This window comes from Scomber scombrus, chromosome 4 (genome assembly GCF_963691925.1).
Source record: "Scomber scombrus chromosome 4, fScoSco1.1, whole genome shotgun sequence".
In the NCBI taxonomy this organism is placed as follows: Eukaryota; Metazoa; Chordata; class Actinopteri; order Scombriformes; family Scombridae; genus Scomber; species Scomber scombrus.
In genome coordinates, this window is record NC_084973.1 from 25,521,091 (window position 1) to 25,665,269 (window position 144,179).

The window sequence follows — 144,179 nt, forward strand, 5'->3', positions numbered from 1 at the left end:
GTCTGACAAAAGTCCTTGGCTAACAGATTAATTGATAAGGAGAAAGAAAAGGGACGGAGACGGGCTGAGTGTAAATGGTGTAAAACCCAGTTTCTAGAGCATCTTGATATTTACATTATTAAAAGGTAAGTAGCTTTTTTATCCCAGAAAGATGCTAAAAAAATTGCTTTTGTTTCCAGTCGGCTAGACTAGTGTAACATGCTGCTCACAGGAATACCTAAAAAACATCTCGATCGACTGCAGCTACTCCAGAATGCAGCTGCTAGAGTTTTACCAGAAAAAGGAAATATGAACAGATAACACCTTTGCTGAGGTCAATACAAATATTTCCTAAGTTTTAGAATTGACTTTAATTGACTACCTTCTTAATGGTATTAATTCACATGGTATTGTTTTTTACTGATCAGTTGATGGTCTTAATTATTTTATTTTATTTCTACTTTCTTAATGGATTTAATCCACATTAGTTTGTTTAATTGTATTTACTCACGTCTAATGTTTTATCTTTTACACATAGTTTTTGTGGCTGCAACTTCTGTAGCAGCTCACGCTCCGTGAAGCACATTGTGCTTCCACCTGGAATGAAATGTGTTTTATAAATAAAGTTTTGCTTACTTACTGCAGTCCACATCAGTACGGTTGAAAAATCAGCTAGACACTGCAAACCTATATAACCATTGTTTCCTGCAAAAAAGAAAACAGGAGGGATTCTTTTTTTTATATTTGCTAAACATCCACAGATACGACTCTCATATGACATGGCCCAGATGCTTCCTCAAGGACACAATATCTGCTCTTTTTCAGTCTGGGTACAACAAACAAAGATTAGGAAATAAAAACAGAAGGAAAAGCAGCTATTATCATTTCCTCTTTTAAGTTACTTTGGAGCTCAGAGCACTTCCACTCCCACGAAAAATTCTGCCGCATCCCCATGTGACCTCTGCAGAGGCAAATCGGGCAGCAGGCCAAGGGTAAAAATTGCATCTCTAATATGAGATTGCTTATGGAAATGACAGATAATCAGGCAATTAATCTCTACATAATTAACTGCAATGAGTAAAAAGAAAACTCCTTATGTAAGATAAACTAATGTTTTCTACAATATAAATTAGATAACAGTGTGAGAGGAGTATAAATGTGGACCCAGTGATTAACTGTCACACCTTACTTCCTCCTGTGGAATCTGGAGGCTGGATGTTGATAGGTTGGTCACCTATCTTTGGTGGGACATCTGTAGTTGCCAATGAATAGATCATTAGAGAGGGGGCAATGTTGGGACTGGATATTCATGAGGAATTTTCATTTTGTTTTATTATTTATAGATCTAAAATACACAGTAATCAAAGGAACAATTATTGACAACATGATCCAAAACGATTAGAAACAAAAAGACAAATTCATAATGAAATGAAAAAAAAAAATCTTTCGAAAAATCCAAGTTGGCTTTTAAAGAGTGTAGTGACTGTTTTAGCATGTAACAAGCATTTACTGGACTGTGACCAAGAACGCTGTTTCAACTTTAAAATTACAATGTCTACCTAAGGGGGTGTTTCTTCCCTCACAATAACTGCCACAACTTTTAATTGAGCCACCACTCAAACTCTGACCAAGGATCAATGAATAAAAAGCAAGCCAAAGATATTGATCTCAATATGTCTTGTGTCTACTTCATTTTGTTCGGGCCTCCACTGATTCACTTTTCAGTTCCAGAAATAACATTTATTTTTGCTTAGTCATTACATTTGCAGCTTTGATTACTGGTTCAAATGACATGTGAAATTAGCTTATCATACCACGCTGAACATATAGCAGATCAGTCATGCTGTGCAGCCAAACTTTATTCAGACTCACAGATTTACATTTTAAATTCTAGCAAAGTTACAAAATATCGGTAAAAAAACATCAATATTTCCATTTCATTGAGTGATGTAAGCATACACCACTCAACACGGAGAGCATGGGGCCCTGGGTTTAAATATTTCACTCAACGTAAACATCATTCAGATTTAATGAAGTGGAACAGGCCAATACAGAATATATCTGCAATACTGTCAGTGTGGAATAAATTGATTACTCAAACTTCAAAGCTGAGGAAAACTATTAGAAAAAGAACACTGAGTTCCAGAGAGTAAATGCTGTATCGTTGATGGTTAATATGGTTAAAAAATACTACTCCCATAAATGTCATGGCTTTCTTAGATTTACAGATGAACTGGACAAGGACCAAGTTTAGCAAGTTGCAACATCCAAAGGACAAGAGAAGGTGCTGGTGAGCGGGCAAATGTCACGGCCATCATTTTTCACTGTGAGGCTTCCCTCTGAGAAGTCTCGCCTCTACTCAACCCCTGCTCCGCCCTGCAGTCTCTCTTCATCTTCCTCCTCACCCTCCTTTCCTCATCATAGCCTTGTCCCCACATGCTTCTGCTGATGGATGAGCTCATTTGCTGCAAATCCCTTTCGAGTCAAACCGGGACACTGTTGTTGCTTCTCTGCTACTTCAGTGGACACAGAGACTAGAGACCTCAGCATATGAATACTGTGTGTGCACATGAATGCATACATGTATTGGAAAACTGGTTCTTTTGGAAATTTTCTATGTGGTGGTTCTTAAGCTGTGTATTGTATTGTATATGTATAAAACCCAGGAGTAACACATACACACACACACACACCAAACAATGTTGTTAACATTGCATTTGTCTTAACAGCACCATAGAGAGCTGAATCAAAAGCATTGTAAATGAAATAACACTGAACAGGAAACTGCAGAAGATGAGATTGCCTTGTTTTCCGTCCTTGGTGATTTACAGTGTATACAGATCTATTCTTGTTCACTGTAGTCATCCAGACAATGGATTGGCAACAGGCATGGCTAAACCAATTCAGCAAATGAATTTCTTCAAGCAATCGCATCATTTTATGTTAGATCGAAGTTCAAGCTTCGCTCCATATTATTTCTGACTCATTGCTGGCTGCAAAGTCTTGCAAAATAACATTCCAAAAATATATTTCCATAGATAAGCCACTTCATTCCGATATGTCAGTTTTGATACAGACCACGTCTTCCTATTTGCCGGCCAGACGGCTTGTCTCAGCCACTGAGCCGGCCTCACAATAACTATGATGAATGCAGTGTCCACAGGAACAAACCAGCCATCTGACACTTCATCCCCCTTGATGCATATGCTGCTAATATCCCGTGGATCCATGGCGGGCTGTTTGAAGCCTCATGATTCGCTGTGACTGGCCTTTGCCTAGCCCTCCCACAAGCATAGGTGACTGTAATCATCTTACAAATGGCAATGTCTTCCTTCAAATGCATTTTTTATTGGGAGTGGGCTTCAGGGGATCAGACACTGCATCTGTGTTACAAATTAGGAAAACTGACTCTGCAGAGTCCACCGGGCCTTAAAAACTATCTCTGAGATCCTCTCTAACTGGAATCACACAGAGGCCAGTTAAAGTAAACTGGGTCATGGGTGTGTTTCCCATCCTTTGCGAGTCTGAAATGCGTTTTCATCTGGGCTAGCAAATTTCATTTGCAACACACTTGATGTGCTTGAGCGCGGAGAAGGATCAGTGTCCATTAAAAGTAGATGAAACGACTGGTGTTGGATGGGAGTGCTCTGCGTATCCCGGGGGGGTGGGGGGGGGTGGGGGGAATCGTGCTATGAAATGAAAGGGATCACATACACAAACACAGAAAGATATGAACATATCACTTGAGAGGGGCATTAGTAGTTCAAGGCAGGAGATGCAGGAGGGACCATGAAGACTTTCTGATCTTTACCAGCTGCCAGATGGGATGGGATGAATCAGAAATTGAGGGGGAAAAGATAGTAGACGGTGAGATAGAGAGATAGAGTATAGGTTTCTTTAAATTAAGCATTTTTTTTTTATTTTGGGTGAGATTAATAAACTGCCAGTGATCTTTGATTCAAGACATCAAAAAGGATCTGGTGATGATGTGTTTACAGGAGGTGTGGAAATTAATCTGAGAGAATATATTATAAAATCTAGCATTCTCCTTTATGCAAACAACAACAAACAAACAAGCTCTATTGAATTTGATCATGAAATCATGAAAATAGCCTGCATGAAATTTATGCTGGCTAATAACTGAAATGCATTTCCCACATGTTGTCTCATAAGATCACCAGTTTGATATCCAGATGTGAGAGGGCAGTCTGGGCACTTTGCACAGTCTCTAGGGAGTTTCCAAATTACTCTGCCTGCTCAGCTGCATCTTTGCACAGCTATGATTATCCCAGGAGCCCACCTCGTCCTGCCTTGAAAGTTTCTGGTCGCAAACCAAGAAACGCTTGAATGTGTCCAAACTACTACTTGGCAGAAATGGAATATAATATTCATAACTATGTTTCAATTAGTGTATAATCAGCTGAAAGTAAGGAATCACTGTGTTTTCGTAACCTTAGAAATTAACCCTTTACATCTACATAGTCAGTGGGTCCCCTTCATGGATGTATTATTAGAGCTGGATACCAGAAGGAAAATGATGCCCATTCAGTCCAATAACAATTGCTTGGCAGGCGAATATGCCAAAAAAAAAAAGTCCATCTTACGGTTTGCTTCTGCGTTGTGCAGCCCAATCAATTAATGCAGTGGTGTTTTCCGCTGCTTGCCCCACCCATGAGTTCCTGCTGGACCTATAGACTTTATATTTGGATGACGTCACAGATTTTAAAATATTTTTTCTCAACTCAACAAAGAGAATGTTTTTCAAAGAGAGAGTCAAAATTAAAATGACCTGTGGCAGTTTTACATACATTTCTTTTACAATGGTGTTCTATTGGGAAAAATGCTTTTTAGGCTGCAAGGGGATTTTTAGCTGCAATACCTTGAGTGACCACTGGGAAAGATTGGTCGGAAGACTGACCGGTGGAGCCACATCCAACTTTATTAATATATATGCGGTCCTCTTCCACAGAGCCAGTCATGTTGTACCGCCATGTTTCTACAGTAGCCCAGTTTGCATATTCTTTACATTTTTATCTCAGACTTATTTTACTGTAGGCATTGTCCAAGCTGTCACTGTAGCAACATATATCATAATGTATTTTTGATCAATATTTTTGACCACAATTGGTCTTAGATAAACTGCAAAAGATAATCAAAAATGTTATCAGATAGACACTCACACTATATTCCTCCAAATATCATCTTCATTTCACAACTTTGCAAAATTACATATTTACCTCACCCACTCTAGCTACTTTTAAAGAATAGCATGTACACCTTTAGTGCATTGTGAGCATGTGTGCCCTCAATGTGAACAGGATGGAGGTTTCTGGTGATGCTTGTAACAGAGGAACCAATTTTTCTGGCGACTCCAGCAGCAGCAAAGAATCCCAATTTAACCTCTCACAGTGTATTCTACAGACAGAATTTGGGGGTGAGGCATCGCGCAAAGTGTCAGAAACATCTGTTCAATCTGTTTTGTGCTCCAATGGACAGTATGCCAAGATCTCAGGGCACACGGCTCTAAAAATGAAACACTGACAAGTCTGTCACACTTGATAAAAGAGGGAACAATAATAATCCTGTTGAAACTGCAGAGCAAAAGAAAAATGTAGTGGAAAGGAGCTTTGTACACTCAATACACACACATACCACTGAAACGTTTCAGATAACAGAAAAAAGAACATTTTGAGTCCTTCTCAGCCTCTAGCAGAGGTATTTCATGCTCCAAACAAACCACTGCCACTCTGTGTCCTTTGAGGGGTGAAACAGGGAGAAGAGAGTATCACTGGCTCATGACAAGACTGAGGAGGCCAGTCACTGCTGACAGAATAGAGTTCACTGGGATGTGAGAAGAACAGTCTTCAGGCAACAGATGCAACAGTTCAAACACAAACCAACCTTAGCCAATTGCTCGCTATTTGCCATCACGCCCTTAAAAGTTATAAATATGACTAATTAGTCTGCTGCCTTCTTCAGGACAGCGAGAGGTAACAGCCTTCCCTCTCCACACCCATCACCCCATGACTACACACCCTTCTCATGGGATCGGCATGAGTGCCTAATAAGTGCTAAAACAGACAGGATCACTATATAAAGCCCCTCAGAGATTTCAGAGTCTCACCACAGTTAGCTCTGGGTAATCTTGCTTTTATCATTCCCTCACTCGTTACATTTTAATTGCTGAAATTTCACTGAGTCGACCTCGAGAGTCCAAAAGTTGCTCGCTGACTGTCATCAAAAGAGGGCTGCGATTTTACATTTTTTTTTATCTGTGTAAATTTATTTCTGGAAACATGAGCGAACAGGCCAAAACAGAGCTGTCATGTGGGGAGTACAGCAGGGATGCCCCCTGGTACCCCCTGAGAAAATGGTGGCAGTCCAGCCGGCTTTTCAATCAGGATGTTGGCCTGCCGCCTTTCATGGAGCCAGGGGACCCTCGGTGGATGGATATGGATCGGCTCCAGAGGAGTCTGGCAGGGTACATACCCACTCCCCTGTTTGTGCCCTACATCTCTGGGTCGATGCCTCATGCCAGCCAGGAGATTAGTAAGGAAGAGTACAAGTGGAGGGTCAGTCTGGATGTGGCTCACTTCTCCCCCTCAGAGATTTTGCTCAGCGTTAAAGATGGATTCCTGGAGGTTGGAGGTACAGAACATTTGCATACAGCTCTGTTAATTAAACAGCTCCAAAAGTTAAAGTAATTACTTTTACACACAGGATAGTTTCTACTCTTGATAAAGTATTAATAATCTAATCTATCTAATATTATTATCTCAGAGTTATCTAAATAGAGTTCTCTCACAGTCCACTGAATAAAACCCTTAAAACTAAACACTGATGGGAAGGAAGCTGAATGTAACAAAATTAGAGCGCTGCTTAAATAATGTGCTTGGGGAAATTAAAATCACAGCTCTGTGGCAGAAATTAATTTCTGTGTTGAGTGGTTTCTCTGTGTTGCCTGATTCCTCTGTGTGTCCTCACATTCTTCTCCATAAACGGTAATCCATCCCCAGGGAAACACGAGGAGAGGCCAGATGAGCATGGATTTATTGCCAGATGTTTTACACGGAAATACAGGTATGCAAAGTAAACACTGACATTAACCTGCAGACAATGAAATATCCACAGTTTAAGCTAAACTAAACATCAGTCAGCAGTCAAGAAAGTATCACTGTGGGTGTGTTTTTGATTGTATCTAATCTCTAAAACGCTCACTGGGCTGCAAAATGAGATATTATGTACATGAGTTTCTGTTTTTGCAGCATTGGCACATTACATGGAGTGATATTCTCAACACGGCTGTGTCTTTTCCAGGCTCCCAGCCGAGATTGATGCTACCAAAATTGTATCCACACTTTCTGTGGATGGTATCCTGACTGTAGAAGCTCCAGTTCCTGAAATCTCTGTTCCTGCTGCTATCATCATACCTATAAAGGTGATCACAACTGGGATATTTTCAAGGAAATCTCTGAACAATATCCCCACACTGCTTCCAAATCATTATTTCTCTTGTGTTTCCACTTCCATTGAAAGGGCCTGGTGTAGCAATTCAGTACTGAGGTGGGGTGTGGAAGCTGAATCAGCTGACCTTTAATCATGACTAACTAAATCTCACTGCTGACATTTTCTACATATTTATCTTCAAATGCAGGTGGATATGGAGGTTACTGAAGAGCAGGAAGAAGTCACCCCTGATCCAGACCCAGAGCTTCTACCTGCAGAGGTTCATGGGGAAGAGTCTCCAGTAGAAGTCCATAGTGATGAAGCCCACCCTGGCAGCTCCACAGCTGAGCTTCAGCAGCATGAAGAGAGGAGGGAACAGGAGGAGGAGACCCAAGAAAAGCCAGCTGGTGAGTCCCACCCTTCAGTGCCTGCAGATGGCGAAGCCACAGAGAGTCTTCACGATTCTTCTAAGCCCCATGAAGCCCTGGAAAGCCAAGAAAGCCCAGACACAGACACGTCCCAACAGCCAGAGCATGAAGAACCAGCAGTGGTTGGAGAGATCCAGGTAATGGCAAGCTCAGGGGAGGCTGCTGAAGAGATCCCCCAGCCTGAGGAGCCAGACCTGGGCACAAGTCCAATGAGCGAGGTCCCAAGCCAGGTGCTGCAGGCTCCTGAACAACTCACCAAGTAGACGGAAACACAAATATCACCAAAATGTTCCTCACAACGCATATACAACATCAGCTTGCATACGCTTGCCTTGCACCAGTTCTAAAGATGCATTTTAGTGGATACATATGAAATAGCTATAAAACCATGCTGTGTTTGGAGCTCCAATAAAGCAAAAGCATGTGAAAATGTTAACTATTGTATTGGTGTTACTCCTCATGTCCTGATGTTTTTACATCCTCTCAATCTTAACCTGAATAGTGCTGTCTTTGTCTGAATCTGCAACTGTTTATGAATATGCAATCACATTTATGAGCATTATACTCACAGCTACCTCCTAAAATACGTGTGCAAAATTTAAAAAGTGATTAATTATCATGCTGTTTCAGCTAAGAGGTTTTGACATTAATCAGATACTATACGTTTGCACAGCTGTGCATTAGTCACTTCTACATGAGTAACTTGCTCAAGGAGAAACTGGCATGGTTCCAATTATGCTGTTGCCATGGCAGCGCAAGTCCACACATATCATCTGATACCAATAAATACAACAGTTTATGTGAGCTGGCACATCACAGAAAGCGACGCTTTTTCAAAGCCAAAACTGTGGAGGCCTTTTGTTGTTTCCACAGTGTGGCTCCAGTTTGAAAACTTTAAAAATTCAAAGTGATCATCCCTCTTGATTCCAATACAGAGAAGATTAAATTATTTTTCATCACACAACATGCAATGGAACTGCCCCAATTTTTGTACTCACATTCAAAAGCTCTGGCATTGCTGCTACCATGAGTTCGGCCTATTCTGCAACACACAGCAGTGCCAATCTCACCCAGCACTAAGCCCTTTGCAAATCTGCTGCCCAGTTCCTTCTGTTACCCAACAATAACACCACAGGCTCCCTGGGTCCCTGGAACCAGGCTGGTGAGTGGCATGGTTTTCAATAAAAGACACAGATGTTAAGACACACTGGGAGATTGGCTGGACATTTTTATTGCATCAGCGAATACAAAGACATCAACAGAAAAGAAGGCAGGAAACAAATGTCTTTGGCAAAATGTCAGTCTGTCCGCACCAAAATCATGCAGCCATCTTCCTGAAAGCTCAAATAGAAAAGAAAATGCAAACCATATTGCAAAACCTGGAACACTTTAGATTAATGTTTATGAATGCATTGTCACATATTAAAGTATATTTACAATACACTTTGGTAGAATACAGTATTAATGCACACAATTCACCTCCTAGTGAAGCCACAGCTGGTGACCTACTTGCGTTTCTTGTCAGTTTAAGTGACATTCATTAACTTGAAAGATAACAGTCGAACTGAAGGAAGACACTCAAGTAAATAAAGGCACGTTTGTCAAAATTGCTAAAATACTTACTTTTTTTAACCAAAGAAATCATATACAATAGATTTTATGCAACTGTACCACAAAATTAGATGTTAATATAAATATAAACATAAATGTGAGTCTTGAGAAGTTTGCATATGGTGTCATTTTAAGTTACTGGTTGGTTGAAAATGCTATGACTTATAATGCATTAGTGGCCCATCATCTCTAGAATAACCTCAGGATATATCCATATCCACATGTAATGTTAAAGCTGCACTAAACAAGTTCACACACTGAGGGCTCCATGAGCTGTTTGTGTAACACTTTAATGACTTTCGTATTTAAATAGTGGCAAATAATCAATCAATAAATTATTTATTAAACATTTTAACACACTATAATGTAGTTATATGCAGATTTAAGGACAATTAAAATGCTTGGTATCATGATATAACATACACTGATCGCAATCTTATATATTGATATGTCTTCATTATTACACACACAATACATAACACTCTGTAAGTATTCATGTGTGTTATCATTCATCGTTATATATTATTACACATATGTGATACTCATGTAAATGTAATTAACTGTGTATAAACAAGTTATGGATGCTCCACAAAAGGATGTATAGATGTTGATGCAATCATTAAAGACTCATGCTTCCTCTGGACATTTGTCATTTGTGTCTCAGGTTAAAATGAAAGAGAAGAAGAACTTCACTTAGACAAACTATTGCAGCTTGTAAAAAGTGTACAAAATATATTGCCTGGTGCAGCTTTAATATGGACGTGAAAGAAGGTCTCCCTACCATATTTTACACATTTTAATTCTAGGTGTTTAACGACATGAAGCTGAAGGCCACAAATTTCATATCAAACTTCAAATCATTTGTGCTGTTTGAACTGTTATGTTGCTGGGAAGGTGGGGGTTTAGACCATGGGGGCCTCCTGGGGCTTGGGGACCTCTGCCTCTTGAATGCTGCCTCCCTGCGAGCCTTCGTTGCTGAAGAGGTAATATGGAGGCGTCTGCCGAGCTTCGATGATGAGGACGCCCTCAGGGGACAGTGAGGCGAAGACTGTCAGAGGGTCCACGTCTATCGGGATCCTGATGTAACAGAGGAAAAGAGAAGATGTGATTTAGATGTTTTTTAGGCAAGGATACAAGTTTAGATGTAAGAGAAGCAAAGGTTTACTCGGAAGAGCTGCTGTGTGTTTTCGACATGTTTAAAAGCCTGAGTGGGAGTAACAAAATGAGGAGAGCGGTGAGGAAAAACAGCCTAAAGAAACAGTGGTTAGGTCATGCAAAACTCTGTGACATTTTCTGCTATAAGAGCCACTCTACTAACATTGTTAAATGCTAGATTATTTTATTGACACTTTGGCAATACCCATAAACAGCTTCCAGTCAGATGATTTTAGTGCTGTATGTCTAAGGGAGAAAAAAAATGACTTGGCTCAGGATATTGTCTGTTATTAAAAACATTCACCCTGTCCTCCTCAGCTAGCACTCACAAAAACTATCTCACACAGAGGAGATGAAGTGAAAGCCGTGACGAGTTTCCATTTAAAAAATCCTCCTGCTCTGTGACAAAAAAGGAGGGAGAGAAAACACAGTCGATCCAGGTGTGAGGTTTGCAAAAATGAAGCCTGATTCCAATTAAAACAAGTGTCTGCTTGCAGAAGTTTAACACCTGCAAATTTCCATTGATGTAAGCTTCCCTAATCTGCTGCTCTCATCTGTCATATAGGCAACTGCTAATTTGTGTCAGGCATTTTTTCTGTCCCGTTTGCTTCAATTTTTGCAGAATAATTGACTTCCAAAACATGCAGTAAGATCATACAGAGTTGCAGCATGTGACAGCTTTATTTTATTTTATAGACTTTAGGAACAATGATATCTAATCATCTTAAATTGTAAAGCTGATTAGTATTTAGTTCCAGCTCTTTAAAATAATGTGCATACCACTTAAAAGAAACCCTCCAACATCTACTGTAGTGGTGCTAAAGCTCAACACACCAATCCAGGCAAGCTCTTTGTCAGACAGCGTGGCCAAATATGGGTATTGTAGGTTTTCTGAGTGAGCAGCCAAATGTCTTTGGGAGTTAATATAAACATCAGGCTGTGTTGTAAAGAGGAGACTGCAGGTCTGCCCTCCATTTAATTAGAAAAGACTCTTCACTGGTTTCCCACTTCACTGAGAAATACATATCAGACAGGACATAGTGACGACAAAAAGAAAAGGACCTCACCTCACAGAAGCAGACAGACATTGAGGTCGAGCATAGCAACAGTACGTCAATCCTATTTGTGTAACCAAATACCACATACAATATCTCAGGGGCTTTACAGGTCAACTCTAATAAAAAAGTATCAGACATAGCACAAGATCACAAACAAAGAAAAACTCTCCCCAAAAAATTAAGGAACACAAGGAGAAAACAAAAATTGGATAAAAAAACAGTAAAAAGAAAGGTGTAACAATAATAGAAATACAGATGACAAATTTGGTCATAAAGCAATTTGGGACAAGTTAAAAAATTGACCAGATGATGGCTCTGGATGAAAAGTCCAAGGATGACAAAAGTTGTTTAAATGAATTCAGATATTCTCCATATCCCTGTTTCCAGTCACCCTACACTGTCCGTCAAATAAAGACCAGAAAGAATAAGCTTGAAAATTTCATCCTGAGAGGAACACAAATGTCTATGCCAAGTTTTAAAGCAATTTATGAGACATTTCACTCAAAAACATTATGACTGGTCGTACTAAACTTCATGGCAATCCATCAACAGTTGACCGAAAACAGTCTGACATTGCTGTCCCCTGGATTCATATTGCTATTCAGTGTGATAAAGAGAAAATATTGTTAACATATTGGGGAAAAAAATGATATTTTAAATGATAGGGCAACACTTCACTTTAAGTCCCCCTACTTAGCACCTATAAGTATTATATAAACATTTTATAAATGGTTTAAAACACACTATAATGTATTCATAAGCATATATAAGGACATCTTTAAGTGTTTATTAATGTACAGTATCAGCAATAAGAACTTCTTCTATGAAAACATACATACAGCAACCTTCAGTTATGGGTGCCAACAGGAATAGCTGCAGTGTTGACAAATATATAAAAATACTTATATCTACTTATAAATGCATTATAGTGTTTCACAAATTATTCAATAAATGTTTATATGTTGCTCATGAGTGCAAACTTTGGGGACTTGAAGTGTTACCAAAGCCAGTATTCAAAGTTTGCAGAAGCCACTATTAATCTTTAATACATATTTTTTTATCAGTTCTCTGCTCTGCCCACAAACACACACACACAAACACTTAATGTACCTACACATGTTTCAGTATCTATCCCTCCCCCCCTCCTCCCCCTCACATTCCTTCAAGGAGCCAATTGCTGTTAAGCAAAGTTGCCCCTCCTGACAAAGTCAAATCACTCAGTCGGCCCATTACGTGGGACTCAGGCAAGAAACCTTATCTGTGCAGCTCTGTGAGTTTATTTACCTCTGGCAAGCGCACATTTTATCTTAGACATTGATTTTGAAAAGCTGCCAAAAAGTTATCCAATATACTTTTCCCCAGCAGAGATGCTGAGACAGAGAACGACAAGACAGTGAGACTGGACTGGTTAGGGTGTGTGTGAACATATAACCCATACGCTCCTACCAACAGACACAGTGCACATATGGACTGAGTACTATCATGTTTCTCATGAGGATGGAAACAGAGGGAGAACAGGCAGAAATTCCCAAATAACAAGCTGATCTCACTGTAGACTTTCACAAACAGTACAAAACAGTTTACTGTTACTGTGTTGCGGGTCACTGTGTTGCAGCTGGGCCCCATGACCTTAGGTTTCAAAGCAATCTTTGCTCTCAGAACTGATTAAACAACAACATATGTGGTTAATAACTGACAAATTTCACACTTGTTTGGAAAAAAGGAAAAAAAAACAAAACCTTTGTCTCTGCTGCACCATAATACTTTTACTTTTGATACATGACACTGAGTACATTTTCATAACAGATTAATCTACCCAATATATTCTCAATTAATTAAATAACTATTACTAAATACCAAAGTAACACATTCACACTGCTTGTTTTGCCTGACCAGTAGTACAAAGAGCAAATATATTCCATTGACTATCACAGAAGATGAAGAAATGCCACAAAAATGCTGCTATATTTATGACGAATTTAAGTTTTTACATTTTGCTGGTTCATCTTGTTTTCACATGTGGCAGGTAATTAATCTTTAAGTATTAAGGCTGGCGTTTTCCATATTTATCTTATTGTCAACATATTTCATGTGCATTGCCAGACTAACAATGAAATGGTCTTATTAAATATTACGTGTGCATCCAAAACCTGATATATCTCCCTCTGTGCTGTAGACCTCTGTTGATGAAAATTAATCACTGTGAGCTACACAGTTGCACTGGGTGACATGTTCCTTCACCACGAAGATTACAGTTAGGTTAGTCTGTTTGGAAACGGATCCACAGAGTAATAACACTTAATAACGTGTTCAGTCTCTGGAGAGTAGTTCCTTGTATGGCAGACACCACTGCACATGTGTGGCAATGCGGTTCATTGACAGAGCTTCAGTGAAGAATAAAGTCAAAAGGTTGTGATTGACTATCTTAGAGTACATGGCTTTTTCAAATTGTGATAAGCTCTATAAATGCAACAGTTTCCAGTGCATATGCAAAAGTGTCTATTTTACACAGAATTACTCTCCAGGGACTGAAAACGTGATCGCTGTTATTACTCTTTGGACTGCCATCACAATAATCTTTGTAAAGAAAAGTGACATGTTTTTAATAGTTTTTGGACAATAGTGGAGCTGAAGGACTCTGAGGGATAAGATAAGACTGTGGATACACTCACAATACTACAGTATAAGTAGACTAATTCATTGTTGGTTTGGCTCTGCACATGAGATTTGTTTACAATAAGAGAAGTGTAGACAATCACCAGCGATATCCTAAATTTTTCCTTTTTAAGAACTGTAGTACAAATAAAGTTCATTGATATTATTACATTGTAAACCAGAATTTTAAAAAAGTGCTTCAATTAAAAGTACATTCTCAGTCATACAAACTATCCAAAGGAATAACATGTCTGCCCCATGCTCTCTCTTACTGTCTCTCTCATATAACCAGTGTATTTGTGTATTGAGGGCAGTTATTTATATGTGTGCCCTATCTCCCCCTCTGCCACCACCACCACACCACCACCACCACCACCACCACCACCACCACCACCACCACCACCACCATCTCCCTCTCTCTCTATATATTCTATGTCATTTGCTTTAGGTTTTGCTCAGTGGAAGCACAGGCCTGATCTGAGAGCTTTCCAATTAAAGGGATTGTGATATGAACAGTGCAGGGCTAGCACAACTGCTTACTAATTAGCCAACAGGAAATTAGCAGAACTGGGGTGACGCGCCAGCGAGACGGCGATTCGCACCAGTGATTAGCGCTGCTGTTTGAAGTCTTCCCGCTGCCCAATTATACAGACAGAGGCGGAGAGCCTGGGCAGGTTGTGGAAACTTCTGTGGCCTGTTTGGCTTGGATGGGTTACAGTGTGAGAAGTCTCCTCCTCCTCCTCCTGCTGCTCTACAAACTTCAATACTTTTTTTTTTTAGTCCTCCATGTAGTGCCTGCTTTAAATTTCTAGTGTTAGTAAAGATTGTTTTTATCAGGGGTGGCTATTTGGAGTTGACAAGTTTTGATTGGAGAGTTGTTTGTCCACTCAGAGTTGATATGACTCTGGGGCAGCTGTTCAAAACTATTTTAAGTGAGAGATGTGGACTGACATAGTATTGACTTCTACACACTCACAAGATAATAAACATCAATGATGCTGGAGCTTCAATGATTAGCCAATAAAACAATGAAACCACAGAAAATTGATCTATTTGAACTATTTTGATAATGAAATTATCATTGTAGTTATATTCTAAGCATACAATCAACATATTCATGTGCAGCATGTTTATAAATGATGATTTGAAGATTTTCTGTTATATATGATACCAAACTGAATATCTTTGTATATTGGTCTGTTAATTGAACAAAAGAAGACATTAATAGACATCAACTTGAGCTGTAAGAAATTATAATGTGCAATTTTCACTATTATCTGACATTTTATAGACAAACAACCAATTACCTTAGAAAATAATGAAGAGATTACTCAATCATAGATAACTAATCATTATTAGCAGCCTTTGTCAGGCATTTTGAAGTCGTGTCCATGATATGGACACGACTTCAAAATGCCATTACTTCTTTTATTCTGTTGTGGGGATTTATAATGAATTTTACAAAGTACTCAGACATCCAAATTAAATAGTAAACAGTAAATATAGTGCACTTTGTAATAAATAGGAAGTGATTTAAGACACACAGTCTTGGCCCGCTTCCAGCTTCTGATATATTGGCTTTTAGTTCTCAGTGTATCGTCTCTTTTTTGTCTGTAGTCTAAAGTAAATTGGTATCTACCACTGAAGGGGTCAGTTTATTTTTAACATCTTGTTGTGTTTGTACATTTTTTGTATTTAAGTAAGCATACTTTAGAGGCATAGTTACAACAACAGTAGTTACAAAGTGATTTGCAGAGGGAAGAAAAAGGATTAGGCAGAAAAGCCAGTATACCAATATATAGTTAATAGATTATAAAGTTTGAGATATTAAGTTATAAAGTCCAGAAAAAGTGATTACAGCTCCCATAATGCTTAACCACATCCAAACCTCATTGTATGTCACTGTTGAATGCTAACGAAACACTTGTTCTTTCTTGTTTCATAACATATTTCAGATACTTACAGAGAGACAGATCGCAACAGTTTCTGACTAACAATCATAGTGAAAATTGATGTCTATATGTTGCTTTCGGCTCATTTATCTTTGTATCTTTGTTGGAATCATGAAAGGAAGCTGGATGTTTTTAGATTTTTTGATACAAAAACTAGGGCACATCATTGTCAGAAATGCTTGAATCTGACACGTGGTGGCTTTAAACTAAAGGTGTGCTCACATTTCACTGTCCAGTTGTGCAGTGGATATCTATTTAACTTAGAACATGGACAGTTTCAGCTTTGTAGAAACACTGATGAAATAACCTTTTGATGGCAAAACACATGGTCTGGCTAAAATCATTAAAGCAGGAACATTTGGGCTGACTATGTCAGTGGTTACCAATCTTCTTGTAAAGCCATATCTGCTTGTAGAGAGTGGCTTAATCGAAAAATGATTTTCCCCTCAACAGACTATTTTATTTTAATCAATTTAGAGGTTTGAAATCATAAAACTATTCGATATATAATCAGGGAAAAGGCTGAGCAGCCTTTTATAAGCTGCAGACTAGCAGAGTTTTGTTTCTTATTACTTTTTCTTGGTAATCATGTCTTGGCCCCTTTTGGGCGCCCCGCCCTCAACCACAGCTCTGTACCATTTATATTATGTGTGCACTGGCTTAAGCAAATAAGATTTAAGTTTATAATGCTAGATATGTAATTTAATTACACGGTAAAATGGTCAGTTTAATTTAACACTGCCACCATAAAATCAACTGCTGGTAATATTTCTATTAGTCTGCAGCCATTAGACATAATTTAACGGTTTTAATGGCTCAGAGAAGCCACTTCACAGTCCTATAAATGCAATGTGTGGACAAACAACTCTCCAGTTAACCCTTTCTATTATTAATATTAATAAAAAAATCAATGTTTCATAATCATGAATTGTTAGCTCTTGAACATCTGGCACACGTCATAGATATGATGAAAATGGAAGCAGTTTGCGTTCATAATGAGCAGAAACCCAGTGAGAAAAACAAGAAGGGAAGAGAGAAACTACTCACTGTATCTTCTTTGTGAAATTCTTTGTCACTATGCCTCCTTCTTCCTGCTTCTCTTCATGTTTTCCTGTTTGGAAAAAAAAGAATGCGCCATGTAACCTTAAATAACTGTAAAGATGATTAAAGCTCAACATTGCGCAACAGTTTAGCAAGGTCATGGATCATAAATGGATGTCCTCATCGCTAGTTCAGTAGGACACTAATCATATATACCTAACATAACTCTAAACTTTAAATCTGTCTGTGGGCTTCAGTATGGAAAGAAATTCATAAGGTGATAATGACACTATAAAAAAAACAGATATCATCTGATGCACAGTTTCCATTGCTCAATTCCAAATGTGTTTTTGTTTTGGGACGTTGGGTGGGTTGCAATGAACATGTTGAAATGATGAAACACTCTTTCATTCTCTCAGACATGTTGAACGTGGGTGCCTGGAAAGCCCCCCCCCCCTCCTTTCCACAGCAACAGGCCTTCACTTCCCAGCTCTGTTTATGGACGTTCTATCTCTCGGGCCTTCTAGCAGCTGCTCTGGGGCTGTTAAATGTCAACGCAGCCGCCAGCAGCGTGGTCTGCCCCACCCCTCAACCCCCGTCTAGCTTGACTATGCGCCACCCAATCCCCCTCCAGTGACGTCTCTGCCTGCCGAAAGCACTGGACTCCACCAGAGATCCAGGCTGGAACATTTTAAACTCCACAGAGGACTGAGCTACGATCACTGGTGAAGTCACAGGATTATTATTTAAACCTCAACATGACTTAAGAAGTAAAAGTGGTCCCCTGATTACCTCCATAAGGTTTTTCATGAATAATGTTTGGACAGAGAGTAGCCTCTCCTTGTTTTCAAGTCTCTTATGACGGAGATACTAAATTCCTGCTGCCCTGTGTAATATGTTCTGGGAGGAGAGATGGCAGTCAGTGTGTTATCATAATGGATAACTTCTCTGCCTGCGCAAAGGACAGGGTGGTAGCTTTCACATTTGCAGATGCAGGATGACACTTTTTGACACTTTTGTTGCTGTGAAATGAAGGAGATATACATTCCTCCTTCTGTCTATGCTGCAAGACACGAACAGAGGTAGAAATAAAAGGAATACACTTCTGAAGACAGCATAAAAGCAAACATGCTCAAGTGGCATGGGCTGTAACTAACAATCGATTATTCTGCTGATTATTTTCTTGATTCAGCTATAAATCACCAGAAAAACAGTGAACAGTGTTTTCAATGTTTCACAATATCTTACAGTACATGACTTCCAGTACATAATGTAAAATCAAGAAAAGCAGCAAATTCTCAAATTTAAGAAAAAAAAAATTGATTCATTGAGTATCAATTGAGTTCTTAATTAATTTCCTTGCAGCTTTAGTGTTATGTTTACTTCTTTTCCATTTCAAACACCACTCTTGACACAGTTAAGTCACACAAATTGTTGTTTAGGATTAAACCTGTGTGACTTACTCATTATTCCCCAGAGAAACATTTACATGCATATTCACACAACTTCCAGCCTTATAAATAACTTTCCTGATTGGAAGCGGTCAGTTTAGCTCAAAGATTTGTGGTCATTTAAGGGGATTCTGACCAGCTGTTTGAATATATAGTATAGGGACAGCTGTCCACTTGTAGGATTACTCCAGTGATTTAATATTACACTTCCATAAAGTTGGGGAACTTACAAGGGAAATATTAACAAAAGAGTGATCAGCGTTGAAGTTGGAGAGGATGAGATATGCTGACGTTTAGTGTCTGGTATCAGTTAAGCTCTAAAAACACTTGAGCCAACATTTCCTATGATGCAACTTGATAGAGTCCCTAAGTGCCCCGGCTCTTTCAAACCCCACATCTCCAGTTTTTAACACAGATTTTTTTCTTAGTGCTAAAACTAAAGATTATTTCCATTACTGATTAATCTGTTGATTATTTTCTTGATTTATCCATTAGTTTGTTTGGTCTATAAAATGTCAGAAAATATTTAAAATAAATGTTGATGATGGTTTCCCAAAGCCTAAAGTGATATCCTCAAATGTTTTGTTTTGTTTGCAACCAAAAGATATTCAGTTTAATGTCATAGAAGACTTAAGAAAACAACAAATATTCACAATTGAGAAGCTAGAATCAAAGAATATCGGCTTTATAAAAAAATGCGATCAAAGCAAGTCATCTTTTATAAAAAATAGTTGACAAATAATTATCTGTCAATCAATTAATCTTTACAGCTCTAATTTTGAGTCTAAAGCCGCAAATTAGTCCTTGCCAAGAAAATACTTAAATATTATAAAATTGTGTCACACTTGATGATGTTAATGACATTATGATGCTGCTTCAGACTCAGTAACTTCAGTTGGTTTCTGGTTTGAACTTTAGGGTCTTTCTATTGGCACTTTCCACCACGCTGCGTCAAACCATACCACGTCGATTTGTGTTTCCATTACTAGTTTTACCACGCTGAGTTTTGGCCGAGATGGACCACGTCCGGAGTCAGGCCAAGTTCAGTTCAGTACAAAACTAGGCCTCTAAAAGTGCTGACTGAAACCTCAGCAACCAACACTATGAAACTATTTTTTTAACTCTAAAAGTTGATTAATTTACCCATTAATAATAATTGAATTACAATATTTATTATGAGGTTTTTAGGTGGATGGATTCAAATAAATTAAGGTATTTTTAATTAATTAGTTGATTAATACCTTAATTACCACAATATTCTAATTAAGTTGAGAAATTGTCATTTTCATGGGTTTTGACTAATTTAAAGATGCTTTTTTTTACCCCTTAAAATTGTTTGGTATGTTTTCCGGAGTAAATTAAGGAGTAATTAGTGGTGTATTATGGGATTCTTGTGTCATAGTTATCGCATCATGACTGTTTACTGTGGATTTTCATTACGAGCCGTTATACAAAAGAAGCAACTGATCAGTCAGTGACTAAGATAATCTGGATGGTTCTGTGTCATTAAATTGATGCTTCATGTGCTGAACACCTCTAACCTCAAACATGCTCATATCACACTCTCCAGTCACACGTTTAGAACGAGGTCGAGTCACTGTGGCAGGCAGGCCGGCCCAACATGGCGCTGATTGAATGACCCAACTGGCATACCAACAATGTGTTTATAAAAATCCCCGAGTTGGGGGGCCTGCTCTCCTCTGTGCTCCCTTCAGCACGGGGTATCCCTGGAATTTGCCTGTCTTTTGAAGCACTGACATGAGGAAGCAGATTTCAACAAGAATAAGTGACAGAGTTTGAACGTGATACCAGCAGAGACAGAAGCTACATGAGGCTTCTGGGTAAAAGTGTGGTCCTATTTCCAGAACATTCTCTCCCATGTTTAATAGCAGCGAGAGGCTTGTCTTATTGTAAACAGAGACTGTTGTCACGGGCCTTGCCTTAAATCTAAATCGAGCTCATGTGTGACTGCTGGAGTGATTCTCCAGGAATCTGAAACAGGTGTCTAAGCTTGAGGATCTGCCTGCCAGTGTGCTAGTCCCAGTCCCCAAAATCTGTCCAGCTCGCTCCATATCAAGACTCATTAACGACGAGACCATGTTACACTGCAGAGGCTTTCATTGTACTCCTTCGAATCTGCTGCCAAAGTAAAAGAGGTGATCTTTCTTGGCCAGATTTGAAATATGAATCCTCAGAGATGCTCAGTAAAATGTTCATGCTTTGTTTCAATAAATATGGCTCAGCTCTGGTGCTTTGATTTGGCTACACTCCTGTATTTTAAACACTTAATTATATACTTCAATAGAGCTGCAAAGATTCAATTCAGAGTCAATTAATTGATTAGCTGATTGACAGAAAATGAATTGCCTACTATTTTTATAACTGATTAATCTTTTTGGGTCACTTTGTATGTAAAAAAAAAAAAGCCTTAGAAGTGTATATTATCTGGTTTTATTTCTTCTATGATAGTAAACTGAATATCTTTGGGTTGTGGAGTGAGGAACTACATATTTAAGGTTGCATCTCAGTCTTTAGGGAACAGCAATAAACATTTTCTGACATTTGGTAGACCAACCACCATTAATCTAGAAAACTATTTTGTGGTTTTAAGTGTATTTTACTTGTGCACATGGATGCGGTTTGTCTTGAATGTTTTAGACATTTGGTCTAAATGTCTAAATGTGACTAACTGATGACAGTGAACTACAAATAAAAACACTGTCACTAGGATTCCTGAAATATTGAGGTCAGAGGTCCAAACTATCTCAGCGAAACCCCACCACATTAGATCTGTTTTGACAAGCCTCTATAACAGTTTATTTTAATTTCTGTCAATTATTAATAACAATGAATGTTTGGTCAAATCTGTTTTCTCTTTATTTTTAGTGGATAAATAATAAGTGTCGTTCTTAGGAATCACATGTGAAATTAAAATGTGATTTAAAAAAAAAATGTAACCCTAACCCTTAAACCCCTCAATTATATTAGGTTTATGCTGAGGGCATGACCTCAATGTCCTCAATGGCACATCTATTCTGCACAATATATACAATGTGGTTTCTGTGCAACTTTTAAGTGTAATGTTTCGTGATGATTACTCATTTGTTTTCTGTAAAAGCACTTTGGACAGCTTGTGTTGTTTTTAGATGTGCTCTCTATATAAAACTCATTATTATTCTGAACTGATGGTTGTCACAGTGGGAAGTTGTCTAGTCTAGAGCGTCACTTTGACCTCCAGTAACAGCAGTCAACATTGGGTTTTCTTCCCTTTATCCATACAGGTTTACCCATCAAAACAACCTCTTAACTCACCTGACACTTCTACAAATCCGTCTCTCGTTTTGACGTTTAATTCCTCTGGTTTGAAGCTGTGGACGTTCACGCAAACTTTCCAGGGCTCCCCCCCGGTGGTGGTGGGCGAGCTCCGGGAGGAGGGTTCGCCGTACCTGCTGGTGTACATCGTGGGCCCTCCCGTGGACTGGCGCGGGGGGAAACCTGTGCGTAAACTGCTACTGAAGGGCGAGGAACTGAGGCGTGTGCCTAACCGGCCCGGCCGAGCCCAGCCCGGCCAGTCCATTGCAAGATCATCGGGGAAAGGTGGTATCCCAAACTCATCTTCCATAAACCGAGATGAGAGCTGCTCCCTGAATGGAGACTGGTCTCTGAACGGCGATTCTACAAACGGATCCCTGGGAAACCTCTGTCGGTTTCCCATCGTGTAGAAGTCTCCCTCTGCCATGTCCAGCTGAGGTCTAAACCTGAGAAAAGTTCAACTATTTACGTGTTAAAACAAACCCAAACTAAAACCTTTTTACTTTTTCCAACAGAACCACCCGAATCTATGTGTAGTAAAACTTCTATCTAACTGTCTATCTCTTTCGGATTACGCGCATCACCGTTACGCAATCAGTCACCTGCTGATCCAACAACAAACACTTAAGATAACTCACTTTCTAACGCCTTCAAGGGAACTGGTCTAATTCCTTCTGGCTGTGGGTTTTATACTGGGCTGTGATTTCCCAGACGATGAGTCGGCACAGAGCAAGTGTCCGGAAAGTGCTGGGAGGATCTGGAGAGCATGCACACTGCAAAAAGACACCAATTTGCAAAGTAATACATAAACTTAAACGCTTCAAAGTCCTTAAAACTAGAGATAAATCTATCTTTGATCATTCAAATCAGCGATTTGAGCTATTTATTACAGTCAGATTACATGTCCAGGCTTTAATATAGACTACATAACTTGCTATGATGGATATTTTTTGTAGTGCGTGCGCAACAGCTGACCAAAGACCAGCCTTCCTTTTACCAAATTTAGTCGCTGTGCACATGTCACTCACACAGAGTTGGAGCTCCCTCCTCGCGGTGACTCACTGTCTTTTTAATAGAAAATAACGCAGAGCTTCAGGTCAAAAACACTGATGTCACCGTACGGATAAAACAAAACCGCTAAGGAGACAACTTTGCGGAGGTAAATCATCTGTTTGTTTGGACACAAAAGGAGACTGCGACTGTTTTTTTATTCAGAAGATGATTTTATAGAGCTTATTCTGAACACGCAGTGAAAGGAAGGGGAAGTTGATTTCATGAGGTTTATGGGGGGGGGGGGGGGGGGGGGGGGACATTTCAATTTCCAGTTGACAACACACTGACACAAGATAAAATGTGACAGTATGAAAAACGTGGGTTTTTTTTGCAATATGCTGGTCCATATGGGAAACTGGGAGAGTAGCCTATGCATAATTTTAACACCAAAACACTGGATCACTATTGCTATATGAGCTTCTTATTGGAAGTTTTCAAAAATAACAAAAGACATGACCAGAGGGATCTTCAGCACAAAGACATCTAAGAGTCCATTGATCGATGCCTGACTGGGATCTCTTCCTCTTCCCACACCAACACCAGTTTAACACATCCAAGGCCCACATATCACATTCTTTAAATGAAATAATCACATCATTTGAATAATTTATACAATGCAGATGCATATTTACACCACAGTAATTACATATTCAACATTATTTATGCACAAGAACTGATGTAAACTTTACATCGTGAGATGGGGGAGGGCTGCCCATCCAGAAAGTTTGTCAACACACGACTGCACAAATCTTCAGCTGGCACACAGTCAACACTGGTTGACACAAGTCATCATCCTCTCATACTTTATGGATGACTTTTGTGCCAGGTTCCTTCTTACTCCAGCATCATATTTCCCTCATTCGTCCAATTTACTTGACATTCAGGGAAATAAGCTGCGTATTGAGTGCATAGAGAGCAGTCTACCAGGCCTGGGGCAGTAACGCAGACAGGATGATGGATATGAAATGATAGAAAAATATGACTGTCTTAATTATATGGAAAGGCAGTTTCAGACTCGTGCAGATTCAAACTCTGGAGTCAAAGCAGCTGCAAAAATTAACTTTAAAAGGAATAGTTGGTATATTTGGGGAAATATTCACTTTCTTGCAAGAGTTAGCTGAAAAGATTGATAGCACTTTCAGGTTTGTTTCATAAATATGAAGTTATCATCATTAGCTGGTTGGCTTAGCTTATTAGAAAGACTGAAAACAGGAGGAGAATGGCTAAATTGGCTTAGTATAAATGTAACAGAATCAACCTACCACTAAAACTCACTAATTATCTATATATATTATCTATATAGATATTAAGTTATATCTTGTTTCTTTTGTTAGTACACAAACCTAAGTGTATAGAACAAGTTGTGATTTTACAAGGCATCATGTGCTGGACTATTGACTTTATTGAGTTTTGTTTCATATTTTAAAAGTCCAAAAATATAAAAAACTTGCATCGTCAGACAAACACACTACACTCCCTAGAAAATATGACTTTTTATCCGTTGTGATTAAACAAACACGAATCTTCTCTCAAATTCTTGTCGCCAGGCTAAACATAACACACATTTTCAGCTGTTTAGAATATCTAGAGAAACAACAGATAATGAAGAGGACACAGCTCAGTGCCATTGATGTAATTATTAGACAACAAACATTATTTCATATAATCAGTCTTCAGATAAAAGCTCATAAAACAACACTGACAAACCCAGAGCCAATAGTAAACATAATAGTAGATTAGCGCAAATCTTTTATTTCTATTTTAGAGTGCTAATATTCTCATTTAACTCTCTGCAAGAAAGCAAATACACATCGTTTCCAAAATGTCAGACTATTCCTTTTTTGTGTGTTTTTTTTATTTTAAAGCACCCAAAACAAAAAGGTCAAACAATAAGGAGCTTTTCTGTAATTCCACTTTTTGTGCCTTCTTCTTTTGAACACCCGACTTCTAATTTGAGGTTTATGTGTGAGTCAGGTGACAAAACCAAAGGAATTATTTACAACATAAAAAATAAATTAGAGCAGTGTCTTAACTATAAATTGACAGTGTTGCATAGAAAGATTGACTACTACTGAGAAGGACAACAAACCAATAAATATTAAATAAGTAATAAATATGTATGCTTCTGCACAATTCAAAACTTGACCTTCTGTGTTTGTGTATCTCAAGAACAAAAAAAAAACATCTGTTGATATATGTGTTTGGTTCCAGTGTTGTAGCAGGAAAACATTAATTAAGTATAATAAGATTCAATGCTATTCATACCTTTTGACTTATTTGTTGCAACCAAGTGGGGTGCAGCACTTTCTTCCTGTGCTCGCCTTTTAAATCTAAATGTACCAAATAAACAAAAAAAAATGAGAGACTAATACATTATAATAAATACAGACAATCCTAGATGAAAATGTAAGCATTGAAGTAGATAAAATGTCTATTACATTTATCTTTAAAGTATCCTTTTTGCAAAACAGATTAATTATTACAAATTTTATTCACTTTGAGATGTCAAGAAAATGCCTCAGCTGACACTGTGAAGATTTTGTCAGAAGAAATCCCCCCACTCTCTGTCCCTGCATAATGTTTCAATCGCTCTCTGTTGTATTACATGTACTGACATTTCAATTGTTTTCCACTTGATCAGAGGATAAATTAATTTGACATTTGAGCTGACAGGCTGTTTGCTTGCTGTCAGGCCATCCTCGCCGTTTCATTTTTCAGAGAAAAAAAACACGTCTGTTCTCCACCTGGTGAAACGTGGAGATCAGAGCAATAAACCGTTTCCTTATTCCTGATAACGATCCCTCTGAAGCCATTTGTAAACACTTGGTATCAAACGGCCGAAATGTTACCTCGATATTTCACTTCGTGGTGCAAAACCTAGAACATGGTGTCCTGTGATACTTCCTCTCATAAGTTTAGTGTTCACCTGGTGTATCTCCACTTGCATATGGCCAAAACATAATTGCAAGATGAAACAATGATGGGAATTAATTCATTTCAACCCATTTTAAAATAAATATTAAATTTACAATTTCAAAGGATTTAGTGTAATAATTGAATGGGGAGTGCGCAGGCATAAAAAAAGGATCTCAGTTGACCAAATGCAGTTAACGTGAAATTTGTATTGTAAATATCTAAGAGATGAACAGTCTCAGGCCATTGTGAGTGCTGATGCAAGAGGGTGAAGAACATAAACAGGACAAACAAACACAAAGACATTCGGTCTCAGTGATCTCTGTGGGCAGGGTGAACAAAACTGCCTCAATGAGAGACGGGTTGGACCCCTGCTGGGACATTTTTCCACTCAAGCGTCAAAGCCGAGAGCACGGAGACGCACACAGTCGATTGTTCTAACATCCACTGTCCCTGCATGGCCGACGCTTCTGTCCTTTATTGTTCTCTGTGAAACCTAATGCCTGATTTTGTTGCGTTTGTTCAGTGAACCGCGACTCCGGCTGCGACTGCGGGTCCCAAAGATGGAGTTCCAGGATGAACTTCGACTGTAGCTCCTGTAGGAGGAGTAACTGTGGCTCCGGCTCCTGCTCCTGCTCATGCTGAAGATTGGGCTGCGACTGCGGCTGCGCGTGAAGAGGCTGCTCCAGGAGGACACGCTGGTGGATCGGCTGCTGGAGGAAGGACTGGGTCTGAAGTAAGGGATGGGGCGCTTCCTGGCACTGTGGACAGTCAAATAGATACCATTAACACTTTTTAATGTGAAAGAACCCACAGAGGTTTTCCTGCACAACTGTACAATTCACCTCAGCTCTATGGAGCATTTTAGTGTCCTCTTGCTCTTTTTTTGTATGTTTTACAGACTACAGTGATAATGTTTTGACTCTCTCTCCTCGTTGTGTCATTTTCATTCGAAGCAGGCAAGTGGAAAAACTTTAAAAATTCACTCCTCAGCACCAAACAGCAAACAGACACAGTTAGAAACTAGGTGGTGAACACAATGGAGCATTCGGCAGCTAAAGAGACAGATACTTTCATCGGGAGGCAAAAACAGAGCTAAAAAGAGAGTGAATATGAGACTTACAGTCTTACAGTCAGGTGGACATACACTGACTCAAAATTAATGCTAATATTGCTTCGTATCTGTTGGAAGGGTAAATGAGAAGTCGTTGATAAAAAGGCAGGGTGTTGTGCACAAAAGCATCAATTAATGAAGTTTAAAGCTCGGTATAAATACATATTTTGGGTTATATGTGTTACTAAAAAAAATGCTTAATACCATATCCAGCAGATGACATTTTGGACATTCAGAACGGTAAGATTTGTGCTAAGACTTTGGCTGGGAAAGCTAAATCAGCTGAGCAAGCTTGGTCTGCTATGCCCAGTGAGCCCAAAGGAAACCACAGCTTTGCTTGGAGCTGCACAGAGGAAACACTGCAGGTGGTGTGACTGGACGTGGAAGTGGGGTGTGGTGGAGGGCAAGTTAGGTTAACTGCTGAGCCATTAAAAACTGGCACTTCCAACAATCATGCTGGCTAACGTTCATTCTCTGGACAGCAAAAATGGATTACATATAACCCCCACATGAGCGTTGGTCACTCGTTGATATGAACCAGTTGTCAACTTTTGGTTTTTTTCTTGGGATTTATATTTTTTATCATTTTTAAGGGATATATATTTTTTATCTTCTCTGTTGTTGTTGCACTGTTATGGGCTGGGAGGAACATCATTTTGTTTTTTGTCTATGCAAATACACAAGAAAATTACAATAATTAAAATTAATTATTGAATCCAGAATCTTGAATTTGCATTTATTTGGAGTCTTGCTTCTAGCCACCTCACAATTAAGTCCAGTATTCACTCTTCTTCCAGGTCAATTTTGTTCTCCATATAACCGGGGAAATATCTCTCTTTTAAGCCTGCTAGTTATTCCACTGTGTTTGCCATGTGATGCTGGGCAGGCAGCGTACAGCAGATGCTTGAAAATGGGGTTGATGGGAGAGGTTGCAGTCTGTAAAACCATAAAATGCAGCTAAAATTGCCTTAAAAGCTTTGTAATGATGTAATGAGTTGGATGAGTTGGATGCTAATTCTCTCTGGGTTTTAAAAGTATTGATTAGAAGAGCTTTAAATAGCGTTATAAGCACACAGTTCATCAACATGAGGGAAATATTGCAGATTGGAGACTTGTCCAAATAAGGGGGCGGAGGGTGGGACCAGCAGTACATTTTTTCACTGCCTTTGGGCACAAAAGTGAATATTGTGGCTATAAATCACCACGATGAGGAAGCTGTACCTCGTGATTCGGCGTGCTTCTAGATGGCTCGGCGAGTCTCTCCTCCTTTTCTTCATAGGAGAGTAGGATTTGCGTCTTCGTCTCTTCCGGCTAACCTTATGCTTCACATTTGTCTCTCTTGAGCTAGGTGTTCTCTTTCTGGAAAGTAGAGGTATTAATGTGAAAATTTAGGAACCAACAATGGTAATATATTCCTAATCTTAATCAGCAGCTGGAACATTCAGTGAAGTTCACCTGTCAGTGCTGTATCTCGAGTAGCTTCCTCTGGAGCTCGTGCTGGCCACGCTGCCTCGTCGCCTCCGATCAGATGAATAACTTGGTGAGCGTGAGTACGAACTGCAACCAGAAAATGAACGTTAAACCCTCGAATCAAGCAAAGCACCAATCGATAAGAATATTGCACAAACTTTCATGCACATTTCACGAAATTTCGACCAAAATAAATTGAAAAATGAATCAGTTTCCATCACTGCAAAGGAATAGGTACACATTTTTCCGCCCACTATTTTGTTTGAATGTCCGAATTGATAGTGAAATTCTTTACATAATAAAAAAAGTTGTGTCTACTAATGACCCCACAATGAAATGTGTTGCATTTTTATGACCGTTTTATGACTCTACACCTGTCAGGAATTATGCAAAATGATGATAATGTATTGCTCCCTATAGTGTAGAATAAAGTATGTAGGGAGTATGTGGATGAGTGAATGAGGAACATGAGCACATTAGCCCCACTAAAACCACAACTTGGTGTTTGTAGACATTCAGTTCCTTGTATAAAAAGATATAAAGTGTAAATTAGTGAGCTTCGCAGTTGCCAGCTGTTCCCCCGTCTCCAGTAAACCAACCTGCAAGATGACAGCGACAGGCTTCGAGAGTAGTGTCCAGAGTATCTGGAACTCCCCGATGATCGGCTCCTGCTCCTTCTGCTGGATGAGTGGGGTTTTGGCCGCCTCCGAGAAGACTCTCTCATCCTCTGCGAACAGCTTGTCTTTGGAGATCTCACAACCGCTACCTGACACCCCAAGGTTATCTGCTCTCTGTAAAGCAAACACATAAAGATATTTTCAGTGCTTTGAGTGATAAAGCCTAAACCTTATCCTGGGTTGTTTTTAAGAAATGTTCTTCCTTATTCTGGCTTGTAAGATGAATATTTAAAAAGGAAACAGACTGTGGGAACAAAAAGATAAACAGATTGAAATTTCCCTGGGAAGCATTTACTTAGATACACTATTTATCTTGAACACAGCAGTACCTCTTGCCATTTCCACTGAAAAGTGTAGCAGACAGGCCTTCCTCCCCGTAAGGTTTGCACAAGGAAGCGTAGCTGGTCACAGAGTTTCCTGAGTCAGAGGCATTGTCTCTGTCAGTGAACTTCAGCTTCTCTGGTGAGGCCGGACGTTGACAGTGGTCCCGTTTCCTGACAGTGACACTCACTCGAGAAACACCAGTTTTGCTCGATGGCGGCGAGGACGTGTCATTCCCCGAATCGTAATCGTGCGGAGCGTCGGTCTGGCTCAATAAACGGTGAGACCGTTTTCCTTGTAAAAGCTCGCTTCCAGGTTTTGAGGACAAAATCTGCAAACAGACAAATAGACTACAGCTTAAAACCAAGCTTGTGTTGATACATGGAACCTGCTACCTGTTTTGCTGCACTTTGAATACTCTAGCACAAAGGCACATATTCCCTTGAAAACACAGAGAAGAGATTTCTTTCTTTTCTTTTTTTTTTTTCTCGGGACAAAAAACTTTGAAAGATAAAGACATCATGCAAATTTGAAGCATGCGATTAACCTCAAAAGAAAGTCTGAACTCAACTAAATTCAAAGAAGTCAACAGAAAACAAAATTTAGAAGAAGTAAGTCTAAACTAAAACAATTATATGAAAGGAAGAACAAAAGAGCAGAGAAGAAAGGAAAACTATGTGTTGAAAGATCTACCGGCTCTAACTCGAGTGAAGAGAAAAAGAGTAAACAATAGCCCCATAGAAAAGCCTCATTTAAAGAACATTGAACAAACATCACAAAAATGGGTATTATGTAAAAATGAAAAGGATTGCAGACAAAGAGAGATCCCATCAGTCTAACTAAGAAAGCCCTCAGAACAGGACAGATGACTGTGCTCTTTCTCCTGTAAGAAGTAAATAATTAGCCTGCACCGACCTACAAGTAAATCCCTAAATCTGCGGATAGCATCGACTTACCAATCAAGATTTCCTCCTTAAGTAGGTAAGGTGTAAGAAAAAGGGAAGAGCGGGCAACATAAGTGCATCATTAGAGTCGTAAATTGCAAGAAAAAGACAATAACCCTCTCTTCAAACCCAGAGCCAGATAGACTTTTATTGGCATGTTCCTTTTTCTTTCCTTAATTGTACATTTGTTGTAGAGATTTTTGCGGGGCAAGAAGCCCCCGAGTACTTTACATGTGTGCTTGTATGTGAATTCAAAGACTGCACACAGAATTTAGAAACGTCCACAGATTGAAAAAGATATCGGCCCTCCGAGGACCACAGTTGACTGATCTTGTTAAAATTATGATCTCTCTTTACTTATTGATTACAAGAAAGTCAAAGGTTTAATCCAGTCTGTCCTCCTGAAGGTTTTCCTATTATCTAGTCTAAAGTCGACACAACAGACCAGCCCTGAGGGAAATTTAAACAAATCTTTACCAGTCGCATCTGCACACAATCTGTGCGCAAACAGGAGTAAAAGATTTCACTATCAGAGAGACAAATCTTAAACAGACACATTCTTCAATGTCACCTCAATATATTTTGACAAGGCTGCCTGCTTCAAATAAATATTTCATCTCTGTCTTGATGTTTTTTGTGAGCTGTCTTTCTCTTATGATGATTCTTATGTTTCCATCACAAAATTCACCAATTCATCACTTATATTTGTAAAAGAGGTTGACATATTTATTTATAATCAACCACATTCATGTAGATTATTTATATTCATGAGGGTTTTTCTGTTCAGTTACTGTACTACATACCTACCTTTCCTTTATGGATTGCTTTTTTAAGGAAAGAAATATTAAGCAAAGAAAAATACTCCATTACTTTTGAAATGATGTGCTTTTGTTAATCCAAAACAAAGCCCGTAAATAAATGCAAACACCAATGAATAACAGTGATACAGTAGGTCTACCCCTCAGAAACCAACTGTGAAGTCCTCCTAAAATACTTTGGGATATTGAATGCCAGGCATCATTCAATCTATCAATTTATTGAATTTCAATTAAAACCCTGTGGTGTGTAATTAAAAACACCCGTCTGTGCAATTAGCATAATTTAATGATTGCTCGAGAGAAATTCAATATATTTTATGCTCCAATAAGCATGAGACAATGAGTTTAAGGACATAGCTGCATTTATGAGGCTCTCTGGGGAGAATATGGCTTTAAAAAAATCAACCTGTAATAAACAGCACAATTTTAAAATTCAAAGTCAGCCTTCTGGAAGTAGCCAATCACACTTTTAAGATGTTTGTTTTCCCTCGGTTTCTTTTCAGCTTCAAGTCAGGTCTGCAATCTGAACAATTGAAACTGTCTGCTGGAAGTATAAGATAAAACAGACGCAATGACTGGAGGGGACTGAGGAGGACCAAAGTGAAAAAGGTAATATATATATATATATATATATATATATATATTTTTTTTTTTTGTCGCTTCAGTATCATGAGAAAGCTCCAGGCTCCTGGAATAATGCTAGTATGCAAGTATTTAGAGGTCACAGACAAAATAAGATATTTCAGAAAATATACTTTGTATGCACAGCAGGACAAGATGCACCAGTCTTATTCACTGTTTTAACCACACAGGGTTTCATTAGGTCAGTGTATGAAAGTAAATGCAATTAACTTTTGGCAAATCCTGTCACCTGCTATTGTGCCTTTGTTTAGGTCCAAAGGGGAATGAAAATGCTAATAATTCCTAATTATAAAATTGTTTCAAGTGTTAATTATTCATCTTAGCCTCCTGCTTCAACCCACATTGTGTACTGCTTATGTTGCTACTAGACAAATACATGATATCCACACTGTTCCACAGAAAGCTGTTTGACATTTATATAGCATGGCATAAACTAATGGTTGATGTCGCATCTCTAACCTTTAAAGACCTTTGTGGTAACTTGGCTCAACTGCAGTCATTAGACAATAAACAACTATGTGCTGCCAGCTGCAGATCACAGTTTAAGAAACACATGTTCTTTGTAATTTCTGCTCATTATAAACAAAAAATGTTTCACTTCCTATTGCAGCATGTACAGTTTTGCACTAGTGTATTATTAAGTATAGTAGAATTCCTACAAAACTAGTAAAAGCTATAAGATGAAATTTAAGACTGAAGACATCCAATGTGTCAACTGTTTAACTTCTAACATTGTTGTTGTTGTAACTGCACCCAGTCTAATTAAATGCCTTACCCTGCCAGGTAGTGGTGACAACATGCTTTTTCCTCATCTGAGCAGCAGTGACTGTATGTATTGTGATGTTTGGTGCGGTTAGGGGCTAAAAATGTCAAAAATCTAGTAAAATAATCAAATCATACTCTACTACAGTTGCAAAGTCAGTCATTCACATCATTAGAGAACACAATCTGGGAATTTAGGGCTGGTGTAATGTACTGAACATACAATAACATGATAAACAGGTGTACTGAGAATTAGTGCTAAGGCTGTGTGAAGTCATTCTAATATTTTCATTGAAATAGAACCCATTATATCTTAACAAAAGGAAACAATAAGCTCACAGATCTCATCCCATGTTGGTGTAATTATTTTTCAGAATTGATTTGTTGTTGTTCAGAGTCCCTACTACCAAGTGTGTTACATACTTAATGTTGTGGGGATTTTAAAACAGAAAAACAAGAACTTACTGCAAAATGAGGGATTACAAAATTGAGCTCAGAGTCAGGCCATGTACAGTTTATTTAATATTAAAAGATCCACTCCTTACAGGATAGCTACATGGGTTTAGACACAATTTCCAAAAAATATTCAGTTTGGGCTGAATGGTAATTTCAAGAGCTTTTATACAGTAACCAGGATGTGAAATTTGCACCTTAATTGTGAGCTAATGAAGAAACTAATAGATTAATTTATTGAAAAAAAGTCCAAACCCAAGTGCCTCACTGCAGGTATTACTATATATTTTGACTGACAAAAAGCAGTTTGACATGGCCATAACTCAGGAACCAAACTGAACCTTTGGCAGCATTGTTAGAGTCCCAAAGAGTACTTACGGTGCCGGTTGAGAGGATGGAGCGATATTTTGGAGCCTTTTTACACACTGATTTGGTTGCAGGTCTCCACTTCATGTCCGTGCGGTCCAGCACTCCATTTGTTTCCGCTCTTACAGCTGCCAGGTCTCCTAACGCCTGATGTACCACAGATTTCTGCACATGGCGTCTGTGGGGAGAATTTGAATTTAGTTTTCATGACACAGCATCATGACATAAGAGCTTCTGCTCCATTACACACAATACAGCACTTCAGGGAATAATGCAAAAACTAGTATGAATGCATAATTGATGTCAATGAGTCATTTGAATTTATATGAGCGATATTTTCTTCTATCAGTTTGTATTAGCTTCCCTAAAAATGGCGTGCGACCTGTTGTGTAATCATAAAACAATTTCTAAAGGGGATGGTTTCTTAAGTTTTATTTAAGCTGGGAAGATCCACTGATGAGGGATTTTACTTCGGCTGTATACTTGAGTTATGCAAACATAGTTTAAAGCTCAATATCCTTGATTTTAACCGTGATAATATCCTACACAAACTCTAAATAATAAATGTCAGGGAATTTTCCATATTTAGGGTCAACAATGGGCCTTGAGGTCACAGCAAAGGCAGCACTATCATCTTGGCAGAAAGACATACTGTCCCTCTCCTTGAGACAGTGAAGGCAGCAGTCTGTGGTGTTTTTAGGAGAGCAGAAGTCACTTTGATAACGGTGACGCAATGTTGCTGTGGCACCAAAGGTGAGAGGATATGACTGTGTGACTCCCTAAACACACAGATGGGTGTTTCCTTGTTTGTAGAATAATGAAGCAATTGGCTAATTCCATTATTGTATTCGTGGCACTATCTGTGAATAATACTTTGATTCTCCTTGGCCAAGCTTCAATAAACATCCTGCGCTCCTGTGCACTTTATCTCCACTGATGATTGACAAATAAATTCTCCACTACATTAAAGAGCTCCAGACATATTTAAAATGTTCATTCCAGGATACATTTTTGTTTATTTGAGTCCTAAAATTGAACCGGAGAGTAAGTAAAAAAATTGATTAAGTTCAACTGAAGTAAATATTACGTGTCAAAGTTCACTAACTGAGCCGTGCCTGAAAATGTCATTCTAATATAATATTCTACATTCAACAGCAACCAATGAATGACTAGTGGGTTATTATTATCCCAGCAGCTGCCAGAAATGCTATCAGCCCTGTTCAGCGTAATCCATAAGAGCTGTCAAAAACAACATCTTTCACATTATCACATGGCCAAGATTTTTCAATATGTCATCATAATTTAGTGCATCGATCCGCAGAGTGAATTTGGGGGCATTTCCTGTGAAGCTGTGATAAGAGCTGGTCGTGCCTGAGATCAGGAAGTCACCTCTGGCTTATCAGTCATCGCTGTGATGTGACCAAGAACTCGGCAGACACCTCGGCCTGATAAGATAAACTGAGGATCAGGGGGCGGAGGGGGGATGGATGAGCTCCTACCTGTCCTCTGTGGAAGATTGGCAGGAGGAACTGTCCGACTCTGACCTCCGATAGCGTCGTTTCCGACGTGAGTGAGTCCGGGAACTGGAGGAGGTGATGAGGAGAGCAGAAGAGGAAAACACTCAAGTTGATAAAGAGACAAAAGCACTAGCGCCACAATGATGACTTGATTTACAACCAGTTGATTGACAGAAATGATTTAGGAGCAGTTTTTGAAATTAATTAATAATTTAGACGACATTTCAGCTTCTCAAATGTCAGGATTTCCTGCCTTTATCGGTTTCATTACTGTTGTAAATTGAATACATTTGGATGTTTGACAAAAAATGATATTTGAAGCTAGCTTGGGTTCTTAGAGATTGTGAGAATTGCTGATAGTTAATAGTTTAAAGGTTTGTTATTTTCATAGTTTTGGCCATAAAGTGATTGATGAGATCTGTTAACACGCCGACATTGCAACATTGAAGTTGTTTGGGATAAGAAACGTCGTACGATCAGACAGGTTGTAAACAAGCCAACAGATTATCTGAAACTATATAAACTATCAACTTTTATTAAATTCCACTTTTATTATTAAAAGTGAGCTCACTGGTACTGCCTGTAATAAGCCTTCATTGCACGTATGGCAAGTAAGATAGGTCAAAGGTGAACCAAGAGAGTCTGTTTACTGTTACAGAGGATTACAATGTACAGTTTAGGCTTATGGCTTATTTGAAGCACCTGGAAACATATTACTTAAAAAAATTAAGTATTCAGGGCTAAATAGACATCAGCAAAATGCTTCAAAAGATAACCGATACATTAATCGAAAATGAAAATAATCATTAGCTTCAGCTCAAAAGAGCACATACTGTATGTAATGTTGGTGTCATTTCCAAGTATTTGGAAAGTATCTTGTTTTCTGACCTTTATTCTTATTTGAGCTGGACTGTATGAAAAATTGAAGTATCTGTCTTTCTTTCCACTGTTGCATTTGAACCTTTCTCTGTTAAGGTGTTGCATCAATCATCTCTTTTTTTGGCACTGTTTCCTGATACATTTACACACATCCGATTACACGATTTGGATCAGCTGATGTTTATGAACTGTGATCTTGCATATGTATGAAAGGTGAAACAAAGGATGTGACAACACTCAGTCAACTGATGAAGCCAATGGTTTAACTTCATCACTCAGTCAGGGACAAACTTTTGCGTTTCTAGGGCTTGCCCGCTGCAGTCCAGCCAAAAATAGGACAGCACATCAGAGAGGTAGGGGAAAGCACAAAGGAACAGAAAATACATGAAAGAGCAAAGTGATCAGAACAAAAGAGGAGAGAGTTGTACTGAGCTAGAAAGCAGAGATGTCTGTTGAAGTAAGCAGCAACTGAACTTGGCTCCGTGCTTACACACAACAGCCCGCTCATCCAAAGTCGAATTATAAAACGTTGCAAGATCACAGCATGAAATTGGTTTCTCTTACCCTCTTTCACCCCCTTTTTCTCTTTGTGGCTCAAGCTTTCAATCTGCTTTCCTCTTTACGAGGGTTTTTTCACGCTTTGCCAAAAAAAATTTAAAAAATAGCTGCACATTTGTGTATTCATCCATCGTGCCCCTACACAAGAGTGTTTTGGAGGATCCTTTTTCTTTCTTCCTCAGAAATGAGTGCACTGAAAAGGGTGCATGGGCTTATAGCATTGGGGAGGAAGACGGGGTACTGTAGGGGGTTAAAATAGTTGTGTAGGATTTGGAAAGTACATGTTTCTGATGCAACAATCACAGACTGACCTTTTCTTGTGCTTGCGCTCATCCTTCCTCTTATGTTTTAATTTTGAAGAGCTGGTGGGATGAAAGAGAATGAAATCATGAGTGAGGAGTATTAAGACCGACAAAGCCTGCACAGACACCCTGCTTTTCTTGCTGATAAATAAAGGGCATTGGCTTTTAAGGTGGAAATTCAACAATCTTATGGAAAACAGGCACTAAATGTTACGCCACGTGTATGACAGAAATGAATCCAGGTCAGAACCGTTTGCCTTTGAAGTTTCTTTGAACTTTTAATTAAATATTTGAACCTTTAGAAAAATTACAGATACACAGTCAGAAAACATGCTGAAATTATGCATAAAGCAATCACATACATACCTGTGTTTGGACTTTTTGGAGGTATACCTGGAATTTAACAGAAAAGAAAGTTGTACGTCACATTAATATAAATGTTATTACATAAACAATGTATTTATCATGCGTAGTAAGCAAGAACTACCTATGCCGCTTGCTTTTCTTAGAGCTCTTCTTCTTCTTCTTTTTCTTCTTCCTCAGCGGGGAGAGGCTACGGGAAGGAGACCTAAAAGTGAAACGACAAATAAATATGAACTCTCGAGAGTACCGAATATCCTCCCGTACAGACACAAACATCACCAGACGTGTCCAGCAATACACCTCCTCACAAGGAGTCATCTCATTTTGGGAACTGACCTTCTCCTTTTCCTCTTCCGCGCGGACTTTCGCTTCTTCTTCTTCCCCTTGGGCCTAGGAGAGAGTTCCTCATCAAAGGAGGGGCTGCAAACAGAGATAGAGCAGAGGGGACATTTTTGTATTTATTCCAGGGATGGGATATGAAATGTGAAATCTCAGCAGTGAAGCAATAACATTTTTGGACGCAAGTTATAGTTTCTGAACCCCAGTATTTGAACTTTTGGACTTACATAGTGCTGTTAAAGTGTTTCACCTGAGAATTCACCACAGTTTTACCCTACATACATACAATGGAAGTTAATGGAATTCCATCTGTTGTGCTAAAAACATTACAGTGTATCCTGTTTTAAATGCATTTTTTAAAATGCTGTGCGCACCACAAATTGGAATTGTGGTCAACTGTGGTACAATGGGGGGAAGTTAGGGTTAGGGTTAGGGTTAGGGTTAGTTTGACGTGGTGCCATTGGAGCTTTCAGAGTTGGCTCCCAATAGGGAAACAGTAAACAACATGAGTAGAAGAACCAAAAGTATCTACATGGTTAGATATCACCAGAATTTGGGTTAATAGACCCATTAATTTGAGACATGAACTTACGTTAACTGCTTCAAAATGGTGAGTGAGCACTTCAAATGATTGTAGCAGTGCAAAAAACTCCAACATATTGTATTAAGTTCTCACACATTATTATAATGACTGTGAACTTGCACAGAAACGCTTATTATAATACAAAAGAGCTGTGGCTTACAGTTTTCTCTGTGGATTTTATTCAAAGTAAGTGTGAACTCACTCTATAAAAGTCTGCAGAGCCTGTGAAAATCCATAGCAAATATTTGTGGAATTGGTTCAAAAAGTAGGACGTTTGCAAGTCCAAACCGAGACTCCAGCATTCTAATGACAAAGGTTGGAGATCCTACAAAATACTACCAAAAATATATTCTTTTGAAGTTTGCTGTAATTTTTTTTTTACTGAATTCTTTGCAGACAAATAACACAAACAGAATGGGTGGGGTAAAATAATCCTCATGACTCATCATTGGCATCGCATAACTGCGCATAAATGCTTCCTGATTCCCTCTCACAACAATCATAAACAAGATTATCTGTGAGCCGAATGTCCTATATGAGATGATCCCATCACAACAGGATGATGAAATCCTCTCCAGACTGGTATAAAGCAGAAGACTGATCGCATGCCAGCGCACTTCACTGAAGTCGAGACCGATGGTGACATGGCTGCACTCAGAAGAGGAGAACTAAACTGAACTGCATTAACTTATGTTGGATTGTCCCTTATCTTTTTTTCTACTTTTCTTACTGTTTCACACTAACATAAACACAACAGAGTGGGACACACTTTTTAATATTAAAGCAAAGTAAAGGCTTTCATGTAATGTTATGAACCCTAGTTTGTCTGCAGCAATGCCTGTTCGCCTTCATAAATGTGTAATTTAGTTGTTTTATCAGAACTGAATAAACATTTTAATTTGTTAGTGATGCTCCTGAGTCCTGATATTGCAACATATAACTTATCAACAAAGGTGCGTATTGGAGAACAGAATACTTAAACAAAGTCAATCTTAAAAGTTTACTCCAGTGAATTCATGCAGTAGTAGTATTGCATTTCATAAAGCAGTGGGAGAGACACTTATCTTAAGTACTTAGTATTGGTCCAGCTCCAAAAACACTGAATCCTACACTTACCATAATCCAACTAAATTGTGTCTTTCATTATGCTGTGCCAATGTTATGTTGTATACCACAATTACCAATTTGTAAATACCGTTCACTTTAACATCCACATCATAATCACAACTATGATACTATGATATGATATATCCGATTTGGTGCTGAAGAAGAGCCTTAAACAAGCAAACAAACAAACAAACGTGAATGCCTCCTGTCAGCCAAACTCTGTGTTTAAGGTAGTTGAGAACAATTTAGTGCTGTCTTGATCATGACTAGTATTTTTTTGACCCTCACATGAACAGTCTAATGACATGATTGCTCACAAGCTGTAAACATGAAAATCATTCTGATCTCTACCATCAATCCAAAAGGTAGTTTAAGTGACACTAGTCCTTCACTGCCAGGCAAATGAGTCTGTCAGACATCATGCACACTAGTTGTAATGCAGTTAAACATTCCTATTCATGAGCCGCCCCTATGGGTTTGGGATTAAGACTCACACTAGAGACGTTTGTTGTATCTCTCCCTCCCTTGTGTCCTGTATCTCTCTCTTCTCACTGTAATAAAGGCATAACAAATTCCGCTATTCACCAAACCAAGCCTTAAATTACTCAAGTGATGTCATTCATTCAAGTATTTTCTGGAAGAGGACATGTGCCTTTCAACAGTTTTTGTCCCCAAGCAGATTTGTAGTCCTTAGCATATCTAGTAGAAGCTAATGTTATTGTTATCATGTACTACATGCATTACTGACTCTGCAAACAATGACAATAACGCTCTTTATTTAGGCTCTAATAATTCTCAAGTGAACCTTTGTGATCGTGGCATTGGTAGCTGAAGATTTGTGATGCTTTTGTATACCTGTGCACAAAAAACACTACACACCTGCACACTTTTTCACACACACATTGACACACATACTCGTAGCTAGCCTGACATATCCCAGTCTTTCAACCATCTCCCTCTGAAGGTGTGAATTTGTCATTATAAAGAAAAGGGACGTGTCAGATTCCATCTGTTGACCAGCTTGATTGCTGTCCAGAGGTTCACTTCATTTGCTTGCTGGAAATGACTGATGTGGAAATGGAGACGAAGGCCTTTGAAGCACCACAAGCTCATTGAATGGGCCTTTCATGTACAAACTGACTAAAATTCATAAGAAGCAAAGGCAGGAGGGAGTTAGCGCGCATCTAAGGCGATACAGACTAAAGCCGAGATGTGCAAGACGATGCTGTTGACTGCAATTAACTCGGGCAGCTTCACCCCAGCTTTAATAATAACGTAGAAAATAAGCTGCTTTTTCTTTTCTTTTTTTGGAAAAGTGGAAAGTGTATCTAGAGTAGGTTGAATCAGAATTGTGTATGTGAATATTATGGAGGAGTGATGGAGTATTTACACCATTAATGGCAGGCTAATAAATAAAGGAGAGGAGTGAGCTGGCATGGAGACACAAAGCACTTTCTTATTACACCAACATGCTCATTTACTCATCGCACAGACAGAGAAATATATGATTACATACACACACAATGCCCTTTTATATGAATCAACAAATGTAGCTGACTATGACTGATGTTTCTGTCCATGTGATGTCATTTTTAGCTGACACAGAGCTAGCAGCAGTTATTTGTGAGGTTTATTATTGCAATCAAAGAAGCATGTAACTTGTGAAGCAATGCTCATTTAAATATTTTTTTTTACTTGATCCTTCATCAAGGGAGAAACAACAAATCATTGGATCTTCTTAACCCATTTACTCATATTTTGGGGGGATTTGGGCTCTGGTACAGTTAGACGACCCTCCCAGTATTAATCCTACTGTTTCAACAAAAGCTTAATTTCAGGGCTGTATCTGATTATTAACATTATCAATAACTGTGATGATTATTATTATTTTTATTAATTGATTAATTGTGTAGTCTAGAAAATGTCTGAAAATAGTAAAATATGTTAATCACAAGAGTCCAAAACCCAAAGACATTCAGTTTACTACCACAGAAAACTAAGAAAATTAGCAAATATTCACATTTGAGAAGCTGTAACAGCTGAATTTGTGTGTTTTTTCCTTGTGAATGACCTAAAAAAACAACAAACAGTTCTAAAAATTGTTTTTCAATTTTCTGTTGACTGAATATATGATTAAGCGACTAATTGTTTCCACGCTACTCTAATTCTAACCATGGAAACAACCATTTAAAAGAGCAACACAAGTCTTTTGAATCGCTGGGTAATATTTGAGATTCAAAGGTCTGAGGCTACAACAAAAGCACTTTGAAGTGGAATCAATTGAAATGAGTTTTCTCGTCTTTGAAGGCAAATATAGATAAATAATTTTTGGTGTTTGAAATAAAAATCAAAACACAACATTTTTTTAGAATAATACAAAAAAGTAAAACTAGAAATGTGTTTTTTAAGATAATGAATTTTGCATTTAACATGCTTTTGCAGGGCTTTTCACAAGGATATGAAGTAGTCATTCAGTGGTAGAAATGGGAAAATGCTGCCGAAATGTGGTGTCACTATTCAATCGTATACACTGATCTTAGTTATTGCATATTTTAATGAGTTTGTAAACATGCAGTGAATTATTGTAACAGAGAATTAGACTTCTTGTGCGTTTTAGATGTAAATAAAGATAATTCAATAATTTGTTCTTTAAGCCATAAACATCTGTGTGGCATATAGGGACAATGCAGCGGCTTCAGTGGACTTTAATATTTAGGCCTACAATCGTAAAGTTGCTGCCACCGGTGTAATGAGGATGTCCCGTCTGTGCAATCATTGAAATTCTTAATGTGTTTTGTCATCAATCATTTTCTCAAACACTGAAGATGACTCTATTTTCTACTCAGCAGGACACAACCTCTCAGCTGAGTGCCCACATGCACACACGCACGCACACACACACACACACACACACACAGAGCAGCATGTGGGGGCGGGACTGATACAGACAGACTCATTTCTCTATCATAATTTTCACACTGTTTTGAAACTGAGGTTAGTATTTGAAAATGTACACGCATACAATCACAACTTGTTAATCAAAACTATTTTATTAGAATCAAAAATCAATATAATAAAGTCGCTACTTGGATTTAATTGAGTCGTCAGCTGTTTGGCTGGCAGCTGGCGTTTATGGAAAGCCTTTTGTTTTTATAAACTTCTTAAAAATCGTATCCAGATTATATTTGAAAAGCAAAGATTTAACATTAATCTAGCTCTGGTAGGAACATAAAATAACTATAAAAAAGACACATTGTTAAACACTTTGCTACAATCCTCACTGGAGGGTAATCGTTTCATTTATGCGTCAAATTCAATGAGATGTACCTGCACGTTACACAAACAGCAGGTCACGCACACAGGTGATTGTTCAGGATTCGTCCAGACATTGACAAACTGCACTCCTTCTTGATAAATGCGACCACAGAGCTCTGGAGACTATGTGCCTGTTTCATTGGATGCAGAAGACTGTCTTGCTATAATAAATGGCCCTGCTTGGTGTAGTCGGCAGTTTGGGAGCATTAGGAACTGAAATGCATTAAGGCTGATTAGAAAGACCAAGCCCAAGTACCCTCTCCTGGTAATGAGAGCGCTTTGTCACTCATTAACACCTCTACCATTCTGGCTTTATAGTAAGAGAGCACAAGGCAAGCATTTGCATTTTTTTTCTTTTTTTTTGATGGCAAGAAACAGTTTCTTTTGATTAGGTGGAGAGAATGAAAGGGAGAATGAGAGAGCAGTCAATTGCCAGCTACACTGGGAATGGTTATTGTGTGAAACAATAGTGTATGAAAAAAGGGATTTGGGGACATCTGATGAGAATATGCTCAATGCTGAATGCAGCCTGTTTTCCTGAAGAGCATGTTGCTTTTATCATGCATGAATACCCACAACAAATACATGAGACTACATCCTAGATGTCATTATATTAAAAATATATCACTCGCTTGGCGACAAAATTATCAAGCACTGTATTTTGCTGTATTTATTTATATATTTGTCTGCTTCTATGTTTGCTGATTGTCTGATTCAACATAATTTAAGGGAAATAATTTATTGTTGTGCTTATTATAGACTCTTTATAAGCTTTTTCTATTGAACCAGATTTAGCTTGCTTTCTCAAAATCACTGTAGCTATCATACTGGTTTTACAAAAAGCCAGCATCAGTGGCTTTGGGTTTCATGTTATAATTAACATTGGTTGCTCTGCTAAATTGGGCTGCTGCTGGCCAATTAGCAAGATACCAATCTGCAGAACAAATGTCTCTCTCAATGGAGGTAACTTCTTTTCAGGCAGCTTGCAGTGCAGCATGTTCTCACAAGAAAAACGACAATATGGGTCTAAAATTCAGCCGACAAAAACAACCTATCGTAACGTTTACGTCATGTAGCGGCTGAAGTAATTATAACCCAGAGAAGTGGATGGCGAGATAGTTAGATGGCAAAAAGTTGCTTTTGCTACAGGAGACCACTGTTCACCTCCTGTTTCCAACTGCGAGTCGGGACATTTAAAAAAACAAAAAAAACAACCTAACATCACTGTTCGTACTGTTGCCATGACGACGAAGGTTCCTTTAAGGGAGTATAAACCACGTTTCAATTGATCATTTTAACCCGAACCATTACCTTTCCTTACGCATAACCAAGTGTCTTTCGTAGCCAAATCTAACCAGACCTTAATCATGGTGTTGTCACCCACAATCATTTTTTAACAGTGATTTGTAACAGGTTTGGGAAGCTGGAGTGCATTACAACGGCCTCTAGATGGCATAAACATAACTATAGCTCATTTTTATCTACTGAATTTTAGACCTATACAGTCTTTTTTGTAAGAATGTGTTGTGTAATAGTTTTTAGACAAACAATTTAGAAATGAATCCATCTCTTTAGCCACTTTTTACTTTTATTTTTAAATGGACACAAATAAACATTCCCTGCTGATTTTATAGTCAAAGATATTGATAAAGAGGTACCTGAGGTGGTGATTTTTACTTATGACTATCAAAATACTTTACATGTCTTAAACCAACTTGTTCAATGTGATTCTCTTTTATTCTCTTGACTCTCTAATATACAAGAGTGAACTCAAAAATTCCCAGAAGCCATCAAAAGCATCAGAATAGGGTGTAGTTACCAGGATTTTCCACTAGCATATGTCTACAGCTATGTGAAACTAAAATTGGGACTGAAAGGAAGAAGATTTGTCATCATGGATGAAATCCAAGGAGAATCACAGGAAGCTTTGAGTCTGGACATGGCGACAAAAGAGGACCAAAGGAAATGTTTCCAGGAATGGGCACTGGGACAAGTGTATCACATCTCAAGGAGAGTATTGAAGGGGATTAGAAAGGTAATACTGAAAGAAACTGCTGATTTATAATAACAATTAACAATATTTAACAATTCTAAGAATTTTTGGGTCCCCCCTTTTGAATCTGTTATTCAGAAAGCCTTCTGTATTTCTCAAGATGTATTCAATGATATTCTATTTTGTCCACTTAGATGGTAGTTTGGGTTTATCAATGTTTGGCAGTGTTTAAGCCCACAATAATCATAAAAAACATAATTACCTAATTGATTTCAGTGAGATGCTTTGGCACAGTGGGCTATTTGGCAATATAGTTGAACCAGCTCAACGTTATCCTGGCTGGACAATCGTATTGGTTTAGGGACACAATATTAAATGAATTTCTACCAAGGACAATGTAATTCTAATGTTTACCACATGGAGATGGCAGTTGTAAAGTTCTGTCTCGTAGCATCATAAACTGCTGTGTAGTGTTTTGGCATCTAGGGCCTTCAGACTCATGGATATGTTACTCGTAAGTACATGAAGCAGAACTTTCCCCCTCCAACACAGCTCCTGGTGTTTTTTTGTTTTCATACTGAATTCAGCCTACTGTAAGTCTACATCTCACCGAAGGACTCAGATAGAGTAAAGGTAGGGATTGCTATAGTGTCTCTGCAAATGTCAGAAGAGACAAATACACAAATACACTAATGAAATAAAACTATGAAATGAGTTTACACTATCATCTAGTAAATATATTGATAAAGAGATGACATACATCGTTCATTTTAGGGTCCTTGCTTAAGAATAAAAAGCTTGTCAACATGAGCGTGCTGTGTCCACTTTACTGGCATCATCTCCTGATTCCTCAGTACTTAAGTTTCAAACATCTGTATATATCTCTGTGCCATTCGGAGCTGCTGCAAAGAGAAGTCTAGTGTAGATTCCACTCAAGGAAAAAGCTCTCAATTTCAAGGATAAGAAATGCCATAAATCCTTCTCACTGCTCTATTTCTGACAGATGTCTTCAGAAAAAGTGATTATCAGAAGCTTGCATGCCTGCGTCTTTCTGTGAGCTCACTGCTGAATTAAAAAACAAAGAGAAGCAACTGTTGGGTAATGTTCTTCCAAAGAGATGTGATTCATGTTATGATCCTCCCTTACACTTCAGATGCAGCTTCAGTCATGTTTTTACATATCACTGGCTGCTTCCCTGCTGTGTAACCGCAAAGGCTTTGAAGGTGTCAGATTAATTAAGTTTTCTTCAACAACAACAACAACAAAAAATCCACCTGAATTGCTAATTTCAACCCTTTCAAAACTCTTGTCAGAATGTGAAGGAGTTTTGGGCTTAGGTGTGGGTGAAAGGGAGGATCTGAGTGACACATTCGATTTGATTCTGTAATTTATTCTATAAATTGTTATATGTTTTTTATGTCTACAACCCTGTTAATTATTTAGATGCCTGTCTCGTCCAGGACACTCTTGCAAACAAGATTTTTAATCTCAATGAGACTTGTCCTGGTTAAATAAAGGTTAAATAAAATGAAATAAATCTTTCTACTTCCCCACTGGGTCCAACCTGATAAGACTGTTTACATTCCCTCCACCAGAATATAGAGATTAACTGTGTTTTCTCACTGAGAGTCAAACCCTGAAGGAGCTTTGGTGTACTGTTAAAAGGCTTTATCATCTCGCAGAGTAGTCTATAAAAATCACCTCCAAAAACAAATGAAAAAAATAAACGATTCATCTCCTGCATATTTAAAGGACGTCGATTTCTGGACTTTCTCTTTGTAAGCTCTCGTTCTTTGAGTTCAGAAAATCAGTTTGATGGCTTTCAAGCGTTGCTGCTGGGCATTTATGAAGGCATAAACAGTGACTCACCTCCTGACCCTGCGATGACTGTGGTGTTTGCGTCCCTTTCCTTTGATGCAGCAATATCTGTCTGCTGTGTCCACCCGGGTGTCTGCGTCCAACCCTTTCCTCTCATCAGTCTTGAGCGGCAGGCAGGCTGATTTCTCTGAGCTGTGAGGAAAGAATAGAAGAGAGAAAGAAAAAAAAAGATTTAATTTTTTGCTCTTGTGTGTTCTCACGAGAACTTTTCCAAGTGATTTTTCTTGTTGTCCGCACAGTTAACGCTTCCATCATACAATAGCGAGGAGGATTTAGCATGCTTGGTTAGCCTTATTCCCTCTGGTCTACTGGGTATGTCTTTTATTCCCCTCCATTTCTCCCTGCAAGCAATTCTCTGGGGAAATTGGAGGTCAGCCATTTACCATTCAAATCGAGGTGTCAATTGAAATGTAGTTATTTACATGCTTCAGTTGCCCTGACAGTTTTGGAAATGAAGTTTTCTATCTCGTGCTGGGCAGATGCGGCCACAGGAAATGCATGGTCATAAGAATGGTTCTCCTTGAAGAGCTTATACTTTCTTTTTTTTTTGCTGTCAATGAAGTCAAATAATCAGACACAAAAAATGATTCACAATGCACGCACTGAGTTTCATTTTTGAGCTTATTCTTTGCAGTTTTAAAATCATGCCGACTTATTTTTGGCCGCTTGATAAGGTTGCTGTAAGTCAGGTGTTTAGTAATTCACCTACTTCCACCTGAACCTCACCAAAGCCTCCACTGGCAGACAAATGCGGCTGCAGAACGAATGACTAAATAAACTGAATGATTAGATGTGAGCACACAGTTCTAGCCCTGCTTATTATCCTCTGTTTTAGTCATGGGAGATTTGAGCGTAATTACACATTCTCCTCTTCTTCGAGTGGTTCCCGTCTGATTGTAATGAGAAGATAATCAGAGCCAGAGATTAGGCCGTCAATGCCGCCTCCTCCTCTTCCCCCAGCGATGAGCAGGCAGGAGCCGTCGCTTTCTATCTTCCTCACCTTCGCTTTCCTCTGCTTCTCTACAGAAGAGGGATTGCCCCCGGCAGGGAACCAATAAAAAAAAATGGCAGACTGGATGCTCCAACATGACCGAGTATTTGAAAGGTGATAGTAGAGATAAAGTCAGCCACGGGTAGGATGATCAGTCTGATAAAGGAGGCCAAGAAGAGGAACCCTTAAATATCCCGGTGATTTGGGTTATGTTCTCTGACTGTTGTTGGAGATGCAAATTAAACTCTGCTTATAATGTTTGCTGCATTGCTGTCTGACACTGAAGATGTTTGACAAGGTGAAAAATGACTCATACCTTTGACGGTCAATTAAAGCTGAACAGAAGGACCATCAGCTGTGTTGTGCTTCTACTTTTTCCATCTTCATCTTATTTAATTATTGATGGTACTTATTTATGGAGCAGGGTGAAATGTCACCTGGTCTGACTGCAGACCATTGGATCATCACCCAAATTTGTTGTTATGTCTGATTTGTTCAGTAGATTCATAAAGGTTTGGTGTCATGGTCATTGACAGCTCTTTTTTTGGTTGGAGAGACAGTCAGAGCTTTGTAGGCAGAATTAAGGATGGAAACATCATCTTCATCATTTGTCATTTTCATCATTTTCATTTAAATCAGACTAGACGTGCACATCTCAGTGGGATTGGTGCTTGACACAAATCTATTAATTTGCATTAGCAACATTTCAAACAACTGCAGGTCTTCCTAAGTCATCTCTTTCAATCTTCCTCACCTTCGTTTGTTTGTTTGTTCGCTTGTCTTCCATCTGTAGTTGGTTGATACGTCACTAATGAAATTAAAGGGAACTGTAATTTAGTGTGTGCATACTCCCATACTCCTTGTATTGCAAACTTTAAGGCGACACATCTTACGTACTATGAGCCTGTATGAGAGAGGACATCAGGAGAGACATGAATATCTGAAAGTGGCGAGCTGCAGATGAATACGCAGAGCAACTCTTCGTTTGATGAACAATGATTGATATCCCTCATCCCTGAAGTATTTTACTGTTTTTTCTGTCTGGGTTTATTCCTTAACCTAAATGAACTAAAACCAACGCCAAGCTCAATGCACTGTTGTCTAGTCAAGAAGAGAGTGAGTGGACCGGCCTGTATTCAATATGTTTTTTTGTTGAATGGCAACCAAGACATTTAGTGTATGAAATGGCTTGTTAGTAGCTGGTACTTGATGAGATTGAAGCAGCTGGACATAGTACATCACTTGTTGCTGATTTGTTAGATTCAATTGTCAGGTTATAACTTCCACAGACCTACCAAGCAACCGTTCTATTACATTATACTCTATACACAAAATTGAAAAAAATAGTCTACAGCACACAAGCAATTTAACTCCCCGCACATCCACTGTCTCCTCCTGTGCTGTATTAGCATTTAGATTTACTGCATGTGATTCTGAATGTCTTTCAATATGTGTTCATGTTAAGGAAATGTATACTCCAGGCTCTTCCACAAATGGAAAAAAAACATACAAATGAAACAAAACAGTCAAATGAAACAGGTAACTTGTTTGTGAATATATTACGTTTTCTGTCTCTGTCAATCAATGAAATAGTCAAATCTATAGGCAGCAAAAAGTAATCTATTTTTTGACTATTTTGATCATCAAATAATCATTTAAGCAATGCAGTGAAGTATCATGGGTTTCAGTTTTAAGGGCCGTCCCTCTCTTGAATGGACATACTGTAGCTTTTATGCCTTTAGTGGACATTATAGACACTGATTTGATGTGATTCGCTCCTAAGACACATCACATTACATCCTGTTTTTTGCATGCAACCAAAATAGTCTTATCAAACTTTTTACTGACCTTAAGTAATCCAATTTAACACGAGCATCTAGTTAAGTCAGTCAATTCACACCTACCTACAAAGACTTTCCAGCTCATTACATAAAGGACACACTGCACAGTAAAACACTACAATTATAGTACGAACTATTTTATAGTTTGCCATTGAACCTCCCTGCTTATAATAGTAATTTATCTAACATTAACTGTCCGTGGAAACCGTTGACTGTTGAATTCGACCAGTCTGACAAAAGATATGAATGTTACAGCCAGTGGTAGTACAATGGCCGTACTTCCTGAAGAGATCTGAACAATATACACAATTTACTCGACACAGCAGAACAAAAAACATTTGCACTCTTGAACGCTCCGCTCCTGTGTCCCTGAATAAAGCAGGAGTGGAAAGTGGCCCGAAGCTCCTTTTACAGCTCCCCTCTCTCTCTTTGCTTCTTTGTTATTTGCTGTCACTCTAAGAGCTGCATTTGATGACTTCTAAATGAAATCGATTTCACCATCACAGATGCACATTCCCTTGATCCGACCACCGCAATTTATTGCTGAAACCTTCCACGCTATAAGCACCTGGATTTATCGCAGGCCGTTTGTATCTGTCAAACAACACCTCTCGCTCACTCCACACCCACACACAAACACACAAACACACACATGCAAACCATCTAGCATGGACAATCCTTTTTGTAGTCGTAACTCATGACCAGGCAGCGGTTGAAAGTACTTAAAGGGACAATTCAAAGTAAACCAAACTGGCAAAAAGCTTTATATGAATGCAAATACTGAGCGGATTAAGTTAGACTACTTGATGCTGAAGAATTATGTGGACAGTAATCCTCCAAAATCCTGACTGGATTTGTTTACCATAAAACAGGTAAAATGGAGTCATAGACTGGGATGAGCTCCATCAAAATCCCCCCTGGAATATGGCAGTGATGGGAATGCCACTGATTGAAATCATTGTCTGTGTACAGCAACACTGCAGATACAGCCAACATCCCACTTCTTTACTTTTTGACCTCTCTCTTTCATTATGTGTGTTATACAGCACATGTATGCACCTGCTTTGCTCCCTTGCTGACAAGTAATACAGTCATTGGAGGCAGAGAGAAGTGACCATGCTGTGACTAGCTCGTGTTTCAGTCTTTGTCACAGAGGGAGCGTCTCACTCCTCTCGACGTGGGGCTCCTCAGCTCGTCATACATCGCTGCTGTTCACTGTCACGTGCATGGGTAACAAATACTGACAGATGGTGCAAAAAAACATGCTGCAACCAGGAAGAGAAAGGTTTGTTTAGGAGGGTGAGGACGTGATTCTCACCACTGTGCATTTCCAAATTTTGATGGAGAGATGGGTGCACTGCAGTTGTGTGTGTGTGTGTGTGTATGTGTGTGTGTGTGTGTGTGTGTGTGTGTGTCTGTGTGTGTGTGTGCCATCCCTGTGTTTTACACTACTTTTAGTGTCATTTTCCAATCTAGAAAGAGTGGCACTCTTATAATGCCATAATAAAGTCCTACGGAGGGGTGTGTGATGGTTGAAGGCAAACTACACGTGACTCTGACATCAAAGACAATCATTGGCAACCTGACTCAACCATGTTGTTATCTTTTGGCTCCTTAAACACTTGCTTAAAGAATAAATCTTGTGACATGTCTTTCTTATTGTCTATAAATCACATAAAAAAGACTAGAGCCAACAATGAAGTGTTTTCAATAACAAGTCTGTGAAATAGCATCTTCCTCTTCCTCTGTGCAGAAGAGCTCAATTGTTGTCTAAAAACCATTATAATCACATCAATGAGCCACTGTAACAGGTTCTTCCATTACAATGATCAAGGGCAATGTAGTTTATTTTGAGTAAATGCACAGCTGAGAAGTCCCTAGCAAATACACACTTAATCCTCACATACTGTTCAGGGTTCTTTTACCCACACTTTTCTTAATGTGACCCACAGTATACAAAAAAATGGATTTAAAAAAAATGCTGTGCAGCCAATACACATTTAATATATGCAAATGTACAAATGTGACCTGTGTTTATTGAACAAATTCAAAAATCCGCATTCAAACATGTTGTATTCTTCATATACTATAAAATGTTCTCCAGGACTATAAAATAGTGATTGTGAATGTCTTTTTTTCCCTAGAAGATAAATCAAACAGAAGGATTAATCAAACATTTATTACTGACTGATGGGGAATTTATGAATATGAATTGGTGTAGAGACGAATCATGAGTCAGAAAATGAACAGTATGTATGGGTTAATATGTGTCTCTGTATGTCTCTGTGAGTCGGACTATTGAGAGAAAGGCAAACACATTTTCTTTGCAATTTGCTGACAAAAACAAAAATATAGAATATTGTCAGACTTATTATCTAAGATTAGGAAAAATAATGGTTATTGAAATAGATGATGCATCCTTTATCATGCTTTAAGTCACCATGGTCTCACCTTAACCAAGTGTTTTAGTTGTATAAATCCAACTGGAGCTGCAATAATCAATCAGTTAATTTGATTAGTTTGACAGAAAATTAATCGCCAACTATTTTAATAATTCAACTAATTGTTTTAGTATATTTTTAAGGAAAAGTGCCAAAAAATTGCGGGTGGTAGCTTCTTAAATGTGAGGATTTGAGGTTTTTTCTGTTTTGTAAATGATTGTAAACTGAATTTCTTTGTATTTTGAACTGTTGATCAGAGAAAACAAGACACGTGCGTTTTTCAGAATTCTCAATGACAAATAATCAAGTAATACAAATAATCAGTAGATTAATTGTTAGTGAAAATAATCATTAGTTGCATCCCTAAACCTAACCATTAAAATGTTAGTCATGCTGTGGATGCCACAAGAGAATATTGTATGGAAAACCAGGATAAACATTTAGTGCAGTTATGTTGAACATCTTTGTTGCGCTGATAAGAAAACAATCTGGGGGCAATTACATCTTTAATGCAAATTAGCTGTTTATGAATGAAATCCTCAGGAGATGGTTGGTTTGTGTATGTGCATGTAGGATTGCAATTTTCAGTTTTCCTGGGCCTAATGAAAGATGCGCAACATTGCCAACAGAAAAAAGGAAAGGCAAAACATGTCTAACCTTTTAGTTTTTTTTCCTAGTGAACCATCTGCTTGTCTGTTGAACTTTCAGCTCTGTGCGGAGATATTCATGAAACATCATCAACTGCCAGAGCCACAGGAGGATTATCGTAATTTGTGTACAGTTTCATTGTCCACACCCCATTGACGATGTAAAATTGAGATAAAGTGCTGCGCTTTCTGCCAGGATCTGCTCAGTAATCTGCCAGCTGCTTTACACAACACCGGCTCGCTGTCGGAGGGCTCAAACTCACAACATCAGCTGACATCGTACAGGTGTGCGAGAGGCACGCAGGCAGCCATTAAACGACCCAGCGAAACAGTGCTACACAGCTCCGGAGTCAAAATCACAACGGCAATTAACACAAATTGCATTCTCAGCTGCCCCAATTACATTCTGCAAGTTATGTTTTCATCTGCACTCTTCTCTTTCAAATCAAGTGTTTACTTGAAGCGTGAGAAGAAAACTGCCTGACAGTTTTGCTTCAGCAACCCTTCCGGGTCATGTGTGCCGGATGAGTCTGAGGGGATCTATGGGGACACAACAAAACACATAGCACTCGAATGCAACCTTTTCCCTTTCCCGACCCCCGTGTCTGTACATACCCTGCTATGACAGAATCAGATCTTAGAAGATAAAGTTATGAGACACTCGAGGGGCATTTCTGCATTTTCCATTCTATGATCGCATCTATTCTTGAAAGCACAAAAAGACAAATGTACTAACTTATAGTTTTGTTTTCTCAGCATGAATCGGTGTATCCTCACAACCTTTGCTTCTAGGATTCATTTAGTTCAATTAAATGTCTTTAATTATCCATGTGTTCAGCACCTGCAGACACCTCATTATCCTCTGCTCTCCATGCAAATTTGGAAAAAGTGTTGTTCATTTAAAAGTGGTCGTGCAGTATCCGTTGATTATTGATTGATTCAGGCTAGTGGTTTTACGCTCAGTATCTCAGACATAAGTTATCATTTCCCTTCTCTGATTGTTCAATCTAAGGGACTTTTAGAGGCCTGAAGAGGTTCAGTTGTAAAGAAGAAGAGAACTATAAAACTAGTTTAAAAGTAAAGAAGTCTATTTTGTTGTCTTTTTGATTCCTTTAATAATCATGCTAAGCCTTTCAATTTAGGCTAAACACTCCAAGATTGGGAACCAGCTGTCTGGTTGTGTCTAATCATGGTCTTTATGGTATTTCAGTAGCTTTTCCACTGTGCAAAGAAGAAATTTCAAGTCTCTGGAACGCAACTTTTAAAATCTAAATCCAACAAAAACACATTGTATTTTCTGTCTAAAGTCAGTTTACTGAAGCATTGAATGAAGTAGGTGCCAGCTTTCAGAAATCCATAATGGTCGGCCCTCTGTCATTTTGGTTACCATGCCATCTTAATAGTCGCTCTGTCCTGCTGAGTACTGAGAAGCCTAATGGAGCAAGTGAATAACAAAGCGTGGCAAACAAGTTAGGGGATGTGCATGGAAGGATCAATACGGCTAACCCTACAGCAAAACAGGAAAACATCAGTCGATCGATGGATGATGCGTCACCCTAGATTTGTAAAGCGTGCATGATTTCAGTTAAGAAAGTTTCATTAAGAAATCATTGAAAATACAAGTTAACATTACTTATGATCCAAATAAATAATATAAGAAAAGAAACATTTCTGAGCTACATGCAAAATGGAGTGGTCCTCAGTCTAACAATCCAAACATCATTATACAGAGTGGAGGGTTGCCAAATTCTCCAAATTAGCACTTAATTATGGAGCTCTGTTGTAAGTTACAATCTTGTAAACATGTCGAGCCTATCAGAGCTGATAATAGGGACTGAGAAAGGACTTGCATGGCTTTCATGCTCTCAGGGATCAGGAAGAAAATGGTTGTGGTGACAGGAAAGTGTGCAAAACAGGGATGATTTTATTTAGTCTCCTCGGCACAGATGATTTAAGAGTTCCCAAGTCACTCTTGAGGTTCAGGGAGGCTAAAACACTTTTCATTATCCTTGTCAAAGCAGCCAGCAACAATTGATTATCATTATTATAGGAATGATGATAATTGAGATAATTACCAGGGAAAGAGATGATCTACTACCACAATTAAAACCCAACCATGGTGGTCCAGAGGCACTTTATTAATTTACACTGAGTGTGTTTATCCAAGTTTCAAACTCAAGTCAAGAACAACTTCATTACCACTCAAAGGACACAAGCAAGCAATTAAATCCAAGTGAATCTAACACATCACCAGGATAACTCTTAAAGTCACCTAAAACCCGTTCTAACCTTTCAATGCAAAGTGGACCCTTTGGGTGAAGTATTAATGATTAAATGGTAAGAGATTTTGAGGCAATCATTCAGCTGAAGTCTCACACAAATGCAAGCATGTAATCAAGCAGTCTCAATCTAACAGGCACATAAGCAAATGACCTCGCCACTTGATCACTAAAGCAGCCTTCAAAAGTTGAGGAAAATGTCATGAGGTTTCTGTACTAAAAGCTTCAGCTGCATTCGAAAATTCAGGGAAACACTTATATTTAAATGAGCTTCTGAGTGAGCTGGCATTTATTGCAAAAGTATAATCTCAGATATCTGACTATTGAACACGTATGCTGCCATGTGATTAATTGCTGCTCTTGTGGAAAGCAGTCCAGGGGGTTGTCATGTCCCCTGGAGCAAGTCTATTCATGTGAAAAGGCTGTTTCTCATATATTCTAGGTCATTTTTCACAGAACATCCCTAACATGCACGGATGGGAAATAGATTTTTTGGGGATATTCCTCCTACTGGAAAAAAATGTGAGGATAGATGCAAATCCTTTTTTTAAGTGGCTGAGATCTGCCCCTAATTGGCAGCCTCTTTTTTACAATGCATGATGGGAAGTCAGTACGATAGAAGTGACCATCAAAGATGTATTTGTTCAGCCCGTTAGGAGGTATCAGTTGCTCCGAGCAATTTGTATTCTTTGCTAGTTTGTTCCAAATCTACCATCCAAGTTCAGCATGAAGCTTTGACATTAAATTAGGTTGTAATTATGTAGTGATGGGTGTGTTTTCTGTTTTCTATTCTAATTTCAAGGTTCACAATTTATCATAAATGAATTCTTTCAACAATTTTCACTAAGCTTTTATTCACTGCATATTTGTTCAAAAACAAAATGGATCATTTGGTCCTACTTCCGATAATGTGGCTTTGTGATTCAATTTGAACAACAACAGACCCTGATTATTCCAATCAGAAAGAAAACATTGTCTTTGAATATGAAATAAACATCCTCGCCTCACTATCAGCCACTCAGTAACAGCAAGCCCTCTACCCATCCAGCGGGTATGTACGCTGCAAACAAGAGTGACTTTGAAGACAAGTAAGGTTGGTTTATTCAATTATTGTGTCCTGATGATAAAATGGGAGCAACATAATGGCTTGATTAATTTCCTTATCACGGTGAGCACAAAGAGTAATTACAACCAAATCCACCGCTTGGTGAACCACACATCAATCAAAAAGCAGCCCCCACTCGGCAGCAATCACTTTCAAACTGAACAAATGAGTAGATTGGCTCAAACCTCCGCCTCCGGCCAGGGAAGTGTTTACCTAAGAACTGTAAGTCCAAGAAAAGGTTACTCAGGGTGTTAAGAACACTCTGAACATGTCAGAAACCTTAATAGAAATAATGTATGTAATGAAATAATGTATGCACATTTATAATGCCATTGTGAGCGAGGCAGTTCAGGACCTCTGTGAATGTATTTGCCTAAAGCAATCATCAAGCTCGCAACAATCTTGACAACTGACCGCTTCAACCTGCAGGAGAATTGCATAAATGTGAGGCTGCGTTCAAATGTCAATGCATAATAAAGCACAAGCAATTCCATGACCTCCAATCACATCCACCAAAGTGCTCACAATGCCAATTTTCTAAGATGAGAGTGTAGTTACACAAGAGTCCAACTGAAGACCTTTCCTTTACAATGTGTGCAGTGGTAGAAGCAGTATTCAAATCTTTTACTTAAATAAAAGCACCAATAGAGCAATGGAAAAATCCAAGTTGAAAAATCCTACTTACAGTAAGTAAAAGTACACAAGTATTAGCAGACTGACTGATATATTGTTATAAGTAATATTGTTAGATTGTTAAGATCAATGTGCTTGCAGCATTTAACTGTTGTAACTGCTGGAGGTGGAGCTAGTTTTAATTATTTTAATTATTTGATATACAGTTAGCTAGTTCAGTGGTTCCCAACCTAGGGGTTGGGCCCCTCCAAAGGGTCATCAGAGGTTGTCTGGATGAGATGATTAATGGGAACAGAGAGAAGAAAAAAGCAGTTTTGGACTTTAATATTAGATTTTTGGTAAAACATTGGATGACTTGAGTATTTATTGAAATGAAAGCATTTGAGAGGTTTAGAGGGGGGAAAAAAATCGCTATTCGGTGGAGCTGTTAACAACTCATAGACATCTGTAATGTGACCCCGACTCCACACTGCTTTTTGTAAGACGTCAAAAGACAAAAAGGTTTGAAACCACTAGTTTAATCTTTAACAATGTGTTGTATCTTAAAAGCCTGTTCTTTAATCCATGATGTCTAATCTTTATCCAAAAAGTAAATAAAGCCATCAGATAAATGTAGTGGAGTTTCCCTCTGAAATGTAGTGAGTGGAAGTATCAAGTAGCATAAAATGGAAAACTCAAGTTTAGTACAAGTACCTCAACATTTTTAACTTGAACAGTACTTGATAAATCATTTCCACCACTGAATGGGTCAGGATACAATTGTTTGGCAAACACTAAGCAAAGCTGTCTGGCAGGTGTACTTGGAGTGAGATCGATAGAGGAAGAAAACTATGACCTCTTACCTCAACACTCATTCTTAACATGGCTGTTCATTAGAGCAACAGAACGACTCAGCCTCCAATATGGATTTTGTCATAAGCCTTAATGATTTGTAATAAATGCTCTGTGCCCAAGTCAAATAAAAACTAAAAAGTAGGATAAAAGATACCACTGCTTGCTCATTTAACAGATGTTATGAAGCTACAGAACATCCACAAATCTGAGGTGCACATTTACAAGCCATGCATGACAAGATATTGTACTCACAACAAGTAAATAAGAACAATTTAAGTCAAATTTGCTCTACACTCATAAGAAAGAGAAAGAAAGTACTCCCACCCACACACAAAAAACAGAGAACGTAAGTGTAATACGGTATAAAATACAGCAAACACTGTTAGCTGTCTTCACTGCCTGCTTTGGGCGCTGAATCTTTTTTTTTTTTAAATCTGAAAACAGCCAGAAGGTATTTCTCCAGCTAATTAGTCATTATGTCTTAAAATACTGCACATTAAAAAACAAGTCTACTTTGGAAAAAAAATGTAACTATTAAAACTAAAGCTAGTTTTACAAAGTTCAAAAATACATATATTGGAAAATGTAAATGTTAAGACAAAAAAATATCAGAGTGTCAGTAGAATCAGACCAGTGTATTCCCAAAACTGGTCTCTGAGCCACAGAACTAAAGTCAGAGCATCTCATTAAAATGTATATATCTCTACATGTTCCTCTCTAGATTTGTGTAAATGAGGAGTGTAACACCAACTGGAAGATGAAGCCTTTAAAAAAAATAGTTTAATTTAAGTGTGAATCACAGCTTAAAGGCTTCACTTGACTTGGGTAAACGGGCTTGACTCCACTGGCAGCTCTTTCTGTTTGCCTTCTCTCTGTTGAGCTAAAATCAGATCAAACCACAGCACGAACACTCGGTTTCACATGAGCTGTTAGCGCCGTGGTTCATTACAAAAGCCACTAAAGACCGAGAGGAGGAGAACTTGTAGGAAGGAAAGTTAAGGACTGTTAACATTTTGAATAACGTCTTCATATGACATGCTGCTGCTGCACAGTTGAATAGGAAATGCCTTACCGGACAGTGACATGTCAAATATGGTTGCATGCATGTGTCAGTGCATGTTAATATTTTAACAGTGTGAGCTCATGTCAGAGTTCAGGCAGCAGCAGCCCTTTCCTGTGAATTGGAAGTTGAAGCCTTGGAGCTCTGAAAAAACAAAAGATGGCACCATTCCCTCTAGCAACTGCTTTACATTTCATTCCGGTTACGAGCCGCTTTTGGCCTGAGAAGCGAAGTTTATTCCAGTGGGGAGCACAGAGCCAAAGGCCAACGGAGTAATCAGCAGCAGTTCAGTTCCAATAGGAGAACATAGGGATTTTAACACAGGCATAAAGACTGTGCCCCCAGCAACCGAAATATGCACAACAAAGCTTGTGTGACTCTTGATTAGCCTACAACCTCAAATGAATGCCAACACTGTGGCGCTGTCATCATCATCCTGCTGCCATCATCATCACCGTTATCATCGTCCTTATGCCCTTTGTCATCAAAATCAGCACTATTTTAGAGACAAGACAAATAGCTGTGGTGTCACGTGGTTCTCTTAGCCCAGCCTGCTAACATCTAAACTGGTAGTATTTCTCCTCTTTCACGCATCATAAACCTTATGTGTGCATCAATTACTTGTTTCCAAATCGAGTTAGAAGTGATTAGAGGGTTCTTTGTGCGAAGGCGGAGGGAGGGAAGCAGGCGTTGTTGGGTTTAATTAGCAGCTTGTGAGGCACACTTCCTCTTTGCACTTCTTCCTGTGTGAAGGAGATTACTGAAGAGCCTTCTGCAGATGCTAATGTATATGGAGTGCAGCGATCAATAATCATTGTGCACCCTGTGTTTAATTAGCACAGCCATGACACCAGAGATGAACGACGCACCAGGAGGAAGTTGCTCAGGATAAAAAATAAAAAAACAACCTCTGGGTGATTGACAGAAGGTGTTCCTGCAGAGTTTGACCAAGGAAGACAAAAAGTCAAGTCTTTCAAGAAAAGTTGGATCAGGAAATGGCCTGCCAGTCTGTGATATGAAAAGGGGGTTTATTTTTCCCAGTGAAGTATAATTTCACCATTCAAACAGCAGCTGACAGATGGGTTCATGATTGGACATTTCAGCTGCTCTGTTTCAAATGTGACTTTTGGGCTTCTGAGAGGAAACTATTTTTGTGACAAACTAAACAAATGTTTCAACTTTTGCAGCACACCTTTCCCATTTAATTGAGAGCATAGATAGGGAATAAAACTGCCATCTGGCTGAAACTTAATCAGCCAATTAAACAAGTATTATTTACCAGCAACTGCAAAGAAAACCGTAATAACTTTTTTCCGTGACACTGAGGCTAATTTAAAATCTGTTTGACAGACCATCAGCCACAGCTATGTGTATTAAGGACCCTGTGAGTTGCCTTTTCCCATTTCTGCCTCCAATTATCCACCATCACGTCTCGTAGTTGCTCTGTGGGAATAATTCCAAGCAGTAACTTTAGGGTTTCTCCACACACCTGTCTGGATGCACAGCCCTCCATGGGTGAACAGATTGGGACCCTACTCTTTGCTATTTCAATCTCCCCTCTGCCTTAATGAGCAGCTTGGGTTCCACACTAATTTGTGTCAGTAAACATATCAGGTTCGCAGCCAGCCATGACAAGCAGAATGAAACTCAATGGGGCAATTGACACCTCAGTGTGGGAGCGAGAGTAGGGGAACTCCTGACAAGATCTAGATCTACGCTGCTAATTAGTGAACTGACCAACATGTTCCATTAATCTCAACTTTCCATCTACCTTTCTTTTCCTTCACCCTAATCCTTTGCTGTGATGCCCTTTACAATGCAAAGTAGCCATGTGAATTATGCATGATGGTCCTCTTATGACCACATTTCACAGTTTCTGTTCCCTCATTAGATAAATAATGTCAGTGGAATAGAAAATGCACCCTAACTGTGAAGAAAGAGGATTCCCTCCCCCCTCTTTATTCTGTCTGTATATTGATAAACCCTCATGGGGCAATGAGCAATCTGGCAGGAGAGGGTTGAGGCTTAAAAATGATGTCACAAGCAACATCTGGATTCCTGGATAAAAGCGTGTTTTCACTCTTCCATCTCGTGTCAGTCTACACTGTTGCATTTAAATGATAAATTAAGCATATGTATAGGCATCACAGCTGTCTGAATATATGTAAATATGTAAATTCCCTCTTGGCCAGAAAGTTTCTACCTGCAAAGCTGATGATTTGATGCACAAAATTCAAATGTTCAACTTTTACCTGAAACTGAGGTGAACAGATTAAGACTAAACTTCCTTTTTTAACCACAAAAAAACGCGTTAAATTTACAGCACCATCACTGAGATGAGTACACAACATAAACAAAGACATAAAACTTGCAGAGTTATGTTAGGCTCAAAACCATCCTGAATTCGGTAACACCTGCCTTTTTCCACTCACCTGTGGTATTAGTTTTCCCATTATGTAGTATATCTCATCATGCTGGTTTTGGCGTGAAGACATGAACACGTGAACTATCCTCATGATCTTTTTCCTGCTGTTCTCATCACAGCTCCATCTTTGCCACCTACCAGGTGTGGCACACAGGCAGATGGAGGCTCAGCATCGAGCAGACCCAGCAGACCTAGCACCATTACGATGCTATAAATGTACCTTGGTGGATAGCATCATTCGCTGTCTGCAGCCAAATAACTCCCCACTTTACTCATATGCTTGTATCAGACCTCCAGGTTTGTTCGTCTTCATTTCTGTGCTGCTTTAACCTTCTGTCTCTGTCTGTTTGAGTCTTGTCCAAGAAGCTGAGTCCCAGTTTTGTGAGTAGAGCTTTACAGTTCCATAACACCCGCTGTCTATGGCGTATCAAAGTCAGGACCTCCTCCCACTCTTGCTGCTACACCCTGTGGACTGTTATATGGGCCATGGGTGTCATATTCTCAGTGTAATCTCTCTGCTTTTTTCAGCTTTTTTTCTGTTCACTTGGCTGCATTCTCTATCCCTTGTATTGTCTCTATCTCTGTTGTATATCTCTACTCATATCTAATTCCAGCATCCTTAGAAAGGCAATTTTAGACATTGTAGTTAGCATCATTCTTTCTAACACCATCATGTCTACTACTCACACACAACACCATTTGAAAGCAGCAGTCCACCGCTGACTGGACTTTGTGGAGTCAGTATTACCATGCTACCCTCTAGACATGCATGCATGTACCGCTTTTCTACATACGGGTGTTTGCAGGCGACGGTAGAAGTGTGGCTTATAAATTCTGGCTCTCAAAGAGACTTACATTAGCTATGCTAAAATAATCATCTCAGGGTTGGAGCAGGGCAAGCAGTGTGTGACGACTACAGAGAGCAATCAAGACAACCTCTGATTTCCCTTTCCTCCACACACCTTTCCCCCTTGATGCTAATCAGTGTGGGTGCTCCTGTCTGCCTGATGGACATGATCTGATTTTGAGACGGAAATGCTGTGAGTCTCTGGAGGATAAGGAGAGAAACTGACACAATGTAGTGTAATCAGAAGTGGCACAGTGGTCCAGTGATCTAAGTGTTTCTGAGGGACAAACTGAATGTTTATCAGCTGCAGTGATGCTGTCGTCTGATCTCTCTTTTGGGGTTGAGAACTCATTTTATTTTTCTGTTTCTGATTGGTTTTGCCATTGTCTGTGTAGTTAGGCCCTCTCTTTTGGGTTATTTATGTACAATAAAGTTTTTGTGTATTTGGATCTACTGGACATCAACTCTGGAATTACCTGCTAGATAGAAACCATGTTTTATTTAAATATCTTTTAAAATCACATTTAGACTTATTTTAGACTTCAGACTTAAATTGTTTTATAATCTGTGTTTCCTTGTGCTCTTGCTTTCAATTTTACTTTTATTTACATTTAATTTTTATTTGCTCTTTATGTTTTTAACTCCTTCTGTATTAGGTTATAGAAATGCATAAAAAAGCTGCGTTCGATTTATATAGTCTCATATAACATAATATGAGTGGGTGTTTTTTTTCTTAAAGCTGTAGCAGCAGACGCAGATGGACGTTTTATTACCTGTGTGTCTTTTCAATTAATTGGAAGAGTTATGTTTAAGCCCAACAACATGATTTAGATTGATAAGACTGGGTTTACAGCAAGCTTGTTTAGAGCAGGTTTTACACAATATATCATGCATTTGAAATCCCCCTCTTTTACATTTTGGATAGTTATTATGCAGAATGGGTTTAAATACAATGTTTCCTTATCAACACACACACAGTGCCTCTATACAGTTTATATCCCTCTTCTACACTGCATGCATTTTCTCAGGCTCTTTGTACTGTACGCCACAGAGCACAAACAGACACATGCATTTTGTAAACTGACCAAATGTAAAACCATTAACATTGAAAAATTAGACAGTAGAGGAAATATAATGGGTTTTTTTTTATTAAAAGAAGCACCTTTTTTCTTGCACTGCATAGAGATGATATTCAAGAGATTGCACTATGAAGAACAGCATCTATAGTTAAAAAGCGTAACAATAACCCTGATGATGTCACCAGACCTCGTTGTAAGAGACTACAAATATTTATCAGAGAGTCTGCTCTCTCTCCCCGAAAGTGTGGAATTCAAATATGAAGGTATTTAGTAGACAGGAAGAGTGTAAAGACAGACACAGTCAAGTTTGATTAACAGAAGTGTAGGATCCAGCCTTTTTTGGATCACTGCTGCATTGTATTTGATCGTTATTATCTGCCTCTTGAGAGTCTGGTCTTGGTGGAAGTATAATACTAAACCAATGGATTATCCCTTTAAATGTGCTACATCTGAATTATTTTAGTGAGCTACATTTTTACAACCCAGTTTGCAAAAACAAAAATATTTAACACTGTTGTTCATTAAGACGAATTTCCTGTCATCACCATGAAACCACACACATTCGATGACACAAGCCAGTTTTAATCTAAGATAAAACAACGCCCCACAATACATCTTTACATACTTCCAGTCCACCTGCATGGCTGGAGGTGACCTCGGCCCATGTTGGTACACATAATTATCATTTCCCTGCGGGGGAACCTGTGATCAATGAGAGGGTGACCTTCCCCCTCCACACGCACCTTACTCAAAGTCGGATAATAAATTGGTTCATCTCACCTCACCTACCGTCCGTGTTATTTAGAGTGCTATCCGAGGGAGTCCATTACCTTTTTATGGAAAGGAGGTTCATTCAATTTGCTGGCGATCCAATAAGAAGTTCTGTATGGATGCACGGCAAGGGGCTCAAGGGCAAGTGAATTATTCCATTATCTTTAATGTGTGGGAAGGCAAAAGCCGTCAAGGTCCTGAGGGGATTTATTTAGCTATGTAACCTCTGTTCCTCAAGAGGGAAACAGTGAGAGTAAAGAAAAAATGCCAAATTGGCTCCTTTTTGCTTATTCTGTCAGCTTTCATTGATTTGAGAGAAACAAAACTTCTTTGCTCTGCATTTTAACATTATTATTATTATTATTATTATTATTATTATTATTATTATTATTATTATTATTATTATCTAATTTATTTTATATGCTGTGAACTCCTCACTCATTTTGTATTAGTTAATGATGCACCTTTACAGTGCTGAAACAATTAGCTGACTCATTCTTTTTAGCTTCTCAATTATTTGCTGCTGATCTTTGTCATACATGGTTGTAAACTGATTATCTTTTGGTTTTAGACTTTGTTAGAAAAAATGAGCAGTTTAAAAAATGTTACCCTTGGTTTAAGGAAACTGTGACAATTTTCAATATTTTATGACATTTTTTAAATCAAGAGATGAATCATTTAATTCACAACATAATTGACCGTTTAAACTATAGTCCTGTAACTGTAGATTTATAATTTACCTTTGATTTTGACTTTAATATATATATTTTTTATTTTCTGTTCTTTTACATGTGACTAGGCTGAATTTTTTTCAAGTCATGCAAATTAACTTGGTAATCTGTGTCATTACTCTGTCTTGATTTTTTCTTCGTTCCAGGTTGTATCCTGATGTAATGAACAGAAAACTCTAATGACATTTAATTGAAAAGCATCACAGTCATATGGCTTGAAATGATTGGCTTAATTAAAGAGTATTCTTAAATTTGGCTTAAACCGTATTAAGGGATAATCCCCATCAAAGTCAAAGGTGGTTTTTAAAGGATTCACCATGCGGCATAGTCAGGCTGCACGTACTGTTAATGTGGATATAATGAGTGGTATACACAGTAAAGTGACATGCACATATGGATAAAGACATCACAGCTGTCTGGCCATTTCTATTACAGAACAAACTTCACCCACTGTGATTAAATCTGAGAAGGTTTAATAACTGAAAATAAATATGTACAAGTACTTTTTTTGGTGGTGTATTTTTTCTTGTTTCTTACGGTCTAGCTGTGGTAAGCCACCCAGGTCTTGTTTCATCTTGTTTTGTAACCAATTCAGTGAGTGGATGACAACCTAAACACAGCTGAAAAGCTCTTTAAATATATGACATTTGCCATAAGAAATAACATCTCTGCACTTTTCACCCTGAGTTTAATGCTGTATTTCATAAAGTCTATTAACTTTAATGATGTTATTGAAGATTTTTTACTTTGTTTTCAGGAAATAGCTTACATCCCCTATAAAACACTATGACAAGTTTAGATGCAAAATAATCAGTAAAAGGATAAAATGGCCCTTAAGATTGAAGAGGATGCATCCTGTTCACTAACCGGAGCTTCAATGGAATATTTTCACATTTTGGAAAATATGCATACTTGCTCTCTTGCTGTGAGTTGATGAGAGGATTAAAAGCACTCTCATATGTGTTGTTTAAATATGAAGCCAGATGTACAGCCACAAGCTGATTAGCTTAACATAGGACAAATACTGGAGAAGGCTCAATACAAAGGTACCAAAAACTGGTATCTCTATCATCAAGTGTATACTAACGATAAATCATGACTTTTTGGGGTCTTGCCATCACTATTCCTAGAAAAGAAATAGTGCTTCTGATTTCACTTTCAATAATGAAGTAATTATGTGTAAATGTATTACTTTAGTAGAAATATATGAAATATGCACAAAATGTTTGCTTTGTTGTGTTTTTGGGCGTAGCCTCAAACTAATTCGCTCCATCTAGTTAGCCGTAAGCTGTCACCTGTTGTCTTTGGGTTGTTTGGGTCATTCTGGGAAATGTAGGAACACTCAATACTCTATAAACTGTGTAAAAATAAAAGTTGGGCAATTCTTAGTTTTTTTTTGCTTCTTTTGACCAAAATATCCTCCCAGCTGACGTATAATATTGCTCCATAATGCAATACATTTCAAGGTGGAATTATTGCATACAACAGGACACGCAATATGTAGGCTACGTAGGCATACTGAGCATATTTAATTTTGATCTATTTTGAGAGCTGTCTAAAAAGCATCACTGCTTCATAACATAGGTAAACAGGCGTAATATTATAAATTGCATATTTCATATGGTTTTCCACTGTGCAGGACATATTGGGAAATAAGATATGTTGAAAAATAATCCCTTCAGGCATGTATGAGGCATTTGGCGCAAAGCCTGTCAGCCGCTTCAAACATTGTCAGCGTTCTGACAGCATGTTTTTTGTCACCTTGTTGGCAAACGCAGCCGTTTTCTGAGTGAACTGAAGAGCAGCGGCACTCAGAAGTGTGTATAGACGTAAACTTGAATCTCTTCCCTTTGTCACAGAAATCCTATAAGCACATTTTCCAGTGAGGAAATAATAGCCAGGGAAGGTCGAAATAAAAGTGACTCGAGAGTGAGGAGTCCACTTTGCGCTCTCAGGGTAAATGGAGGAGACAGAATTTAAAAAGAAGGTGAGTCTGATCCTGTGGTGTTTTGAGCGGAAGCAGATTAAGAGAAAGAGGAGAGGCTTGATGAACAAATGAGTAAAGCCTTATTCACATGGGGCCATTACCATAGAGTATGTTGAGTATGTATGCAACAATTATTGAATAAACCTGCCAACCTCCGTATCCATGACTACAAACATCTCAATTTGTAAGTAGCAAATGTTCAGTAGTATTTTCTATATGCTCACAAGAAGCCAGATTTCAGGGAAAAATCAGTCATGGTATAAATGTGTGCTTTTACATACATACAAATCAGATTTCTAAAATACACAGGACTCCATATTTTAAGTTCATTAGTATTAAAAGACACTGTTTCCAGATTTAGTTTTTCTCATTTTTGGCAGACCATTTGGACTGACAGCACAGTGAGGACAGTCGATAAAGTCTGAAGTTCTTTCATACAATGGGAATACGAATTTCAAAAACAGTCCATTCTTTAGCTGTAGAAAACGTATTTAGACGTCTAGAAGATGACATTTATTTTTAAAGTTTTAGTGTCACTCTCAGTCCATTGGTGAGACTTGGATTGAATTATTTCGGATAGAGGGATGTGCAGTTCTTAAGATGCTTTCCATCATCCTGCTACACTGCTGCCACAACAATACCTTCCCTGCCTCAAGTCTTCGTCATGCACATGTGCTCTTGAATGCACCCCGTTAGGAAGCTGGTTACATGTATACGTGGCCTACAAATCGGATTTCCCCAGCAGATATCTTACCATGTTAACCAGGTTTCTCTAAGTCTTTAACCCGATTACAAGAACCGGGTTTCTCGTTAACATGACATTTAAGATATGAGGTATTACAGACAGCTGGCAGCTCAAGTGCATGCACAGTAAATAACTGTTTCCATCTCTATCTCCATTTTTCAGACACTGACAGTAGTAATGAAGCAATGGTGCATTTAAAAAGGAGTGAAATACTGCAGTTTGATTTAATTTTATCAGGGGACCTCTCTCTTCATCTCAATCATTTCACAGTTATACATTTTCCTTCAAACCTTAACTGTACTTTAGATATAGTAGATTTGCACAGAATTAAAATCACTATCAATCTTTAGCATTATTGTAAAACCATCTCACGTTCCCCAAGCAATATTGCTCCAGTGGGAATGGGGAACAGTGCTTTAAGACAGGATTAGAGCTGATAGCACAGGCGGTCATCCACAATGATGACTTGAGGCTTAGAGTTACGTTGCTAACTGGCTTTTAAACTCGACTCCTCCATTCTGACGTACCCTCACCTTGGCGGCTGTCAGTCAGTCAGTCAGTGAGCCGGTCTGTCAGTCAGGCAGGAAGACCGTTCTCTCGCCTCAGAATTTATGAGAAAAGATAGGGTGTCTGTGAGATTATTCCTCCTTTCCAATACCATATTAGCTCCTAATCTCCTGCCTCTCCCAGCCCATTCTCAACAGGATGAGGTGTCGTTAAGGGCAGCGACAGATGGAGAGAGGGATGGTGGAGGACTTTGCGAGAAAAGGAGTAAATATGTCAGTCACTCGAGGCGCTGAGAGGTTTTTCTTGAAGAGGAGAGGCAAAGTCAACAAGCCAAACGATTTTCTTCCTCTCCAAAGTCTCTACAGCCGAAGCATTCAGACATATTACTACAGCAGAACACAGGTCTCCTGGATAGTTATTATGCAGAACGAGTTTTAGTAAAATGTTTCCTTATCAACACCCACACACACACTGTGGTTTTGATTCATGTGCACCACCTGTTTTTCAAAAGTGTTGCATTTCAAAAGCATTTTTTTATCAGAATGAATAACGAGGCAAATGTGCAGAAAATCGAGGACTCAGATAAGTGGATTAAAAATAGACTCCATTCTGCTCTTTGACTTTGACGTTGATATCTCAGTGCATTAAGTTTGCCCTTTGGCCATCATGAGAAGGATTATGCCACCAGTCAGGATCTATTTGTTTACGCAAATCATCACCCCCCTATTCCCCACCCTTCCCCCACCTCAGCTGAATATATCAAACGAGATGAGGGCATCATGAAGTCAAATTGTAGCCGGCAGCTCAGTGTCCATCATATGATATGAGGTACCATGCTGCATTCTACTGCAGTAAGTTTTTAAATACTATCCACATGTAGACGATGTATGTTAATGTAGAAGGTTTTTTTTGTATTAGACAGATGTTTCGGCAACTCCAGTCTCTAGGACACATAATTATTGCAAACATGGTTTGAATTCTTTCATTATTTTAAACATTTGGATTATTTGCCAAAGGTTCCCTCAGTTCCCTCAAGAAAAGATAAATCAAAAAGTCAAAAACTTCTAGCACAGCCTTAATAATTTAGCAGCCTTCTCCAGAACTAGGAACTCATTTAGATGAGGACAAAAGGCAGTCGTGCATGGCCCTGGTCGGATCAAAGGCAAATCATTAATTCTGAGGCTCCCTTGTAGTCAGATCTGGTGTTTTATTGCAACTAGATTTCCTTAAACTGTCCTCAGAGTCAAAGAGAGTGCTGAGACAAAGCAATTCTATTTCTCCTACAAGGGCACTGCTGAGCCCAAGTTTTAAATTGAATGCCCCAAAATAACCGTTTAATTATGTGGCTATCGGAGAGGCTTTCATGTTTTCCAAATGAATCAGGGTGAGCGCGATAACCAATTCTTTCATTGATGCAAAACTGACAAAAAAAGTCTTCCCTGCGCCTATCAAAAGTGATAGAAAGCTCCTGAAATTAGCTCACATGCCAGAGACATTAATTATATTTCTTATAATTAGGTAGAATATCCCCAGATCATCCTGATCCCTGCCAGATACATTTAATTAGTGGACAAATTCAACAGCACATGCGGTGTCCGTATCTTTATATGGCAGTCCTTCTGAAGTTGGTAGCTGTCTTACTTTTTCATGTTTAACTGTCAAGCTGTGGTCAAAGACAAATTTCCACCACAGCAGGCAACAGAGCTGTATTGTACTGTAGATTGCAGCACAATGTTGTAGTAACCAATTCTCTATAAAACTGAGGCACTTCATCTTAGTCAAAGTATGGATCAATAGCATTTCACAGACATGCATATTCAATAACACATGCTCAAATGTTTTCATTTTGGCTTCTACTTGAACTATGCGCGTCAGAGCAAAGCTGTCATCCAGTGAAAAAGGCTGTGATTCATTTCATGAAGGCTGCCTATACCTAATAAATTACTGGCATTGAATATTTAACAGATCACCACTGCAGGGTGAGGAATGAGGCTGAATCTGAAGACTGAAAAGTTTATTGAAGATTGCGGTGAACTTGCTGACACAAAAATGTAATGATTATTTATGTATTACATGTTACAGTAAAGTGATTGCACTTATTTCTAACATGGTCTCAAGATGTTGAAAAGCCAAGAACAGAAACAGAAAAAGTAGAATTTAATAGGAAAAAGGCTAAATTATATTTTTGAATCTCAAATCAACATATGCCCATCTTAAGATAATAAATCCTCATAATGCTGAATACAACAATAACAGAAACCATAATAATAACTAATGTAAACTCTGTTTTATTAATATTCCTGGCAGACTAGTTCATCATTAAACTCTCAAACTACTCCAACAAACTCTGACTGAACGAACTGGTCACTGAGGGAATGACTCAGCAATGCATTCGTTAAATTGCATCTGCAGTATCATCTCTGGATTCACGACATCCTTAGCTACAGAAAAAGGCTGAAACCAGCCGCGTTCAACATATGTCTAATGACCAAGCAGTTCAAGAGGCTGTTACTAAACTTAATTAAGGAAACAAATGAGCCATTTCTAAAGACCACAGCTTGTAGTGTTTGTGCGGTATGCTGATGTCATGTAAAAGTGATATCTTTCTTTTCTACAGTCTGCAAATGTGAAACTGCATGGTGGACCTATACTTTGCTTAATTATAATTTGAGAAATCACCTACTTATCAGTGACCAAAAAGAGAAATAAAGATGTGCCTTCGTTGTTTGTTTGTAGAATCAGAGCTGATAAGTTGGTGATGACTATAAGTAGAAAAAGTATCAAGTAGTGTGCTAAAAGGATCATATCTCCTATTTTCCCTCTGTGTAATTCGGTCTGACAAAACAGGAGATTTCCACTCGACTTCCTAGCATGTCTCTCTCGTTCGGAGAACAGCGACAAACCTGTCAGCTCCATTTGTCCTAATCAGTTCTCAGTGGGACTTGCTGGCTACTGGATTGTCAGTGGGAATAATACTCACTTGGGGAAGTAGCACACTTGGAAGAGGAGCCTTTAAACAACAAGTCTGCACCCCCCACACAGCTCTCTACCTGCCTTTACTCAGACTCTTTGACCGTGAAGCTGACCTTCACGTGGCAGCATCTTCCACTGCTCAGAATCAGCTTCTTGCTCTGATGTGGGATTAGGAAGCTTTAAGCATTGGTGAGTGAGTCCACATGGTAATGAGAGCAATGAGAGAGAAACTATTATAGCCTCTCCCATTTTGGACTCAACTCTGTCATGGCAGCTTTCTATTGGTCACTGATGCAACTTTCCTTTGATTTTGGTGCAAACTTGTATATTATATTAAATGCTTGTGTGACTGAGCTTTTGGATTTTTCAACACTGCACAGACCACACCAAAAATAAACTAACTCCTATTTATTTATTTATCTCTTATCTCTCATATTCTCCAACTTGCTCACTCACGCTTATCTGAGGGTGAAACACGTGAAATTATCTTCTTATCCTGCTTGGTTATAATCAATTTCTTCTCAGCCCATCACAGTCATGTTCTTCTTTTTGTTTGTCAATCCTATCCCATCCTAATGTCGTTCACATTTCATGCCATTTCAATCCCAAGTAATTGAGTATAACAGAGCTTCTACCCATTGAATAACAGGCAACATTTTAAGGTGATAATGTTGAGGCTCCTGCGTTTACCTTTACTAATCCAGCTCCAATTTATGACAGAAGGCTGATGTTTAACGGATTTTCTGATCTGACAGCCAACAGACTGAATCCAGAATCATTCATATACCTCCTCCCTTCTCTTCTCCTCTCTTTTCTTTTCATCTGTTCTCTGTGATAGTGCTAAACTGTGAAGGGTGCCTCACAGTCTGTGACACTGTCCTTGTTACATTAAAATCTCCCCTAGAACGACTATAACTGCACTAATGAGTAGTTGTTATATGCTGGGAGCGTCTTGAATTTTGGAGTCACCGGTATTGATCAACAACCCTGTCAGCCCCTCAGATATAATATAGTCATTTTACTGCTAAAAGATAATAAAAATTATATTATCACTTTTAAAAAAGCATGCAGAAAAAAAAGAAACTTGGGCAGTGGCTGCACTTTTATGCTCAAATAAAAATGGTGAAGCACGAGGCAACAAAATGTAATCATTATTTATGACTGAATATTGTAAACAGGAATAATAACATAATGAGAAGTTTTAGGACTACTTAACTGGAATCATAAGAGGTCCAGTGGCATACATTCTTAGTGCACACATTTTGCGGCTGTTTGAAATGTTTACTTTCATTTCAGACTCTCAACAAAGCAACTGATACAACTTTGCCGGAAAGTTTCTGCTGAGTATTAAATGCAAATCAAACTTTGTCTTTCACCTGACATGAACCTACAAATGTGTCATTGCTTTGGCCTGTCATTGCGTGACATTTCATGTCAAGAAGCAACGGCGGAGGTGAGAACGAGGCAGAGGGAAGGAAGCAATGCGGCAGGCTAATTAATTCCTCCGCTCAATCTCCGATTGCATTTGTGACATCAGCACCACCGCCACCGTTTGCACCCTTACCCCTACATCAGTTATGCAAATGGTGGCAATTTCACATGAATGGCAGATCGTCTTCCTGAAATGAGGATGGGCAAGAAAGCGAAAATGAAAAATGGAGGACGAGGCTGAGATGTGGAAGCCAGTCAGCCTTGAAATGATTTAATTTGTGTGATGAGGAGTTGACTTTGATAAGTTTGCATTTTAATAATGAATACTATGACCGCTTCAGGGGTCCAGTTACAAAAATGTAGCATACTCGGCAAGCAAGCAAAAAAAAAAAAAGAAATCACATCACGGTAAGACAAAACTGAGGCTGAAGCCCACTGTCTGAATGTCCTCTGTGTGTATGTATGTGTATGTGTGTGTGGACCTATTGTAAATAAGATGCGCCTGGAAGTTTTTTTTCTTCTTTTTTTAACTCCAGAGTTAAATTTGCTGCAAGGGGAAAAAGACTTCAGCCTATTATGTAGGATTTTTCAGATTTTCCAATGTGCCAACTCTGGGGTGTGTATGCATATTTAATAAGGTCTTTTCCTCAGTGCGTTTTTAGACTCAGAAGGATTTCAGCCTTCTGTCATTATGAGTGATTGTACCACCTCTTGGCACATTGCAGTTGGATGTGGCAATAACTATCTGTCTATCGCCCAAAGCACCTCGGATCTTATTATGATCGTGACATTTTCGGCCGCTGTATATTCAAAACCTGTCGCATTATATAATTTACGTTGGGTTTCATACAAACTTCGGAGTTTATTATGAGATTAGATTAGACAGTTTTATTAATCCCCAATGGGGAAACTCTTTTTTCCACCAAATCAGCTCATATAGACAACAAACAATATAAACATTGCATTGGCGGTAATAAATAACACCATAAGAAGCCATTTGACACATGATGAATATGGATCTCGATCATATCTTACAGTGTTCATTAAAAATCAGACCGCTGCTGGAGCAGTAGACCCTCTGAGTAGTTCAGTAGAGGCAACACTAGTCGTTCACTGAATGAGCTTCAGAGTCCGTTAAAAACTCTGTATAATGGGGGCCTTCAAAATACAGATGTCTTTTTAGAGCCGGTCCTCGTTCTCTTTTCTACAGCGACCTCAAGTGAGTCTGGGGTAAGGCCAGTCACTGAGCTAGTGTTCCTGATCATCTCGTTTCCTCAGGAAGAATAGTCTAGACTGGACCTTCTTAAATCCAACACTGGTGTTCTTTTTCCAGTTTAACATACTGTCCAAGATATTTTTGTAAGACTGGACAATTTCTATTAATTTTGACCCTTAATTATTACCGGGAAGACGTTCTTCTTCCTTCTGAAATCAATAATTAACAAGTTGGTCTTTCCAACATTCAATTTTGAAAAGATTGCATCAAACCAGCTGACTCAATGTCTCTTTTGTGGGAAGTCAAACTCTTGGTTAAGTAGACCAAAGTAAAAAATTTGGTAGGCCAAAAAATTACTATAAATTCAATAAAATGTTCTCTCGCCAAACCAATACTACTCTCACACCTGATGGTTTGAATGCAGCAAAGTTTGAAAGTAACAAATAATTCACCTATTAATGTTTCATTTACAGTATGCAGTGGCGTATTGCTTCAACTATGACAAAGCAGTATTGGTTTATTTTGTTAAGTGAAAGGTTTTTTGTTTTACTAATTCCTCTTCAAGTCATAGCAAGATATTTTCCTGTTATTATCCCTCTACTCTATCAATCTCAATCAATCATGTTAAATGATTAATCAATCTTGATAAAGGCTTCCGTGTCTCTTTATGCACACACTGGACCTTTTTTCCTCATTTTAACAATATGGAAGTTGTATGTTTAGAGCTGCAGCAATTAAAGTGATTAATTGATTAGTCCATCAACAGAAAATCAAGCAGCAATTAATCTTAAAGTAAAAAATGCCAAATATTTGTTGGTGGCAGCTTCTCAGATGTGAGAGTTAAAGGGTTGTCTGTGTCACACACGATAGTAAACTCAGTATCTTTGGATGTCGGACAAAACAAGACATTTGAATATATCACCATGAGCTTTCAAACATTACAAAAGTCATTTTTCATCATTTTCTGTATGGACAAAACAATTAAACAGTTAATTGAGAAAATTGTTAGTTGCCGCCCTATTCTTTTTAAAATAACATACCTTACTATCTTGCAACGAGAAAAATGTCTTCTTTGGATTATAAATTGGTAGGTCATTTCACAAGATACATTAACTTTGTCATTAATAGAAAAGTGTTGTGATGAGATGATACACTATGTAGTTATAAAAAGAACAGTTTCTTGTATGTAGTAATAGTGATGTTATAATAACAAAAAATATCTTGTTAGAAAGAGAAAATGTTCACTGGGGTTTTAGAGAAGGAAAAAGTAAGCAGTATATTATACATACAGAAGCATACATACAGAAGCAAAGTTCTGTCCTCTTTGGATTTCTCACATTAAAATGTGTTTTTGTTTCACCGTCAGCGTGGTGCCTCTTCGCTGCAGGCCAGTTGGTTAGCAGTTAAAGCTGAAAGTTGGCTTATATCTTTTTCATGTCCGGAGACATCAATGGTTTGTGAAGATCTAATAGGACGTAATGAGTGAGACGTCCCTCTCTCAGCCACCACACTCATTGGTAATGAATCGCTCAAAGGAATAGGTCATCTCTTACTGTCTGTAAGATTTACTACTGTCCATTTCATGTAGAGGACAAAGGAGTGTTTCACCTTCTGTCACATCGTCTATTATGAGTTTATTCAATGCTGTACATTATGTGCCTCCATATAATTCAATTCCCTTTGGCCAAGACAGGATTTCTATTCATGGGGAAAAAATAAGATATTCAGTAAAATGTAATAACCTTGGCTGCTCTAGTGTCCTGAAATGGACAATCTCCAAATCTCACTCACAGAGCCTCCCTTCTCATTTCTTCATTTTCCTTTGTGCTTCCTTCTTTTCCCTTCCTTCCTCTTTCCTTTATTTCTTCTCTTTCAAACAGTTATTACAGTCATGCTTTGCACTGCTCTCATATTGATTTCCACCCTACCTCTTTATTGAAAATAATATCTATTTCTCCTTTTCATTTCTTATTTCCCTTTCCCTCTCTCTCTCTCGCTCGCTCTCTCTCTCTCTCTCTCTCTCTCTCTCTCTCTCTCTCTCTCTCTCTCTCTCTCTCTCTCTCTCTCTCTCTCTCTCTCTCTCTCTCTCTCTCTAGCTCCCTGTTTTTTCTTTTCTTTTACAGAAGCCAATTACATTAAGCTGATTGCTGCTGGACATAACCCACAGCGAGTGTTTTTCACACAACCTTGTAAACGTAAGACACAATGTATGAAACTACTGCAAAGTCTGTGTTCTTTGTCTTTTTTTAGCCTCTTCAGTTGAGTCAGCTTTAACCTTGTTATGTTTTGGTTTGTCAGTGTTTCAATGTCAAAAAAGTACACAAAATCTTATTTTAGACAAGGTTAAGCTATGCAGCAACTACAACAGACAAAGCTGAAAGTCCACTGAAGTATTTGAGGGAACATCTGTCTGTATGTGTTACTCACGACTCTAAAAAATAAAGCTGACTAGCTATAACATTATAGGGCCAAAGCTCATAGAGATAGAAACCCTCTAATGAGGTTTGAAAGACCAAAGCTAGTGATTCTCGACAGTTTCTGTAAAAATCACAGACACACACTCACACACACATACTGTATCAACGAAAGCACTAAGAAAATGTTTCACTTTTTGAATAAGAAATCTGCATCTTTACATTTCATTTACATTTGCGTCATTTGTATCTCCATCTGTTATATTTATTCGTGCCGAGGCTGCACTCTGCAAACTGACATCTAGTGAATAAGCAACATAATTTACTATGTTAATGGCCTCAAATGCCACAAGCCTTTTTTAATGTCAGTGCACTTGGTTTTAACATTAAATAAGTGCAACCAGGTGCAGAATACATCCATCCTCCAGTTCCAGTTCCAGTTCAGTCTAGATTTGTGTATGTGAAGAGTTCAAATTCCAGTCAACATGACAGTTACTTTCAAACAGGGTTTTTATTTTCTGTTATGACTGTGGAAATAAACTAATTCAGGCGTAAAAACTCGAGCGCAAACAAAATTAGTTCCCCCCTCTCTGCCATTGGAGCAGAAAATGTGTCTTTACAGCATGGAGGATTACATTCTAGCCTTATGTTTTACTGATGCTGATTGAACATCTATATCTTCGAACACAGCGTTAATAGAACATTTTTTTGCTTGTCTTATTGTCACTGTCAATGCTCCAAGTTGGAAAGTACACTTACTCAATCTCTTAAGCATGAATACTTTGAAGATATTTTCATTGTGTGTGTTTTTAATGAGAGATTATTTTATCTTTCACCTCACAACATGTATTTAACTGGAATCACTTTGCAAAGACATGAACATATATTTTGAGCTCATATTATTTGAGCTTAAATTAGTCAATCTGAAAGTTGTGTTGGCTTAATTTTTTAAAAATATTTTCAGTGTATCAGCCAGTAGTAAATAGTCTATATAATAGTGACTATTATATATTAACTTCCTTTCTATGCCTAGAAACACTGTAATATTTTAGTCTGCATTTTAGCCTAAAAAATTGACTTTGAAGTTTCATTTGGAGATTTTATATATACTTTGGAAATCCTTTTGAGATGTCAATATAAGTATAGTATACAAATTATTCTATATGCTATAGGACATCATTACTAAATATGTGAAACCAGGGAAGGTTATATTTCATAATTCAGAGCTATTCAGATATCAAGCACATGTACTGTGCATTTCTTCACACATTTTAACGCAGCGATATTGTGGGTTAAATATGCACTGTAAGATCTATTGAGAAGTAAAAACAACAGCAGACGTAAATAAGTGGGATAAAAAAAATACTTGATAGTAACATCTTTGGATAGAAATGAAATTGTGTCTGGAGGCTGTGGAGCAGTCAAAGACATGCTTGCACAAATGATAAGATACCAGGATGATTTTAGAATCATACAGCAATATGAATAATCAGGTTACTTATGTAATGTATGTAAACATCATATCTTGAATATGAACAAGAATAAAATAGATAAAAGTAACTAATGTTAGTAAAATGGAATTAAGTTGACTTAAACTAAAATATTGATATTTGTATTGGTTGTCTGATCTGAAAAAACGGGGCAAAAAAGGGCCAGAAACCAGTCTGCACCCTACAGACTGTGATCATACTTGACCTTCGGGTTTTTAAGCAAAGTTTATCCCAAAACTCTTTCCAAACTACATAAAATGTAGCACATGAAAATCAGCTTGACCTTACAGCAGTCAGGAGCTGCAGGAGGAAGGCGATGTGTGGCATTTTCATCACAGAGGTGGACCACAGGCTGAGAACTGTGATCCCCGAGGAGGGAATTTCACAGCAGCTTTGAGCCGATGTTTGAAGGAAAGGGTTAACTCTCAGCCCTTTGCTTTCATCTTCCAAAATGCTGTTGCTGCTGTTGCTGCTGCTGCTCAGCTCTGGAGGATTTATCCCCCTATGGTGCACTGTCAGTCACCATATGTACTGTATGTATATTCCCATATACATGCAACCAGTTTATGTATTCTGTTGTATGTGCTTCTATAAGAGCCAACATCTGCACAAGAAGAGATATAAGAAGGAAATCCAGAGTAAAGTCCTCAATTCATCAAGGTTTGTTTTGTTATTTTTTTCACAATATCAGATTATGTTGGGATGAGAGTCGATGTTCGGGTTAAAGCAACAATATAACTGCTGCCAAAACAAATATAAATAAATATTTGCAAGCTTATAAAGACCAAGGGGCATGTGTGCCGAAAACAAAAGTGCTGCAATGACGCCAAGCATCAATAATCTTTCCTGTGACAAAGTGTCTCTGTTTACTTTTCCGTCAACTGCTTTTTGTTTTTGCACGACCATTTCATAATCAATTCTTCAAAATGTCTTGCTGAACAAATTAAAGGTTGTCTGTGTCTTTATGATGGATTCAAAATCCTCACATTTATCCAAGCTGTCTTTGTCGCTCTTTCACAGCAGCCGCTGAGAGCTTATGTCATTTCTATTTATGTTTTTTCTAGGTTACAGCCGCCTCTTTATATTGTCATATTTGCTTGTCTGGCATGGAGAGTAAAACAATGAATAATACAAAACTGCAGTGATTGTATGTAGATTTGTGTGAGTTTGTGAGGAGTGGATTTAAACATGTTCTTCTTCATTCATTTGATATAGATGCCTTTAGGGGTTTTGGTGCAGTCGACCAATGTATACAGTAATAATAAGGCATTTATAATGTGTGTGTGTGTGTGTGTGTGTGTGTGTGTGTGTGTGTGTGTGTGTGTGTGTGTGTGTGTGTGTGTGTGTGTGTGTGTGTGTGTGTGTGTGTGTGTGCGTGTTTACACTGCCCAGAAGGATTCAGAGCAGCTCCATCCTCTGATTCATAACCACAAACGAGCACACAACCTGACATCTTCTTATGAAGTATATATATATGAGAAGAAAAAAAGAAAAAGCATGGCTGGATTCAAATATCAAAGACACTTTTGAGATCTCTATTCACAGAGAATTGCTGCTTTCAGGCGCATTCCTTGTTACCCAACATGCTTTGACTATATTAAACATCTATCACAGGTTGGCACTGAAGTGGAGCATTTTTTGTCTCACAGCATCTATAGGTGTGTCATTACAGCTTAACTCATTTCTCACCAGTGCCAGATTGTTCCTGGGTGAGCCAGAGATGAGAGTGAAATTTGGAAATGTCAAAGTGAGTTTTAAAAGCCAGACATATCATCACTTGAAGTAACTGTTGAGTCATTGGCATTAATCGATAACACCTCCAAACCCCCCGACTGATATATTAGAGTCATTTTATGCTGTGAGCCAGTGAATGTCTTTCTTATTCTTTAATGTGCAGCTGTCAGCTTTTTGGGCCTGTTTATAAAACAACCCTTTCACTGAGTCATCCGCTGAATAAAAAAACATTTGTGCCAGACCACAAAGTGAGCTTTAAATTTTTCAAACTGTACTTAATACTTGGATTGATGCTACAGGACCCGACTGGCAAAAAAGAAATGTGGATATTCACAGTGTTACTAATTTGGAGCTGTTCAAGCAATATGACTAGTTGGCCTCGGCAGGTTGCCTTCACTGTGGCCTACATGAAAGCATCACTTCAATTTCCACTCAAAACCAGCTCCAAGTATTTATGAAAGCCTGTCTTTTTCATTTTTCAGTGATGGAATAAAAAAGATGTACCCAAAATGTTACTAATTAAAAGTGCATTATGTAAGAGTTGGACAGAATTCTAGTTTAAAACATTCAAAAAAATAATAACAGAATGTAAAGAAATAACAATGTTGTCATAATGTCTGCATCAGGTTGCAGAGATATCTATTGAAGTTAGCATGCTAATCATCTTAGCTGCATGATCCAACGAACTGATCTCTGCAGCTCTTTGGTAATATACTGCTGCCTCTAATGTCTCCGTAGCATTTTAATATCTTGACCATGCCGTAGCACAGATTGACTATAAACAGTAAGCTTTACGCTATATTCAGTGATTGATCATTTTATGAGAGTGGCGGTGGTGGCGGGGTGATGTGTTTGGGAGGAATTAGAACGGGTGTGATGGGTGATTTCTAGTGATATGCTGCCCCCTATTTGTTTGGAGCACGTAGCCAAATCTTACATTTAAGCCTATGCAGTAACAGCCCTCAAAGCCCTAAAAGCCCCCCATCCTGCAATTCTTTAACAATAATTCCCCCAACTAGTTCAGCAAAAGCCACTGTAGGTTATTATTTTCCAACAAATATTATGGACGCAGTAGAGCCAAAATGGATTATTGCAACAACAAATAATCGGTGTTACTTTCTAAAACAGTCTCTTATTTTATGATGATTGAATATCTGACAAAATTAGAAATTAATGAATAATTCCCCTTAGTGGTGGAGAGAACATGGAGCTTATCGTTAAATATAGAAAGCAAGCAGAAACATTTTGATTTTCTAAAACTACATTTGCAATGTTTTGGTGAGATCGCCAAAAGTAGTTATCACTTTCTACACTGATGTTAAAATTACTCTTTGGTTTGCTCTTGTTGGGTAGAAGACTTTGTGTCTGTTCTGGGCTACTGTAGAAACATGGCGGTATATCATGACAGGCACTGTGGAGGAGAACCCACTCCCCAATATAGATATAAAGGCCTCATTTAAATGTGATGAAAACACATCACTTCTTATTTCAGGTGATTATACTCTAATAAAAGCTAAGTATGAATATTACATTCTATTTTTGCCAAGTCCGTTCTGCTAGATGTCACTAAATTCTACACACTGCACCTTTAAATGGCTTGTAAAGCCCAGCTACATGCTGTGACGGTGTATCAGGTGTTAATCGTGAGGCACTAGTTTGATTCAAATGGATTAGCCATGCAGAAATCAATGTCAAATATACCGCACAACACCAATTTGCATGTCTGCTATACTGTAGCTCCTATTCCCCTGACATACTCAATGCATCCTGCTATAAATCACAGTGGAACGGTGCATCAAGTGTTAAGCCACAGACACTGGTTTGATTCACATGGATTGGCTATGCGGGAATCAATATCAAATGTGAATCCATTTTGGCGATAAGCCGTATTCCAGCCTGGGGAGTCGGCATCATCTCTCCTGCTCTGTTGTCAGCATGCCTCAGCAGCCGCATCCTGTGTGCTCTGAGTAATGTGACACAGACACAGAGAGGGCGAGTTAACGCCAACTGAAAAGATACTGAGAGAAGGAAGGAGAGAGATACTGATGTGAGTCTGGTAAAGTATACTCAGCGATGAACAGAGCAGAAGCACAGACAGAGAGATGTGTAACGGCAGACAAACCACTCGTCTGTCACTAAATCACGTCTGTCATTCTCACAGAAGTAGAAAGAGAGAGATTCGTTGTCCCAGGGGGAGCTCTGACTGATACTCTTTGATGTTTTTGAGACTCTATAGCTTACATTAATCTATTCCCACATTTTTATGCCTGTGTTCTGTGTGCGTCAGTACAAAGATGGCCTCTAAGTACCACAGTATTACGGGATACAACGGTATTTACAAATCCAGAAATCCTTTTTTAACATACAGAGACTGTCTGATACATAGATGTTCTGTTAACATGTACTGTAGTGCACAACACGTTCCACTAGAGGTCAGTCAGTTATGATATGGTGGAACAGGCTCAGCTTAAAAAGATGGGGAGCGCAGGTGGATTAACTTTCGCGGAAAATACAAATATTTCACAATAGTTTGGGTTCAGATCCGATGATCCAGGTGAGCCATCTGACATTTGTTCGCACCAAGTGTTTATAGTTATTTTGAATGGCAGCACTACAGGGAAGAGTGAAGAGCTGGGAAGATTTCGAGCCTCCGACAAGCAGTTCTGAAAGAGTAAACTGGCCCAAACCATTCGCACCTCAAAGTGCAACATCCATTAGCTGCTGCTTAATGTGAAATGTTGGGGATGTATTAAGGTGCCATTACCGCCCGAGCCTAATGACCGCCATAGATTTGGCAAATTATGCAATGCTAATGTAAGCCACACAAAAACATCATGTTAAAGGATGATTCTCGTTTGGGAATGAACTTGGGAACACAATAGTTGTTGTTGCTAGAAAGAATTTGGAATATTTCTTTTTTATTATCCTTAAATATTAAGAGATGGAAGAGGATTGGATATATTGTTTCGAAAAAAGAGGTTAAGTATTGAAAAAAACAGAGATTCAAAACATGTTGTCCTATAATGGATTAACACAAAAGATTGTACTTGCCAACGAATATTTTTAAAAGTTGGTTGACTAGGATGCAAAAAACAACCGCATAAACAGAATTCATAATAAACAATAAATTATAAATCTAAATTCATGATTAAAACACCCCTGCAATAATTACATTTAATGATCCACTTTTGATTAAATCGTTTTGAAGATGTTTGACTCCCTGCTTATGATTGAGTCTGAAGTGACACCGCATTGCATTGTAGTCTAAAGTGTTCCTGTTATTTTGTCCACCCTGCTGAATATTCCCCACGGTGCTGTCAGTGTACAAGCCCCTCCAAACCCTCTTACTCTCTTCCTCGTTAAACCAGCATCTGCTAAGAGGCCTGAAACCCCTCCACCCACACACACACACACACACACACACACACACACACACACACACACACACACACACACACACACACACACACACACACACACACACACACACACACACACAGGCTTTCTCTCTTTCCTTGCCTTGCACTCTCAAGCCTACCATCTGCCACGGAGTTGGACAAGACCCCACTAACACGGTAGACACACACACACACACACACACACACAAACACACACATGAGCACGCAGGCACACGCTCTCATTTCAAACCCTTGCAATTGCTCGAAAACATCTCCAGTACAGATGCACATGAATGCTCTCAAACCCTCAGAAACACACAAACACACACACACACACACACACACACACACACACACACACACACACACACACACACACACACACACACACAAGCACACACACACACACACACACACACACACACACACACACACACACACACACACACAACCACACAAACCCGAAGTTAGCCAAGCTGCATTTTTAATGAGAAGCCCCCCATGAACAAAACAGCTTGCAGGGTCATAATGGTTTCGAGCAAAGCCCCACCCCACAACACAGAGCCAGTGAACTCCTCCCCTCCTCTCTGTGACTGGCCTGAAGAGGAGGAGACGGCGAGGACAGAGGGAGAACAACAAACTCTAATTACTCCTCTGTGGCTCTCGGGCCCCTCCAGCAATTTTATTTCAGGAGTAAAGAGAGGAGGAGGAGAACGAAAAAGGAAAGGCGAGGAGGACAGACAGAAAAGAGACCCGTGCTGATTGAACATGAAACATCTCACTGTGGCTCTCCTTCTGTCTTCTCTCTTTGCTGCCTCACTGCTTGTTGTACATAATTCCCCCCTCACTTTCGCAGCCTTTGTTCATCACCCCTCAGTTATCCACAGTGAATAATGATGTTTCCTCTTGGAGAGACAGAGGCAGAGGAGCAGGCCTAAGGCCATGCATTCTGATGGTCTAAGCATTCCCCAGTCACTCTCTTCTCGGGCAAAATCAACAGTGCAGTAAGGGAGGGAGGGAAGACGCCCGAGCCTCCTCCTGCATCCATATTCTCTGGGTGTTCTGTTTATTTGTCGTGTTTTACTCATTATTTACAATATTTATCACCCAAAAGTCCCTCTGCATTACTCCCTCCTGCAAATACACACAGAGGTAGAGCAAGAGAGCGAAGGTGGACGACGGGGACGCTGCTGTCATCTTACACAAACAGAACCAAGCGAATTAGCGACATTATGTCTGCTCTCTGGGGATATACGCTCTCGTTTGCCCATGCCATGCTGCCATAATCATCACTGTCACCCGGACGGAGCCCGTGGAGGGGCAAAGCCACTTGAGGAGAGCTTCCTTCCCAGTGATGCTAAAGCTGAAGAGACAGCTGGGCCCTGCTTCACAGTCTCCGGCTATTTCAAAAAGGCTGCTCAATTCATGGCAGCCAGCCACATCACATTTCTTTTTTATGGTGGGTTAATTTTCTTTGTTTCTAATGTTTTTTTCCCCCAGTTTATCCAAATAGATTAGATTCTTGCTGGCTGATTGACAGGAAATTAGGACTTCAGTTATTTGCTTGGATCACTGAGCTGGGGTACAATGAAGTCAAAGCATACTTGGTCATATTCTTGCAATAAAAAGTGTTTTTTTGGTCATATCCTACAAGCTAATAAAATCCTTTATAACCAGGCCATGTGCAGCATTATGGTCCTGCTGTAATAGAAGCCATTAAAGACACATTATCTGGTTCAGTGTGTCTTTCCGCAGCCTGTGCCGATGTAGGATGAAATGGGCCATTCTAATCCTCATTAACATAGCTAATTTCACATAAGAGAAAGTTGATAGTGGGTGTCAAAACTATTCAAAGGTCACTCAAGCAAGCAACTTCATTTAGTATGCATGCATATGTGTGTGTCTGTAAAGTTGCGTTAATGTTCGACCTGTTTGAACATTTATTATATGAGCTGTTGCATGTACAGTAAGCATTTGTAGTTGCCTCTGATGTGTAGAGAAGAGCATTATTAAAACAGATAGAGTCGTCAAAAGCCAGAAGGCGACGGTCAATTGTGCAGACAGGAGCTAAAATGGGACAAAAAGAATAGAAGAGGAATAAGGAGGAGAAAGGGCAAAGACTTTCATCCTTCCCTCTCCTTCCTCAGAGGCTGTAAGTGTACAGCTAACCTTTGGTCTGAGGGATGAAAGTGCGAGAACAAACACGTGACATGTTGCTCCTTCAACAGTGACGCTGGCACAAAGCCATGCCACAAGGGAGAGAAGGGACAAGTCTGACATTAGAGGCCCGGCGATGCTGCCTCATGACCTTTAAAGGGGACAATTAACTGAACATCACACCCTTCATGCCAGCTGTGTTTGGCTGTATGTCACATGTAGAAGCAGATACTCATGTAGACATGCGTTTGATGATGGATCGACACCAAAGACAGCTCTTTACCTCTTGAAAGGTTCAATACATTCTTGTTATTGGGTCAAAAGATGTTTTGGCATCTGTAGCCACATTTTGTTGAAAAGTTCCAGTTTTTAGGTGTTTAGGTAACAGAGCATAACCATGACTATATTTCAAGCGAGCAGCAGGTTCTAACAACACACTATTTATCCCAATTTCAATAAGACAACCAGCCAACTCCCCCCCATAGAGCATGATCTATGAGGAGAGGATGTCTTTCAGAGAATTGTCACAAAGATAACCAGCAGAAAAAAATCCAACCAAATCTGGATTTCTCAAACGTATGTCTTACGTTAAATGTTAGAACCTTTGGAACTGAGCGTCTTATGCACTAATTTCTCAGCTTGGGGACTCATTAAGGGTACCTTTGAGACACAGAAGATTGTGAGTGCTGTGTTGTTTCTAGCATCAGTAAATCTACAACATTGTTAAACAACAACTATCAGGGTCCAAAAACGTGCTGATGCTCAATTGCTCAAAAAACAAAAGCTTGACAATCTTTGACAACATTCATCAGGGTAACTGGATAGCAAATATCTTTCAAAAGGGAGAATGTGCATGTTTTTTGATTGCAATTACAAAGTAGAGAACTCACTCAGTCACCCTCCTGCGGGCGGTGATGCTGGCCATGATGACGCTCTCCGGTCTCGGGGTTGCCACAGCCTTGAAAGTCCCCTTCCAAAACTTCTCAAAGAGCTTCTTCTCCTCCAGCCGCTGGAGACTAGCGGTGCTGCCCTGCGATCCTAAGGATGGAGAGGGGCCACAGGGGCCGAGCTGGAGCGAACAAGGGGGCTGCATTGTTAGTTCTTGGTCTCCAAACCAAACCTGTGCTGAGGTACCTCACCAGACAGAATCTACACACTCATGGAAACAATCACTCGCACTGGTTTTCGCTCTGGAGCTGTCCAAGTACTGAATCAAACTGTGCCAAGCGCAGCGCGGTGTTTTGCACCGTCTTCTCCTCTCACAGCAGCAGGTCAATGTGTCAGCGCGTCCGTCTGCTCTCCGCTCTTGAGGGGGGAGCGTGGGGGGAGAGGGACAAAAGCTGACCCTCTCCAACTGGAGGCTGGGTATTGTTCTGCCAGATGAGGGAAGGAGGTGTGGGGGAGATTGCGTTTCTCTCTCCGCCTGTCACATCTGCTGCTTTTGTGGGATGGGGTCTGGTTTGGGGTTGGGAGTCGGAGCGCTCCTTTTCCCCCACTGTGTGCTCCCGCCGGCAGCTTCACACAGATTTAGGCATCACTTACGAGGGATGAAGCATGTTTCAGTCCTTCTGATGGAGTGAGGAGTGAGAGACCAAGTGGCTTTCTTGTTGCTTGAGTGCAGTGTGTGTTTTTTTTTTAGTGTGGAGTTGATTGGATGCCTATGCACAGCGGCTGAGGGCTGAGCGGGTGTCGAGGCAAGTGTTGCGCCGTGTCTGAGGGCAGACATGGATGTGTGTTAGAGCGTGTGCGAATGGAAATCGAGTGAAGAGCTCAGCGGAGAGCGGCTTGTTTTGTGTCTCTCAGCCTGTGACGTCAAAATTGGGGGCTGGACACAAGGGAGAGGGACACCTTCTGTCATCATCTCTCTCTCTCTCTCTCTCTCTCTCTCTCTCTCTCTCTCTCTCTCTCTATCTTTCTCTCTCTCTCTCTATGTCTGTGTGTCTGGCTTTACTTTACCTTTAATTAGATTCACTACTCATCCTGACTCATGCACGCATCACTCTCTTTCTATCAATTTCTGTCTGTCTTTGTTTCTAACTTTCTTTGTATCTACCTCCTGTCTCTTCTTCTCTATTTTCTTTCTTCACTTTTCCTTATTTCCTTTCATTTCTTTCTTTCAGTAAATAATAGAGCTGGAACAAGTGGTCATTTAATCCATTAGTTCATCCATATAGGATTCAGTGGCAGATCATCTCACAATCAATTAATCAAGTAAGTCACTTAAAAAAAAAAAAGCCATTTGTAGATGTAATCTTACGCTCTGGAAAACTGCGAAGGGCATTTTTTAATGAGGCCAAAGGATAAATCGGTAAAATATTTAGAAAATGAATTAATAATGAAAATAATCCCTAGTTTCATTAGTTGAACAAAGGTGGACTGTTTGAAGGTTTATTTCTGTATTCTCAATAAATAAAAGTCCCTTTAATTATCTACATTTTCTTTACATGTAAAGTATAAGTATACAGAAGATTCTTGAAATGGTGTAGAAAATATGATAATAAACAAAATAATCAGAATTCCTTAGTGTTTTGATTTGTCACCATTCTTTAGTTGTAGTTTTCTCATTTCTTTTGTGAGGTGACATTACTTCACTGCTACTGTACAACCTTTTTTTTAAACATTACATCTTTCCAGAAACTTCATAACTGTCTTTCAATTCATTGGCTTTTGTTGTTGTTTTTGTTGCATGTCATTACATGCAAATTTTCAAATTTCCTTCCTTCAACTCTCATCTGTGTATCTGCAGCTGCATTATGTGCACTGCTTTACTGAACTAAGAATGATATGATGAAAGTATAGGGCATAGGACCTAATTACATCTAGAGTTGTCAAACTTTGTCATATAATCTCTTCAATTACTGGATGTTTTCATCTTAATAAATAAAGTGTATTAAAGAAAGAGGTATTGTGTAAAATGGTATAGTATAGGTAAGATATTGTTATTATTATTTTCAGTGTGTACTGTAAGTAATATGTATACTCTATGTATGCAATACGCTGGAAACTCTGAGTCTCTTTCTTCCTTTTTCTTGTCCTTTCCACACACACACACACACACACACACACACACACACACACACACACACACACACACACACACACACACACACACACACACACACACACACACACACACACACACACACACACACACACTCCATCAGTGTCTTGGACAAAAGGCAGAGTAAATCAGCATAACAAAAAGGCCTGGCTCTGTGAGGACCAGCCGGAGCATGTGGCTGACACAAACCTCCCCCAGGGGTTTCAGCTTTTCCCTGCCGTTGGATACCTCCTCCTCTCCTCTCCACTCTACTTCTACATGACACATAACACAGAGCAACAGCTCAGCAACCCACCCCCCCACCACAACCACCACAACCTCCCTCCCTCCTCCTCTTCTCCTTTCTTCTTCTCTGCTTGCCACTGCTGTAACGTATGAAACTCTGCGTGAAAATCTTGGTAGGGATTATTGATGTGGGACAAACTACTATAGGGTTATTACAGGGTTTAGGCTACATACAAGTCAGTGTAATACTTTAAAAGGACAAATACTATTTATAGACTTGTGGAATTGGTTACAAGCTGTAATATGAGACAGCAAACTGAAATAATGTGAAAAATGTGAAACTTCACTTTTCTTACTATATCATGTAAACAGGAGAGGCACTAGTGCTACGACTGAAAGACTGTGCACTCTCAAATATTTCAAAGCAACTTTATTGCCTTTTAAAATACTAATCTGAGCTATTTCATAGACAAGACTTTAAGCAATTTCCTTAATCAATAGTCGGCCATGTTGACAATTACTCATTTACTATTCATAAAGTGAACGTTTTTCTATAATATAACCATTTTTTGCCACTGATGTGTGCTATGTTTGACATAAAATCAGAGTACATTAATAATTTAAAGAACAGATCAAGTAAACACCAAGAACAAAAAACAAAACAATGACTTCATTTAAAATTGTGGAGCTCAACAAAGTATCAAAAACAGCAAACAATGCTGCACAACTTTCAGCTTCATTAGAGGAAATAAATTAGGTAAGATTTAGATTTAGGTAGATGTATTGGACATATCTAAGTTCTTGTTAAAAATACATTCTGACCCATTTTGCATGAATGGAACATTATTGAATGAATATAAGACGTTAAATTAATCTCTGTACAAGGGACTTCAGTAAGTCTGTTTTTTTAATAAAACAATGTGTAAACCTGATTTACATGATGGAGTGATGTATGTTGTTCACTAGCTAACCTTAGTCCAGCTGCTGGAAACAGTTGCTCAGCTGAACAGATGTCATGTGGACGCACAAATACTGCTGCTTCAATTTGATCAATGCAGGAAATCTTCCAGTATTCATCCAACACTAAAATGCATTTATGCTCAAAGCAGGGGAGTGTCACTTACACAATTCATCCCTTTACTTTTGACTTTGTTCAAAGCATGTGTAATTTGAGTTCTGCTTGTCCCTATGCTCAGCCTGCATTAAATGAGCAGCTGTTCGCTGCCTCTGCTGAAGATGTAAGTTTAGCATTTGCATGAGCCTCAGGTAGCTAGCTTGACTGGACAGCCACCAGACCACAACTCGGTGGGATTTTCATAACTTCCCAGTACATCCATCAACATGACTGTCACAGTGAGCAGAGTAGAGCACACCGTAACTTTTTTCTCTTCCTTGAATACATTATCAGTTAATATGTTTTTGATTGATTAAACTATTCACGCTAATCGATTGTTAATTAACCATTGACAGGGCCTGTTTTGCCTCAACATCGCTGACTCAACAAGTCCTCCAAATTAAACAAAAATATATGTTGTTTGCTAATGCACTCCACAACAACACATACTGTAGAAACATTGTGGCATCTGATGAGTTAAGTACTGACAGCAGAGGGATAGAAGGTCCCAGGACAGCCGGCGGTCCTTTCAACTATTTGCTTTATTGTAAATACTGATAGCTGATTGTAAATACATCAGCGCTAGATGACTTTGACTAATTTCTACTGTATAAATGATCATATCCACAGGGCTCCCTAGAAATGTGTGTGAACAAGGTCTCATTAGCTAGTTTTCACACATTGAACTGAGAACATTGTCATTTGAACCTCAATTTCCCCTAATAAAGAGTTGTGGGCGTGAGTGGGGAGTAATATCTCTCTGCTAATAGGTATGCATAAAGATGCAGCGTGGTATCATCCCTGGATTAATAATGCATATATTAGCCGATAACACGAAACCTCGATGTATAACAACACCAGCCACTTAATGATAAGTGGCTGCTTCATCTGTGCGCTTTGCATAAAGACAAAGCCGAGGCACTCTCGAATCAAACCAGAGGGCAGAGTCGAGCCGGTCCAGCGAAACACAGAATATGTTTCATTTATGGTGGGGAATATCAAACAGCCGTTTCTGCCGTGAGATGAAGTCAAGGTTATATCGGAGGGCTGTGCCGAGGGCAATGGGGTGGACTTCCCCCTGCTGAGTGTTTTTATGAAGTGCTTTTGCTAGCTGTGGTTTTTATATGGAAAGTTGAGCTGAAGGACATAAAGCTAGTGTTGAAAAAAAAAGTCATTAAAGTGTGGAGAGACAGTCACTTCATGTTTTAGCCCTGGCGTTTTCATGGAGAGAATTGCACCTAGTGACAGTAATTGCTTTTGAAGTGTTACAAGACATCACATACATATAGAAGACTTCATCACATTCATCATGATGGTTGTATTAATGAAAAGAAAGCACATAACATCCAAGCTGGAATCATTTCTGATTGAGCTTGTTTTCTTGAAGCCCTACAGCAACAACTTTAAGCCAATTAACAAGACAGCTGAACAGTCATCCACAATTTTCTGGGTAAGCTGATACTCTGCCAACATGAAGAGCATCCACTCAAAGCAAATCACAAATTATTCAAATTAAAAAAAAAAAAAAAAAAACTTAGAGGGAATATATAAAAAGTTTTTGACGGGGCTCTATTCAGTTGCACTGTCAGATTTCAAGCTGACAGTAATTGCAATTGTTAGAGCAGATGGATTCGTCTCTGTGGATTTTTTTTTAAAGTCACATATCTATGCAACAAAAAAGGGAAACGGCAAATTGTTCAGAAATGTTCCTTTCTTTTTACCAATAAAAGTTCAAGTCAATGTGTTTCTTTGTTGTGCTTCTTTTGCCATCGATGTGCAATTTAAAAGTTATTTTTGTTCTGGTGAAGCTCACATAAAATATAAAAATAAAATAAAAAAGTTTTCCCTTTTAAAGTATTGTTCTTTTTCTTTTTCTCTTTTCAGCATGCACACCTCCACAAAACTTCAAGAAGAAATCAATTGCTGGTATTATCTGGGGATAAGCTGTCACCACAGGATTCAGGAAAGACCAGCTTACTTTTAAAAAAAGTTTTGAAGAGATATGACAGTTATAAAGTTTATTGGTTCTACTTTTTTTACTCTTGTGATATTGTATATTTAGTTTTTGTAGTTTAGGACATACTTTATATGTCACCTAATGAGCCCTGAAAACAAGAAATGTGAAACTAAGAAAACTGTGCAGTCTCCATATTTGACAATTTCTGTTTTCCCAACGTTTGTGATTCATGTTGTTGTCACACGATGATTAATCGTATGCTTCTGTGCTTTTTCCACAGGTGTACATCTGTCCAAGTTGGGGGGCTGCCTTAGGACGTTAACTACAAAGCTGCATAAGCTGCACTTTGCCTTACTTCTTGTCTCATCAATCATGCTTGCAAAAAATAGACAAATGTTGCCAGAAAAATACTACCAGGGAAATAAACATCAGTGCCTGGAGGGGTAAAGCAGCTTCCAGATCAAGATAGGAGCAAGAGAAAGATTTATTAGATTTAGGATAAAGAATTTCAAATAAATTGTATATTCTGTGTATTCAGTCAATTTTGACAAGTATATATTTTTCAAGTGTTATATGATGGAGTAAATGCCTTCAATGTGGAGTTCAAGGTGGATTCATACTTGTGAGTTAAGGGGTTACGCTCTACCTCCGTGGGCTCTGAGGTTACATCGATGGCCATGCCATAGCTCACATACGCCTCCTTAAAAATGTAACTACACATCAGGGCTACGACTCGATGTGTGTTTTCATTCAGTACACCATATTATACTGCAGACCTTCAGTTCAACTCAATTAAACAACTCTGTATGCACGGATAAACGCAGCAGTCCTTGGTTGCATGCAAGGACTCCGTCACTCTATCATAAAATATATAAAAGTATGTAAACACATCGAACCTGTCGCCTGCAACAGCAAATATGTTTTGTAGGAAATGTAACTCTGGCCAAACGTTTTACAGTTTCTCTCAACATAATGAAAAATGCTGTTCATCCATGTATTTGGCAAGTTGCAAAAATGTTGATACTGAACATATGAATGAAATGTGTAGTGAAAGACTTTTTTCTTCTCGTAGTAACAACAGCACTATTTAATGGTTATGTTTGGGCATTAGTAGCACTTGCTTAACGTCACAACATGATATAACGTTTAACTAATGGTGCGTTCCAGTTGTACTCGGAAGTAACACCCCCTAAAGTTGGATCACCAACTCGGAGAGTCGGACGTACCTCACCAGCCCTGACCTTAAAATCCAATATGGTAGCCCGGTGTATCAACAGTGTGAACATTGTAGTAAGATCCTGTTTTTTAGCAGTTTTGTCTTATTTGTGTCTCATTAAATCAGTTGCACTCACAGTACTGTCCACTGTTCTATCTGTGGACACGTTGCTACGCTGTTTGTGTGTGCAAAATATAGCAAAATATGTTTTTATCAACTGATATTGCTTTCAATGGCTAACCTGGCTGACACTGGTTTTCTGACTTTCTAATTGGAATGACACAAACTGGGGTGTGACATCATTCCCAGCTCCGACTTCCAACTTCCGAGGTAAATGGAAGGCAGCATAAAACCACAGTCTTTCACTAACTTTAACCAAAGTGCTTTTGTTGCCTATACTGATCCACACATGGCACTCAGGATGCAAACTTTGGTCTCTGGTGCCGCATCTTTTACACCATCCATCCTGACCTCCTCCCTTAGACTTCAATGTGATATTTAAATGTAGCGCTTCATTAAGTTAAAAAAAAAAGTGTGTGAACATAAGCCAAGTTATAATTGTGTTGGTCAACGCAACATAGATCAGAAAAATTAAGTATTGTATAAAAGTCATTATGTAGGTAATGGCCTAATCATGTACATTACAATGCATTTAACAATGTGGTGGTAAAATCAGATGCTCAACAAGGACACCCATTAATCCCTTGCATTGATTATAAATCCACCTTAACTGTGAATTAAGTTGTAATTGATGCTTGAGAGAAGCATTTAAAAGTGTTAAACTGATTCAATAGGAAGAGACTCAGGGATATGACCTGGCAAACTCAAAAGACTGCAATTAAATTTATCGTTGCAATGTCACACAATTTTGACAGAGAAGAATAAATAAGCTACATATTCTCAGAGGGGCTGCACATTGGAAAACATCCACATAAAACTTAAAAGATCTATTCTCCAAGCAGCACTTGAAATTTGTGTTCCTGTGGCCTCTCTACGATTTATGCAGCCAAAGTGCTTTGAAAGCGCTTTGATCAATCTCTTTGTCTTTTTTGTATGTGCCTGGTATAACTGTTGTTCACAAAGTGGTTTACAAGAATGAGAAGTTTGTCTGTGGCCCATTTTTCTCTGCTGCTCTGCTTTATTCATGAAAAAGAGAATGTGTGCTTCATTGTTAATAGCACTGTTAGCAGTGTTACTGTATTGAATGTAAGTTGTTTCATTTGCAGATCACTTACCCAGGTTTGATCACACCTGGACAGAAGATGGCTGAGGGTGAAAGTCTGTCTGAAAATGATGAAAGAATGAATGACTTCTGAGTGTAAGAGTTAAGACTATACTCTATCCTACAATAAAATGTTGCATTTTACGGATACAGAAATTATCGTTGTCTCATCATTGATGCCGGCGATGGTTCATGTCCAAAATCTCAATTTAGTTGTCACTAGAAAGAAAAACTACTTTTTTATATTGGCAGTAGATGAACAAGTGAGCCATTCAGGACACAGCCTAGGTGACCCCCTGCTTTACATCACTGATGATGTAACTATGCCGACATTTACGCAAAAACGTTTGAAATGTTTCACGACTCAAATATATCTCCCTCTGGGAAAACTTTGAGTCTTCTCTTTCAATTATAAACTATAAATTACTTTAAAAGGAGTACCAACACATTACAGGATAAAACCCAGCGCTCTCTGTTACTGGGTTGCAGTATGACTGCCAACAAAGACACAAGCTCGTTGATTGGTTTAATGGTTTACCCAGAATCCCCTCATTAACATGTAAACCCCAAATTCTTAGTGCCTTGGCTCAGGCTGTTCTAACCAGATAAGATATTTAATTTTCAGCCCATAACAATTTTGAAATGACTTCCATGAAAATGACATTTTGATCATCCCCCCACCCCCCACCACCAGCACCTGAAGGTAAATAGACCTGGTCTCACTCTATTGTTTGACGTGGCGCTGAGGTGCCAAGGTGTGAGGAGGTTTCCAGATAAACGTAAAATAAACAAAGAGGAGAATGTTACAAATGCTGCGAAATGAATGCAGCAGCTTGCAGAGCTAATACTGTTGGTATGTTTGAAAATTGTACTTTAGCATCCAAACACAGACAAATAACAGAGCTACAATCAAGAAGAATGATTTAGCCTTACAGAAAACCAACAACCCAGAGCAAAATGACAGGAAATATGGTAAGATGTGTTGCTTTACTGAATCTTTCTATTAACATATACAGAATACAAATTAATTTTCCAGTTGTATCTTCTTATCACCAATGTCATAGACATGGGTGGAAACCTGTGAAAAAGTGTCTCAGCTTTAGAAACATTGAATAAAACCATGAGCAGTCAATCTCAGAGTGTAATTACCCATCATGCTGTAGCTCATTGCTCTTCTTCCTCCCCGTAGGTAGAGAGATAAAAAAAAAGATTATGTCTCACACCCAAGCTGACTACATTGCAGTGCAGGTTGTCACCATAGAAACTTGGAGCCTAATGCATTTTCAGGACAATAAAAATGTGAAAATTGCTCAATTTAATATGTGCTTTAACCCAAAGAGCAAATAATAAATAGGTGGAAATCACACAGAGAGTGCAACGTTGAAAGGTTGCTCTTTGTTTATGATGGCAGACTTGTATTCATGTACTTGTGCACTTGTATATGCATGATATTGGATTTTTTGCCAATAACAATACGCTGATATTTCCCAACTCACGTTGGCCGATTGCTGATGCCGATACCGATATATGTACATGTTTTTTCCACCTGGCTAAGGAGATCATAACGTATGCCATCAATTGTGCTATAAGTATAATTAAGAAAACAACCTAAGAACAAAAAACTTAGGAAGATTGGAGTTCAAGAAGTCAGCATTAAAACTTTAATGAACCTGCCAAGTGGGTGGAGCAGTAGAGTTTTCTTTGGGCTTATTAGACAGACGCGATTAATGGGTACGATTTAATCTCTGGTCCACACCCCGAAGCAGAAGGTGGCGGTAATGCATCTAATACATTGGATGCCAACTGCTGTTATAAACAAAAAAAGAAGATATTTCAAACAAAGTGGTATATCCTGTCAGCTGAGGTGTTTCCAATCTGTGCAGCTGAAAACAGCAGCTCCTCAACAGACTATTTCACCCTGATGGTCCCTGTACTTGCTCCGCAGCCTCCACTTCATTCAGCTGCCTGACAGACCTGCCGCTTCTTCCCACTTTCACCTGAATAAAAAACTGGGGCTCGGTGATCCGGTCGGATCCACACGGAGGGCCGGGGCCAGCAGGGGGGCTATCGGCAACCGCAGCATGGCCAGAGGGAAGCACAGCCAGACAGCCTCAACTAGCCTCCCAGCTATCCCCGGCTCTCTGTGTTGATCAAAAAAGACAACCCAGTTGTTATTCAGGTTAAAATAGGAAGAAGCAGCTAGTCTGAGTGAAGTGGAGCCTGTGGAAGAAGCACTGGGACCACCATCAAACAGTCCACAGTGGGAGGCACCGTACAAGGTGACAAATCAGCAGAAATGTTTATATCTCATTTTAAAAACTATATCAGCTGATACCAATGATGTGCCAATAATATCACACATCCCTAAATATGTATATGCATTACCAGTCAAAAGTTTGGACGCAGTTTCTCATTCAAATGAATGGGAATGTGTGTCCAAACTTTTGACTGGTAATGTATGTATGTATATGTTTAATGAAAACTCATTTTATATAAACTATGCACAGAGGCACCATATCATGATGAACCTGAGCAATATTGCTCCAAAATTTAGATCATGTGCACCAGTGCAGCCTTTTTCAAATGAGGAAAGAAAAAAAACAGTTTAATAAAACTCCTCATCGTCCTTTGATGGCTGACACCTTCACACATGGCATCAGTAATCAATACATCTTATTGTCTTGATAAGCAAAACATTCCTATCCACGTAAACAAATCTGGTGACACTTCAAATCCGATAAAGTAACATGACTGTAGGGAAATCTTTAAAAGAAAATCTTATTGCCAATGAAAACAAGCACATGACTTTGAAATGAACTTCTCACACTTTCACATCTGATAATCACAGGCGGTAAGACGGGAAACAATTACTGTTATTTGCAGTAGTATTAATTCAGTAAGTGTGTCATGGGGTGGTATTTCAACTCTGATGAGAGCAAATAACTCCACAGAGATGCTTGAAAACATGATTCCTATTCAAAATTTTTGAAGATTGTCCTCACTATATCTTTTTGTAAAGCAGCTTAAAACGATCTATGCTTACATTTTCCTGACTAACGGCCCTTTGTGGTCACGAGTACAGGTTCTGTTTAATGACGACTGCCCTTGTAAAAAACAGAGGCAGAAGTAGTGAGACGTTATTATGGTGCAAATCCTCTTCGGGAGGAGAGCTGAGTGGATGGCTTTACAAATTGATATCAGTTGACCTCAAAGACAACTTTTCACTTTTCTGTCTCTGTGTTATTTTTCTTTCAGCTATGAGCACAATCTTCCCCTAATCTTGAAGCACAAGGCTGGCAATTTTTTTCTTATTGTCAACAAATCTCCTGTGTAGATACAAACCAACAATGACCTCAGCCTACTTAAAAGTATTGTGTATGTGTTCAATGCCTGATATATATCGTATTCTCCTGAGACGTAGATCTCCATTGTTGTATAAAAACTATTAAAATACATCAATGAGCCACACTGTTACACTGTGTGAGATGTTCCTTCATTATAAAGAGTTTGGACACATTTATTTTAGAAAAAAATGGCTACAGAGCTACAACAGTATTCATGTTTTGAGTAGAGAGTAGTCCTGTTTTAGGCAGAGGCCACTGAGAATGCACATTGGTTAAATAAATGTAAAACTTTGATACTGATGGTTACTACCTGTTAGGCCTATACCACAAATATAACATCAAAGTGTATGTATACGTTTCTGACATAAGCAGATTTTTCCCCAAAAAAGTTTTTCAACCAAGTTACAAGTTAAAACCAAGTTAATGTTACAAAATGTAGTCAAAGGTATAAAAAGATATATTTATAATACTACCCACATTTTCTTCATCAGCATACTGCAAAAAAGCTGTGTTTTGTCCTGTGTTTTATAATTTAATGACTTTGCCCTTCTTCTTGAGATTAACACAGGTGCTCTTGTGCTGGAAGGATTGTACAGGCCCCCAAAATTAAAAAATTAAAAAAACATGGAAAGCATGAGTGTGCAATTTTAACTTTCCTGATGAGTTTTCTGGGTTGAAGTTCAAATATTTTCTCTCACAGGCATTTGTTGTTACCTTTAGTATGAATCAAAGCGCTCAAAAGTTTGAAAGACTACCTATTTTTTTCCTTTAGATTTTGAACAGGTAAAAAAAAGCATATCCGAACAAAATGTATAAGAAGTAGGACTGGGAAATGTATCAATATCATGATATGAGACTGGATATTGTCTTGGATTTTCTATATTGTAATATTGCATAAGTGTTGTCTTTTCTTGGTTTTAAAGGCTGCATTACAGTTAAGTGATGTAATTTGCTGAATTTACCAGACTGTTGTAGCTGTTATTATTTGCCTTCACCTACTTAGTCGTTATATCCACATTACTGATGAATATTTATCAAAAAATCTCATTGTGTAAATAGTTATGAAAGTGTCACCTCTGCAATAATGTTACAATAATGATATTGAGGTATTTGGTCAAAAATATTGTGATATTTGATTTTGTCCAAATCGGCCAGCACTAATAAGTACAGCCATGAGCCAAACATGTGATCTCATTCAAATGTAGATCTCACAGTAAATGAACAGAGAAGAAAACAAGGCTAACAACCATCTGCACATCTCTACATAGCTCCTATCCTTACATAACAGACATGCAGACTCTAAAATACTTTATTCCATGATTCAGCAGCAGGTGAAGAGGCGGTCAGGGAGGGGCGTGTGAAGGAGAGACCCATCTGCACAGGGGCAAGGGTAAGAGGACACTCCCATCTTGCTAAATTAAATCACAAGTCTCCATCAGGGTAAATAAACCGGAGGGTTAGGGGATGACTCTGTGCAGCGAATCTGCTTTGCCAGAGCCCAGGGGATACAGCATAACGCTCATTCATGGTGATTGTCATGCCAGGCCGTGGTACATTACGCAGAGTCCCTAAAGTCAAGTTAGGGTCACCTCATGAGCCGTCATCTGAGAGGACAGCAGTCATGTTGTAATGCTCACCCAGAATTTAAACACTTCTGGCACAAATGTGGGGAGGGAATTATTTGCCTTTATGTGGTAAAAACTGAAATTATGAGGTTTGAACAGATGTTTTTTTAATGGGTCTGCCATGAGTTTTCTGCAGTAAAATCCCTAATTTAAGTTTATTCAAGTTTAACAACTAAAAAATGCTGTAATCTTGTATTATTGTTCTTACTGATTGCACACAGTTATATTTTGTTATAGGATGCTTGCAAGTTACAAATGAGAATCTGTGGCAGCCAAAATAAACAAGATATAATTTGATAACACTGTTTTTAATGATTTCTTTACCTTTAAATACACAGACAACACAGCGTGGCTGAAACAAATGCAGCTTTGAAAACAAGCCCACTTGACAGATGGCAAAGGTCCGGCTGATGCAATTGTTGCTCTACTCGACGTGAAGCGTTGCCCTCCAGCACCTTGTGACAGAGTCCTTTTATCTATAAATACAGTTGACAATTAAGAGAAGGTGGTAGGTGATGCCACATTTCTGATGTTCATTTGCAGGGCGAAACTTTCTGCTGCCCCAAGAAGACCTGCTGTGACACAGGCCAGGCCCCTGTCACTCTCAGTCTCAATATTACCATTATGCACTGTAGGCAAGTCTTTGAGTCTAAAAGCTGTTATTTGCAGATGAATAGTTAAATATATTACTAGTACACTGTATTTTGCACTCATATTTAACTGCCAAAATACATTGTTTCCCCTGTTTCATTTAATGAAATACACAAGAAAGGTTAAATCAATGTTTTCACTCCAAGTGATTGTAATCTCAGAGTCTTTTCCTGTAGTGTACTGTAATTAAGGACAACTTTTAGGTACTTGTACTTGAGTATTTAGCTGGAGGTATTGGTTGATTCTCATTAATTAATTGCCAATTACTTTTAAAAAAATCAATTAATTTTGGGTAATTTTTAAATAAACTAGAAACAGCTGTTGTATGCCTCCACCAACTAGTCAAGTTACAGTTTACATCCATGTCTGATTATAGACTCATTTAATATTTGAAGGGAATTTAATGAAGGGTATTAAGTGTATTTTCCTTGTATGTGTTACATACTTGGTCTAGAAAGCTGTGTCTGAAAGTCGTAACCATGACAGTAGACAGTGTTATGGAAGTTGCTGCAAAGAAATGTGGACATTTCACAGACATCTTTAACCCAGCAGCCCAGAAGATCTATATAATCACCACAGTTTCAAAGTGGGCACCCAGGTTTAGTGTCACCATCTCAGTATCTAACCAAATGTGAACTAAGGTCACAATCTCTCCTTCTGTTTTTTGAGTTATGGTGTGAAGGCCAGAAAAGTGTTTTTGGAGAATAGTATGATGTCACAGTAAAGTTGACCTTTGACTTTTTGGACATAAAATATCATCACTTCATCGTTTTATCCTATTAAACGTGTGTGAAAATGTGTCATAATTAGTGTATGAATTCTTGAGTTATGGATAAAAATGTGTTTTGTCAAAGGTCAAATTGACCTAAACTGAACTTGACCTTTGACCATCAACATCTAATCAGTTGATCTTTGAGTCCAAGTTAACTTTTGTGCCAAAACTGATGAATGGGTTGTACACTGACGGTCAGGACAAAAAAAAAGACACTTGAGGTCGCACCTTTGGCTTTGGGAGAGTGATTAACATTTTTCACCATTTTCTGACATGATATAGACCAAACAACTAATTGATTGAAATAATCAACAGATTAATCAATAAGGAAAATAATTGTTAGTTGCATCCCTAAGTATATCAATTTTGATGATACTTTGTATTAATACTCCACTACATTTCATTACACTACAAATATTGCACATTGTATTACAGTACATTTATTTCACAGTTATAGCTACTTTTCAAGTAAAATGTATAATCATTATTGCTGAGGTTAGGCTACACAACATTATAAATCAGTAAAATTAGCTATACCTGAAGAACAATACAAAATATTTATATATGCTGCATCTATTTTTGATCATATATTAGATACATGTAACACTCAATTTGGACATTTTGCATAATGAGTTTTTTTTAAACTTTTGATTCTCAAAATACTTTTTGCTGGCAATACTTAAGTATAAGTAACACTTATGTAAAGTAAGATTTTGCAAGCAAGACTTGTACTTTTTATTGAGTAATCGTTCATTGTGGTGTTGCTACTTTAGCACTTTCACATAAGCTCTAGCATGAGACCCCAAAGCAAACATACCTCTATTCCCTCTCCCTAGTCTGTTGCAATCTTTACCTTCATCTACATCCTTGTGATCATGAGCACACCATATATTGATTTTCCCCCGAGGCTGGAAGTAACACAGCTCTTTGATTGTTTTAAAGCAGGTATCTTGTGTGTTGCTAAAAAATATAAGAGAAAAAAACATATAAAATACTAGTAAAAGTTCTCAGTCACTCTTTTTAATGCTAACCTCACCTCCTTTCAAATCAGAGACTGAAACATACAGTGCACAATGCATGCACTGCCTGTAACTCTCAGGAATTCACCACACAAAACACACATGCCTTAAAAAAGACTCAGAAGGAGCTTTTGTAACAACATTTTTAATGAGCTTTAGCCGTGAATAAATAATCCCGGTTCTGCAGCATGCAACCCATTTAATTGCATTACTTATCAACTTGTCAGAGAAATCCATAGCTGGACGGGAGAGAATATCCCACAACAAACACTGTCTCTTATGGAGCTCAGTTTCATAACGGATCGTGTTTGTCAGAAAGTCATAATTCTTTTTTATCTTATTTAAAATGACTCATCCATGTAGAGCAGAATATGGGCATGGCAGATAAAGAGAGACGCAGACAGACAAGGGAGTGACAATGATGGCAAGAGACACAGAGAGAGGACAGAGAGAGTAAAACGCATTTAAGGTAAAGAGAAAGGAAAGGCAGAAACTGAGAAAAGTGAAATACCTCCAGGCAATGTCTTTTTCAAGTCACTCCTGTTGGGATTCAGAGTCTGCCCTGTTTGCCACTGTCTTTATAAACAGCAAAATCGATATGGCTGCTGCTCTGACCCCAGAGCCGGAGCAGCCCATCAGTGGATTAACTTACAAAACAGGCTGTTCAGGAAGGGCACAGCTCAGCACAGGACAAAGAAAGTTTTTATAGGGGATCCATTTTGCTTTAAAGCTCTAAAAAACTATTTACTCGATGTTCTGACCTGATGTAGTAAACTATGGTCTTATTGTTAACCAAAAGACGGCTTGAATGTGAGTGTAGTTGTGTCCGCGGATGTCATGCAATTGAATACAATCTGTGTTTCAAATTTTACAAGCTAAAAGGGTGGTGCAACATTTTGGGTTTTATTTCAACTCACTTTTCTTTACAAGAGTGAATATTGATACCAATCTCATGTCTGAGGAAATATAGTCAGGTTGACTTTTACATTTACGTTTGTGCCCAGATTTAACAAACATGATACAACATGTTAATTAATGAGCTTCAGAGGTGTTTGTAGTGTTTCTTTAACTTTGGGCAGAGCCAATGTAGCTGTTTCCATTTGCCTTCAGTCACTATGTTGAGCTACACTAATCACATCTGGGCTTCGGCTGCATACTTAATCTCACTCACATGATCAAGTACATTGTTAAACTTTAATGCTCCAAATGGCAGATAAAACATGATTGACTATTGGCATATAGTATGTGATTAGAGACGGAATAAATAGTCCAATAATACAAGTCCTTTATCAAGACATTTCTAATATTATCAACAAAACTGAATATTTTAAGCTTCATAAAGGAGGGATCTATTGCCGGGCTGTTGTTTTCAACTACATTTGATTGTACAGGCATAGTTTATAAATTGCTAGCTCAGTGTATAAAATAACATCAACAAGCAGGACACAGCATGCTCTTTGCAGTCAGCTCTAGGGTTTATTTGCAGTGAAAAACAATAAGAAATATTTGACTTTGGGTGATACTGTGGAGGCCTAATGTTTAAGATGTATACCATATACTGTTGATGCAAAGTCCTGCTCGAGGCCTTTGTTACATGTCATTACCCCTTTCTCTCCTCTCATTTCCTGTCGCCTCTCTAATATCCAACTTTAGATAAAGGAAAAGAAGAAAAAAAGTGTTTCTCCTATCTGGGAATATACCCTACATATATATAAATTTCAAACTGATGTTGTTTTTATTATAGGTGAAAAAACAAATGCCTTTTCAAATAAAAATAAAAGATAACATGCACACGTTCTGATACAATAAGCAGGACTAGAAATCAAAGACAGCCGTGGGAGGGTGGAGTGAATGTGTGTGTATGTGTGTGCCCGACGTCTTCCTGAGATGACATCTGACAGCACAAGGTAAACGTAGCTCCCTGACAAGCACAACAGCCTCCGTGTCCAGGACAGCGAACAGCCGAGGTACAAAACAAAACAGAAACCAGCAGACAAACACGATCTGATGGCCTCAGCTTCATTCTGCCAAGCTTTCCTCCCCCAAAATACCCTTTTGACTTTCACACCTCCTTGACATAAAACAAGATCCACTCCCAATATCCCGACGGAATCTGTGATTTATTTTTTGCGTGCATGCCTGTAAAATAGACTCTTATGCAAGTGCTCCAGTTTTTAAAGTGCTCAGAGGGGTTGAGAGTCCATATTGTGCCAGTTCTGTGCACTGAGGGAGAAAAAAAAGAGAAAAGAAGAAGATGATGATGACTTGACTGAATCCACTCTAATTGATGGGTCCCTTGGCCTGAGGCATGAGTGTGTTTTTGTGCTTGTATGTGTGTGTGTGCACTCATTCAAGTGCACGCTCATTCTGTGCACACTAAATCATTGTAATGGACCTCTTATGCCAGAAGAACTCAATGGGAGAAGACACTCACAGAAGATGGCCCCATAACAAAAATCATTTGAAGGCAAATTGCTTTTATGTGTGGGTTCTCATTGAAATGCATCATGGTCAACGAGGTGTTTCGTAGCCTTTACCCACTAGACATCACTAATCGCTGGACTGTTTGACAGAAAGTATGGTTTGTTCATCACTATATCTTGGGGAAAATCGGATTTGGAAGCTCACTGCTGTTCTCTTGAAGTCGGTTTTCTGCTAAAAAACATCTGATGTTGGAAAGGTTGATGAAGGGGAATGTCTTAAAATTTTGCTTCGAGCAACATTTAAAAGGCAAAATTGATAACTTTGTGTATCAATTTAGTTTTTTTACATAAAACTTTAGATGTGATTGTTCAAGGCCGTAGAACAGATAAAATCATGACGAAAAAGTAAAAAATCTTTGAATTTCATTCCTTTTAACTGGAACAAATGGTGGTAATTGTTCTGACTGCCATACAAAAAATATTATTTAATACTGTTTGGCAGTGCGCAAAGCATCTTAAGGAAGGCTGTACATTTTTCTACTGATTTTGCATGATGCTTTAACTCACACTGTATGTTTGAATCAGCCAAAACCTACAGTTTCTATGTTCACACAGATGTTCATTATGGATCAATTGGACCACAGAACCACAAGCATAACGTGTTTGCTCAAACCGAAAGAGAACTCAATAGATTGTGTCCGTTCACATCTGCAATAAAGTGTTATTAAAACATGATTAACACATCGTCAAAAATGCTGACAAAAAGAGACAGTGTTGTACTTAAAACAGAAGAAAGCCTGGAAAAAATGGAGAGAAAAAAACCCCATATAGAACTACAGATGGTCTCCCTTTCTTACAGTTAAGTTCTGCTTTATTTATATCACGGCAGCCTCAAGACTACAGTTAACCCTGACATTTAATACAAATAATAATAATGATGATATCAAAACGAGCTTTTGACAGCAGCCATGTGGGAAAGTGGACTGAGGAACAAGCTACAAGACAGCCAAAGAAAAGCTCTGACATGCCAGAAATCCATCCAATTAATCAGGTGTTGCAATCCTCCTCAAACATAACATCAAAGACAGCCGATCTGAGAGAAATATGGCCTGATGCTAAAGAAAAAAATCCAGTATGGGGACTTTAAATTAAGATTACTTGTCAGTTACTTGACTAAATTATTTACAGTGCAATAATGAGGTATTATAATGGTATAAATTGTTGCCTTGTGTCACATTGTTGCTTAATATAAAGACAAATAGAATTGATATACTGCAAGTCAATTATATCATTAAAATACTGATCTATAAAAGATATGATCTATTATGGCAAGGCAAAGTATTTCATTTTCAGAGGAGATCAACAGTTATATTAACGGATGCAAACAATATCACCAAAAAAACAAGTGAATCACTTGTGACTGCCCTTCGTGCTTTTAGCACATGCAAGAAGAGAGGTGATAGTTTCACAAGACACTCTGCCTCTTCTTGTGACCGTTAAGCTCATAAATATGTCACACCATGCTCTGAAAAGTCTGGACATTTCTTAAGATTTAAAAACTCTTTTTTTTGTGTCTGACTTTGTGTGGCTTTTTTCCTTTGACCAACAGTATTCTCTTTAATGTAAAAAGCCCTCTGGCATATGGAAAAAGATTATGTACTGTATTGTGTGAGCATAGTGATTATAATCCTGCTGTAGATGCAAACCTTCTCAATGCATACATGAATAAATATGTGAATACTGTACAGTTGTAATGATAAATGGCTGCGGTGTGCGTTACAGATGGTGGTGTTGTGGGGATATCTGAATGCTCTTCCTGGACTGTCTTGCACACTGAGAGCTGAAGGATTAAAAAAGTCAATACAAACAGCAAGTCAATTATTAATAAAAAGACACAATAATTATCATGAGAGGAGGAAAACAAACTCCACTACCAGTATTCCATTTATTTTCTCGATCAAAAGGCCAAATCAATTAAAGAAAACACAATCCGTATTTTATGCATATTGTATTATCTGATTATTCACATTTATGATGGTTTCTTCATGGTGTAAACAAACACTTGAGGTAAACTGTAAAAGTCTGTAATAACTCGACTGTGGGCGGCTTTGTTTTGCACACATATAGTACATCACATTAGCTATGCACCGGCATCTATCTCCAGTATTGGTTTTGCACATATATTACTGCCAGTGTAACCGATCTGACGAGTTTCAACTATAATGCAATGAGACATAAGAGCTTAAAGCCATGCTAGCAGCTCTGTGAGGCTGTAATTAGCACTGTGTTGTTTTAAGCCGAATGCTAACATCACATGCTAATATGACCACAAGGATGATGGTAACACGCTGATGTTTTGCAGGTGCAGTATAATGTACTATGTTCACCGTTGTAGTTTTGTTTGTTCGTAAGCTATTATATTATTTTTGACTTTTATTTGTAAGTTAGTGGCAGAGAGGCTAACAGGAAACAAAGGGGGGAGAGAGAAGTGGGTACGACATGCAACAAGGTCCCTTGCCAGATTCGGGGTGCTCCTCAATCCGGTTTTTAAAAACACTGAGCAATAAACTAAGCAACATGTTTTGGACCCTATGAATAGAAAACCTAATTTTCCCTGTATCCATCCATTATGTTGAGTCTTATTCTTTTAAAAAATATATATACTGTATGTACAATCTGGGAGTATCAAAACTGACAGTGCTCACCTTTTTGTAAAATTACCTCAGATTTTATTTTCATTTCTCACATGAAAATCACATGTTGGCAAAATGTCAGAGGGTGCGTCATATTTTCAACGCACACCTGCACCTTGTGTGCCATTTCGGTGCAGAATCAGTTCCAACACATTATGTTCATAGCCACCCACATATTCACACAATATAATTTAATTTTCAGGTTTATTACCTCCACCAAGGCGGCAGTAAGATCCAGAAGCAGAATAAAATCCTTCAAGTACTTTCCATTATTAAGGTGAGTGCTTTCTACTCATTATTTTACACTGACGCTGATTCTGTTTTTTCAGTTTAAAAGTGACAAGGCGACATACTGCTCCTTTTCTAAAACTCTACTCTCCCACACACTTAATGTTTGGCTCCTGTGATAATGACTCAGTTCTAGTTAAAAGCAAAGGAATGAGTGAAGACTCAGAAATTAAGTGTTTGTTTATTTGGCCATTAGCCTCAGCATGCTTTGAAATTACTCTATGAAACTTTTATGATGTGAATTCCCTCACACTCGTAACCATTAGTGCAACTTTTCTCTGCATTAAAGCTGCACTAATTAGTTGACAAAAAGTATCTTGATATTGGTTTAATCATTTAGGCACATTTTCAAGCACAAATGTATGATTTGATGATGCTTTTTAGAGTTTTGGACTGTTGCTTGGAAATCACACAAGCCACCTGATGACTTCACCTTGGCTCTTAAATGCTTACAGTGATTTTCTGATGTTTTATTTACCAAGGACAAAATAACAGAAACAACTCACAATGTAATGCAATTCAATATTACACCACAAACTACAGCTTCAAATTATCATACAGTGGAATCAGCACTTCTCTCATATTATTAGGCCTGATTCACTCTCAGACCTTGAAGGCATTTGCCAGCTGGGGGAGACAAACAAACATACACAGTGTTGATAAATAGTTTTTATTCCACATTATTACTTGAAGAAGTTTAGTTTGGTTATATTTTGAGTTTAAAGGCTGGAATGGTGAAGCAAGCAGAAAGCTGGAGATGAAAGCATGGGTAAATGTTTTATGTGCCGTGTTGATCCCTAAAAATCCCATGCTGCTCATTTACAGCTGTGATAAATTAAAGTAATATAAAAAAAAGACACAGTGTGTAACAATTTTCTGTTCTTGTATTAATTTAGATAATGACCCACACAAGCAATTTTGAAACATGTTCCAAAAAGAAACATTATCAGTAATTTCAGTGGCTGACTTCATAGAAAATGACAATTATACAATGACAATTTGACAATTATATTGAACTTGATGTAAGAGTAATACAGAGTAATTGAATGAGTTGGTAAATGATATAATGACAAAATCAAAAACAAAGCAATCTTAAGAATTAATTATGCAAAAATGCTTCTTTAAGATACATAAGTGTGCTGATTCTACATCGTAGTGCATTCAAAAGACAATAAGCTCTTATTTTGAGCCCCTTGCTTTTTTAAAGTGAGGCTTCTGTGTACAAATCAGTTTCAGCAAACGCTCTTAACTGTGCAAACTTGTTGTAATCGCTCGTTTCAGCTTGATGAATGCCACTTGTTCATGGGTGTGTGCTCATTTGTGGGATTTGATTATTATTGACATAATAAGTTTAATTTGCAAAAATGTCACCCAAGAGTAAAAACAACTATGGCTGCAACTAAGTTATTCCTATTATTGATTAATCTGCCTATAATTTTCTTAATTAATCATTTAGTCAATGAACTGTATTCTGTCCTTGCCTGATGAGTCAATGGCAGACTAGACAGATAGCTAACAGTTGATCCATTAAAGACTTGAGGCTTGAATAAGTTTAGGTTCATTACCAAGTGGCAACCTCTGGGGTAGTAGACTCACAGGTCAGTCTGTAAGTGCTTTGCTCAAAGAGACTGAGGACTATCTTCAAGGTTTCATTGTTAAAACTGGGTGGAAACAATTAGAGAGTTAATAAAAAAACAATAACCTGCATTGCAGAACCAATCCAAAGTCTTTAGGTGGGCCTTCATATTGGGATGGTGACATGCAGTTCACTACGGAGGAGAATGGGGGGAAAGCAAGACTAGGCCAGAATTGCCAAAAATGGATTTGGTCTCTATAGCTTACCAGTTTAAATTGTATTAAGCCTTATATTTAAGGGTGTGGCCACTTTGAATGACAGGTGGGGCCAGGCTAGTTGCTACCATAGCAACAACTTTGATTAGGTAATGTCGTTTTTTTGTCCATAGCTATAGTCCACAAGCCAAAGATAAAAAACAAAAGAAACCAGAAAACATTGACATTTTGAGAAGGAGGAATAGTCAAAAATAATTGGACCTAATTTAGTAGTTAGCAACTGATCAATTAAATGAGTAATGGTTGCAGCCATATTGTCGTGTTTCTCCCCTGTGTAGAAAGGTAGACAGGACGTGTCTGTTGTATGAGTCACAGGACTGGACCACTCTTGAATTTAATTTGCACCGAAGGGCAAATTGGTGAATAGAACCAGTTCCTATCAATCACTTCTTGCATGAGGCCCAATTTTTCAAATATTTTCATATAGATTCACTGAGCGGTGCACTGTACTTGGGAAGTGTTGATATAACTATTCTTAAACTAGACTTCCTTCGCTGGTTGTGTCATGAACTGATTTACATTAGTTCAACTGCTCTGTGGTGATTTGGTCCTGAGACCTAAGTGAGGACCTGCTGAGCCACACACTGACATTGCATCAGCTGCCATGGGATTAAATTATATGCTGTAGCTCCCCGAAAAAAAGAAAGAAAAACAGTCTAATGCCATTGTTGCATGCTGTTCATTATAATTAGCTTTAGATTGCCTCTCTGTTCTCTCAGGGCATGAAGGAACTGGAGTGTTTTGAGCTGCTTTTTGAGTTTTTCTTTGCAGATGGATTGCTTTGTTGTTAACCGCTTTTCATGCTGGTGGAGTTAAATAATACTACCAATCCTTACATATAACTTATACTAAAGTGTTGCAACAAACACACAATAAACAGTGGGCTGAATGTCACAAATATATATTTCAACAGTGAGTCAGGATGACACAGAGGCCACTCTCTTTCAAGCAAAGTAATAACACAAATTATTAAAAAGCACAGCCTATCTGCTCCTTACAGACTTAAGACTATGGTACATGATATGCTACACTGTCAGAGTAGCTGAGCTTGCACTGCTGTAGAAACACATAACAGTCAAGAATGTATAATGTAGGGAAGGCTATTGCTTGTCAAAGAATATATCCATGACAGACTTTCTTGTGTATAGTACAACTCTTGTGTGAAGTATGAAGAGCCTTTGCCTATGAATGAACTCAATTTACAAAGAGTGCTCAGAATAAACACACACACACACACACACACACATGCGGCATGTAGTCCAGTCAGCAATCTTTGATTCTGCCATCTTGTTTGTAGTTTTTCTTTGTCTAGAGCAGCACATGGTCTGAGTTCCACCATTTTGTCTTTCCTTTTTGCAACTCACACACACAGACACACAGACACACACACACACACACATATACATATATATATATATATATATATATATATTTATACAGTACATTTAATTGCATTGCCTGTGCATTTTACCACCTTTGTTATCTTTAAATAAATGACGTTGAATATGCGTGCTGTCTATTTAATGTTATAACAAAAATGATGACAGTAAGGTTGTTGTTGTTGTTTTTTTACCATTTTCTGACATTTTTTACACCAAATAAATAATCAAATGAAATCAACAAAATAATCAACGGATTACCTACTCAATAATTGAAATAATTTTTAGTTTCAGCCTTGTATGAGGAACTTCAACTTCAAAAGAAACTTCTTTTTATTTAAAAAACAAAAACAAAACAAAAAACAGATTTTTTTTTTTCTTCATTTGGAGGTCTGACATATGAACACAGTCAAAGAAATATAGATAAAAGAATAGTTGAAACACTATTTGTAATGAGACTAAATGTTGATGGGCAGCAGCTGTACAAGCACATCATTGGGTCAGATGCAATGGCAGCTAATGGGCAGCAAATGTGCAATGAGAAAGGCAGATGAAACTGCCACCAGATGCTGAACACTTTGTTTTCATCTGATTTGACCAAAAAGCAGTACTAATGATATGCTATTCTAGTCTATTAATAAGATAATGTTTGGTAATTTTCCAAAAGTCACCTGGGACCAGTTGTTTGCAAAACAAAACAACTCTTCAATCTACATAATTGAGTTAAATGCTGCTAGCAACCACTTTTGCAGCTTTTTTGTTGATTGAAAATTACATCAGTGGAACGGATACATCCCTTCTTCTGATTTGTTGAGGCAAAAAAAAACCTAAATACCAACAATGAACATAATGTCAGGCTGAATAATTGAGTGAAACAAAGCGGAAATCTGGCCTGATGGTCAGGCAACCAAATGTGAGCAACTAATACATCTTATTAACCTACTATATGAGACTCACACTTGACTGGCCACAGAAACACCTTTACAAAGGTAAAATGATTTCACAAAGTATATTTCCTCATACGACATTTGGAGCTTTTGCACCCTCCTGCACTCATGCACTTATATTAATCATGCAAGTTAAATCAACTGAAGTCTAAATAGGTAGTTATTTAGCCAGTTACTGGTGGGCCAGCTCTGGCGTTTTCTACCAATCATCTAACACCTTTCAAATAATGCCAATGCAGGAATAATTTCCACCTCCCTCTGTGCTTTAGAAGCTTTTTTTAGACTTAAAATAGACTGATCTCCTGTCTGCTCGGCTCATTCTGTTCTACATGGGTAATTGCGCAACTTGAGGTCTAAATACAGATACAGAAGGCCAGAGGGGCGCCTATTCTTCTGATGTATAAAACAGTGTGCATATTAAATATTCTTGTCCTGGACACAGCACGTGCATCAAAGAGAATGGGCTAATGGGGAAGCAAAAGAATATATGACAAAACACTATGATGTTTGTTGTTGTAAATTGCACTCTATAGAGAAGAAAATCTATGCTGTGATTTATTCTGGGATTAAAGAGGCATTAAGAGATCTATAACCTCTTTCCTATTTATTGGCGACCTGTAGAAACTACAACAAAAGCATCCTCTCTAACTCTCGTCCCCCGACTTGATTTGGAGGGGGTAATTATTGATATCAGTTGAGTCCCATTTTCATATGACACAATTAAATCAGCAGAGATTCAACAAAAACAGCTGCAACAGATGCAATATACTAGTAATACTTCACACCTTCATAAATATAGTCATTTTATGCTACAAAGCAGTAAGTCATCTTTACTTTCTGTCTTGTGTTTAATTAATGAAAATGTCATGCTTTCATATTGTGCATTCTAAGACACATGCTTGTGAACATGTACAACTTTATCATAAAAGCCAATTTTTTGCCTCTGCTGACTTAGCTGAGGTTTATTTGGCTGATGGCCAGAAACTCAACACTGCCATTAGACCCCTGCCAAACCTGACAGGACCAGGGCAAAAACAGCCATGACTCAAGACCCGACTAATTAGGTTTAAACAACACTGGCCACAAGATCAGGCTTGCATAATGATTACTGCTGAGTGACTGTAAACAAGGTTTTTTTTTAAAAATAAATAAATAACGAACTTCATTAAAGTTAAATTCTCACTAGTGTAGATGTTGTTTACTTTGGTCTTTCTGTCTCCCGTGGGTGAAAGCCTAAATCCAGGACCAGGCTGTGTCAGTTTTATTTCAGATATCAGCATGATTATCCTTGAGTAACTGAGCAATTGAGTTTTAGTGTTTAGCATCCATTTATTCAGTTACTTTTGTGAATTTAAATATTTGTTATAAATGTATTCAAAATGTTATGTGATTATGGCAATGATTACACAAAGTATAATCTTTTAAGTTAAAGCAAAAAAAAAAAAAATTCTAAGAGATGCTTTTGTAATTGTGGTATTGAACTTCCATGAAGTTGGGGGGATTGCAAGGGATATTCCTCTGTGATCATAACCTTTGGCTTTATCCTATTGTATCTGCCTTGCTGGTTTTATTTAGCACTTTGTAAAGTTGCTATGAAACATGCTATATTGACACAGCTCTGATTTTTTCTGATTATTGGACACTGTGTGACTGGGTATAATATTATTTAGTATGTGGTGCAGGTGATGACATATAGGAAATTGTTTATACATTTGATGAACTATGTGTCATTAGGCTTCAATTCCTGTTGCCTGTAGGCAGTACTACATAAGTGAAATATTAATGCAGCGATATATTTTCCAAGGGCTGCTGACATGTATATATATTTTCATGAATATTGGACATTGCATGTAGGAGATAGCTCCTACATTCTTTGAATTTCTCTAGTGGCTGCCTTCGAGTCATTTTGACACACCCAAACCCATATCATGTTTTCCACTCCTGATGCATTTGTCGTGAGTTTCCGAGCACCCCTAGCACCTCCTGAATCCTAAAAGTAATTAGGGGGCATTATAGAGCCGCCATACCATGCACAAGCCCAATTGTGACATCGATTCCAAAGTGGCTGACTTTCTGTTGGGTGGAAAAAAACTGCAATAATTTGCGAATGATGACAGCAATGATCCCACTGAATTTCTTGTACAACAAAGCTAATTCTTCCCAAAATGTCCCTGCCCAGTCGCAATTTTCACCACTTCTGACATGTGTGACAATTTTCATGAGTTTTCGAGCATCCCAAACCCTTCAAAATGCAATGGTGACCTAGAATAATTTACAATAATATCTTTAAAAACAATAGATTCCTCACACTTTTAGTGCCAGGGATCACTGGGCTTGACATGCTGGAGTCATGTGGCAGAACCTTGCTAGTTTATTTAAAGTTTACGAATATTAAACATATTGCATGTACAAATTTCACCAAGTTCAACACTGCACTTTCTTGTGTCCTCAGCAAGACACTTGCCAAGTGTGAAGTCGTAAATTAAATTAACAGTTGAGGAGATATGCGAAGTATAGACACAGACACTGACAGAGATACAGAGATTCATCCACTTAGAAGAGAGATGTTCAAGGCAAGGAATAAAGCTTGGGTTTTAGTGAGGCATACCAGTGAAGCAACCTATTGGCTAATTTTAAGACAACTCAGAAATAAATGCACATCCTCTCCGAGAAAAGCAAAAGCCAATTATTAGACATAATTAATCTCTAGCACTTCTACAAATCCATCAAAACTCTGGAAAGCTTTGAATATAAATAAAAACAAATTCTCTACATCTAGTCTTTCTCATGTCATGTTTAATGACTGACCAATGAGTACAATTTCAGAGATTTGCTATGCTTTAAACACACATTGTGCTACTGCAACTGCTACACCGTTTCTGTTCAATATGGTGTAGCCTACTCAGTATCAACTCTAAATAATAAGCCCTAAAGTCATGTGCCCTCCTTAAACCGTACCTCTCAGTTCCCCCTACAGGCTTTCACCCCTTCTGCTGATAAGGAGGGTATCGAATGCAGGAAAGCAACTGAAGAGGATAAACTAGACCCTCATTTTTTTAGAGCTCCGTGTCCCATTTACTGCTGGACAAATTATAAGTCTTTTTAATCTTTCTATCTCTAGTAGACTTGTCCCTCAGGTCTGGAAATCTGCACATATAGTCCCACTTCATAAGGACGGCGATAAAATTGATCTTAATTACTATTAGCCAATTTCCAAACTGTCCTGTCTTGCTAAAGTCCTGGAGTCATTAGTTAATAATCAGCTCAAATCATTCCTCTCAAGAAATTCTGTGTTAAGTCCACACCAATCTGGTTTCAGAGCTAGACACACTGTCATTGCTACTGCTCTCGTAATAAATGATATTGTATCTGCTGTTGATGAAAGGAAATATTGTACTGCCCTCTTTGTCTGTCTAACAAAATAATTTGACACTGTTGATCATGTTATGCTCCTACAGATGCTATGCAATTATAAGTCCTGTATATGGTTTCCTATAAATGGTTTCACGACTACCTATCTCATAGACAGCAATGTGAGGTCTGTATCTTTATCACTATGAAGGGGGCCCACAAAGTTCAATATTGGGTCCGTCTTGTTCACAACCCTCCCCGTATTACTCTCTCATGCATGCTAACTTATATCCTGATTGTCAATATTCAGGGGGTTGCAGTTTTTGTTTCAGTTGTCATATGTCACTCACGCTATCCAAATGCACAATGCCACACTTTCATCATGAGCCTATCATCTAGCTGCGGTCTTTTTAAATATGTCTCTCTTTGCTCCCAGTCTGACAATCAGCTGTTATGTGCACCCCACCACCTCATCATCCCTGCCCAGTCTCCGCAGGATCAACAGTCCCATCTTCTCATCAGCCATAATTCTCATCCAACTCATCAGCATCACCACCAGTGTACTCATGGAGTTCAAGCACCAAAGACTTTTTCTATCACATTGTACTTATATAAGTATATAAACATCATTCTTTTCTCATTTACTTGTCTGTCCTGATTGATATCAGCAGTACACCTGGTTTCTAAACTGCTGTGATTAGAAAGTGACCTGTTGGTAATGTGATTACACATTGTGTCCTCAGGCTATGCCAGCTAAACTCCAGGATGTAAACTCCAGGATGTAGTTTGCTGCCAGCATATTGTCAGTTAGAATGATGTTGGAGTTGCAGCTACCACTTGTGTACTTTTTTTCCATTTGGCCACAACCGTGAGCTAATGATGTGAGAGAAATTGTAGTATCTTTATTGTAAACCTTATTGGTCTCTGTATTATATGTCCCACAGGCAGCAGTATACAGTGCCTCCCTCAAGTGAACTCCCATCTGAGGTGCACAAAATGGCTTTAAAGTGTTTCCAGTAATTGATCTCGCTTCACACAGAAAAGGAAAGAAAACAATTCTGAGACAAAATATTTGTTTCTTGAAAGCCATCTTTTTCCATCTTTTTTCCATACCTTGAGTTTCCTATCCTCAATATAAATGCCATCAGTACATGAATTGACCACGAAAAGTGTTGATACTTACAGGAATTCAGACATGGTTGATAGGCAGCTATTCATCAAAAACCTTGTTTTTGATGTGATTTTCTGTCCCTGATTGTCAACAAAAAGCAGAGTGAGTCAGTCTTCTATTTTCTGGCACTTATCATCACAGAGATGTGCTACAATAAAAGACACCTCTGCGTGAGTATTACTGTGCTCACATGAAAGATACAGCACAAAAATGGAGCTACATAATAACTATACACAAGTGAAAAACTACTCATATGTCCCTGGCTATTTATTTAAAAAACTGTACACAGTAGGAAATAATTGCACGGTAGTTTGTATGCATGAGCACAGGTAGGTGGGAAATGCATTCCTATTGTACAGATTATTATAATAAAGTAAACTGAACATTTTTCTTTTACATTTCTTTTACATCTTTACCTTTTAACACGCTCACTTATGGTAATACAGTAACTTATTATTGCTGATTTTGTATTTTTATTCCCTGCTGTAAACAATTTTGGATTTCATCTTGAAGTTAAGATGTGATTTCCTGTTCACAGAGAAGAATTTTTACCACTACCCATAACTAACACCAGTACCATACTTCCTTTTGGACAAATCAGATAAATATATTCATATCTACCGACATAGATCCTGGGAATTATTCATTGTTCCTTTGGCTCGCTCTCTTCTGTTTAACTGAATTTCTTTTCAATGGCTTTTTTGTTTTTGTTCTTTTCAACTAAACTTTAACTCAAATCTAACTAAACTACAACTTTTGTATATAACCTTTTTCTACAATAGTGCAAAACAAAGTCACAGACCCAGAGCTGCGGATGTTTCAAAAAGACCCACCTACAGGTGACAAGCAATAGCGGCAGCAGCTTTGACTTCTAAATGCACAGTTTACTTCTACAAGCAAGAAAAGCAACAACTACAGCAGTTTAACACCCAGGTGCACCACACTCAGATGATTTTATAACTCCTGTTTATGCATGTGTTTTGAATACATACATACATAAGAAAAAAATAAACAGCATAATTAAATTCAGTTTCTACTGTGCATCAAACTGCTCCTGAAAAATGTGGCTCCAGTGTAGTAGTTAATCACCATATCATTTGATTTACTTTATGTATTTTTGTTTTTAAAGCGTCTTGCACAAATGTTTATTATGTGTTTAATGAAATTCTTAGGAATGCTAGAATAAGGATTGTGTTACAGAAGTGGTTCGGAGAGCTTTTGATGTTTGTTGTGAAAATAGGTCAGCGTTGGAATCTACTGTAACTGTAAATTTAAGCCGACCACAGCTGCCCGCCTTATAAAATCTACCTTTTAATGGTTTGTGTATGACAGTGGCACTTCTAAAAGATTTAAATTACATATGTAATACAGTGTGCCGCTATGTTTGCAGAAGAACCAGTTACATCATCCCTGATACTGAGCGCTTATTTTAGCAGTGGAGGGGTTCAGCAAAGATTAGTGAGGAAGTCGAGTCAGACACAGCTTACAATCAATTATATCCCGCACCGACGACACAGTGACGTCAGGGGTTTGTCTATTAGGCTTCAGACACTGAGTTTGTTAACTCTGAGATGAGGTTAAGTCTGAGTTTTCAGTTCCAGGAAGATAAATAACTTGAACCTTGTGAAGCTAAACTACTTGCTGGCAAGTTTTCTTCCAAAAAAGTGTTTTACCCTGTCTCCTCCCTCTTACAGAGTCATAACTGCTATTTAATTTCCTCATTCATTCAGTCCATATTAAAGCTCATATCAAAGGTTATTCATTAGCAGATGTTTACTGTATGTCAGTACAAAATACCTGATGCAATCCTTGTTAATCAGGACTATCTAAAGTTTCATGTGCTTTATTGCTTCATGCACTTCTTTTTGCTCTCACATTTCAAATATTACACAGCATGAATTCACAGAATAAAACCTCTGCATATCCTTTTTATAACACTTTGACTGTGCACATAATGTGTAATCTCTCAGTTTAAATTCACAACATCGGTATGAGGCTTTAGACATGTAGGATCAATGAATAATTATCACTTCCGATGTGATGATGTCGCACTGATGGAACATAATTTCTATAATATGGGAGATCATATGTTAATATTTCTGAGTGGGCAGGGTGGAGCAGCCAAGATACAAATAGATTTTCAAATGCTAATCACCAAACACATTCTTACTGGATCAGATTGTAAGCTTACAGTCATGTCTCTGTGTCTTTGATCTTTATTTCTAAATCTTTAACTATATTTTTCATCTTCTGTTGCTGCCCTCTGTGTTTTGTCCCCTATCAGATAAAAGCTGAACAATTATTTTCAAAATGTAATGTAGGCTACAGTCTGATACAAAGTCAGATTCCTCTTTATCATCCATTAAGGAAACATAAGTCATGGTAAAAAATGAATTAATAGACAATGCTCAGTAAAACTTCATAGTGTTAATGTATTGACATTTACCCCACTCTGACTCATGCTCTTTTTATAAATGTGCACCATCAGCACATAATTTAATATCTCTATGTCCACTGGATAAAAGTGGAAGCTCTGCCTTTTATCTACCTGTTGTCATCATGAATCATAGTATCGAAGCTCTATTAATAATGGCTTTTTTCATTTACCATGCACATACTTAATTCAGAGTATACATACTGATAACTCAGCATTTTCCATCTTACGGTTAACTGAGGGTCAACTCAGAGTTCAGGGTTAGACTCAGAGTTGGTTGAACCTACTTTCTGGATTGGACCCCTAAACTGGTCCAGGGTCCAACAGTCCTCACCTCCCATTAGACCCTAATCATACACACGTCCGCTGTCCGAAAGTGATATAAGTTAACCACAAGATGATCTGACAATAGATTTTTGAGAATAAACAATGCACATATCATCTCATACATGAATTACCCACATCTATTACCCTCTTAGGACAATCTCATACCATACTATTATACAGGATACAAAAACTACGAGCAATATCATAGATTTAAATTATTCATAAACATCAATACGTATAAATGCATACACATACATGACTTACCCACCCCTCAATACCAGTCAAAAGTTTTTTTTCAAATTGTTTACTCCTCATAAATCTAGCGGATAACAATATAAATCTCACACAAATTCCACTAAATATGACAGATTTGTGTCAATAACAGTACTTCAACCATAAATTAAGCAGGCCATTGTTTTATGTGTGGATAAATTTCTAATCTCGTTGTATAACACAGAAGATATGTTCATGTTTGTTTGTCAATTTCGGTCAAAGGAGTATTAATATAAGCTGCTGTACTATAAATCTGTTCACTGTTATTTACTTATGGGAATTATGACATCTGCTCTCAGATTTAACCCTAAACTGTTTTTGAAAACCAATTGTAATCTAAGATAAACAAACATATGTGGCTGTGTTCAAGCTAATTACTGCTGCTTTTTTTTTATAGGTAGGATTTAACAACTACCAGAACCACAAGCACAACAATCATAAACCTTACAAAGTGAATATAGGTAACTTGATAACAGCTAAAAGACATAAAACTACAACTATTTGTCTGTTCTGCCTGTATAGACATCCAACACCACAACCATGTCAATGTCCAAGCAAACCAAACACATTTAACCAAACTAAAACAAACGTCCAAAACATCAACAACTAAGTTAACGACAAGACATGTTAGCTCAGTCATGGCTGCTCTTTAAGCATGATTGAAGCAACATAGCAAAGACAGACACACAGAAAGAAAATATACTTGACTCACCCTATTTGAAGAGGCCATTCTTTCCTTTATAGAGGCGAATTGGTCAGTGTTGCTGCACTTGTTGCTGCGATGGCTTTTGTTGCTTTCCTCCATTCTCCAGCTGCTACCAAACCAGTCATAAAAACGAGCTAGGTTGGCAAACTTAGCTAACACTCTTCTAAATTAAGTGTTACATTTAACCTGAATGATATTTCTAGCTTCTTCTTTCTAACTTCACAGTTTTCTTCCCAGAGTCACCATATTTGAAAACTTTGAGCAGGAGTGAATTAGCTAAAAGCTACTTCTGAAGGCCTGGATCTTACAGTTGCTACAATTAGGAGTCTGGTTGGATTGTAGTCAGCAGGTCTGTAATATATTGGGGAGCCAAATCATACCAGTAATGAAGACCCCTGAGGAAATGATTAATTAAAGCTTAACATTCACAACTTACTGTATAGAAGCTGCCTCAATCATTCAATCAGAAGACCACGGAAATTAGTTAAATTGATGATTGAAGCAATTTGAGCTAGCCCATAGCATACACATTGCATCCAGGTTAGTAACTGAAGAAAACATGACAAAGCCAAGAAAAGTAGAAAATATCACAAAATAAACAAAGGTCAGTTAATGATTAATTTAACAGTGATGTCATAAAATATGCAACAACATTCATATGGTGTGAAACTATCAAAAGGTCAAAAACAGAAAATGAGACAACATAAAATAAGAGCCAAAGTAAAATGTAAATCCCAGGAATATTGCACACATGTATATAATCTCAGGAATTTCTGCTTATTGTACATTTATATATTCCAGATTAATTTACACAGAGATCCAGTTTACTGTATATAGTATATTATTTAATGTATTTATTTTATCACTTTCACCCTCATGCTACTACTTTTTTCCACTGTTCCGTTCTACTGTTGTGTCAATTTGAATTTTTCCTAAGGGAGATCAATAAAGATACATCATGTCTTATCTTATCTTACTGATACTTAAACTGTACAATGTTATTATAGGCTGCATATTGCAACAAAAACCATAACACACACCAAAATATCAAAAATTGAATTTTTTTAACACATTATATTAAGGACTTTTATTTTTTAGAAAGAATAAATTCAAGCTCAAAATCTACACATATAAGCAGCGTGATCTGCCCTTTTCAGGACATCAAGTTATGACATGTGAAATAAGCTTTGATGTATTTCTTTTTTTCTTTAATCAAACATCCACTATCCAACATGATTCAAGCACCCATCTATTCATAAAATCATTCAAGAAATACACTAATAAGGAAACTGATCTTTCAGGAGGTCATTCAGATCAAGCACTAGTCAGCTGGTGCCTCCAGACTGCGCAATTACACAATCTGACATTTATAAATTGGATGAACACAGAGTGCCATCAAATGCATATTAATATTTTATTTATATTAAGGAGTTTTCTTTACAAATTTAAGGAGTTGTAAACACCTAGTTGTGTCATTCTAAACTCACCATATCCCGAATATGAACATCTGAATATTATTGTATAATATAGAATGTAAATACTGTATGTTGTTCATTTTTAGGTTTGGCATACGTATTTCCATGGAGTCACACGGATCAAAAGAAGAGTCAACTTATGAACATAGTTTGAATGTCAAACTGTAGAAAGTTAGACTCTTCATATTATATAACTATATAAAACTGGCATTTCTATTCAGAGTAATACCTGAGTTGAACTGAGGTTTAAATTTGGAATATATAAATATGCATGTGAACTTAAAAAAGATCTCAAAGTCCACACATAATAACTTATAACCATAAAGGCACTTGTGCTTAATCCAGATGTGGAATGATATTTAACTATTTAACAGCTGGCAACAAAGTTAAGTTACAGTTACAACAAGCTTGTAGGGTAATTTACCAGGCAAATACAGAAGTATTCTTGTGTTGGCGCCCTGTCACCAAAAAATCCACCATGTCTGGCATTGATGATGTATTTTCCTGTTACATCCTTGTTTACAGTACGAAATATATGTGGTCAAATGCCTCGCAGACCACCTCGGCAAGTGGTTTTAAGTGATCACATCAAGCATTTAAACTGATGATTACACTGTTCAGAGCATATTCTTACTTGAAGATCCTGTAGGCTACAGATTTTAGAGGTGAGATATTTTAGCCAATCACACTAATGCACTGTTTATCAGCTTTCACTGTATTTCATTCTGTCAAGCCTCCCTCATCCCTCATAAGTTCACTTAAACAAGGCTTTGCTGTGTTTGAAAATCCTCTCGTTTAGTTGTGCCTTGAACTGTCACTGTGACATTTCCTTGGCTTTGCGCCTGTTGAATTGGCAGAGGCAGTTCATTGTTGTCCCAGTGTAAACCACAGACAATGGAAAATAAGCATTTCCCAGTTTGCTTTACAATGCTTCCCCCTGTCATGTGTTTGAGGAAGCAGGGACGACAGGTGGCAAGTGACACTGGTGCTCTGTTATTGAACATTTTATGAACTATGCTGTCACCAGTTCGACTTTTCTTTTAATTTTAACCTCCTGTGCCCACCAGCTCCAAAGCCTTTGTAGTTCACAATAATCCTCTTGGTGATCTGCCATTACTGACTGCTCTATATGCAACACCACTGCAGTCTTTTTCTTTCATATTTGCATTCTGTAGCTTTATCTTTCTTTCTTACATTTTCATATAAACAAATATCAGTTTTGTGACTGGTCCTGACTGATAAAACACAGTGATGACTCAGCCCTTTAACAGTTTGTGAAAGCTTTTACTTTTGGTGTGAAATATCTACAGCAAAATCCTCTGGTGTGTTGCATACATTAAACAGAAGAGCTAACCAGAGAAAAATAGCACGGGCAGCAACAGCCACGTTGATAGGAAACTTCAGAAACTATATCTAGTGAGAATGATGAGTGATCAAATTCAGTATTTAAAAAAAAAAAAAAAAAACCTCTAAGAAAGCATTTCAGCTACTCTGAGATGAAATTAGAATACAAACATCCCCTTTTTTAAAGTCAGAGAGAGATTAGGGAAATATTTGCAACCACGAATATCGAACGGCCCACCTCCCCCACCACTACCTTTGCCGGCAGTATGCATCACATTTGTGTCCCACATTATACAACCCTGCCTTTTAATATTCACAAGGAATCCTCACAGTAGCGGCTTGGAAATAACTTAATTCAGGCTCCAACTGCTGTATAATTCTGAACCTCGAAATGCAATTAACACAGGGGCCAGCCCTATTATTTCTTGGCAGTCGTAAAGTATTTCTCCGAAATGAGAAGATTGGCTGATATGAGTAACCATAAGATATCCTGCGTATATTAGGTTCAGTATTTACTGCATGCACCTGTAATTGTGACTGTCTGTGTGTGTGTGTGTGTGTGTGTGTGTGTGTGTGTGTGTGTGTGTGTGTGTGTGTGTGTGTGTGTGTGTGTGTGTGTGTATGTGTGTGTGTGTGTGTGTGGTGTTGGTGGTGTTTGTGGTGGGGCTTCATTTCTGTTGCAATCTGTGGTGGAAGATTCATCTTCCTCCCTAAAAAGGTCATATGGTTGTCACTGAAGAGGAATACTGCAGTAATGATTTTTTGTTTTGTTTTTTTCCCCAAAGGATAACTAAAGGAATTGTATGTTTAAAATGCCATTCTTACTCACTAAATCATAGCCTGCAGCTGCAATAGAGAAGGTTTTTCTGTCCACATTTAAAAGAGAAATATATAATAAATATGTTAGTGTACACTTGGCAAAGTCTATATATTTTACACTCAAAAAAACAGGTTTTCAGCTCCTTCATTTTATTTCTTAAACATTACTATTTGCAGGAAAATATAGTTACGAACAATTCAGGTATGAATACATTTGAGATCCTGACACAAAACTTGGGATAAGAAGTTTGATTATTATTTGGTATAACTTCATATTATCTGGTATTTTCATTTAAGTTCATGAAATAGAATTATGGTAGAAGTGATTTGTTATTGTACTACAAGTTATATATGTCATTTCTTTTGTGTACTATAGTAGTATAGTAAGCTGGAATGAACCATGCCAGATCTTGAACCTCTCTCACTGGAGTAAAGTGGTCACAGGCTGAACGAGCTGGCAAACGTGCTGTTTGTAGCTATTGATGTCAGAGAAGCTAGAGACATAGATCAACACAGTTTTACTTAATGTCTAGATTCATTATTTAAACAGGAGGCATACTTTCTAAAAGCTTTGATTCCAAATTAACACATCAGAAATTGAGCAAGCACCTGCTAGTGCAAACTCATTATAGGTACAACATTTCATGGGTATTGGTTTGACAAAAATAATTCCAATTAGAGGTTTATTCCTTTCCATTTCCAAGAATGAAATTGTATGTGTTTAAATGACAGCAAGAACAGTGACATATTGTTTGTAATGTAAAACTAGCTGCATCTAACTAAAAACAACTCATTCATGTACCAACATATTGTAAAGAAGGCATTTTACACAATTCACTTGTACGGATACCAGGAGTGACCACTGTTGCATTTTTTGCAGTCACACCCTCTCAATTATCTTATCACAACAACAAAATAATTTTCTCATAATAAGAGATTATGTTGTTATCTCAAGGAAACATAATATTGTTCTTGTCGAGATAACAAACTAGAAGAATAATTATCTTGTTATCTTGAGAAAAGGTGTTTGTTATCTGAAGATGGATTCATTAATTAAAACAAATGTCAGATGTCACTGTGGGAAAATAATATTTCTGTGTAGCAGCTGATTTGCGCTGAAAATATCCGATATATTCATTATTGACCCATGAATTATCAGCGCAGTTGAGTACACTTCCCTCAAGGTCCAATATAGAAAATGCATTTGTCATGTCAAGAGATAATATTTAAATCAGTCTTCCTCATATAGGACTACAGTGCAGACTAAAATTACTGCTGTTATGGCCTGTTCGTATCACTCTTATTCTGAAGATAACAATCTTTTTCTCATCAGAACATCCTTATCAAGTTATCTCAAGATAAAAAAAAAACATTCATTTTATTGTTAACTTGAAATGAGGACCATCTGTTTTCTCAAGATAGTTATAATAATTAACCTTGCAATAGTCATTTTATGGCCACTTGGGGTCAGCAGAAACAAGTTGTTAACACATCATTGACATATCATCACCTTTTAAGTGGATATCAGTGTGTAACTACATCAGGGCTTTTGATGGAGCTCACATTTTCTTTGGGGGGGGGGGGGGGGGGGTCATTAGTGTCAGTTGTCATCAGGTTAACATTTTTCAGTAGGAGACACCACTGGCTCTGGTTGCTCTTCAGACTCCATGGACTTAGATTTTTTTTGGCATCACTGTATGCTGACCAGCACCTAACAGGGATATGAATAAAGTTGATTCTGTGTGCAGACTGAATTTCTTCTTTTTATCTTTCAGTTACACTGAGTGAAGTTTATGAAATAGCACCCCGACACTTTGATGGTGATGGCAAGAACAGTATTTTGCATGCCAGTATCTTAATTAAAAATAATTAATAATGAATAAACCTCATGCAAGACCTGCATGTCTTGTTAAGAGGAGCTCCCCCTGGCTCCCCTGTACTTGGCACCCTGGTTAATATCTAATAAGCAACTGTTTGCTAATTCTTAGCAGTTGCTTATTTACACATCCAGCAGTTACTTTTTTGGTCTCTACCGATTCCTTAGAGAGATATCTATGTTGACTTAACACACTTAGTGTACTGTGGGTTTTTAAAACTTATTTGCTGAAAACAGCCGCCTGCTGCAACCACAAATGACACTATGAGAGAGCAGTGAAAGTGAACATATAAGGCATTGTAAAGCTATAGAGCTCTCTAAAGCTGAGGGGAGCTGCAGAGTCAGATGATAATTTGATCTTGTCTTCCCAAGAAAAAGACATGACCATTTATAAATGCAAGTGCCCCAGAACGACGTGTATTTATGTTCAAGTGACAGAAGCCCTCTAGCAGCCATTGTAATTATGTTGGGAGTAAAAGAAGAAATCAGATGATGTTTCCACTCTATTACTGCCGATAAAGACGTCAGATTAGGAAATGCTTCTGTGTCGTTCTGGAGTGCATGGACAAATTATGTATTTTGCCATTTGATTGTTGATGATGATGATGATGATGAACCTTTATTGATCTCCTCATGGAAAAATCACTTGTTACAGCAGCTCTGTGAATTCATCACTTTGAGCAATGCCTTTTGTTACAGATCTGATACATTATTAAAAAAATAATATTAAGAATTAAATTATGATCTTGAGATAACGTGATTCAGAAAAAATGTGAACCAACTTGTAATTTCCAGTGTGTAAATGTGAAAGTACATTACACAGTATGGACACATCATTTTCAAAGTGGATGTGTAACATTTTGGAAATTAAGTTCTTAATATATTCCCCCTCAGTATCTGATAGTTTGAAACGTTCACCACAAACAGCCTCCGGGTTTGAGAGGAAAACACAAGATAAGTGGACTGAAGGAATGAGAAGTCTATTTTATTATTTTATCACAAGAACACACTCATGGACACATACACACACACACACACACACACACACACACACACACACACACACACACACACACACACACACATCTTTGTCATTCTGCAGTGCAGAAACTGTGTTCTTTCCTATTAATTACAACAGAGATAAGATGTCTCTCTGCCCTTAATTAAAATGGCAGGATGGTGAATTTCCAATACTTGTGAGAGTTTTAACCCTCAGCTCCCTGCTAACTAATTAATTTAACCTCACAATGGAGGCACTGGTCATTTAGTTATACATTCAATCTATCTTAAAATGCTATTGAAAGTTCTGGAATTGAATCAAATGTGTAAAGGAGGTTATGGCATTTAAAATAGACAAGATCTGACTGAATACAAGAATGCACATCTAAAATGTGCTTTACTTTGTGGTTGGTGGCTAGGAATGTCAAAGTCTAAGCCTAAGTCTATCAAATGCATTTCAATAACACTTATGTACCACTTATCTAAACAATCTGGTTTCCATTAGCCCCCTTTTTTAATGCAAAATAAATAAATAAATAAATGTCCAAGTGGTTTTTCCTCTGGCTAAAGAATATAAAAGGATATGCTTACAATAGAAAGCATTCATCAATGTTAGTGCTTTGTTCAGTGGCACTGGGGTGGAAAGTCTGCACCAGTAAAAACATCTTTTTTTCCTGTGAGGGTGGCGTCAGACAGACTCATGGTTGTTCACATTTTAGTCTCCTTGCAGACAGAAAGAGGATTAAAATAACAGAGGTGTATTAAGTATTATGTCTTCAACTAAACAAAGTTTTAATGTAAATTAAGTTGAAGTTTAAGTGAACATAGATTGCAAAGTTTGGGCCATATAACTGTTTTGTGCATGAATTCATAGCCTCATCAGATTGTGGCAGAGACAAATTTAAAACTAAACTCATGTACATCTTTGTAATGCACAGCTAAAGTATCTGTTTTCCTGTGTATTTGTAACTGATGACTGGTCAAGTCAATTTTATCTGTATAGTCCAGTACCACAAATCACATATTTGTCTCAAGGGGCTTCACAATCTGTACAGCATAACAACATCTAAAGTCTAAAGACCTCTATCTTTAGACCATTGATTTGGAAAAGGAAAAAAAAAGCAAGAGACCTCAGGAAAACAGAAGGATCTTTCTTCCATGACGGAGAGACTTGCAACAGACAGCCCATCCTCACAACAAATACAGCAGTAGTCTATAGGTCTAAAATTCAGGCTGGCAAAAATGACCTACACTTAAATGTATTGGCGGTAGTAATTCTGACCCAGAGGAGTGATACAGTTGGTCAGTATAAGGTGACTTGATAAGGAGATTTTGCCTTATTAGGAGAATGTTACGATGAAGGTTTCGTAACTTTGAACCATGTTTCAATTGATCATTTTAACCTGAACCATGATCTTTCCCTAACCCTAACCAAGCAGTATTTGTACCTAAACCTAACCAGGCCTTAACCACGGTGTTGTAATGCCACCTTAACAATTATTACTGTTCAATAGATTGTTCTGGAGAGCATTCTGACTGCTGCAAGATGGCTTAAATGTAACTATAGGTCGATTTTTGCAATAGATGTTGTGTGTACAAAATAGAGCAGATAGCAAAATTACAGAAATATAAAATGGAAAAACATCATGACAAAATTATACATATATTAATAACATGCATATAGTGAAACTAAGATATCAAAACTTCATTACAGAAATGTGGCGCTTGCTCTCTCCATATTAACATGGCGTTCACAGGTGAATAAGTTCTGTGATATTATGTTTGTTGAAACATTCTTGGAAATGTCTAAATGTGGGGCAGGCAGAGGGAACAGAGCTTCATAACCAAATAACAACTAGAAAGCAGTGAAGTCCCAGACTAATGGTACTCTAAATTATGTTGCAAAAAGATCTGGTGGATTTTAGCTACAGTATTAGAAGAATATCATCTGTCTCATAAAGAGCTTTGACTGAGCACCACATAGAGATAGATTTTTTTGTTTCTTTTTTTGTAGCACCTCTAAAAAACAAAGTTACAATGTGCTTTCCATAAAACAGACAATTAAAATGCAAATGTGGTGTTCATAAAGCACAATGAGAATCAAGATAAAATGATGCAATTTAATGCCATAATCATCATGGTGTATTGAGTTTAGTTAACTGATGTCCCATAAATGATTTCTAGAGTTTTCAATGACTTTATCTTTTGGTAGAGCTACAGATATTGTAATGTAGTCTAACATATTTTTTTATAAATGGCTCCCATGAATCCCAGGATGCTGCTCAGTATTGGACTCCTTGTTTACTCCACAGATGACAGAAACTTAATCACTCAGCTGGATTATGAGGAGTAAACAAGATCAGGCTCCCTCCACACTCCGATTGTTCTGGTGAAGGGCAAAGTTGACAGCGGGGGGTCAACATTAAAATCAATCACAGGGCAGAGACTTATTGATCCTGCCACCCCTCCCACCTCCAGAGTCACAGTAACTCATACACAAGTATAGATCAGCTGTCATGAGTGGGATTTGTGGCCCTCTCGTTCTGTCTTTCTTGCAACCATAATCAGCGAAAGCGTGAAGGCAGTATATTTTTCATGAGAACAGCCAGATGGCGATCAGATTTCTTTCCTTCCATATCCGCCCTCATTGACTATAACTATCGACTTTGTTGCCTCTCAGTTCATTTTTTTCTTGTTTTGCAATGTGACTGATGACACTCCCAGAATATGATGAGATAAAACACAAAAGAAAAGATTTTTTTTTTTTATAAGTAGATTAACTGATACTTGCGTCTCCATTTGCTCAGCTGTCTTCTTAAAACACTGTATATAGTAATTGGATTTTTTTTTTGCTTCGTGCTGTAGTGTCTTATAGCAACAATTTATAGAAACAGGTCAACCAAACTTAAAGGTGTAGTGTGTAGCATTTAGTGGCATCTAGAGGTGAGATTGCAAGTTGCAACCAACTGAATACACCTCCCCTTCCCCTCCTCTTCCAAGCATGTAGGAGAACCTATAGTGATCACAAAACTTGCAAAAACCACTCTCTAGAGCAAGTGTTTGATTCGATTTGTCTGTTCTGGGCTACTGTAGAAACATGGCGGTCCAAGATGGAGGACACCATAGAAGGGGACCCGTTCCCTTTGTAGATATAAAGGTCTCCTTCTAAGATTATGAAAATACAACTATTCTTATTTTCATATTATTATGCACTAATTTAAACACACTTTTGAAAATGATATTTCATTTTTGTCAACTCTGTTCTGCTAGATGTCACTAAATTCTACACATTGCACCTTTAACATCCATCTTATTTGTCATTGCCTTTCAAAGAATGTTACAAATGACCTTTACAAAACTGTTTCTGATCTGCCTCCTGTTTAAAATTTTAGGTTTAGGCATGAAAACTACCTCAAGATATTTTTAAAGATATATAAAGTGTCTGATATGGGTTCCACAAAAAATCCTTGAAATGACATCTATTCCTTCTCCCTCACTGAAAAATCCAGTATCTATGAATATGCAAATATATAGAATTTCAAAAGTTTAACTATTGAACAAGATATCTCAAGTTTCCACATCATAACTGGCTCAAAACTAGTAGTAATGTCATAAATCATGCTCGGCTTCAACTCAGATATTTGGTGAGCACAGAGAAACTTTCCACTTTCAGCAGATGAATGTGAAAACAGCTTTCCAGCGTCAGACTCTACACATACATCATTCTGCACAGTGAAGCTGAAATATTCAACTGAGGAAACAAGAAGAAAAATGCATTTATTGGACTACAACTGACTCCAAAATAGTTGTGATGTCACAAATCATGCCTGTGGGTGCATGGTTATTTGGTGAGTAGATGAATGTAAAAAACAGCCTTCGAGTGCCAAACTCTGCACATACATCATTCTGCACAATGAAGCTGAAACATCCAAATGGAGAAGCAAGAAGCAAAACACATTTTTGACTTTTGGGAGACTTTAAGGTTAGTGAAATGCATTGTTAACAGAAACCAACATTGACAGTTGGTTGAAAAAAGGGAATTTAACAGTTGACTCTATGTGTGTGCATCAGTTTGACACTCTCCCAACGAAACAATATATCTTTATGAATGCAAATGTAATTATTAATAGTGATAGTGATTATGACTGATTATGTGCACAATTTTGACATTAAAGCGTTGGCTTCGGTTTGGATTAGGGCTGAAAGATCTGTCAGACCAGGTCAAGCTCGGGTCATGAACAAGCTTTTACTGTGGTTGAAGGAAGAATTAAGGGTGGGGTGTCGCTTCTTTTTTTATCACACATTTAATGTGTTTTTATGATAAATATAGTATTGTAACTGATTTGTAGGTCACTTGGATTAATAAACAATTCAAGCTTAGATTCAGGCACATTGTGGTGAAGTTAGTGAAATGTTAGGATTTGTTCACAGCTTTTGGCTGCTTCATAACTTTTACTCCATTTTCCACCTTCAGATACAGATTAGTTTCTCCGCTTTCTTCCCCTAACCACTGTGAGCTTAACGGTGCTTTGCAATGTTTGCCGTGCTTAAAAAATATATAACACTAAAAAAAGCTTTTCATTACAATGTCATTGACTTTTTTCTCAGACAGAAGGCGCACTCCAGGAGTGGAAAAGCTAAAGCTTGCTCTTAAAGTGACTCTGTGCCCTTGTGTGGGAGCGAGTTAGTCATATCTTCACCGGGAGTTCTTCAGGAGGAGATAAGGCTGCCTGCGCTTCCTACCACCTTCTCTCCGACAGGACCTTTATATCACAAGAGTCAAATCTCAATCAGCACTGCTGCCTGCCTGAAAATACCTGGGGGAAAAAAGAAAATCACAGCTCAATACACTTTAAAGGTTTTTTATTTGATCTTTATCACTTCTTATTAACTTAAAAACACGTTTCAGAGACAGGGTTTGCAGAGGCGCCATCCTCAGATGTCTTCTCATTAAATGTGTCTCACTGTGTTGTCACTTAGATCTGCTAAATTCTGAGGAGGTTTTTAATCCACCTCGTATTACTTTTTGCTTCAAAAGCGGTCGTAAAGAAGCCAAATACTAATAATATATTTTGATATTCTTGATCAATGATCCAAAAATGCACCCATCAACAAGTGGACAGTCAAGCAAGACATCACCATCAGTCAGTTTTGCTACATAAGCACGTCAACAACATTACTGAGAAACAGAACACTTCCTCTTCACTTTCTGTGAAGAGGTGATGATGCTGAGCAGGAAAAACAGATGTTCCCAAAAGTACCATCCAGCTGTGAGTAGATGGTTAACAGAGTTTTGGAATGGCCTTGACACAGGAATTAAAGGAACATGCGCGCTATATTAGGAGCTCAAAATCACACATAAATGAAAACACGAAATTATAACAGCATGCTGTTTGAATGTTCCCCTCAATATAAATGTGTCTCAGTGAATTTGCCAGGATACGCAGATACATAAAATACATGTGTTTTTGAAAATATTTAATCACTTAAGAATGGTACATGGACTGCATTTATATAGCACCTCTCTAGTCTTATCGATCATTCTAAGCGCTTTGCAATACAGTCCAACATTCACCCACTCACACATACATTCACACACTGATGGCAGAGTCTACCATGCAAGGTGCCAACCCACTCATCAGGAGTGATACAGTCCTTTTTATCCAAAACACCCCACAATACTTTTGTGCTCACACACCAATGGCACAGCTATCGGGAGCAGGTTTGGGTTGAGTATCTTACCCAACACTTGCAGACTGGAAGAGCCAGGGAGGCATCTAACCATCGACCTTCTGATCACTGGACGACCTGCTCTACTTACTGAGCCACAGCTGCAGAAATGTAAGGTTTTGAGACATTTAAAGTGATTATTGACATCAGGGTTCAGTGCTACACTTGTAAAAACATCTTTTGACTGAGTTTTTGACCCACAAAGAAGTTGATAGACATTGATGTGTCAGCAAATAAGAATTTCATTTTAGAAAATGCTTATATTTTCTTTCTTTAGTTAAATAATTAGATTGATACCATCTCCGTTTGTTAAGTTTGACACTAAAAATGAAGCCATTAGTATGTCTTAAGGGGTCACTATGCTCCATCAGAACGGCTTGCCAGATGGTTTAATAGCTTAATAGCTAAACTGCCTCCCCCAACACCTTTCCAATGTCGCATTAGCAGGGGCTGTGTACGGCCACATCTGTAACTTTCCAAAACGAACGACCCGACATTCAAACTCACTTCACGCTGCAATTGGCCAGCTGTGCGCAGGTGAAAAAAGAGTCATGGTTGGAACTTCTCTCTCTAGCTCTCTTTTCATTCTTGACATATTTATTTTTCACTTTTCACATGAATAACTGAGCACAACACTATGAATTCCTTCCAGGAGAAACCACTGGAAAACATGCACCATTATTGGCATATTTAAACAATTTGACATCTTCGCCCTCTCTATGACACTCAGCTTTTCACTCTGCTTTTAAGTGTGGTCATTCACAAACTAGTTTTGATCTAAAATAAACTGACCTATTCTATAAAGACAAGGCTGGGTTGAAACAGCTACCTTTACTCTTTCAAAGTTAATATTCATGCCAACCCAGATCTCTAAAACGTAAAAATTAATATTGTATCAAAATTGTTATGATACACATCTAAAACCAATCTAAATGGACAGACATGGGAAGAACACAAATAAGCTTATTTCCCAAAATGTTGAACTAATCCTTTAAAATTATTATGAAAAGAACCAAAAGCTGATAATGAAGAGACAATTACGTCCAACTTTTTATTTGTTTCAGGCTGCAAAGCTTGAACAATTACAGACATTGTGAAATATGCATTTGGATTGGTGCTGCTCTGGTGAACGCTGAGCATTTTAATCTTTATACCTAAATAACAAAATAATTCTGACATCTTAATAATTATATCACTGTGTATGAACAACCACACACACATACACACTCATACATAAACTAAACAGGTTCCAGTGTGACAAGGGTGAATTTCTTGGGATCTCAAAAGTGCCATTATGGGTCTATTTTTCTTCCAGGTATGTTGTGATTAATTCCCAGAATGTTTTAATCTGCTTCCTCACTGTTGATGTATTTAGCTCTTTGCCACCAGTCAGGATCATTCCCAGCAGGGCCAGAAGAGGTAACAGCCAAATCTAAGCATGGCAGGGAATGGTAATGTGGCATTTACTCAAATAATGTTGTAATGTTGTAATAATCTTTTCTTTTCTTTTTTTTGGTCCTAAAATCCACTACCTCAACAATATGGACAATAACACATTTAAGAGTCTAATAAAAAAACGACTAAAATAAATCCTTGAATTACTGAATCAAATCTTTTGTAAAGTGATGGGAATACAACAGCCTCCCATTGCATCAAGCGTGTATGTTTGTGTAAGTATGTGTGTTTGGGGGTGGTGGGGGTGGTTGCATCTATAGACACACACACACACATTATTTTATCACAAGAACACACTCATGGACACATACACACACACACACACACACACACACACACACACACACACACACACACACACACACACACACACACACACACACACACACACACAAACACAAAAACACACACACACACACACACGCATGTAAAAATGTGCTATCTTCCTCAGTCACAGGCACACATTGCAACACACACAGAGCTGCATTAGACTCTTTAGTGAAAATAATCCTGTTACAGTGTCTGAAAACGTGTCTGCTCTTGCGCCCTGTAACCTTGATTTTGCTGAGACAGAGTCGTCCCGGTTACCAAAAAAAAAAAAATCAGTGTTTTTTAGCCTTTCCTCTTTTCTCTCTCTCTCTCTCTCTCTCTCTCTCTCTCTCTCTCTCTCTCTCTCTCTCTCTCTCTCTCTCTCTCTCTCTGTCTCTCTCTCTCTCTCTCTCTCTGTCTCTGTCTCTCTCTCTCTCTCTCTCTCTCGCTCTCTCTCTCTCATTGTCCTTTTATTTTATCTACAAGTGGCATGCGGTTCTCGTCTCTGGGCATCCTTATCAATGGCTGTCCAGAGCCCCACCCCATAACTCTCCTCAGCCCCAGGAGTGAGTGAACTGGTTGACTGCACATGCACACGTATATTTACAGTCAGCTTCTATGCTTTTATGTGTATGTGAAGCTTAGGGTTGAAGTAAGATGCCGTGGAGATTTTGCAGTTTAAGGTTTTTGTCCCAGTTCCCTACTGTTGTGACACAAAAACAGAGGCACGAGGTCATGATAAAATAAATCCAACCTTTAATGTCCTTTCATGGCTTGAGGAAGTCATGCCAGTGGAATTACAATGATCTATAAATATCTACAATGAGGGTTTGGAGGTCTATTATTTTTCCTTTTGTTTTTTAGTCAGGTTTTTCTCCCTTTATTTACAGGCATATGGCTGAGCAATAATTTCCAAAATGACCATCGGCACACTTAGAACAGGGCCAACATTTAGTAAATGAGACTATACTGACTGAAAATGTAGTATTTCTGAATTGAAGTTGAAGTTTTTGAATGGAGTCTGTTGGAGCCAGTGATGTTTTGGAGCCAGTACCTAGGGGCTTTGCTGAAGCCAAGATACTTCATCACTGGCTTCATCCATAGTTGTTGCAGCTTGTTTTTGACATAATAACCACATATCTTGGCAAGGCATGTCATATATACACATTATTATTTCCAGGATGAAACTATTGGACAGGGGAAAAAAGCATCCCTTGGCATGTAAGAGGCACTATAGATGTTCTTCATGTTTATAAACAAAATGTTATAAAAAATTTGAAGTGGAATTGTTTAATTATTGTTTTATGTCAAATTATATTTTCACAAATTTGAGTGTCCATCTTTGTTGAAGATACCAGGAGCAGTGTGGAGGAGTGCACCAGCATGGAGTATGCCTGGGTATAACATTACATCCGACTGAAAGTTAAAACCAACTTAAGGTTATGACCATTTAGACTATTTACCCTCTATGTGTTGCACCTATATCTGACATTTAAGTCTAGTTTGGAACAAGTGTAACTCAGATTAGTATCCATGATAATGAAAAAATGATGACCACCCAACCAGAAAAGAATTGGCAGCATGTCTCGTTCACAGAATAGATAGGGACAGGGCATTAAGATGAGAGTCGTCTGAGATCAGACAAACCCATTGGACATCTATTCAGACAGAGAGCTGATAGAGGAGCTTTCACTTTGGCAGGCAAGCCCTGTTCGAACTAATCAAAGAGCTCTCCCTTCAACTACAGCATGTATCGGACAGAAACGCAGTGCTGTCCCCCGCCCTGCAGGTACTGATTGCGCTCAGATTTTATGCAAATGAGGCCTTTCAAAATATTGTGGGAGATATGATCAGTGTACATCAGACAACAGTTGCTGAGTTATTAGAAGAGTGTCCTTGGCTCTCCAGTGCTGCCTTAGGCATGATATCTACTTACCCACCCAAGAAGACGCAGCAAAGCCCAATAAGGACTTCTATTTAAAACAGGAATACCTGGTATTGTCTGGTACATTGATGGTACTCACGTCTGTCTCCAATCCCCCTCTGACTATGAGCATTTGTGTGTCAATAAAAAGGGTTTCCATTCAATATATGTACAAATTGCCTGTAGCTCAGACATGGCCATTGTCGACCTCATTGCAAGAGGACCTAGGTTAACCTTTGATCCTTGCATTCTCAAGGAGAGTGCACTTCATCAGGACTTTGAGGTGGGGAGAGTGAACCATCTTTTCTTTGGAGAGGAGCGGTGGTTAATGACTTCTGACATTACAGCAAGAACTGCACAAGAGAGCCGCTACAACAACGCAACACTAGACTATGTTGGCCATTAGCCTATAGATTATATTGATTTCTATCCAAAATAGTACGACAAAGGTGTTGAAACATGTAGGGTAACCTAACTACCAATAGTTTACCAACTGAATGCAGCATAAACAGGAGACTTCAGGTTCAGAACTGATTGGAGCCCATATAAAAAAACTGCATATATCCATTTTCACTCACAACAATCCACGTTAGTCCATTTAAAATGTTAAATTGTTCACTGGTGACTGTGTAAGATAGATTTTCATTTCTGCTAAATGTGTCAAATTACAGTGTTTTAGATTTATTTTGTATTTTTTTTGAAAAAGAGTATTTTCAAGCTCCTGAAAAAATAGATTTTTGGAGATACACAGTTTTCATCGGCCTGCATTTGTTTACATTTTGGCAAATCTAGCAACAATCGACTTGAGCACTTTTGATAGAGAAGAAAAAGATGATAGTATTAGTATTTGTGTTTTCCGTATGATCTCCAACTACATTTATGGATTTATTCTCAATGGACATCACAAAAACTGCTATTACTGAACAGTGGTTCGCTGATTTGTGATACTAAGGGGAAAGAGTTAATGCAAATGTGACAATGTCTCATCCAAATTATTGTTTCACTACCACCCTCTGTCTTAGTTCATTCTTTCTTTAAACACTTCCCAAGATCTTATGAGTCACCCTTCATTCTAGGTGTTGTGGTGAAGATTTGGAAGGAACAAGGGTGAAAAATAAAGTTTTTAGTGGGGAAAATACTGCCTAAGTGAACACACAATGGGTCGACAGCAAATGTGAAAGGGGAAGAAATGGGAAGCAGAAATTATTTTTAGATTTTGTGACCTTTTAGATTATGCATGTAATAAATGTACAGTGTGGTTACAGTTCAAAGTGCGAGCAGCAGTGTTGGCATGTCTATTCATATTTAGGCATGGAGAAACCTGACATGTGTCAGTCAGCTTTGTCACCTCTGGCACAGACCTCTTGATCCCGTTCACCCTCCAGCCCTCTGAATGACAGCTCACATCTGTGGTGAGAGAAAGAGAGGGAGAAACATAAACTGTATGTACAACACAAGAAGACATATCCACATCCACCATGTAAAAAATCTTGATCTTATTATTGCTCTTTACAATTTCTAAAGCTGTACTATTTTCCATACCAAGTTTGTGAAATATGCAGGTTCAACATCAGTCCAATACATTTTAAAAAGTTTTAAACATTCTTTTTAAAATTTTTATTAATGGTACAATATTTAAGCAACTTAAAATTTCTGATTAACATAATTTGAAAACTTGCAGAAGTTATGCTTAACTGAGGATATCATCACCAATAAAATCATGATGCAACATTTCCATTGGTTTTTGATATTTGATATATCAACAGCATCTTTCAAGTATTCAAATGTCTTCCTAAGTTTCCAATTAAATGAGCTCAAAAATAATTTAAAATAACTTTGTTTTTCATGCTCACCAATCTTCCTAATGGGTTGATTGCATTCATTTTCCATTAACATTATACAGGACTCTAAATCTGCATAAATAATGTAAAATCAATCATGAAATAAGTTAGTTGTAAAATTCAATAAATATTATAGTAGTTTTGGATGCGGAATGTCACTGAGATGAGACTCAATTCAACAAACTGTAAAAAATGGATCTAAACAAGTTGTGAAATGTAATCATAACGAAGGTTGAACAATTAAACTGAGGTCTCAGAGTTTGTGCGGTATATCTGCAAAGGAAGTGACATAACAGGTCTGTGAAATTAGCCTCCTGCTCCTGCTTGGCCTCTGGCTGTATGAAATGACCTTTATGTGACACCCTTGTTGGAAACATGAGTTACTGAAAGATCAACTGGAAGTTGACCTGCAGTATTTTCAAGCACCCTGTCACCCTGAAGTCAAAGAGGCCTTAATGAGATTGTAACTCTGTGTCCCTGCAGCAGCTTTCACTTCCAGCTGCCGATCTCACAAAAGTGATGACATAAGAGAATTAATCCATAACGCAAAGGATTTTTTTTCCCATTTTATCTTGTTCATAAGACATTTGTGAGGGCCTTCATGTCTGGTAAATTATTCCCGTGCATTGCAGGAAAAAAAGGAAACAACATAAATCGGTAGAATAGGTTGCTACTACCAGCACTTTGATAAAATGTCAAACTCACAAAGATGACAGTGTATAAGTCTTTTTTTTTGGCGTTTTCAAACTAACATATTCACTGTATTTTCCCACTGTATCAAAGCCTTTACTCAAACTGTACATTAAAAACATTAAAAGGGTAAATATTGTTTAAAAATGTATACAAGCTGCTAAAGGGGTTATATTAAAACAAAAATACTGATCTCACTATTTTTGAAATTACAGCACTGGAAGAACAAGAAGAACAATGTGTTGTATTTATTGTCATGTCTCCTGCATTCACCATTAACTGGTGGACATGCAGCTTTGACCTTAGTCTTTTTCATGTGAGATCATATATGTTGCCATCAAGGAGAGATTTATAACATCTTACAGAAAAAGTCTGCTGTAAACAGCCTTTTCAGATGTGATCGGACCAAATGGATAAAACTCCACGAGTCATTTTGTGGGGGTTGTGGCGCTCAAAAACATGTATCTGCTGATTTACAGACGTCTCTTTCACAATGTAAGTCTCGTGGAAAAGTCTTTTTGGGCCCAATAGCATTACATGACATTGTAATTACACGGTTCGGCCACTATATCAAATAGGCTTCAAAGCTTGGCACTCCTTCCTGGGGGCTTGGCCACTTTGCTTCAACACTAGATTTTACCATTAAATCTTACACACTGGTCCTTTAACAGTAGTACTTAATAAGGAAGTGGGGCTAAGCCAATGTTCAAATGGCAAATAAAATTGTCCCAAAAAGGACCACAATAAACCAATAACCACACCTATAAACAACAAAAACTGCTCTAAAAGAAAAGTTCACTTCTTATCCCACCTCACTCATTTTTGCTGTTATAGATCAGTACAGGCAATGAAGGTCACAGTGGGGGTGGGTTTGCCTGCACTCTAAAAGACATTTTAGTCATATCTTTTGCAAATGTGTATGGCAAAACATTGAATTCTTCCTTTCACTCGACTATGATCACATGCTCTTGTGCCTCTGAGAATGAATCACCGCTGGAAAAGAATGCGGCACCTACCTCTGCTAAAGATATCAGAAAAGTGCACACGCCATTATCAGAGCATGGTGAAGAATGCCTGTTTCCAATGGATACCAAATTGAAATCAAGCGAGGCAGACAGGGGGGATGTTTGATTTGTCTTATACCCTCAGCCTCCTCCTCCTTATCTTCCTATCCCAGCATGACATTGTCAGAGAAAAGCCATGCAGGTGGAAACAAAAACTGTGGTTGCTTAAACATCCGACGGCCGAAAGAGGTCACAAATCAGTATGAACAATTTAATACCTGCAGAGATTAGAGAGAGGCATTTGCACTGGTTTTGACAATAAATAAACACTTTTTTCCTCTCAGTGTTGTTGCAAAGAGGTGCTTGAAAGTGATGGTGAAAAAGTTTACCATCATGTTTCAACAAAATATCTTTTTATATGGAGAGTTGTAAATATCATAGGACTATAGGATTGTGAAACTGCAAAGCGTTGACATTATATTTATTCATATCATGGCCAGTATTGTGGTTCTCAATTTAATGCGTTTTTTCCATTCACAGCTATCATGCCATCAGTTGGGGCACATTGCAGAAGAAGAGCATATAATAAGATAAGAGAATTAAAAGAGCGCCAGTCAAAATCGGAATTATGGCATTTATACTTGTTTCATGTATTATATTGAAGAACATTACAGTCCTCTTATTGCTCCACACAGACATGATGTTTTCAGTGGGGTCAAGTCACATGCTTCCTGTACGTAATCACTACACATAAAAACATTTTGCAATATTTCAAGGTTTTTAATTTTCAGCATTTCCACACAGGCTTTTTAAATGCAATAATTGAAACCTTAAATAAAAACAGGCAAACACATCCACTGAAATAACAGATTTACTTGTACCACATACTGGAGGTCCTGAGTCAGAACTAGTACATTATGAATACATGTATTTATCTGACATGCATCAAGGTTTAACTGGGAGATTCAAACTAATAAAACTAATGTGAAGTGATCAAGTTTGATTTTTTTTATTGGAGAAGGCTCATCAGTCTGTTTTGTCTTGTTAAACTGCAAAAACACAATCATAGAGTGATGTTGAAGACTGGTGTTTCTTTCTCTAACAAACAATCTTGGCCATGTTAAGCCACAGTCTTGGAGAGCATGTATTAACAAGATATTTAACAACTTATATTAAGCAAAACCTTCATTTACAACAAATTATATAATCTACTGCTGGTGAAGCTTGTCATTTCAAATAGTGAAAAAAACAGTCAGCCAGCTACAAGAGAGAAGCCTGCTATGAGAACATTTGGTGCATTGATTTGTGCTAATTTGTTAATTAAAATTTCATTTAACAGACATCAGAGCAGACATCTGAGAGTTATTACAACACAAGAAGGGATCTAGTCAGGAGAGAACAACACAAGTGCCATAAAGCTCGAGTTTGAGTTTGGGCCAAGAAGCAGTGCACAGAGGCAATGCATAGAGTGCATAGAGGCAGATTTTTATTTTATTTATTTAAGTCCATCAGTTGCAGATGTATTGCTGGGTCTTTGGTGTTTTCTTAAAGATTGAGGGGGAACTCTGTGGATTGAACAGAGCTTGGTAACTCATTCCACCGCTAGGAAACTACAGAAGAGAAGAGTCTGGCTGGTGGCTTCAGGCTCTGTTGTGGTAGTACCTTCAGGTGCCTTTCATTGGCAGAGTGTAGTGAGCAGAAGGGAGCGTAAACCTGCATGAGGTATTTCAAGTAGGCAGGAGATGTTTTAATTCCTGTTTTATAAGAGAGTGTCAGGGTTTTTTGAATTTGATGCAGGTAGCAACTGGGAGCAAGTGTTATAAACAGCAGGGTGACATGTGCTGTTTTGGGCTGGTTGAAGACCAGATGTGAAGGAGAAGGCCTGCAAGTAAGGAGTTGCAGTAGTCAGTGTGTGATATTACAAGAGCCAGAAGTTGTGCCGCATCCTCAGACATCTGATCTTCCTGATGTTCTACAGGGCAAATTGACACAACTAAACAATTGAGGCCACATGGGCCTTAAAGGTAAGTTGGTCGTCAGTCATGACACCCAAGTTTTCTGTGGGCATGAATTGGATTGATTCAAGCTGGAAACTGATCTCTTCTTGTATAGAGGGACTGACTGGGATAACAAGGAGCTCACTCTTTGAGAGGTAAAGTTGAGGGTGGCGTACTTTCATCCATGCCAATATATTAGTGAGGCATGAAGAGATCCAAGCTGAGACCGTGTGGTCTTTCAGCAGGAACAATAGGAAGAGCTGGATATCATCAGCATAGCAATGGTATGAGAAACCATGGGAGCTGATTATTGCACCAAGTGAGGTGGTGTATATTGAGAAGAGAAGGAGACCCTTAAGGAACACCTGTGGATAAGCTATGCAGTTTGGGCACTCACCTCCAAGATATCTTAAAATATCTCCCTGAGAGGTAGGACAGATCCTGGGATACCCAGCTCAGTGAGTGTGGAGAAGATGATTTGGTGGTTAACCATGTCAAAGGCAGCTGCCAGATCTAATAAAAACAGTGAGAAGAAAAAGAGAATTTGATTAGAAATTTGACTGGTGTAACATTTCAAACATACAGTAGTCCCAATAACATTTCCAACACCAAAAGCTGTGCATAAGGCACCATTTCAACTTGTCAACCTTTATGGCCGAGAATTGCCTGCTCAAACACATATATCTTTGAGCTCTGAGCAACCTAAGACTGATGCTCCCCTTGCATATTGTTTCATTTAAGAACACCTGCTTTTTTCCCTGTGCTAGAGGCTGTGGTATAAGTGCAACAATAACCTCAGAGATGTTTTGTTATTAAAAACTGACTGAGAAAAGAAATATCTCTTCACTTTATGTCATGGCATTCTTCACCTCAACATCCTTCCTATTATTTCCACACAACAGTGGCAAACAACCGCTGTATAAAAACTGTGTGACTAACCATAGAAAAATCATTTCAATCCATTAATGAATTAATACTCTTTTATTAATACTCTGCCTGTGTTTTATCTCTTTCACTGAAATTCAGCTCACTTTGAAAGCTTTAGTCAGCCTCTTTGTTTATACTTTTCTTTGTGTCTAAGGTCCAAGTGATTGATGCCTGCACATCCCAGTCCACTAGCAATTATTTTGCATGTGTTTGCTTCAGATGAATCTCACTCTGGTCAGTAGTGATGAATGTTGATGAATGTTAGAGGGAATGGCGTTTGACAGCTGGAGTGGGCCTTGTGCGAGATGAGTCAGGGAATCCGCCAGTCTCTTCCCAAATGATGACATTTGTATTTTGTCTGGTGCTCTTTCTTTCAGTATGGCAGGTGCAGAGGCGACAATCAATAGCTCTCTCTTGTTCTCACTTTCTCCCCTCACCATCCCTCCGACCCTGTCTTTTCTCTCTCCCTGTGTATGTGTCCATGCATTTTCTTTTCAATCTCTCTGGCTCTATTGAGCTCTCTTTTCTCATTCTTTTGTATCTTACCAAGCTCGTCTCCTACTCCTCTTTCTGTCTCCATCCCGTTTCCTCCTCGCCATCCACTTTGTTCTATCATCCTTGACTATCAGTGGCACATATCTGTGGATAACTAATGATAATGGTTTTGCTCCCTGATGTGGGAATTCTGCAATCAGCCACTCCACATGACACATGCGTTGATGGTCTTAATTTTCTCAGACTTGAATGCCCCTCAAGATCATCAGGACTGAAAAGACAGAGCACACAAATAAAAATTGCTAACAAAGAAAGGGTGATTAATTCTGCCAGTGATAGTGTGCTAGTTTGATGTGCTGGTGATTCAGTCAACTACAATAAATACTATGTTCTTACTACAGCACTAAATGTAACTCATGACCTTTACTGCATGGCTTCCTGTCTTGATTTCTCTCCCTTGTCTTTACTGATTCCACTAAGATACAGATAGTCACTGTATTGTCACAGAGACACAACTTGATCATGACACATTTCAGTGGGGTTTTCTCCTCATAGCATCATTCATTATTTTGTCTGGTGCAAGTAACTCGTGCAATTCTGCAGGGACAAATTATAAATATATCAACCACTGATATTTTAGAAGGAGTATTAATCTTTGGCACATGCATCGAAGTATTCAGTCATCTGGAGAAGCTCATTATGAACTTAGTAAATAATTGATGTATCAACAAACATGGAGTCACCATTACCTCATCCTCATCCATTACTACTTCTACTTAAGTTTATTTAACATGCACATCACCCAAAGAGTCCCTGCACACCTCACATGTGAAAGCACACACAAACACATTTAATAGTGTTTCGATCTCGTGGTCGATGACATTAGGAGAAGCCATAGCATAAAGAGAAAAGATGTGTTTTTAGCCTGAATTTGTACAACTCAACAGAGTTTGCCTCCCAAATGTGCAGTTAAAGTTAATTCCAAAGAAGGGGAGCTCGGCGGGCAAAAAGGCTTTACCACCAAAGATTTTTTGTTAAATCGAAGAAGAGTTATAGTAAGTGTCAGCATTAAGAGAGCCTAAAGGACCGGCTAGAATATACAGAGTAATAAGGCTGGAGATACACAAAGGAGCCAGTCCTTTTAAAACCTTATAAGTAAGAAGGAGACATCAGCTCTCACTTGAGTTGGTAATACAAAGACTCTCACTTGAGTTGGTAATACAAAATACAGGTGTTACCGTAAAAAACGGTGTTTATGTCGCACCAGTGAATAAGACGCAGTCTATTTTGGGGGATGTCATGCTGGGAAAAACTTTTTTCTATTAAAGAATGGGTTATTTGAATGCACCAGTAACTATTCATTTATAAACACATACATTTATACTTGATAACTTTTTCAAATTAACATTTTTTGAAACAGAATCAAAATACACCTATTACACCTGAAACAGTGTTTGGGTTGACAGTTTATGGTCTATTAATGACTTGCTTAACTGAAGTGTCAATTATACCTTTTACAGTGTGTAGCTGTATGCTCACTGAGTCCCAAAAACTCTTTATCAGAGTTGTTGCTGTAAGGCTGACCAAGCTCACTGTCCTCAAACTTTGTGTCAGTCCCAGAATCAAACAAAACATCATCCTCTGATCCATCTGGTGGAAAAACAACAAAATGAGTGAATCTTTTAGGCTTCAGATCTGTGCTTATACTGCATGTCTCCGTCACAGCTCAATAGAACCTGCTCATCTGTGCGCTTTTGCATATTGCGCTTCAACATCTGCTGCTGTCCCAAACTAGTGTATGAAATACTTTTGATTAACACACTGAATCAGCACCCGCCAGTGAACCCGCCTGACTTTATTTTTTATTTTTCTGTACAACATACAGCAGTAACGGGTCATCAATAGCTTATCTATTTTCATTATCTGTCAACGCAGCTGGAGCTCACAGCACATGCTTGACATCACTGCTTATAGGTCATACGTGTGGATGCTCAAATTGTTATATTTATAGTTATTGTTGTAGTTATTGTTATTAGTGTGGACAGCCTCTTACATACCTATGATCATATCCAGATCCAACCTCTCTCTTTATTTTACTCCCGTATAGGACACACCGGTGTATAAGACGCACCCTACTTTTAAATGAAAAAGCATTGCGTTTAAGATGCATCTTATACACCATTTTTTACAGTATACAATCCAACTTTTTAGATCTTGTGAGAACTCAGGCAGCTACATTTTGGAACACATCTAGACCTTTTGTTGCTGTCATAGGTAGGCCAGAGAAATGTACATTAAAATAGTCAATTATGGCTGTTATGAAGGCACATACAAGGATTTCATTGTTTTAATTTGATAAAATGGGGCATATTTTGGCTAAGGTATAAAGGTAAAAGAAGGCAGTTCTTGTAATATACTTGATGTGTGGCTCAAAGGTAAGAGAGGAATCAAATTTCTCAATCAATCAATTCCTAAATTCTTAACTTTATGGCTCTGACAAATCTTGTCTTTTGCTTATGTGCATTCAAATATAAGAAGTTAACAACTTTGAGATCTGAGTTTGATTTAAATTCAGTGAAAGTTTTGGACCATTTTAATTCTGCAGACCCAAGCCAGTTAAACATGTATAACTTTTTCTTTTACCACAACATCTCCATCTTTAACATCTCCTGCACTATATATTATAATCTAAGTTTCAAAGGGTCACATCTCAGAATTTCATCAGCAGTTTGCAATCAAATACAAATGAGATGTGATGCCAATGTGTGCCAATCTAATTTGTCTCAATCACTCCTCACAACAGGTATCTCCTGTGGGAAAATCCAAATGATTTATTACTTTTTTCAGAATGTAATATAGATTTTTCCCACATCTGCACATAATAAGGCAACTATGGGGATTTAGTGTCTTGCTCAAGGTTACTTCAACACATGAACTGGAGAAACTGGGATCAAACCAGTACATCTGAGTCTTAATGGACTATACCTGCCCTCCCACCTGAGCTACAGGCGCTTACTTCAGTTCTTTCTGCTTTAGTTGATTTTCCTTATTATT

At 38.2% G+C, this 144,179-nt stretch overlaps 3 protein-coding genes across 3 annotated transcripts; 1 reads left to right on the plus strand and 2 right to left on the minus strand.

Moving 5' to 3' along the window:
- The first annotated feature begins 6,275 nt into the window (after positions 1-6,275).
- si:dkey-1k23.3 (heat shock protein beta-1) lies at positions 6,276-9,572 on the plus strand. The gene is made up of 4 exons (XM_062417912.1): positions 6,276-6,627; positions 6,996-7,059; positions 7,297-7,419; positions 9,551-9,572. Exons 1-4 carry the CDS (start codon positions 6,276-6,278, stop codon positions 9,570-9,572), a joined length of 561 nt encoding a protein of 186 aa, XP_062273896.1.
- Positions 9,062-22,796, minus strand: hspb8 (heat shock protein b8). The gene is made up of 3 exons (XM_062418050.1): positions 22,089-22,796; positions 17,332-17,395; positions 9,062-10,541 (listed from the first exon to the last, which is right to left on the minus strand). Exons 1-3 carry the CDS (start codon positions 22,513-22,515, stop codon positions 10,367-10,369), a joined length of 666 nt encoding a protein of 221 aa, XP_062274034.1. The 5' UTR covers positions 22,516-22,796; the 3' UTR covers positions 9,062-10,366.
- Positions 22,797-26,550: 3,754 nt separating this feature from the next.
- Positions 26,551-85,284, minus strand: srrm4 (serine/arginine repetitive matrix 4). The gene is made up of 14 exons (XM_062416987.1): positions 85,082-85,284; positions 84,245-84,267; positions 46,447-46,573; positions 37,577-37,660; positions 37,365-37,445; positions 37,244-37,270; positions 36,887-36,937; positions 35,121-35,204; positions 33,634-33,799; positions 29,645-29,967; positions 29,238-29,429; positions 28,623-28,725; positions 28,390-28,538; positions 26,551-26,815 (listed from the first exon to the last, which is right to left on the minus strand). The coding sequence occupies exons 1-14, from the start codon at positions 85,282-85,284 to the stop codon at positions 26,551-26,553; spliced, it is 1,878 nt and encodes a 625-aa protein (XP_062272971.1).
- Between the last annotated feature and the right edge of the window lie 58,895 nt (positions 85,285-144,179).

Bases quoted from the DNA above. Each gene is read 5' to 3' on its own strand.
- si:dkey-1k23.3 (XM_062417912.1), top strand. From the start codon at position 6,276: ATGAGCGAACAGGCCAAAACAGAGCTGTCATGTGGGGAGTACAGCAGG. The intron at 7,060-7,296 runs GTATGCAAAGTA...TGTCTTTTCCAG, and splicing joins TGTTTTACACGGAAATACAG to GCTCCCAGCCGAGATTGATG. The intron at 7,420-9,550 runs GATCACAACTGG...TTAATATAAATA, and splicing joins ATCATCATACCTATAAAGGT to TAAACATAAATGTGAGTCTT.
- hspb8 (XM_062418050.1), bottom strand. From the start codon at position 22,515: ATGGCAGAGGGAGACTTCTACACGATGGGAAACCGACAGAGGTTTCCC. The intron at 17,396-22,088 runs GTGAGTTAAGAG...TTTTCCAAACAG, and splicing joins CGGATTTGTAGAAGTGTCAG to GAAAACATGAAGAGAAGCAG. The intron at 10,542-17,331 runs GTGAGTAGTTTC...CTGTTACATCAG, and splicing joins AATTTCACAAAGAAGATACA to GATCCCGATAGACGTGGACC.
- srrm4 (XM_062416987.1), bottom strand. From the start codon at position 85,284: ATGCAGCCCCCTTGTTCGCTCCAGCTCGGCCCCTGTGGCCCCTCTCCA. The intron at 37,271-37,364 runs GTAGTTCTTGCT...GTTAAATTCCAG, and splicing joins AAGAAAAGCAAGCGGCATAG to GTATACCTCCAAAAAGTCCA. The intron at 29,968-33,633 runs GTAAGTACTCTT...GTCTGTTTGCAG, and splicing joins CCATCCTCTCAACCGGCACC to ATTTTGTCCTCAAAACCTGG.